The sequence below is a fragment of the Pinus tabuliformis genome, chromosome 5_2 (genome assembly GCF_031772625.1).
Source record: "Pinus tabuliformis cultivar Carrire ecotype Pingquan chromosome 5_2, CPIR1, whole genome shotgun sequence".
Taxonomy (NCBI): Eukaryota; Viridiplantae; Streptophyta; class Pinopsida; order Pinales; family Pinaceae; genus Pinus; species Pinus tabuliformis.
The window spans coordinates 171,650,676-171,794,854 of NC_142306.1; positions in this window are offsets into that span (position 1 = coordinate 171,650,676).

The window sequence follows — 144,179 nt, forward strand, 5'->3', positions numbered from 1 at the left end:
GACATACTAAATTTACTAAACACTTTTATGCATTCCGAGATGCCTTTCGGGTTGATGAATGCTAGAGCCACCTTTCAGAGAGCTATGGATATAGCATTTGTAGGAGAGAAGGATAAATTTGTCCTTGTCTACCTTGATGATATAACAGTGTACTCCAGTAGTGATCACGACCATTTGCAACATTTGAAGAAAGTGTTCCTGAAGTGTAGGAGGTTTGGGATTTCAATCAATCCTAAAAAGTCACAGTTTGCTTTAAAAGAGGGCAAGCTGTTAGGACATGTTGTTTCTGCTGCAGGTGTCAAGATTGACCTAGAAAGAGTCAGAGCAATACAGGCCTTGTTTGTCCCAAGATCAAAGAAGGATATCCAGTCCTTTCTGGGAAAAATAAATTTTGCGAGGAGGTTTATTCCTAATTTTGCAGAACTTGTAAAGCACATTACCTCCATGTTGAAAAGGGGGTCAGAAGTCAAATGGATTGATGCAGCAAGAAGATCCTTTGAATCCATTAAGAAAGCTATTATGGAAGCTCCTACTTTAATCAGCCCAGATTACAGCAAGGAGTTCTATATATTTTCATTTGCCTCCGATGACACCCTTGCAGCAGTTCTATTGCAAGAAGATGAGGAAGGTTCAAAGCATCCAGTGGCATTTTTCAGCAAAACATTAAGGGATGCTGAGCTGAAGTATGATATCATTGAAAAACAAGCATATGCTCTTATCAAATCTTTGAAAGCTTTTAGAATTTACATTCTGCATTCCAAAATAATTGCATATGTACCCTCTACTTCAATAAAAGATGTTCTAACGCAGCCTGATGCTGATGGAAGAAGGGCTAAATGGATTGCAAAGCTTATTGAATTTAACATAGAATTGAAGCCCACCAAACTGGTCAGAGGTCAGGGCCTTGCCAGATTAATGGCTGAAGAAAATTGCAGAACGCTGGACATAAATCTCATAAACACAATTTCAGAGAAAGGTCAGATAGAAGAAAAAACAGCTGAACCAGAGAAAAATCAGTCATTGGCAGAAAATCTAGCTTCTTGCGATTGGTACTTTGCAATAGCTCAATTCTTGCTGAAGCTAGAAGTTCCTCCAGGCTTTAGTTCAAGCCAAGCCAGAACTATTAAGCTCAGGGCAGCTAAATATTACATTCATGAAAATCTTCTCTACTGGAGGGACCCCTCTGGAATTCTCTTGAGGTGTTTGGACAAAGAACAATCCATGGAAGTGATGCAGCAGTTTCATTCCAGCATATGTGGAGGACATCATTATTGGAAAACTACAGCCCACAAAATCCTCAGAGCTGGGTACTATTGGCCCACCTTGTCTTTTGATGTCTTTTCATTTGTTAAATCATGTGACAGATGCCAAAGATTTGAAGGGAAGCAGCAATTGAAGTCCCTGCCCTTAAAACCCATACATGCTAGCGGCCCTTTCTAGCAGTGGGGCTTGGATTTCATTGGAGAAATCAATCCACATTCCAGTGGCCAACACAGATGGATCTTAGTTGCCACTGATTATTTCACTAAATGGATTGAAGCAATCCCTACTAGAAAGGCTGATCACCATGTGGTCATGAGGTTCTTGAGAGAGAATATCTTCACTAGATTTGGTTGTCCACATAAAATAATTACAGACAATGCAGCAGCCTTCAGGGCAAAAGAATTGGACATGTGTGACTCAGTGGGCATTAAGCTGGTTCATTACACTTCATACTACCCTCAAGGAAATGGTCTAGCAAAATCTTCTAACAAGAGCTTGATAAGGATAATTAAGAAACTGTTGGAAGACAACAAAAAGAATTGGGATTCCAAGCTCAAGTATGCACTATGGGCTGACAGAGTAACCACCAAGAAATCCACAAGGAATTCTCCATTCAAGCTAGTATATGGCACTGAGGCTATATTCCCAATTTAGTTAACCCTCCCTGTGGCAAAGTTCTTGCAAGAAGAGTAGAGTGAGGAAGAAGACATGGCAAAAAGGATCACTGATTTAGCAGAGGTACATCAAATCAGAGAACAGCTGGTCGAAAATTCTGCAGCACATCAGAAGAGAATCAAGGAAGATTTTGACAAGAGGACAAAAGTAGATAATTTTCGGGTTGGAGACTTGGTTCTAAAGTGGGATGCATTGAAAGAGAAGAAAGGAAACCATGGGAAGTTTGATGCTTTTTGGACGGGGCCTTTTATCATTTCTCAGATCCAAGGGAACAATACTTTCATACTGCAAAGTATGGAAGGGAAGGCAATTTTTGATGGCCTAGTTAATGGCCAATTTTTGAAAATTTATGTTGTTTAAGGTCTTCAGGCCTTAAAGTTGTAAATATGTTGTTTTATCAGTTTTAGTGTAGACTTAGTTAGACTCCATGCCCAAAGGAACACTAGGAGATTTTGCTAATGTGGTTTTGATAGGGAAGGCAACGGTCTGCAGTTCTTGAGACCTCACAGGGAGGATCTCACCCCCAGAAGGAGCCAGTGTTAGCTCTGCTGTATAACGATGATTCTCTAAAGTCAGAGATGATCTTGGTCCGCTTGGTTCCGCTAAAAAGAAACTCACAACGGTCATCTTCTCCTTCCCTTGCACCGCTCATTCTCCCTTCATCAGTCCCAAAAATGATTAATTCCTTTATCGGGTTCAGGTTTAATCGCTATCGCAAATCACATCCATGTGTGTATAAAAGCCGCGCCCCTCTGCTTCCGCCGATGCGATATTGCAATGTGATCTGATCGCAATCGCACATCACCATACATAAGTACCCAAAAATACCAAAAACCCGATCCGACGACTCCCGTCTCACCCGATCACTCATCCACCGTCCGATCAGTCCCATCATGATCGGACGACGTCCGCTCTCCCCGCGCCCGTGAAGTAATGCCACTTTAACGCGCGATGGAGGGTGGTTTTCCCCTCCCCTCCACCGCCACACGTCACATTATGAATGGTATCGCGCGTCGCACCCTTTTACCACCAAACTCCCCAACGCGGTGCGATCAATACTGCTTACCACCCATCCGCACCTGCCAACCTTTGTATGCTTCTGCCGCCTGATGATCGTTGGATCTGCTTGCCCGAGATCCAACGACCCCCTATCATTTTGCTCCCACCTCCTCCGATATCCCTGTGGACTCATTCCCGTTGTCTATCCCCTTAATTTGACGGCCAGTCTCGCTCCTCCATCAGACTATTCCACCCACTACACAGTCTGTGTACCTTAACTGTTTCGTGCTCCCGAAGGACGAAGGTGACCAATCTACTAGTACCAGGTGCATTTCCTCCTCAGCAACTGCATTCAACAGACAATATGGCCAAGAAGGAAAAGGACAGAGCTCGAGTAGATAACCACATTTAACAGTTATGGGACTTCATCCCATACAATACTCCAGCCACCTGAGAGGACAACAGAGCACCCGAGAAGATCAAATTCATCCACTACAGCAAGCAATCGCACTCAAACTCCATCAGGTAGTTAAAGCGGTTGGTGGTCAATTATGACCCCTCCATACTTAGAATGGTTGAGTGCCTTTGTAATAAAACTCTATATATACCTAGAAACAAGAGGTAATTAGGGTTAATGGTTGTTGCTTTGATGTAAGGTTCAACTTCTGGAGACTGTAACTATTTTGGCACTTGCAGGGTCTCGTCTTCATTTTCAGCTAATAAAAGCTTCTTTTGCTGTTAATTGCTCACTTTTCATCCTTCTTCTGTTCTAAGCTGTGCCCGATATGTTGTATTTCCAGGCTCTTGATGTTTAGCATCAGAGAAGCTGTCATCCTATCTCTGTGTTAAAGTCTTGTATGTATCAGTGAATGAGCTATTTAGGTTTCTTTTCATCTAATGTTAGAAAACTGTCATCCTATCTGTGCATTAGGGAATTAGATTTGCAGACTTCCTTACTGGTTGCAGCCAACCATCACATGGTCTTGTGCATCTGCTAGTGTGGTCAGTATTCCCCACCTTCATCCAATCCTTAAACTGTGAGTAATTGGTGGTCTAAAGCCTTATAGTCTGGGGGTGTTCATGCATGTCTGGAGTTAAACAAAGTAGAAGTGGTTATCTAGCTTGAACAAGCATCATTCCTTCCATTCATCCATTTGCAACAATAAGTTGAAATTGTAATGTTCCCGAGCATCTCCGAGCTACAACCTAGGAGAGTTTCTTGGGGTGATAATAGTGCCCCTTCATCTAACCCTTTGCATCCATTGTACCCTGATTTATTTCATGGGTCTACTACACCGACGATTTCTACAAATCATTCAAAAATTTATCCTGCTGGTGTTGGTTGCAGTGATGAACATGAGGGTGATGTTTCACAATTGAAATATGATAATGATGAATCTCTTGTTCCTAATCTCTTCCATCCATAACCTTTCATAGGTGAAGAAGAATGCCTTACATCTGGGCCCATTCAAGAAGGTTCTCTCCTTAATTCCTCTTCACTCTCAATCCAAGAAGAGCCTTATGTGCTAGATACCTAATCTAATCAAACTGATGGCTTCACTGATTGTCATTATGCCAAAAACATATTCGCTCACACCTCTGGTGATTATCATTCATACCCATCTGTTGATCCTACGAAGCCACTAGAATTTGATGATTTAGCTTTTGAATGTTTGGGAGCTCATCAAGAAGTTGGGGCACTTCAGATTCCGCTGATGGTTATGTCAAGTTCTCACGTTCCTAATGAGACCCCTAAGCCAAGTCAAATTAGGGTTTTTGAAATTATGGTCTCTACACATCACTCTCCTCTCAGCACCATCTTACTGGATGCAAGATCATCTCAGAAATCCTATGATTCGGGTGAGGTTTCTCCGAACACATCTTTTGAGCCCCTATCAGCTGATATGCATCAACCTCTATACCCTAATTTGTTTGTTGAGGGGAGTACTCTAGCCATTGTCTCAAATATTTTTGACTGTTGCCCAGCCAATACAGTTTGTGAACGTATAAAATCAGATGATGTCTTACAATCCATTATATGGGAAGGTGCTAATTGCCTAACCTCTCTTTTACTTGAGATTCTTCGAGTTGATTGAATTCATTATTGGGAATCTAAAGAATCTGATCTATTGAACTACCAATCTATCAATATTCAGACATATGATCCAATCAACAATATTTTCACTGATAGTTGTCATGTCACATCTAATGATGACCATATGCATTCACGTGTCAATATTGAGAAACTATCGATATTTGATGGCTTTCCTTTTGAAGGTTCGATATTGTCAAGAAGGTGAGGTATTTTAGCTTCCGCTAATGCTTATGTCAGGTCCTTATGCCCTCGACGAAATCCATGCACAACTTCAAACTAAGGTTTCCGAAATTGGGGTTTTTGCGCTTGAACCCTCAAGTATCTCAGTTACACCCTGCGAAAACCCCTCCTTTTAGAGTCATCAAGTTAATCATCCTCCATATAATGATAGGGTTGTTGATTAGATTGAAGGATCTTATCTAGTGGATTTCTCTGCTAGCAAGAATCATCTTGCCTCACTTACATTGGATTTAGGGATAAGAATGAATGGATGTAGGTCATGATTGGATGATTATAAATTTAAAGTTTGTGATTTTGTTTACCAGGATTGGATTGTAGTTTTCCTTGAATGGTATTTTCAGGTATGTTTCCCTATAAGTAGATGTGACTTTATTTCCATTGTGCATGTTTCACAAGTGAGCATTTTGTTTTTTGCACAATTATTTTTATTGTTTCTAATCGTTTACATATTTATTTTTGTAAATCAGGAATTGTTGCGGTGGTTGCATTGGAAGTTTTATTTCACATGACCCGACCTCCTCTCTGGTTAAATTAGGGTTTAGGGTTTATATTAGTTAGGTTGTAGGTTTTTCTTATTGATTTGTTTATTAAGATTTAGTCTCTATAATTTTATTTAGGGTTTAAATTTGTTATGTTTTTTTTTACTTACTATAGGTAGTTTAGTGTCCTTCATTTTTATTTTCCATTAGCCTGCGTTCATATTCTTGCACTCCTTGTTACTGCATAGCTTGCATAACATTGTTGCATGGTTCTTTTATCTACAATTAGCTTATTTCTTCTGCACGTTTACATAACACAACATTGCATTACATCATAAGCCCTACTTGTTGCATTACATCATGTGTTTGTCTTCTTACTTGGAATACACTCGCCTTTGACCTAGCTTGGCATTTCCCTCTATGTTGCATGCCACTGCATAAGCCTTCACGAACCTGAAGCTTTCAAAATTTTGGTGTTGTGACTAGCTTTCTCAGACCTATTTGCACATACTCAATCCCTAAAGGGAGATTTCTTGGCCTCTTCACACATGTTGACACCCTAAAACGGTTGCATGGTCATGCTTGCACTAATATTAAAACCCTAACCCCAATGATTGTGTGTGGTGTGGTGGTTACTCCAATAGGTATCTTCTCTCAAAACCAGTCATTAAAGTTATGTGCTGGATATCTCTCCTACGATTCTAAATTATTAACAAGGAAAATAAGAACATATTTCTTGTGGGGAACCCTATTCAATTTGAATGACCTATACCCATAACTTGAACCTTGTGATTAGTGTGGTCTTGAATGTTTCAATGACTTATTTTCATTATTCGCTTGTTATTTGTAGATGAGATGTGGAAGCTTGACATGAGGGTGAACCTAAACTAGAATATCTTTTAGTTTATGTAAAACAAGAAACAACCTCTCTTGCCCGTAAAATAAGTTGGGATCCCTCATTCGCCCTGGCATAATGATCGCCCAATAATAAGTGCTAGTGGGCACATGAAAGAAAATGAAATTAATTGAAGGGTAAAGGATCGAGAAAGGTTTCCTGTGCAGAGAAGTAATGTTACGACTCCGTCGGAGTACTGACCAGGGTCGTTGGAAACGAAGCAACGTTTGTGATTTCTTGAAGTAACTCCACCGAGGTACTGTCCAGGTCTGCTGGAAGCGGAGCAACACCAAAAACTTATTTTAAAATTCTAGATATAATAAGCCCTTTGCCTCGTTATTTGCATCATCATCAACTACTGGCATATGTGAACTTATAAGTGGGTGTTTATTAACTAGCAGGACCTAGTTGAGACATAAAGGGAAGGCATCTCTGTAAAGGTCAAGGTAAAGCAAGAGGTACCCATAGTGACTGTTCAATATTCCCTCGCATCACTATCTAGACTCAGATTAATACAGGGATGTTGGTAGAGATACTGGATTCTACCAATGGTTCACCAATTGTTGTAGTCGCTACAAAAACACCCAAAATTTTTGGGCATATCCAAAATGTTGCCCCCCCCTGCTCGTCTCAAGCCATTATGGTTATGCTCTAGTTTTTGATTGGTTAATCTGCCCATGATTTGTTCTTATCAAACCCTGTCGGTGCACTCGCCCATGCAATTGTACAATATATATTTCATTATTTTATCATGTTTTATCTCACGCATTGTTCCGACCATTGCATTATGGTTTTGGAGATTTGATTTCTTTCCAATGACTTCTGAGATTATCCCTATGTAATATGCATTTTAATTAGTGGTGGCACTGTGTGTGGGAAAACAAGACTTCAATCTGGCTTTCATTATGATTGACCATACCAGGCTTTCAGAGAAACCCTAAATTGGTAAAATAGTGATCCCCTTCCAGTTTTAACCTAATTCGCATACCTCTGGGGGTGCATTCTCATCGACATAGAACAACATCATGGTGAAATTCATTGCAAAACCTGTTACCCTAAGATATTTACTGACCTTACACCTCAGCATGCACATTAGGGTTTGCAAGAACTATATATTCTCCTTGCATCCTTGTAACCCTAGATGTATGCGATTAAAGACCCAACCTTGTTTTGAATTAATCCTCACTCTATAGGGTGATTGTCATCTTCATCCTTATCATCTCATCTCGAAGCATGAAAATTTCAAAAGAGCATTGAGCACTTAAACATATTATACATGCTTTACATTATTATTATATATATGAACTCATTTAACCGACACAGATTATTATCATTGGGATATGTAGGTCAAGTAAGGAAATGCATTTATAATTGGCTTCAAGACGTAGGTAAGAGGTCATATTCCCATACGAGCTGAAGTTGTGTTTAAAAATAGGCTTTTTAGTAACAGATATCGATGCTAACATGATGTGATGCTTTAAGGAACTCAAACTGACATGGGTGCAAAAGGATTTTATTTAAATATGCCTAAATAGATATCCCAGAAATTTGGCCTCTTTGTAAAACATTTATCCTCCAAATTTGTTGGATGACAGAACCTCTACATGGTATTTTCATTTTGGGGGTAGTTGATGAGGATAACTCATTGAGTATGAGTATTGCAATCATTCCAAAGAAATAAAAATCAAAGCTACCACATAGAACTACTGGACAACTAATACGACTAGACTTCACCTACTAATGGCATTGGAAGGAGGAGGGGATGCGACCAATGCATACCTTTGGCCCATTGAAAATATAACACAACATTCCTTGTGCCAACATATGCACATGTGATAGATGTATGAATATTCCAGCACACAAAGAACGTGAAGCCATTAGTGGACACACTCACAAAGGCATTGAAAACTGAAGAAGCGACAACCCCAAGGGCGTGATTAGCCAAATGCCCAACCAACAATATAGGGGAGAAGTGACCCGTTTGGGGTCCCGTGAGCCTTGTACTCAATTCAAACCTATTCATCTTTCAATCCATTTTCTAAACAAATTATGTGAGTCGATGATTAATACAAAGGCGTATTCATTTTTTTTTGTTTTTGTTGTGACACTTGTCTGTGAAAATTCAACACAAATCATATGGATCAAGCCTTCAAAAGGAAAATACTGAGTACCTGAGCGCACCATGAAAAGGAAATGTAGAAGTCCATGATGGAGAAATTATATATGATTTCCAACATCAGGTAGGCAAAAAATATCCATAATGTTTGGCGACATAGGAGCATATTTGTTTCTTCAAAACCGTGGGCGCACAAATTGGTACATGTTAATCCAGATTAGCCTTGGCCCTGGATGGTATAAGTGTCAATTCCATGTTGCTATATGCTTTGTTCGCCAAGGAAGGAGTAATAGTTATGTGTTAATTGAATAAATATCACCTTCCATCCAACATATAATATTGTCAAAGAAAAGGGTGTAGTCATTCGTAGAAGACATGTATTAAATGATGTCAAGCTTGCTTTGAAAGGTGGAAAAATCATGAATGTAACCAAATTGAATACAGAGAATGTAGTAACGAAGGGATACATGGTGCTTTGAACAATTAAAGCGAGTCACGTTCTGGGGGTCTACTTGAAACAATATAGATATGAAAATAGATAGCAAATGGGAGAAAAAGTAGAAGACATTAACAATGGCCATGCACTCAAATTCCCCATCCATTATTTTGATCATAAGATGTGATTGACACTATATGTAAGAAGGTTACCCTCATTTTATTGATGCCTTATTTTGGTGCAGATGTGCAAAATGATACTTTAAGGTGGTGCTGACATCAAATTACAAAGAAATGTGTTATATGGTGGCATCATAAGTCGCAGAGTCGCATCCCTTCCACTGGTCACCAGGTCACACCCCAAAGATTCAACACTTAACTAGAAGATGCGACCCAGCCATCATCGTGACTATGTGACCTCTCCCAAGTCGTTGGGTTTCAAAATAACACCTCAGGTTAGCCTCCAGGGAATGCGACCTTCAGTGAGTCTCACTTCCACCCAAGTCGCTGGGTCGCACCTCAAGTTAGCCTCCAGGGAATGCGACCTCTCCAATTTGTGACTGTTAGACCTCCAATGAGTCGCACTTTCACCCAGGTCATTGGGTCACAACTCAAGTCAGCCTACAGGGAATGCAACTTGCATGTCTCTGAAATGCGACCTCATCTACCTTCAAAATGAAACTTGGTTTACGTGGTTGTTCACAAGTCACACTATCCAGTTGCGACTTGTGAAATGTTATTTCGATATGACCAAATCTCAAAACCTTTGAGGATTATGGTGATCATTCACTGCAAAACACGAAGATGACCAAGGAATTTGCAAGGCTGAATCAAACACAAAGAAAAGACCAAATATTTTATTTTTGGAGAGAAGAGTAAGTCACTTAGGCAGCAAATGTTAGCTTACGCAGTTATCTATGCTCAGAAATGGCATTTGAAATAATGCAAACTTTGATTATAATTTTCATTAAATCCCAACCAATAGTCCCATCTGTACCAATTGTGCCCACTGTACTATCTGTCGGGGAGGTGAAGAGGCTCATCAATAGGTATGTTATATGGGTCACAATGGCATCCTCCAGGTTATTAAATTATCTTTTTCTCACATTTCTATAATTTCGTTATCTTATGCTTAATGTGAGAGTAAAAGGTGTGTTGCTATGTCTTGTGGCCTAATATGTGCTAAATGCAGGAATTGGAGAAATTTTGAGTTGATTTGAGTGCAGGAACTCGGAGTAGACAAGCAAGAGAGATTCTAGGAGGTGGTCCACCTCCTTAACTCCTCTAATCAGTTGAAGATCCCCCACTCTATCTCATCAACTCGGTGCCATTGGCAACCAAGCAGGCCGAGTTCAGTGGTAGTCGAGCTAGTGCAAGTCAAATAAGAGTTAGATTCACCTATTCTCGAGTTAGGGAGTCAAATATCCCTATTTTTTAGGGAGTTGTTGGTAGATCCAATTTTGTATAAATAAACAAGCTAAGGGACTCATTAGGATTCAAAGTTTTATTATAGCCAAGAGGCCATTGCATTGAAGCACATTTTACTGTCATATTGATGATGTATTTGACACTTTTTGAATGATAATGAGTAATTATCTTTTGATCCAACACTGAGCTGACTCAGAGGGTTGAAGCTATTGGGTTAGGGCCTAACCCTAGCAGCAAAAGTTCCTCTCTTGTATCTATATTCTTAGTCTAGAATGTTGATTAATTGTTGAAGTTTATTCATGTTTCTTTTAGCTTAGAATATTGATTAAGTTGTTGCTTATTCATGTTTCCTTTAGCTTAGAGGGTAAATTAGTTGTTGTAGTTCAGTAGGGAAAAATCCATCAAAAATCCTGTGACAGTGACCCCTATCTCATCTCCCTCATGGGATCATGATTAGAGGACCCCACTATCACAACCCAAAAACAAAGTGTGATTTCCTGTTCATTGCATAGATCAAGTTTTAGCATTGGTTAGATAGTTGTTTATGATTTCTTGGAAATATTTACATTTGTTATTTTTCTTCTCATGATTGTTGTAGCTTAGAAGGTAGTTCATTTCATAGATCAAGTTCTTAGCATTAGTTAGATAAGATTTTCCAAATTCAATTCATCTTTTCCACATTGATTTGTAATAATTTGCAAATGAAAATAGAAACATATGCATATGTTATTGCAGGGTTTTTGGATCTGCAGGCAAGGACCCATTTCACAAACTCCATTTATGTCTCCACCTTCTTTTGATGCATGCCAACCCATGTTCTAGATCTTTATTTTTCGGTCACCATGAGCAACCATCTTAGCCCAAATCTGGCCTTCTTGAAGTATTGGGCTTGGCTAAGGGTGTTGATCACCTTCCCTACATTTTCCACAACTTTCATACAACCTTCCAACACTTCATATCACCATTCTTACCCTCCAAACCCTCTCAACCAACTTGTTGTAGCATTTAAGGAAATCTTGTAGTAGTACAAGAATCTTGTAACAACATACTGTAGCACATCTATAACAACCTGTTTTGACCTGAAATCATATCCTAGCTTAATTTAGGATTAATTTCACCCCTCAGCTTGGATTTCATGACCAGATGTGCCACCTAGACCAGTTCCTTCACTTCTTTTCCTTTTCTGCAAGATCAGATAAAAATAGTTCTTTCATTTCCTAATTAAGCAATTAGAACTTTATTTACTCTGCAAGTGTGAATTAGATAGTCAATGCATGCATTCTTGAATTATGAAATGGTAGAATAATATTCTATATCAAGCAACCCTGATAGCTAGATGATTGATTGAAAGTTATCATAGTTTCCTTTCTACAAATTAGCATAAATATTTGTGTCCTTTCACAGCATTTGCAAGTTGACAACTTTCATTTCCTGAGTTGAAAATAATTTAGTTTCTCTGCACTAGGACAAGCCTTTACATTATGCTTTCATTAGTTAGACTCCTTTCAATTTAGTGGAGGAATGGTCTGGAACCCTAATGATCAAGTGACCTAGTTGAGGGTGGCATGAGTAGGATGATGCATCTACTGTGTATATAGCATTATCACCTCTAAGTTTGTACGAAACCCTGGGTTGATAAAGTAAAGTTGAAGAGCCTCTGGAAGTTGCAACACTCTTGGTGAAATACCAGGGCTCACCATATTTTTGGCATCGTTGTCGAGGAGGTGTCTAGGTAGATGTAATTTCTGCTTTTCTTTTTGTTTTTCATTTAGTAGATAGATGTCATTCTTGCTTTCCTTTATGTTTTGCATTTGGTTTTGAAAAAACACCTAAAAAGAAAAATAAACTTTCATGCCTCGTAGGAGTAGAGACACTTTAGGGAAATTCTTGCCAAATACCCCCACACCATCAAACAATCAACCTTCACTCTTCTTCGGTGACTGTCAACTTCCCTCTCTGACTGCAAGGGAGTTAGAGGACCCCTTAGGTGAACAACCTGAGATCTTTGAAGAGCCTATTGGGGAAGAAGAAGAAGAAACCATTCCACATACCTACACCATGGCTGAAAACAGAAACGAGGGTGATTTTCCCATCTGAGAGACTAATGGAGATTCTAAGATTAAAAATATAATCCCTTCTTCCCTTCCTCACTTCCATGGCTTAACCTTAGAGGACCTTGATACTTTTTTGTTTGAGTTTGTTGTTGTCTGTAGAAATTATGATTCTACCTCAGAGGCCAGAAGTTGAAGTTGTTCCCATCCACCCTTAAGGATGTAGCCTTGCACTGGTTCATGGGTCTACTTGGGGATAACATCACTACCTGGGTTCAAATGCAACAATACTTTAATAAAAAGTACAGGGACTATTGTAGGTCCAAAGACACCAAAGGGGAAATATTTAGAATGACTCTCAGACTGGATGAATCCCTGGAAGACTATGAGGAAAGGTTCCAACTCAGTTGTAAAAGGGCTAGATGAACCCTTGATCCTGAATCACTCAAGTTAGTTTTTCTTAGAGGAATCAGGGAGGACATACTGTAAAACCTAAACATGTTGTCCGGAGGAGAAATTTATAAGCTACCCTATGACAACATCAAGACAATATTCAAAAACCATTCTAGGGCTGCTAAAAAGAAGGGTAGGGCTTCCCTTTAGAATTTTTAAATTTTGAGTTAAAGAGAAGTACCTAGTCAATTGGTTAAAACTGCCTTCTCTTGATCAACTTATCATGCCACTTACTGTGATGTTGTTGCATCAAAGTAGTATGTTGTATGGTGTATATTATCATTTCATCCAACTCATTCAACTGCAAGAGACGTTGTTGTTGTGCCTCATAAATATCTAGATCGAACTGAACTACAATCCTATAAGTCTTGATATGGATCTCGATCAGTAGAAATCCCTGCTTCCCATAGAGAAATTCATATGTTGTATGATTGGTACTATTCCTTGAAGGAGTCCAATATGCCCAAAAAGCCTCTGGTAACCTCTCTGCGCAATCCTTTTGTTTATATTGACATTTTTGGTAGGGATTGCTTCAATCTCTTTATTTGTGGATTCCACTTGGCCATTTGCCTGTGTGATAAGGTGATGACTTCGTATGGTGGATCTTGTACTGTTCCATAATTCCCTTCATGAGATTAGAAGTGAAGTAGGTTCTATTGTCATAAACTATTTCCCTTGGCACATCAAATCTATAAAAAAAATCTTCCAATAGAAAATCAATTACAAACATTTTGGTAGCATATAAAACAACTTTAGCCTCTACCCACCTCGTAAAAAAATCAATACAAACAAGAATATACCTTTTATTTGAAGATGGAGGTGAAATTGGCCCTTCAAAATCAATTTCCCATTTTTCAAAAGGTTCAATCATCACTTGGGGACATAAAGGCATTTCGTCTGCTTGCATTGAGTTGACAGTTATCACACTTGCTAACATATATTTTGGCATCCTTAAAAAGGTATGTCCAAAATTAGCCTTCATGAAGTACCTTCTATGTTTTTTGCTTATCAACAAAGTGGCCCCCACATGGTTCATCATGGGTTTACTTAAGGATTTCAAACATATCTCCCTCTTGAACACACTTGCAAATAATCAAGTCAGCCCATGTGTAAAAGAGTTCTCCTTGTATACATGAATATGAAGCACTATTTTTGATGATCTTCTACCTTTATCTAGTGGAAAAATGTGGTGGTGTTTTTCTCGTGGCCAAATAATTAGCTATGTCTGTAAACCATGGGGAATTAGTAGACACAACAAACAAATTCTCATCTAGAAATAAATGATCAACACGAGAAATTTTACCTGGATTATTAAGCTTAGATAAGAAATCAACTACAAAATTCAATTTACCAGGCTTATCAATTATCGTAATATTAAATTCCTGCAGCAATAGTAACCACCTAGTAATTATTCCATTAGTCAAAGGTTTATTCATTAAGTATTTAATTGCAGAATGCTCCATGTGAACAAAAACTTCATATCGGGGAATGTAATGTCTAAATTTGCTAATGGCAAAGAGTATAGCTAGAAATTATTTTTCCATTACCGTGCAATTCAACTTAGCAGAAGAATTTTTTTTACTAGAATAATAGATGGCATAGGGTGTATTTGAAGCATCATAGGATATATAAAAGGGAAAGTTCCAATTAGGTCCCCTCAGGATGGGTTCCCTTACTAATTTCCCCTTCAAGTCCTTAAAGGCTTGATAGTAAGCTTCATTCTAGGAGAAATCACTATCCTTAGCCAACAATTGAAAAAGAGTAGAGGCTATCCTAGAGAAGTTCTCAATGAACTTCTGATAGTATCCTGCATGACCTAGAAAACCCCTCACATCTTGTTGTATTTTAGGTACTAGTAGATGTGTGATACCTTCTATTTTAGTTGGATCTACTTGTATACCTTTGTTGGAAATAAGATGACCAAGGACCACTCCCACTTTGCACATTAATATACACTTTTTATCACTCAAAGCAAGACGGGCCTCTTGGCACCTAATCAACACTTTCTCTAAATTTTGGAGGGCTTCCTGAAATGAATCACCAAATACTGAAAAATCATCCATATAAAGCTCCACACACTCGAGGTCAACAAAAATTTCCAAGACCACCCACTAGAAAGTAGCAAAGGAATTACATAGTCTAAAGGGAATCACTTGGTAAGTGAATTTCCTCTGAGGACAGGTGAAAACGGTTTTGTCCTGGTCCCCTAGTGTGATTTGTGTTTGGTTGTAATCACTGAAACCATCCAAAAAGGAAAAGTATTTTTACCTGTAAGGATATATAATTCCTAGTCAATGAAGGGAAGTGGGAAGTAGTCTTTGAGGGTACCTTTATTTAATTATTGATAATCAATCAAAATCTACCACCTCCCATTGATTTTCGATACCACTAAAAATGGGGAGATCCATTTGTTGTCATATATAGGATAGATGAAGCCAACATCTAAGAGTTTTTGAAGCTCTTCTTTAACAATATATCAGAGCGCGAGGTTCGTTTGCCTTTATGATTGTCGAATAGGTCAGGAACCTTCCTGAATATAAATGTGATGAGTATAGGCTTCAGGAGGAATTCACTTCATGTCCTCATAGCTCCATGCAAAGGATTCAAGGTGATGTTGCAAAAATTTCGCAAGCTTCTTTTGCTGAGATGGGTCAAGCTCTAAACTAATACGTAAGGATATGCCTAGACTCACCTCATCAAGTTCAATGTTAGGCTTGTGAATGTCTGTGGTCGCTATCAAATTATGTAGTGGTGATGAGGATTATGGAATACAACTTTCTTGGAATTTTGGGCTAAATATCTGAAGAAGCATTTCAAAGTCCTGCATAGTGTCCAAGTTACCAAGAAAGTCATAGGTATGACTCTCCTTGATGCACTCAACACACTGATGAATCTGGTCTATCATGGAGAGGGACTGAGTCTCCTCATCACTTTCATCATCGTCTAACCACAAAGTATAACAGAGCTCCTAAATAGATTTGGCAAGAGGGCACATGTGTCCTTCTTTCTAGAGTCACCATGTGTAATAAACATGTCGCTAGAGCGAAAACCAATGTAAGCATCAGTCATGGCAAGCCATGTCTATCCCATAATCTAGGGATGCCCCTTGCTAGGATTTTTGGGTTGTAGGACAATAAAGTTTGCAGGGTATTCCCATGAATCTATTAAGACGATCACATCATCCAATACCCCCTCTGGTTTAATTTTAAAATGGTCAGCTAATTCTAACACAGTGGGAGTTGGACGTATGTTAGTCAGCCCACATTGTTCCATAATATTTCTATTCATAACATTGATGGTCGCTCCAAGGTCAATCAAAACATTGGGAGCTAGGATGCCACTGATTTGTACAGAGACAACCAGATTTTCAGGATCAATACATTTATCTACAAAAATATGTCTTGTCATCAATTCGATTACCTTTCCGACAAACTGGATAGTATGGGGTTCTACTCTCTTCCTTCCTGACTTTTTGATATAAACATCATTAATAGTTTTAGTAGAAATTGGGGTCTCTTTTAAATCCTAAAGAAGAGGAATCTCGATACAGATATTCCTTAGTTCAGCAGCCAGGATAAACTTAGGGGGAAAATTGACTTTCTCCATAACCAACCTCTCGAGATAGGGAGGTTGGTTTGAAGAGAAGGTGAGGACTCTGAGTTTATAGGAATAGGATGTGAAGCAATACCATTGTGTGACTGATCAAGAGTATCCTCCTCAATTTTCTCCTCAATGATCACTGTGGGTTGTTTTTTTTTCCTGTTTGTATCACCTTTCTCGATATCAGTTGCAAGTCATGGAGCCCAACTAGAACAGTTTGATAAGTAGGGAAAGGGAGTGGTCCAATAGAATGAATCATTTGTACCGCTTCATTTTGGGAGAAATACCCTACCACGTGAATTCATATTGGGGGATATATATTGAGGAAAACATGACATATTATATTGAGCATATAATAGGGTGTAAAGTGTTTTTATATTGGCAGGTATAAAAAATAGAGCTCAAAGTTAATGCAAAAATATAAAGGGGTGTAAATTTTTTTAATGAAAAAATGGAGACCTATAACATCTCGTGAAAATAGGGGCTTTTTAAATTGGGAATGTTACTGGGTTCGTATCGGTAGGGGGTTAAATAATTTGTTTCTTAGACATATTTTTCAATATATAGTCAAATTAGGGTATTTTTTAGTATGCCACAAATCCACGTGATATGTCAGAGGTTCATTTAGTGAAGCCCCATGTTGAGGTGGCCTAAATGGTGGTGACAAAGGTAAATGTGGTGGCATAGGTTGTGTCTACTAAGGTAGAGTAGCTAGCAATGAGGGTTGTGCTAATGGATAAGATGCATATTTTGTAGGATAAGTATGGGGAGGCATAAGGTACGGAAACTGAGAGTGTGATAGTCCTCTCCATCCCTGTTGCCAAGGAGGAGGAGATTGTCCAAACTTTGGATAGTACCCTTGCTTCCAAGGCTGAGATAATTAAAATTCAGATAAGGATATTGTGGTGACCTGTGAGAACCAGAAAAATATGGTGTAGGTTCAGAATGTGTACTGGTACCTACCCGCGGCCATGATTTTCGTGCTCCCATGGCATGTAGTGGTTCAGGTGTTAAATGATCCTCCTCAAAAGTTGCTTTCAATATAGATATATATGAGAATTCCTATGTAGAATTTTTACCTGCACATATCACACAATTATTAGCAACTTTGACATTTGTCATATATTCACATAAAAGATGCTTCTTTATACACTTTGGATGATAAATGGACAATGAAGCTTGTTTTTATACTAGTTTCTACTGAAATTTAAAGAATCTATTTGCTTACTGTTCAATAATCATAGCATCAGTAGATCCAAATTTTCTATTTCGAAAATTGCTTATGATTCCCTTACTAGATCTAAACTGATCATGTGAAAACTTCCTACAAAATTCACAAATTTGGTCGAAAGTGAGTTGAGCAATATCTCCTTGTCCTAATAAAGTCAAATTATTTCTATAATCATCAAAATCCCTTGGAAAAGTATGGTCCTAATAGTACTAGGATAAAATTTATGTTTCAACTTTTTAAGGATATACAAAAACCTCTCAAGATAATCCTCCAAACTCTCATCCTCATTCTGTTTGATTTTAAGAATCTCATCCTGCATTTCATGGGTTTTGCGGTACTCCTGGTATTTACTATGAAAATTCCTCCACATTTTGTCACAAGTATTTTTAGTGTTTCCCCCCAATCCCATAAACCAGTGTAAAGCTGATTCTTTAAGGGTATTGAGGAAAAGCTTCAATTTTTGGGAATCCAATGAATAGTCATGACTCCTACATAATATGTAAAACTCAAAAATAAAAGCATCGGGGTCCTCATGTACCTTACCATGAAAGTGAAGAAGAACTAATGGTGGGATATTCTTCATTTGCACCATTGTATCAAGGTCCACAACTGGAAATCCAAAGGTGGGTTGTTCTTCTTGTGGTTGGTTTTTTCCAACTCCATCACCATTGAAATCCTCATGATCTACAATCCTCTTTCCTCCAAGAAAACTTTTGCTCATAAAATGTGAAGGTTAATTGTATTTTAAATTTGATCCCTCAGTTACCTTCCTCCCTGTCACTGGTTGAGATACCCCTGAACTACTATCACTTGAGTCCAGGTGCCTCCTTGGTCTGCATATGCCTAGAGATTTTACCTACAATAGAAGGCCCACCATCAGAAGAAGATATTTCCAAACTATCAATATTTCTTCTACCCTCCTTAAGCTTTGGACCTCTACCCCTTTTATTCGTTCATCTTTTTTAAAAAGAAAAATCATATCAGAAAATTCCAAAAATTGTAAAAGCAATTACTGGAAAAAAAATAAAGCTCAATTTAAATACAATAAGTATCTCAAAAATATGTACCTACATCAATCTAAAGGAAATTACCATTCCTTAATCACTCAGTAATAGAATCACACACCTACTAACAAAAACAATGCAAAACTCACCTCTATAGTTGCAAAGAAATTCAACCAGAATTTACCAAAACCTCTCCATGTGCCTTCCCAGCAATGACACTAAAATTTTGGGTGACAAGTATGTTTATAAATAGCTCAACATTTATTCGTCAATCTGGAGGTTCATAAAATTTGAGGCACAACATAGTTAATACCAAGAGATTTCGGTAGCCCTGCAAAAACAAACCCTTTCTCCAAACCAAATAGTCAATCTTCTAATACCTGAAGAAAATGAATAAGAATTATATTATGTGATTCCTACACTACTTGCAATGGAAACCCTATTCAAAAAACACCTCAATCAATCTAAATGCCACTTACTTCACTCACAAGTTCCTCAAACAACTAGAATTAAAAAATGAACAAAAATAATCTAATAGAACACACATCTTAACTTAATAAATCAAAAGAGTGTTTGAAAATATTAATATAGGCTTACAAAATCATTCCTACTCTACATAAAGTTTCACTCCTTCTTCAATATGATTCATGTACTACCTAGAGTTTCGCTCTGTTCTTACCAATATTTTAACACTTCTCCCTCATGCATTGTGTATTCATAAATATAATGATCCTTATGTGTTTTAGAAAGCACACATGGAAAATAACCTCACTTTGTTTCACCTTCAAAAGCAAAAAAGATAACTCAAATCAAAGAATCAAAACTATGTTTAAAAGAAAGATATATGAAAGAAATCAATTGAATCGGAATGGAAACCAAGTTATAGTAAACATATAATCATGAACTAAAGATTGTTTCTTCAATCAAGAACTTTCACACCAACTCATACCAAGACACCGAATTTCACTCATGTATTAATTAAATAAGTCTCAATATTCAAACATTCACCTATATCATGACCTTGATTTGATTCAAAATGACGTGGCATAATATCAGTAAACAAGTCTTCAAGCAAAGAAGATACCATAGACCTATTCTTTCCCTAACACATAGTGAAGTTGAATAGATCTCACATCATCACATAACCTTGCGATTTGGGGGCTTCAATGTTATTTTCTTTGTAGCACAAGATCAGATAGAGTTACCCTTTGTTGAATAATCAAGACAAAAAAAAACTTTTAAGAGAGTAACCCAACCCAAACACTGATATCCAATCGTTCAAGCTTTTAATCAAAACCCTAGAGAAACAAGTTTAATTCAATTTACCAGAGCATACCAAAAATATAAGAGCCACATCAAAATTTGCTTCTCATAGCCCAAAATACATATTGATATATAAATAAAACACAGGTTCAAGTATGAAAGGTATTTAGATCCAAAATCAAACCCTAGTTTGTATAGATATCCAAGACTCAGCGTTCTTAATCAAAAGGAATATAACCAAATCTTTAAAGGAAAAATCAAGAGTTAGAAAATAAATAACTTATACAATGGAATTCAAATGCCTACACTGCTAGATAAATCTTTAGAAAGCATAGTATTTTTTACCAGATCTCGGTTTACTATGCTTCAAATGATGCACTCTTAATAGCTTTAGGAAAACAAAGTTTTTAAAAGTGACACACAGATACCATACCAGTCTTCCAAAAGATACTCCAGAAGATCTATATACTTACACACCATGATATCATATCAAAATAATATAAAAACCACATAGTGCTAGTTATCGAAGGGTCAACGAGTTGGGTTGGTCAAGCCTTGGCCAACCGGCTTGTTTCATTGTGGAAGAGAAGCTAAACTACAGAGTTACACAAATCATTATCAATATCAAATTGAAATAAAAAAGGAACCTAACATTGATGCTCTTTGCATTAATAAAAACTCAGTCTCAATACATTATGAGTTCAGTAAGTTGGCTCCAGATAGATCTGGACAATACAAAGTGCTTGAATTTAACAATATACCAAATAAAGGTATCGTTAACATGTTACTCCCTATGACTCGATATATATAGACTTTTACAGTGAATGCATGGCCATAGCGAGCCATCCTATACAAAAGAAAAATAGAAAATTGTTGGTAACAGTCTCCTAGCTATAGATATTCAAACAAGCTATCACCGGTCACCAAGATATGCTTCCATGTTAGAGTCGTTTAATTTAGAAAAGAGGTTGTAATATGCAATTTTTCCACTAAAGGCTAGGAGTGATGAGTGTGACTTGCTTTCCTCAGAAACCAAAAAAATATCTTGACGACTCACTTGATTGCCAATTAATCCTTTTGTCCAATGGTCCATACTTCTAGCTAGTGAATGAATCCTTTAGTCTAGTGCATGAATCCTAAGATCAAAAGTAATTTCCTCATGTCATAACACATGCACTCCATAATAGATTAATGGCTTATTAAAAAAAACGACCTTAGGACAACATTAGATGTAAGACTTTAGTAATTAAAGATTAATCTATCAACCTTTTTTAATGATAAGAAAATTTACATCCACATCCTCATGAATACAACAATAAAAACTAAAAATGTGTGCATGAATGTCTTTTGGGATTGTAAAACAAAGGGTAAAATAGGGTTAGGTGGGTAAAAACTATGACATTATTGGGGCCTCACATTGTTATGGCCAATATGGCTCCTCTTTGGTATAGTTAGTATGGCCAATTGGCTAGTGCACTGGCAGCCCAAACCATTGATATGTCGATATCTGGTATGTCCCAGTATGTGAAAACATTAATATTTTGGTATAGTACAAGCCCTCCAATCTGTCGATATGTTAACATGGGCTAGCCCCACCATTTTTTGATATGTTTATATGGAATTAGTTTGATGTGAGATACATAGACCTCAGAAAAATATTTATAACAAGAAACCCCCACAAAAACCTAATGGGTCCATAGTCGATTCTCTTACTTAGCTTACCATCTCATAAATCTATCAACCAATCACATCCTACCATGTGGCACTGACTAATGTGACTAGCACATGGCCATTAAACATATGGAAAATGCTAATGTGTCCACTACCACATTTCACTTTTGACATGTGCCATTTTTCACTCATTTCTATACAATTGGCATGTCTAAAAACACTGTATTTCAGTGACACATGTTGTCCATGCGACATTTCCATTTCACCACTTATCCCAACATGCAAACAACATCCCTCAATTAACTCATTTCTCCAACACCTTCTTTCTTCTAAGTCTTAAGGACTTAGTGTCATAATTAACATGCCTGATCAACAGTTCATTTTTCATCAATTAATGACCCATCTACCACAATACTCCATATTGGAGAATCCCCAAAAGAGTGTTTCCATAATTCCTTTGAGGCCGAGTATATTTCAAGCCCCCCTTGTGACTGGATTTGGGTCATAGCCTCCATATTAGTCATATGAACAAGGGTTGGGGGTTGGGTCTCCAAACCCCAAATTTCTTTTTGGTTGAAACACCAAGATGAAAATCCAACTTCCCTCTCTCCCAATCCAAGGACCTAACAACTTATTTGCAGCCCAAATTAGTATAAATAGTGGTTATTTCAAACCTTAAATTATACATTGTTTCTCCATTCTATCTAATAACATACCATGGACACTGGCCATGAGTAGGACTAGAAGTCCATAAGTACCAAAATCAATATATCATTTCCTCCCTCTCCATAACATGAAAGTCATAACATAGAAGTACATTAAAAAGTGATTATCAGGCATATAAGTCATATACAAATATTTAAGCTATATCTACTATTTCACATCATAAATAGACATCATACATACCATATTACTCATTAAGTAGACAAGCACATGAACATAATGCATTTCAACATTGACCATTTCTCTCTCATTAACATAATTTTTATTATATAGTTGAATTTGATAATGGAACTTATCAACTCAATATCCCATGCAATTTATACTTAATGAAGGGTGAGCCACGTTGCACCCTACCATAGGCTCAAATAAACTACAATATTTCTTAAATCTAGCCACCCCCAAGCTACAAGAAGAATCCATGAGGGATGTTATCACATAAAAATATAGGTGGAGTTCTGAAGCAAGTCTCCTTCATCAAGCTAAGTCATTAGTTTCCTTTAAGATCACACCAAGGCCAAAGTTTCTATCGAGGTATTATGGGTGATTTCTTTGCTACTATACACAACAATCTCCCCTAGGGAAACATCTCTAAGGATACCAATGGTGTAAGGATGAAGTCCAATCACCTTCATACTAATCAAAGCTTAGTTTGGAGTCTTTTAGCCAGTAGAGATAGGTATTGATCTCATTCCCAATGTGTTCATAATGGAACTTACACAACACAAGGAAATCCATTCACTCGGCTAAGAGTTCCTCAATGCCTCCCCTAGGTTCTCAAGTTCATTACTTCCAACATTTCACTTAACAAATGGCCATTCCATGCCTAGGAAACACAAAAGGATCCCTTCTCTCAGTTATCAGTCCCTCTTTGCCTCCTTTCAGTGCCTTCATGCAAAACAAAAATATTCCTCAAAATTCATTTGATCCTCTAGATTAGGCTAATACTTCTCCCCTAACCTTTCTCACCAAAATTAGGTGGTCCTGATCATGCATGGGGTTCCTTTCATGGAAAATTTTAAGGATGAAAATTTAACTTAAAGTTTAGAAACCTTGTTGAATCTTAATAGTCCCAATTATGTAGACTATAAAATGTTTGGTGATATTTTTGTAAAAATATTCAAATTTCTAATGATTTCATATAGTCTCTATCAAATTTTGGTTATTTTTAAGGTAAAATAATTTTACACTGTAAAATTTGTACAAATCATTTTTAGAAATAAATGGAAATTGGTGAATCTATTTTTTGGAAAAAGCATAGAAAATTAGCCCACTTGTGAATATTAGCCCCTAAAATTTTCCCTAGATCCCTTCTCCTTCACATGAGATCCCTCCTATCATATCTAGTTTTCTCTGTTCCCCTACGCTATGCTCTCCTCCTCTTGTGGTATTCTATTCTCCTTTGTCTATTTTCTGCTCTTCCTTATTCTCCCAAAATCATGCCTCTACTAAAACTTGTCCCTTCTTCTTTTCTTTCATGTATCTTCTTGTCTTCCATTTTCAACCTCGGGTTTCTTCCTTGACGGGATTACATGTTGAGCCTATCCATGTTTGGTCAAACCATAACCTCTAGTGAAGTCTTCTGGTTGTACATTGTCCATATATTTTGAGTAGTCTTGGTACTATTGCCCACTCCTTTCATTACTGTTGAGTTATTTTTGTACCTTCCCATTAAATATTTTCTTGGGAAAGGTTGAAAATATTTATCCTTATAACATTTTTCTCAACCAATAATCAATTGGCAACTATTAACCTCCAATTCTCTTTTGTTGGCTTCCCTCATCTCATGGCTTCATATGGTTTGTATCATAATAAGGCTTCATTGTTTCATCAACTGATATTTAAATTATAATTACAATTATTCTAAATATATTTCCTACTTATGTTTACATGCCCATACAAGGATCAATAAAATAACTAAATACAATTAGAATATCAATGAGGTCAAGTCTTGGGTATGCTACAATCCCGTACCGATTAAAGGAACATTGTCCTCAGTGTTCACATCCTTTTGCATGCCATTTTAGGTAGCATTGTATTATTTCAAGTGTTTTTTTTTCATTATAGAAATTTATGAACTGCTACCTTTCAACTATACCAACATCCTTTCTCCTTCATATCAACATCATTATTCATGTTTTGTGTCCTTTTCACTACTTCAGTAGTGGTATTTTCTTCATAGCTTGGTCACCTTCAAACCTTTGGCACTCTTACAACGCTTCTTTTATAAAGAAAACAAACATAGTATTCCATTTAAGATTTAAAAACATACATTATCATAGATGTCGATGACATTCCAAGAGATCTAGGAAACCAAGATGCCCATGCAGATATCCATTATTGAGCGAGCATATACATATAAAAAAGGTAGCTAAAAAAAATGAGTTTATTCCTTGATCAAATTAATCACCAAATTTAATTTTATCCATCCAAAAAATAAATTTTCTATCAACCATCCAAGGCCCAAATATAAGTATCATATGTATCTAAGGCTGCCTCAAGACTTGTGCTAAAAAAAACAAAGAGATCCTAGAGTACTATGTGTGATAAAGTTTGATGTTCCCCCCCAAAAAAGAGAGAAGAATCCTTCAATTATAATGTAGACATGCTCCCTCAAAGATATATAATTCACAAAAATATTTCCATACAAGAAAGGAACTGCAAAGGTACATATCAAAATAGTGAGGCACTAATGATAGAAGGATCAGTTATTCCCATGCGTAGAGTTGGAGAAGGTCAAGTATGCCTTCCCCGTTTTCATTAATTTCCCATTGGCCCTCAACCAACTCTAGTCCTCCTTTTGAAAGGAAATCGATTTCTTGATTTCAATCCATGTATACATGAGAGAAGGAGACATGTGAGAAATTATTGAAACCATTAATGATGTTTTAATATAAACGAAGGATAGTATGAATTTAGCTTTGATTTCCCATTCATCTAGTTGATCACATTGATGGAGTCACCATAAATATTTATCTCACTTATGTTCACTCCTACAACATTTATCAGGAAATGTGTGTATTAAAATGTGTTTCTATACATAAGCATTAACCTGAATTTTCACAAATCTTGATAAAAATATTTACTTAACTAAAATAACTATATGTATGATTACTCTTCACTTTATCAGGCTTCCACAAGTGGCAATTTCTACTCATTGTTTCCATCATACATACTTGTTTTGGTGTCCAAGCAATCCCCTTCCTTAGGCATTCTACTTAACTAAGATTTCATCTTATTCTAGGTTTAATATCACTTTAGTGGCCTTGTTCATGGGCTCTCTACTTCTTAACCTTTAGTTATTCCAAACATGACATTCACAATATCCCCCTAAGGAGGAACTACACAGAATACTGCCAAGTCTTCCATTGTGCCACTTGATTTTATAGTCATTATTTATCCTCCTTGGATAAATACATCAACTCACTTGTATCACATGCATATAGTTCCCATGAGATTTATCATAAAATTTGCAATCATTTTTTTTTTATTTTCCAAATTTTCTTCATATAGAATCCAAGTCTCATAACTAGGAGAATCTTTCCTATTTTTTTTCTCTTTTCAAGTGATAACATTCCCATCCTTCATCAAGCTCTTATATTCCATGCCAAACCCAAGGCATTCTACCTACAATCTGCATTTTCATACTCAGCGACAATTTTATTTTCTCTAGCATAACATCCTTTCAACATATCATTTAAAAAATTTATTGAATTAGTTTGAGAAGCATCAGTATTATGAAACTAGCTCACAAAAGATAGAAAAGAAATATCAACACCTTAAAAATCATCCTCTTCGAGGGGGAAACCTCCTTTACATTACACAAATGAAAAATTCTTGGATGATACAAATGACAAGACCTTTCTATATATAGGAGTCTAAGGGGTCATAATATAATCAGAGCAGACATAACAATAATAATGTAAGGGCACAAAAATAACAATAGTGGGCTTCTATGGGGCACAATAATAACAATATGGAGACTACATGGGCACAACAATATAATAAGGGGGTTGCACTAATAACAATAGGGTTTACACTAGTAGTATAGGGACCTAACATGCCCCTCTCCTTCAAAAAGTGTTTTCCTCAATGCTTTAGTAGTTCTGGATGCTTCTGTATAAAATTATCATCCATCCATGTGGAATCTTCAGCGGGTAATTTCTTCCACTTGATGAGATACTCTGAAATTGATCTATTTCGTAGCTGTCGATTTCTTGGTTCTGTGACTGCTCCAGGTTCCAATATCATTTTTCCTTCCTTTTCAAGTTCTGGAAATATTGTTTGAATTGGGATCTTTTGCAACTTTTGAATGAGTTCCCACCCTGCTTCGTCATTCTTCCATTTATCCCTTGCTTTGTTTATTGAATTTGGTTGGATAATTATACCAACCTCTATCAATTTTGCAACCATATGTTCAATTTCACTCCTTTGGGCATATGGATATCTGTAAGGCCTGATTTTTGGAGGAACACTTCCTGGAATCAAATGAATAGCATGATCATGATCACGAATAGGTTGGAGGCCTTTGGGTGTCTCAAATACCCCTTAATTCAACTTCCTTTCCTTCTGAAGAAAATTTCATGAAAATTAAAATCTATTGTACCCAAGGATTGTAGCCATTGGACTCCTTGTACAACATCAAAACCACCCATTGGAATGGAAAGCATTGGGCTATTCAATACATATTCTCCTATGGATAGCTTGATATTATGGCACTTTCTAGAGCAATTTATGGTTCCTCCACTTGCAACCATCACTTGACACTCTGGTGTTGGATATAGGAAGCAATTCAATTCCTTAGCTATCTTACAATGAATAAAATTATGGATACTGCCCGAATCAATCAACACTATTACCTTTTTCTTCTTGATATGTCATTTTATCTTGATAGTTTAAGGAGTGGTAATTCTGGCCAATGCATTACAAGATACAATCGGATTCATTTCTTCTTTCTCTAGGGTTTGTTCCTGGTGTATATCCTCTTCTTTTTACATTTCTTGTTCCTTTTCTTCCTCCTCTTAACAATCTATGTAAATTAATTTCTTCTCGAGACACTTATGACCTTTAGTGTATTTTCTATCACAACTATAACAAAGCCTTTTTTCTCTTTTTTCTTCAAATTTTTGTGGTGTCAACCTTGTAGGTTGTGGAAGGCTAGGGGCAAAAACACTTCCATATTTATAGTTGTGAGTGGTAGCCTTCCTTGTTGCCATAATTTTTCTTTCCATTTTTCTTGCCAACCCGAATGCCTTCTCCAATGAATCAGGTTCCCAAAGGCAAACCTCATGTTGGATGTTATCCTTTAAAGTCCCTATGAACACATCAATCCTATCCTCCTCTAGAATATATTTTATCCTTATATTCAATTTTTCGAATTCCTCAATGTGCTCCATCATTGATCCCTTTTGTTTGAGGTTTATCAGTTGGCTAAAAAAAATGTTTCGTTTTGTATCCTCATAGTGTGCTATCATTTCTTCTGTAAAAATTGCCCTAGTGAAAATTTGTTTACGAAAGAAAAGCCATTGATACCATACAAACAGATTTGGTTCCAAATATAAAGTTGCAATGCGTACCTTTTGTGTGTTTTGCACATTATGGAGATCGAAAAATTGCTCCATCTGTAGTATCCATGTTACAGGATCCTTTCCATCAAAATTCCTCATATTGATCTTTGGAACATGGTGGGTCTTTGTTCCAACATTAGAGTCTATGAAAGCATGATTAACATTTATTTTGTTCTCATCATGAGTTTCCTCTACTACCTTTTCGCCATTAAGAAGTCTTTCTTGTAGCAACTTTGTCAAACCTTCATTCAAACCTTCCATGTATTTCTTCAAATCTTCAATGTTGTCATTCTTCGGATCATTCTTAACATTTCTTTTGTTCTCATTATGAGTTTCCTCCACTACCCTTTCACCATTAGGAAGCCTTTCTTGTAGCAACTTTGTCAAACCTTTCTTCAAATCTTCCATCTTAGCATCCATGCCATCCATCTTAGCTTCGAAGCCATCAATATTAACTTATACGCCATTCATATTAGCTTCCATGCCATTCATCTTAGCTTCTGTTACCTTTTGTGAGAGTTAAATTTGTTGCATTTGGTCTTGTAATTTTGATATATCATGTTGCATTTCTTCCCATTATTCATGAGTCATGTTAGAGCTTTCAGGTTGCTTACTAGGTGTTTCCATTTTATTTATTTGGGGCATCAATTAATGATGATTATGCTTCACTATTCCCTTTGAACTTCAACCTAATTTTTCAACCCAAACTTATGCAAAATTTTAAAAAGACTACACATCTTTTTTCGCTTTGTAGAAGCTCGATATTGAATCTATTGTATCTCTGTAATTGAAAATCTCCCAGATCGACAATTTCTTCCAGTAGTAGCCCTCTGAGTCCTCTTTCCAATGCCACTAGTCTGGTCAAAATTGGATTCTCCAAGAAAGAGTTATGCCCAACCTCCTACGATGACCTGATTATATAAATTTTCATTAGAGCGAACTTGACGTTCCACGTGTCACTGTTTCGAACTTTGGATCTAAAAAATAGACACAAAAAACTACAATCCGTCCTCTTTCTGTAACGTCTTATGAAATTTCAATCTGATGCTCAAAGAGAAAGTTAGAATGCGTTTCCCAAGGTCACCTATTTGGAATGTAATTCTTGAGTCTGCAAAATCCCTAACTTCCTCAGATCATATATCTAAAAATATAGCAAGACAACATCTGAAATTTGGACCTGAGCTTCACCAATATTTCAGCTCAAATGGGTTGTAATTTCAGAGTCTTAACCTTCGTAGAAACAAACTTATAGCAAAAAATTCCATGATGACCTGTTTGAGATGGAATGCTGGAGCTTGGCAAAACCCTAACTTCCTTAGATCATATCTCCATAAATATAGCAAGAAAATATCTAAAATTTGTACCTGAGGTTCCGAATGATTTCAGCTCAAATGGGTTTTGTTTTTACCTTCTGAAACTTCATATATAAAACGTTATAGTGAAAATGTCACAATAACCTGTTTGGAGCAGTGAAACCCTAGAATCCAAAGCTCTGATACCAAATGTTATGGAACCAGCTCACAAAAGATAAAAAAGAAAGATCAACACCTTAGAAATCAACCTCTTCAAGGGGGAAACCTCCTTTACAATACACAAATGAACAATTATTGGATGATACAAATGACAAGACCTCCTTTCTATATATAGGAGTCTAAAGGGTCATAATATAATCAGAGTCGACATAACAATAATAATGTAAGGGCACAACAATAACAATAGTGGGCTTCTATGGGACACAATAATAACAATAAGGAGACTACATGACACAAAAATATAATAAGGGGGTTGCACTAATAACAATAGGGGTTACACTAGTAGTACAGGGACCTAACAATAACTTTGTCGGTCATTAATCCATTTTCAACTAAATACCATGCAAATTGAAAGGAAGAATCAATGCGCTATAAAATTCATTCCATCTCATGTTGAAACTATTTTAGAAAACATATGGCACCCATAATTTTCATGCCAATAGTTTATATTAGCTCAAGGTCAAGAGTTTTTTTTATCGCTCTCTCCTTTACATACATGATTCAAGATTCCACACTTCAATTGTTGAGTCAAGGCCTATTAATAGAACAACACATGGCTACTTAGGGCCAACACAACATAAAATGCATCCCTTCATTGGCCTTGTAGTTCCTTGGTGCCTCTCCTTCTTCCAAATCTTTGTGTACCTTAGTCAAATTAATATTTCAAAACTTATTTTAGGCATCTGACCAAGTTGAAAACTTCTTCAATGATCTCCCTAGTCAAAGAAGGTTAAATGGCAATCCCACTCAAGGTTTTGTGAATCAATGGATTCTCATCCGTCCCCTTTTTATAGTCACAATCATAGCCTCATCATCTTCACCATTTTGAAAATGCCAAATTTCATAATCCATAATTACTTTCCTTGACCAATGAGTGTACTACTCGCCTATCTGATTGTTTTCCATCATGATAGCTCATACATATGTCTAAGATTTTTATCAAAATATTATCTATTAGCGGCTCTCTGCCTTAACCATATGCTTCTTAGGAATTCATAAATCATGTGCATTTATTAATATCATTAAATATACAAATTATTATTGAAAGGATGTTTACATATTCTTTCAATTTACCTATTGTTGTAGTATAGCTGATGTCCATACATTCATGGCTATCATTACCATGCATGTCTAGCTAGAAATTTGTAAAGGAATTTTTTATGGTTCGAATTAATTCCTTTCCACAAGTCCTATTTCCAATCATGGATCTTTTAATTTCAAATTCCTGAGAACAATCTGCATTCTTTCCTGATGTATAATGTCATTCATACACTAGTTGTTAGTCAAATTAATTCCAAACATATGCTTTATCACTTCTAATCAACAACCAAATTAAATCTATTGACATGTACAATCATTCAATAATAAGTTAGCATATATCAACAATATTCAACATGCTCAAGATGAAGGTACTTCACCCTCTGGCCTCTTTTAGAAGAAGGGATTAATAATTGAAATTCTTCCTTATAACAAGCCAAGGATCCCTCCCCCTTGCATTTTATGCATACAAGTTATTTCAATATTGGGTATACCAAGATCATTATCCTTTTTTATATCACTTATGCAAGCATTCTTAGGCCTTCATAATTTTCTACATTCCAATACTTTTTCATTCTTAGAAAAATTTTAATAGGAAGAAAGTCAAGGGTTCTCCCTTTTTAATTTTCTTTGCAGACCTTTTAATTTCATGGAACTCTAATCTATTTTCTAGGTAGTTATTTTCAATTAGGTTGCTCATCCCCTCTTGGATTTAGCCCATAATTCTAAATAACATAGCCACTTCATAAAACCTGATTAACATATAACATATTAGTGCAATAAAATCATATTCAAATCTACCCTTAATAGAGTGAGAATACATAGTTATTATATTCATCTTTGTCGCTATGTATCTTCAGTTAAAGCATTTTGAAAATCCATCCGCATGCAACCATATTAGCATACAATCCTTCCTTATTTGCAATGTCTAGCATCCCTAAGATAATCTCAGTTTCACGAGATAGTACCAAATCTAGTAAATTTGGATTATTTCCAATATATTTTAGATGCATAATCATAAATATACATTTACAATATGCATTCAACCATTCATTCAAACAATACCTTGGTCATGCACATCCACATGCTTGTACACTACTAGAACCTTTCTCATTATTCATATACATTCATGAAATGTAAAAACAACCTCCTTTCGAGAAGTTACGACCATTCAATGACATGTCTCATAGGTACAACAAGTTGTCCCCTTTCATGACAGTGATAGACAAAATTTCATTCATGCCAAACATCATGGAGTGATTAGGTGACCATTAATGTCACCGAGATCCTAGTCAATGTCGTACAATGATTCACTTTCCATACATGCATTCACATCATTATTTCTATTAAATTTTTACTAAGAAATTATTACCTAATTCCCTTGCAATATTTTGAGCATACCACAACATATATTCTTATTTTTTTAGTAGTTATTGGATTCTACATGATCAATTGGTTTCTTTGGGAGGGTTCTTACATTCCTCTTGAACAACCTCTTGATTAATACTTTAGTATCCATAGCCATATCTTCCCAAGAATATATGTAGCATCCTCATGAACTTTTCTAACTATATAGTCAAGCTATTCTTGGTTACATGTTTATCAATCCATGGTTAGTCACCAGGGCATACTTATGACAACACACCACTATGCATTTTCATTCATGTTATATGCACACTTAATAATTATTTTCATGCACTATGGCATATCTATGTGCATTTAAAATTTTGCTATTCTCATACCTATTAGTGCTTATGCAATCTAGCCACTCAATCCCTTACCACCTCATCAAGCTTATGAATTCATCAACATATAACAACACTTTCAAAAATTTGGAGAAGAGGCATTCAAACAACAATAGATAAGCTAAGAGATTCCCCCTCATAATCATGGCCACTTCACTTGGTCATGTGCTTCCCCAACTATCATTTTATTGAGTTGTTTAAGGGATTAACATCCCGACGGTGTCCTATTTCACAACCCTTGAAATCATTAATCCAATGAATCTTTTCTTTGTTGCATCTTCAATAGTTCTTCCTAAATTTCTTAGAAAATATTTGTCTCTTGTCTCAAATACATTCTATACATATCATGGGATTAGGTCTATATGACCACTCTATTGTGACCAATGATCTCAGTTCCATGTGGTACAACCTTATTATTGTACTCCTTGCTCTGGGACCTTTGTTCTATTATTGTGACAACTCTAATTTTGTAGCATGTCTTCTTGGTTCATTCTAATCCAATGTTGAACCTTTGCTTTGACCACTTTGTAGTGGAGCAAAAGTAGATATCACTCTATAGTATACTGGTACATTTGTAAGCCACTCTAATACTACGTCATAGTAAAGTACTAATTTCATCCTTATGGTGCCTCTCTAGCCCTCCAGACCTAGTCTTTGAATCATAGGTTCTGATGATTTTACTTTTATTGAGTCTATTCAACTCTAGGACTTAACCTTAGTTTTGATATCAGTTTATATCATAGCTCCAAATTTATCCTTGTTGGTGTATCTCTGGCCCTCCATACCTAGTGTTTGAACCACATCTCTAATAGCTCTCTACTTTTTTGTTATATATATGGACCATCCAGGTCTAGCGATTGAACCCCCCTCTTATAGCACCCTATAATAAAACCAAACCCCTAATGCCATATTAGGGATGTGGGGAGTGTTGTAGCGGCTACAACCACCCTCCAAAAAAATTTCTATTCCTTGATTTTGGAGCCTTCCTTTCTATCCACACGATCTTATCTTTTACTATTGGCAAGTATTCATGATTCAATTGAGACTTATCATTTTCATATGTGCTTGTGTTTTCTTGTTTTTTCACTTAGTTGATCTTTCTAAGTCATAAGCTAACCTCCTAACTTGGCCTTTCAGCAATTCTGGGCTTGCCTCCAGAAACTATGCAATCCGTGAGGGAAAGCTAGCCTTGATGATTAGAATTGCATAGTCTAGACTGGCACTCTGTCTTGAGCTCAAAAAATGTGTAGTCTTGTAAGGAAACTCAACACTGAGCCCAGAAATTGTGCAATCCCTCACTAAGCTCAGAAACTGCACAGTGCACTGAGCCGGAAAGTTGCCCAGTTCCCCAGAATTGTGCAATCTTTCCCGGTAGCATGCATGGAAAGTTTCCTTGGAAAAGAAAAAAAAACAAAGAAAAAAGCTAAAAAGCAAAAAAGAATCCCTAGAAAATAGGGATCTATTTTTAGCTTCCCGAAGTTTGCACATTGCAATTTTTAGAAACTTCTGCCAAGTGTCACTTTTTCCTTGATTTTAGACATGCACGTTATAAGCCCTAATTAGTTCAAATATATTTAATTGACGCCTCTAGAGATCATTTGCACATTTGACCTTGGAGCTCTAGACTTCCTGAGGAGATCAAGGAATGGCCAGTGCGGTTGTCGTCCCTTTTCTGGGTGAGTTTCAATTTTATCGTCTTTTTCCGCTTTTTCTGTTGCTTTTTGTCGTTTCGCTTGTCTGAGTGGTTTTTTTTCTTGTTTATCTTCATGGTTGCTCGAATTTCAACTTATTTGAGCTATAAAAGTGTTTTTCTAAGTTTTCATTTTTCATTCACAAGTGTCGCATCGATTTTCTGATTTTTGCATTGATGGTCTCTGTTTCGGTGACTCTCCTCACATACTTAATTTTCCTTTTGTTTGTCGAGTTTTTGCATTTGGTTCACATTTATTCATTAATACTTAGTAATTTTTAAACTCAAGCTCACATTATCACTTAGTTCTTCTCATTTTCCACACTTCTATGGGCATATCTGCACTTTCCTTGGCCAGATTTTTCCCCTCCCAACTAGGCACTATGCAATCCTAAGGCTCAAGCCAAGAGATTGACCTTTGGAACTTCACAGTGTGCAGTATAGGCTGGCCCAACTGCACATTTCATAGTTCCAGGGTTCAGCCTATCACCTTGGCCACAGGGACTACACAATGTGCAGTCTCTCCCAGTCACTGCCTAGGCTGAACTGCGCATTGAGCAGTCTCAAGCCTCAGGTTGCACCCTCAGCTGCTGGGACTGCGTAATGCATAGTTCCCATAGTTAATCTCCCTTGCTTGTTGATGAAAACTGCACAATCCCTCTCATCAGTTGCTTAGTTTTCTATTTGATCATCACTGTGAAGTTAGATTTGCAAAAGGATAATGTTTGCTTACCATGAGTGTCTTTTTTTCCAACAGGTACCACACTTGTGAAGCACTTCTCTCCAACAGTCATTGTGACCATGGCACCAAAGAGATCCACTTCAAAAGAGACCACTGAAAGCTGTACTTGGAAAGCAGTTGAGAAAACACCAATAGGATTTCCATTATATGTGGACACTCAACTATTTATAGAAAAGGGGTCAACACTAACATGGCAACAAGTGAATGAATATTTTTTAGTAAAGAGGCTTGAGAAAAATCTAGAAGTCCGAGAGGTTTATCTCAGTATCTGACAGTCAGGACTACACAGGGTTGCATATAGATATCCAACCTTCCCATTTGCAGAGATCATCAGCTGGATTGTTTCATACATTGATGAGAAGACCATGACATTGAGCGAAGCCAGCAGATATAAGCTTGCTACCTTTCTGGCAGAGGATTATTAGCACATGTATCACTTTCCCGAGCCAGTGAAGCTCATGGACTCATTCTTCTATGCCACCAACAACTATGTGAACACAAGAGATATTTTTAAAGGTTGGGTGAAAGAGCCATCAAATTTTCAACAGACACCCACCCATTTATACAAGACAAAGTCTCTCAGGAAGGCCTACCAACTCTTGATTATCTTAGCTTGCAGGATCCATGGTCAACAAAGAACAGAGACCTTTCTTGAAGGGTGGGAAGTCTTATTGAACCAGGTTGTGAGCGAGGCAAAGTCATTCAACTAGTTAGATTTCTTGGCTCGATAGTTGAGAGACCATGTAGCATAGGCTTGAAATCCTCCAAAGGGTGAGCAAGTAAGGTTTTATATGTATGCATATTTATTGGATGCAATCTGTGCACAAACTTTGTTTCTTGGCATGAATTGGACATGGACACCATGAGAAACTACTGTGCATATCTATTGTAAACTTCCTTCATATTGCAATCATTATGGAGTAATGGAACAACTAGCTGACCATTTTATAATCTCGCTTTACAAGCTCATCTTTGAAGAATAACTTCCTTGCATGTCACGAGGAGGAATGGAGGCAATAGTAGAGATCACAAATTTGTTTTCCTCGATGGGTGGCACCTTCCTTAGAGTGTTCGGCGGAGAGAAGTTGTCGCATGTTTTGCTAAGGTATGCCACTGACAAGATTGTCATGCAAGAAGTGTCATATCATCTTGCCACAAGGTTTTCAACAGCTTTGCATAGGAAGAAGAAAGCATCATGGCCCACTCTTCCATTGCAAATTGGATTATACGAGATAAAGAACTTGAAATTCACGAATACTAAGGGAAAGGAGATAGTGAAGTTTGAATTTGGTACTCGATACTTTAATCTGTATGATCCCCATAAAATTTGCGAAGACCACTGTGCAAGAATTTACTTTCAACGTCTCAACTAGACATTTAATTGGCTAGAGGAGGATCCATGGAGGAATTACTACAATGCCTCCAAACCACGTGAACCGGTCAATTTAGTAGGGTCTTCATATGCCACTCCGTAGAGGGAAATTTTTTTGGAAGAAACACTAGCAGAAAGCAGCAATCTCGTATAGGAAAAGGGAACGAGAAAGGTTTCTTACAGTCTAGGGGGGAAAAATATGCAAGATGAAATCTGATTTAGCAATAAAAATGAAGAGGAAGAAAATGATACAAATAGAAGAATGGAGGAAGAGAGAAAAGATAAGGTTGCAGGAAGAAAAACTGAGATTGAAGCAAGCATAAAAAGAACTTAAGGAATAATGGGGGTTGAGGAGGAAAGAATAAGAAGAGAAGAAAAAGATGGAAGAAGAAGAAAGGCAAGGTGCCATAGTAGAAGAAACAGTTCCAATACAGATTGAAGAGAAACAACAGAAACAACCATCAGTTGAGGAGGAGGGTGAACAGATACAAGATTGGGATCTTTCTCAGTAGATTGAAGACTTGGTTGAAGTTTTAGATATGGAGTTGGAACTGGAGCCACAAAATGAAGATGTTGACCTAATTCTGAGTGCACCAAAGGTCACTGTTAAATATCCACCACATCCAGCAACAAAGTTAGATCTGAGCAAAGAAGGGGATGTTGTTCCTCTTGATGATGATTTGGTAATGTACTTGTACAATATGTCTTATGATGAATTCCAAAAGAGAATCGTACAAGCATGGAGAAAGAATTTTCCAGATGATCATGCATCACCTGCATTCACTAGAGAGAGGGTGATAGTGGTAGACACCAACAAGAATCCAAATGCCATTATCAAAGCCAACTTGGCCTTTGTAGGTGCAACAAGATCAAACACTCAGTATTTGACGGTCGAGAATAAGAAATTGGCATAGAACTTACATGTTTCTTGGCAAGATATAGAAAAACTTCGCACAAAATCACAAAACATAGTCTTCGCATAGTTCTACTTGGAGGAAATGAGAGCAGTGATACTAGGTGAAGTATCAACACTTGGAGAGACCATGCATGACCTCTATGAGGAGCTCATAACCATACATAAGGCAGTTGTTCACTTGCATGGTTTGTAGTAGTAGAGAAAAGACTTTGTTAAAACTCTTAAGAATGTGCAAGCTTCCATTGTCGCCATGCAGGAATGGACGATGTGATACAAAGGGGCATCGCTTAACTTTCCAAAGAAAATGAAGCCACAAGAAAAGTTGGAGAAAGCAAGAGTTCGAATATTGATTCAGAACAACAAGTAACTTGCCTCATTCATTGGAAGTACTGAGGCTTCATATGTATGGTTATACAACAATTTGGATTTTTTGGTGAAAGCACACAGGATCCCATCAGTTGGCTCACTCACCGAAGCCAAACGTAGACACCAGGTCAGGCAGGAGATCGAAGAGTACTTGGAGCAGTGAGATAGATTACCACCAAGGAGGATTTGGATATGAACAGACAAAACATGCAGAATTACATTGGTGGTCCAATCCATATTAGAATAATGCTTGTCTTGCTTGAGAGGGATGTTAAAACTGGATCCAAGTCATTGTACCTGGATTCTATGGGGGTTAGAGTCTGCTTCCATCCAGACACCATCATGCAGTTTGGGGATGTCATCGCACAGTACTGAGCTTGGCACCAATATGTGACTGAGAAGCATCAAGTGGAAGTTGTTGAGCTAGAGTTTCCCCAAAATCAAGCATCATAGTATTTTGTTGACTCGTAATGTGAAGAGTCATGATATAATGTAATGAGTCATTTTATAAACAGGTTTAATATTCATGAGGGGAGTCCAAGAGTCACAAAGGGGAATGTGAAGAGTCACCCATTTTTGTTATAAATATATCCTCATAACTCATGTAATGGGCTTTTGGATCTAATATTTTGGCTAAGCTTAGGCTTAGGAAGAGCTTGGGAGTTTTGTGAGATACTTGGATTATCCATAGCATAGAGGGAGTATACTTCTTTGGAGGAGAAGGTGTTGTTGACTTTAACATTCCACTATTGGGGCTAGTGGTTCATCAATGGTGTATCTATGATTGGAAGTTTCACTTTTAATGAAACTCAAAGTCGGCACACTGTCATGCATACGTTGTGAATATAGTAGGACTATTCTTGTTGTATTTTCAATATATTTTATTTAACTTACGCTCAGGCTTATGAACTATTTCATTTTCATTTGTACGAATCTTGTTGAACGTGTGTTGTTGTATTAATTTGTCACCTTAATTTGTTGGTCCAAACACCATTAACCCCTTCTAAAGTTATTTATCTTTTATATTTATGTTTTATATCCTTCCTTTACCATGGTTTTACCCATGGTAATTATCACTTGACTATATTAGCACATAATGCCTTATCAACCTTTCAATTAGTCAATGGAGTTGGAGTGCTTAAGATCCTTTTCTTTTGGCTCTTTTCTCCACATGATCACATGCTATATTATGGGATAAAACCTTAAAATTTAGTACCTCACACAATCTGACATCCAGTCAGTTTTTATCCTATCTATTATGCTCTATCACTAGATAGGAAGATAGACAGATAACACCTCCAAAATAAGACCCATATCTAGGATATCTAGTATCTGTGTCTCTCCTCCCTTCACACTACAGTACAATGTAGTGAGGCTAAATGGCCAGATGGGACTTGCCAAGTCATAGATATGGTAGTGTGGGGTCTGAACTATTCTTCACCCATCATCTACTTGTTCATCTTGACCTCATGATGCCTAGATGGTCTCATGACTCCATACTCCACAAACATAGAAAATACATCAAATTTCTTAACATTATGGGGCCTTACAAAACACCTTCCCAGCACAAGTATTGAGGCCCTGCCACATCATTTGCCATGCCATTGCCACATCATTTTCCACATAATTGTTTTCCACCTACCACATTTCATGTCCTCATAGTGCCACATCATCATCATTTCCATGTCACTTCCACCTGACACCACTTAGATGCCACATATTTTTCTATTTGGATATCATGTGTCATATCCTCTTACTACCATGCTATCAACATGTTTGCCACATCACTGCCACCTGTATGCCATATCACCTTGACACATCATCATAATTGCACATGTCCTCCCCTTATGATGCCATAACATCATTTTGTCGTCTATCTTTTCCAATAAATGTTACATGTGCTACCACATCGTGTTGGGGTCCATTTTGTATTGAGCGCTAAGAAATCTAGGATCTAGCCGTTTTTGCCGTCAGTTGCATGTTGAACCTCCCACACCCCAGACCCCAAGATAGCCTCAAAAGGACTGGATTAACATAGCTAATCCACCCATATGACCTTCCACTTGAGTAAGTGCACCTTACTTGTCCCACACCCCATATGACTAGATGCATTGAGGCCATCCTTAGTTGCTATTATTTTCTTTACTACAAAAATATTTTTCTTCACATTCCTTAGGAATTTGACCAAGTGTCAAATACCACTAAATATTTCTTTAAGAGGGATACCTGACCAAGCACTTTTCATGATATTTTGAGTAAGGTACTTGTAAAAAATGCCTTCAAAGAGAGGTTGCTAGGATACACATCCAACCATCAACAAAAAACCAGACTACCAACACTCATTAAGCAACCTCAATGAAATCATAAGGTTAACACATTGTTGATAAAATCAATAGTCTCTCCCTGAACTTGACATCATTTGGCATGAATTAAAATAACTTCCATCATACTTAACACAAAATACATTTAAACATAGATTATTTCTCTCTCATTAACATAATTTGTAATACATAGATGAATCCCACAAGGGAACTTATCTGATAAATATCCCATGTGGTTTGCAATTTGTTAGTGTCAATCTTGTTAGCCTATCACTTGGATCAAATATACTTTTACTATGTTTTTTCCATACTTTCAAAATCAATTTTTTTTGTCACTAGGTTTACAAAGCAAAATTTGGTCATTGTTTGGTCAGTCTAAAGATGAAGTCATTCTTTGGAAATTCACTCATGTTGGTCACCTATCACACTTTATGGAGGTGTCACAATAAAAATGGGTCAGTCATCACCATCATTCCATTTGGTCTCAGGTCATCCATTAGGTCACTAGGGTTTCCAAGGTCCATCATTTTCATGAATAAAACCAACAGTGAGTAAAACATGACAAAGAACTTTTGGGAGTTGATTTTGACTTTTCACGCACTCCTCATACTCTCATGTTCCAAAAGTCCCAGAAAAAGAAGCTCCAGCACTCAGGAAAGTAAAGGACATCTCAGGTTTGCAATGGTAAAGGTAACTCTATTTTCATAAAGTGAAAATCAATTTCTAAAGGAGGGTGGGTCCCATTTCTTTTTGAAAAAGTGAAGAAACTTTCCCTATATAAACTCAAAAGCCCCCAAACTCCTTCATTCACTTCCTATTCACTCTTTGTTATCAATATGTCCCATCCAAGAAAGCAAAAAAGTCGTTTTCCTAAGTGAAATTGGAAAAAAAATTCAGGTGTTGCGCTTAGACGAACTGCGCTGCGCTCAGGAACACTGCACTGCGCGCAGGACATAGTGCACCGAAATCCTTCAAAACTCTCCCAAATTTCATTTTTTCACTTACAAGCTTGATTTTACTGAATTCTAAGCCAAGGAACAAGTAAGTACACCATCATCATCCCTCTTTTGCTTTTCCAATTTCATCTCATGTCAATGATTCTTCAAGTTAGGGTTTGTAGCGAAATTTGCATGGGAAATGATAGGGTGAAAATGGCCATCATTATCTTTGATTTATAAAACATGTAAAATAATATCCTACACCTAAATACATGTTTAATAAGCTATTTTAACCATTTTACCCACCTCAAAACAAAGTTTTAACACTCACAAAGCAAAACCCTAGCTCATTCCTAGAGGTTTTTAGGCAAGTTTTATTATAAATTCATTCTTCCACTATTTCTCCACTCATTTTCATCAGCTTGCAAATTCCTTTCACCTTTCCCAAGACCCCTCCATCATTTTGTCAAAAAATCACCTTCATATCACTTCATTTCCATTCACACCTCACATGTTATTTTTCGCCGCCTGCTACTAGGGCTTTGTGTCATCGTGGAGGCAGAATCTTCACCATAAATAAAAAGACAACATAAAGGAGGGAAGATCCTCAGATATAAACCATCAGACTACAATACAATCAACTCCTATCCTTTCATCAAACAATTCTTTGAGGATGTCCATTTCCTAGAATTTTGCAAAAGGGTGAGCGAGGTGGGATTTCATGAGCAATTAACAAATTGGGTGGCAACTCAACTGAAAGGAGAAATTGTTTTCATTGCTGGTGTTGAGTTCAGTTTTTCAGTGGCCTCCATCTCAATTGCAACAGGGTTACTGGACAATGGTGGATATTGTTTCAAAGGAATGAGCCTAGATCTTGAATACTACAAGCCTTTATTAAAGATGCCATACAGAGAAACACATACTCACCTCATGCCTTTCAGATATTTATTGGAGAAATATGCCCCTTTGATGAAAACTTTTATGAGATTCTTCACTTGTGAAGCTAGATTCTGCAGGTTGTATGCCTATCATATTCGCCTCCTGATGCATTTCACCTCTCAAAAGCCACTCAACATGTGTAATTATCTATTCTGGAGCATTTCCAAAATGTCTGAAAAAATACAATTAAACGACAAAGAGCACTCCCCAAGCTTGTTCCATCACAGCCTCATCAAAACCATTGTCCTTCACTAGTTGGCAGAGAAAGGTATGGCTTAGGGAGCCTTTTTAGAAGCAGCCTTGAAATGGCATGAGAAAAATGCAGCATCTCAGTCTCCTAGTGCACCAAAACAACAAACAGAGGTGGGGTCATCTAGAAAAATAGTTGAGAAGACTAAGCTACCCAAACCTGAGGTGACTAAAGTGTATAAGAAAGGGCAAAGGCTTGTGTTTTCTTCTCACGGAGAGAAAGGGGCCAAGCCTTCTTCATCAACAAAGCAGGAACCGACGTCAAAAGAGAAAGACACAATTGAGCATGAGTTTAAACTAATTGATCCAGAGACTAAGGATCAGACCTCAAACATGTGACAAATAATCAGGGATAAGGAATACCAAATCAAGGAGCTAGGAATCAATTTGGAAAGGGCAAATGTTATATCATTCCTTGAACAAGAAAACAGTCAACTCAAAGCAAAGGAGTTGATCCTAGAAAAGGAAAAAGCCAAGTTAATGCAGCAAGTTAGCAAAGGTAAGGAGATCATGGAATCAAGTGAGCCTAAAGCATCAAAGGGGAGAGGAAAAAGGAAAAGACCAAGAACAAGAGGCCTCAAGAAAGCTTTGCAAGAGGAGCAAGAACAAATTCTGCTGAATGAGGACCTTGACCTAGAAGATAGGATTGCCCTAGAGGTTCATCAAGATAAGGAGTATTGGCTCAACGGGGCGAATGAACACTTGAGAAGCTCCTTGAGAAGGCAAACAGGGATAATCAGTTGCTCAGACACATGGCGCATCACTATCAAGCTCAAAACATGATCCCCAATGTCAAAGTAAAACAACTTGAAAATAAGCTCAAGGAGGCCAAAAAAGACCCAAAGGATGAGGGGAACTTAGAGATGCTTGTTGAAGCATCAATGAAGCTATAACAAACACATTTTTACACCTTCTCTCCAATTTTGAGCAAATTATGATCATTTTGAGTTTTTTGAGAAATTTTGGTCCAAGTTCAGAAATTTAGTTACTCCAAAAGCACAGCGCCTTGGCGCTGCGCTTTTTCCTCATGCCTCCATTTGAGGAAAGGTCTACATTTTTGGAAAGCTCTTTCCATCTTCTAAAAACCCATTTTCTCAGATTTTGTAGAGGTGGCTTAGTTTTGGAGAAAAAGGCAAAAAAGTGGCGAAAAACTAGCATTCTGGACCCTTTTTTGACAGGCACTGCGCTTTTGGAGCGACCTTGGGAGAATGGATTTTTTAAGGCCTTCCCATGGTCCAAATTGCGAAATTCAATCTGTTCAGGAAACTATAATTGAAGGGATAGTTGACCGTTCTCTCATTGTTTCATTTTGACCCTTTGAAGTCACCTAAAAATTAGCTCAAACTTGGCATTGCACTTCTGCACTTTCTTGTGTTTTAATTTGTAAATTTCACTGTGTAAAATTTCTAGTTTCTAGTTTGACTCAGTCAAAGTCAAGATTCTCTATGTAATGGCACTAGTTTCGAGCCTAGGTGATGTAGGCATGAATAAATGTGCATCATAGGTTGTTTTTGATGTTTATTAGGCCTCATAAAAGAAGCAAACTCCTAAACAAACTCTCCATGAAGTGTTTGAGTTTCACCTTCTCAGTCTCACCTGTTGGTTGAGAGAATCTTGGAGTCAGTTCCTCCACCAAGGAATTCAACTCCTGAAGGTGTGAAAGTGGTCTAGGAGAGTCTATATGTATCCTTTCTCATCAGGAGAAGAGGGTTTAATTTTTTGTGAAGGAAGCTTGCATGTAATCATCTTTTCAGCTAATACAGAGACAGGTTGCAACTATTTTCAAGGAACTCTAGCCCAGTGAGTTCATGGTGCTTGTACTTCATTATTTTTTTTCTAATGGTCTAATAATCTTTATCTACATTATATCTCTTCTTTCTATGAATGCCTTACAATAAAATACGCAGAATTCTTGTTTTTCAAGCTCTGTTATCTGGTTTTCATAGCTATGTGTATGTCTTCCTAAGCTAATGAAATCATGTTTATTTATGCTCATTAGTTTCTTCCAGACTATATCCTCTATTCTACACTAACAATACTCAAAATACACCATGGCTTCTGATACCTAGCTCCTTCTCATATTTGCTCTTGCACTCCTACATCCTAGACCTATTTATGGCTCCAAACCCTAAGTTCAAGAAATCCTAAAAACCAATTTTTCACAAAGAAACAAACAAATACACATATCTAGCCTAAAATTCATTTGCTTCAAAGTCATATCAATGATAAGAGACTTAGAGAGATCCCTCTCATGCTTAGTAAGGCTAGCTATTGAGCTGAAGTGGTTTGAGGTTACCCTTCTCGATTTCCTTTTCAGCCTAGGAGATTGTAAGGGCTAACCCAATTGATGAAGGGTGAGCCACATTCCACCCCACCATAGGATCAGATGCACTATAATATTTCTCGCATCTAGTCACCCTTGAGCTAAACCAAGAAACCATTAAGGAATTCCTCACATAGTAATAAAGGTTGATTTTTGAATCTAATTTCCTTCATCAAGATAAGTTATCATTTTCCTTTAATATCACAACAAACCTAGAGTTTTTTCCCAACTATTATGGGTCATTTCTTAGCTACTTTACACAATAATCACCCTAGGGGAAACATCTACCAGGACACTAGTGGTGTTATGATGAAGTCCACCCACCATCATCCCAATTAGAGGTTAGTTTGGATACTTTTATCCTATAGAGCCAGGGCCTGCTCTCATTCCTATGTGGTCACAATGGAACCTGCACAACCCAAGGAGAGCTCCTTGAGTAATCAATTGCATGGATTCCAACATTTCACTCAATAGAATGGAATGCCAAGGCAAAAACAACACAAAATTACCCATTCACTTAGTCATGATTCCCTCGATGCCGTTGCCCATGGTCTTTGTGCATAACACCATTTTTTCCTCTAGATCAAGCTAAGACTGACCTCCTAATCTTATTCACCAAAATCAAGTGAACCTGATCATGCACATTGTTCCCTTCTCCTTCACATGAGATCCCTCCTTTCATCTATGGTTTTCTTTGCACACTTGCACTATGTTCTCCTCTTGCACTCCATTCTTCCTCGCACTTATGCCTCCACTAGAACTCATCAATTCTTATTTATTTTCTTGTCTCTTCTTATCTTCCATGGTTGAATTTATTTGGTTTCTTCCCTTAATGGGATTACATGTTGATTTAGTCCATTCTTAGTCAAATTAGAACTTTTGGTGAAGTATTATAGTCGTATGTTTTCCATACATCTTTAGTAGTCCTGGTACTAGTGCCCACTCTTCCTATAACTACTAACAGTTATCCTTGCACCTTCCCATCAAATATTTTCCTGGAAAGGTTGAAAATATTGATCCTTCTAACATTTGGCTTAGCCAATAATCCATTGGATACCATTATCCTCTAATTCCCTTTTGCTAGCTTCCCTCACCTCATAGATTCACATGGTCTATATCATATCAAGGCTTCACAACTCATCAACTGATAGCTAAATTATAATTGCAATTATTCCAACTCTTTTTCCCACTTACATTTACATACCCATCTAGGGACCAATAAAATAATTAAGTACAATTACAATATCAATGAGATTAAGTGTTGGTGATGTTACAATCCCTTCCCCCATAAAGAACATCTTCCTCGATGTTCACACCATTTTAGGTGCCATTTTCGGTAGCATTTCACTATTTCAAGTTTTTTTTGTACATTGCAACAATTTATGGACTACTACTTTTTAGATGCACCAACATTTGTGCTCCTTAATATCAATATCATTCTTCATGTTCTTTGTCCTTTACATTGCTTCAAAAATGAATTTTTCTTCACATTTTGGTCACTTTCAGACCTTTGACACTCTTATAACACTTGTCAACAAATAGGTGTATCAATATATTTTTCTAAGAATAAGCATTTTTTTGAATTTTCAAGGGTGGAGTTCTAAAATTAGTCTCCTTCATTAAGCTAGCTCATCATTTTCCTTTAAGATCACATCAAGCCCAAAGTTTCTTCCCAACTGTTATAGATGATTTCCCATCTACCATACATTGCAAGCACACCAGGGGCAACATCTCCTAGGTTATTAGTGGTGTAAGGATGAAAGCCACTCTCCTTCATCCCAATTAGATGTTAGTTTGGAGTCTTTTAGCCAATAGACACAGGGCCTAATCTGGGCCTGATCTCATTCCCAAAGTAGTCACAATGGAACTTGCACAACACAAGGATAGGATATCCCTTCACTCAACCATGAGTTCCTCAATGCCTCTCCCTAGCGCTCAAGTGTATGGCTTCCAAAATTTCACTCAATATATGGTCATTCTGGGTTTGCACAACATAGCAGGATTCCTTCACTCAGTTGTCTAAGTTTCCAATTGATATATAAATTTTAAAACTTTGTGGGTGTCTATGAGATATCAACATATTTGAAAGACACATCCTTCTGCTAATATACAAATTTTAAAGCCATGTATTGACAAATTTAATTATAGATGTTTGTTACAATGAAGTGGCATCTTGAAGTGGTGTCATGTTTCTATTTTTCAAAAAGTTAAATTAATTTAATGTTTAGAGACCTTGATATAATTAAATATTCTCTCTCTAGAGAGAGAAAATGATTATTGTATTTTATTAATGCATTTTTTCTATGTTTTGTAAGAGCATTCATAAAGAGGTTTATGTCAATTTCTCAAATCTCTCTCTAGAGAGAGAGAAAGATAATGATTATTGTATTTTGTTAATGTAATTTTTCTATGTTTTGTTAGAGCATTCATAAAGAGATCTATATTAATTTGTTAAATTGCTAGTTAATGCATTTTTTCTATGTTTTGTAAGAGCATTCATAAAGAGGTGTAAATATGATGGGTATAATCTTTCTTTGTTATTAAGTGAAGTGATGGTTTAGGATGTATCTCATTAATGTTTTGTGGGTTAAAATAAATGGTTAAAATATGTATTGAAAATTTGTTACATTCATTGTATGTCAAAATAATACAAATAAATATGGGTTTACTAGAAATCATTTTCTTTTAAAGATGTTTCAAACTATGAAAATTGTTTTCTATAATATGGATTATTCTTATGTCCTTAAAAATACAACATAGAAAATTGTTTTCTATAATATGGCTTATTCTTATTTCCTTAAAAATACAACATAGAAACTTGCTAGTGTATATATCATAAGAAACCAACCTATTATTATAATTACTTTACATAACATTGAAAAAAATGGGATTAAAGAAAGAAGTGCCCATTGAGGACTACATGCTTGATGACTATTTGTAATTGGTGCTCTTGCTCAATATTTTCCATTTCTTAATCAAGAACAATTTCCTTATCTCTAGCTACAGTGCGAGCACAATAATAACATCTTCAAATAAGACATTGAGAGCACCTACAGAGACCCAAATTGAATTGATATGGTAATGAACATCAAATTTTAAGCATCTTAATTTGTTTCCTCTATCCAATCATTATATATATATATATATATATATATATATATATATATATATATATATATATATATATATATATATATATATATATATATATATATATATATATATCTATATATATATATATATATATATATATATATATATATATATATTTCTAAATTTCACTTGAAATGTGAAATAACTGAGAGACACTCATTCCTCCTTTGAGTATGATGTAAATTTAAACACTGACATAAGAAGAAACAACTAAAAAAGTTGTGACATGCAATTGTTTTTATAATCCAACCCTTATAAACCTTACTTCTTAAACTAAAAAAAAAGTGATAACTAGTAATAAATCAAGGCATGAGATAATGAGACTTGACCCAAACTTAAAAGCAAGTCCCCTCATGCATCAACTTAGTGGAAACCACCCCACCCACTATATAAGGGCCATAAAGAAGAAGCTTAGTCCCTTGAGGCCACATTCACCATTCACCCGTGCTCCGTATGCATTGTGCAATAGTAAAAACTAGATGAAAAACTTGAATGATTCAATCTGCATACTTCCAAAACATTTTACTCACTCTATAAACCCACATCACATTCAATCTATAAACCCACATCACTACTCTGTGGAATATGAATAGAAATATTAAAAAATTTAAAATCATGAATTATCTCTTTCTTAAAAATGAATATACATAACCACCTATCTTAACATGTCTCATGCAATTTACCCTTAACTATCTCTCTTAACTATAGTTCAATGAGATATGAAAATGAGGTTTTCTCCCAACCTTATATACTTCTTTTCCAAAATTCTTTACATTTAATTTAACTATCAACAAAATTATTATTAATAATTATATAAATGTGTTACCAAACCATAAATATAAATACATTTAAAATCAAAAACCAAAATGCATGGATTAGGAAAATGATAGTGTGAATAAAACCCTCGAAAATGAAGCATGCATTCTACATATTTTAAATTATTAAGAGTGATCTAGGAAAGAAAATGACAAGCACATCTATATAGACGTGTCCTTGTTAAATAAAAACTATAATTAATTTTTATTTAATTCATTGAAAACAATTTTTTTTTTAAATTTATAAATTGGAATTCTATCTAACAGACCAATTAATTATATATTTATATCTATATATATATTTTTAAATTCATCGATTGGGAAGTAAATATGCTTGTTTTATGCTTTACCAATAACTGATATGTGTATATATAACTGTTGATTTAAGTTCAACTAATTTATATATGCTGCACTTAATTTATTCAAGTTATCGTTAAAAGTAAATGACAACATCATGATGTTTCATATGTATATATATAGCTGTTGATTTAAGTTCAACTACCAATAACTAATTGCTGCACTTAATTTATTCAAATTATCGTTAAAAGTAAATGACAACATCATGATGTTTCAGTTCTGTTTGTTGATAAATAATTCTATCAAGGAAAATGCAAAAAGAAAAGTACACCAATATATATATATATTTTCTTCACAGTAAGATGGAGATGGCTGATGACTTGATATACAATCTCATTATTTTATTGTAAAGTCAATTATTGAAGTTCAAATAGTTTATAAAAAAAACCTAAAAAACCTTTTACAAACAACTTACCAATGATTTTGTTACAACCATCTACTTCGATTTAACCAACTCTATGTTGCCTTTATTTAAATGTCAATATTTAAATAGATATACACTCAAATTTCAATATTTAACTAGATACTTGGATTCAACCCACTCCGTGTTGCCTTTATTCAAATGTCAACATTTAAATAGGTGATTCAACCTACTCTGTGTTGCCTTTATTCAAATGTAAACATATTTAAATAGATGTACATTCAAAGCCAGTATTTAACTATATGTAGATGTGTATGCTGTACAATTGTTATTTTATGGATTATTTATGTTTATTTTTCAAAATTAATATGAACTAAAACATAAAAATTAATATGAACTAAAATTAATATATATTTTCTTCACAGTAAGATGGAGATGGCTGATGACTTGATATACAATCTCATTATTTTATTGTAAAGTCAATTACACAAACCAATAGAGAACATTTGAAGTTCAAAGGGTGGATAAACAAACCTAAAAAAACCTTTCACAAACAACTTACCAACTCTATGTTACCTTTATTTAAATTTCAATATTTGACTAGATACTTGGATTCAACCCACTCCGTGTTGCCTTTATTCAAATGTCAATATTTAAATAGGTGATTCAACCTACTCTGAGTTGCCTTGATTCAAATGTAAACATATTTAAATAGATGTAGATGTGTATGGTGTACAATTGTTATTTTATGGATTATTTGTGTTTATTTTCAAAATTAATATGAACTAATACATTCATTCATTTATATATATATATATATATAAAATAGGAATTAAAATAAGTTTTATATATATAGATAATTGGTTTTAAAAAATAGAAAATAGACTGAAACACATTATTTGTGTTTATTTTCAAAATTAATATGAACTAATACATTCATTCATTTATATATATATATATATATATAAAATAGGAATTAAAATAAGTTATATATATAGATAATTGGTTTAAAAAAATAGAAAATAGACTGAAACACAAGTTTAATTAAAAAATATTAAAATAAGATTGAAACAAAAGTTTAATTAGAAATGATTAAAGTTAAAATTTTATAAAAAATTGTTATTGAAAAGTTTGATTTTCTAAAAAATATTTTTTTTAGCTAAAACTAAAAGATCATGATTTAATGAGAAAAATAAAATTTTCGTTGTTTGAAAAACAAATTAAAGGCAAGTCACAAGATCCTTTAAGGCCCATATTTAATAATATCTAATGACCTTTTACTCAAATAATAATGTTTATAGTGAGCTATTCCATCCATTACATCCCCATTTCTTCCCTTAATGTCATTGGTTGATCTGGAAAGTTATGGTCGCAAAATTTTCGAAATTACGAAATACATTGGGAGTAATATAAAGATGCAATATTGTAACAAACCCATTCCCCTTATAGTCCTCAAGGAGGTGGGGTTTCAAAAATTTTCATCTCTAACTCAGTTCGATGTTCTTTGCCTTGAATTAAGACCCCCTATAGTCCTCAAGGAGGTGGGGTCTCAAAAATTTCATCTCTAACTCAGTTTGATGTTCTTTGCCTTGAATTGACACTAATCTATGGGTATAAAAACATGCTTTTACTAACATCTTTGGCACAAGGATTACATTTATTACTCATGATTTTTCCTTAGATTTCTTAGTCTTGCTTGGTCTAGCCTTTGTGAGATTTCGTCAAACAATTAGTATACAAATTGTTGTAGGTGCACTTTTTCTTGTTTTGGGTTTAAATAAACATGTAATATCAAAATGTATGCTTGCAAGAACACTCCAGAGTAGCAATACGGTGCTATAATAAATTCGGTAAGAATATTTATCATTGGGACAATAGGGATAGTTATAAAATATCCATTTCTTCACTGATTATAACCCATAGATTACATAGCGTAACAGGGATTACAATAATGAGCAATATGAGGGAACCTAATATATCTTTTCCCACTATGATATCAATCCCTTGATATAGAGATAAATCAACATTACCCTTTTGAAGTCTGGGCCCGTTCTCTACAATATAGACAACTTCCTTTTTCACTATATAAGATCAACATATAAAACCATGGCTCCTCCTCATAAATGGCATCTTCCACGCATTGATATTTAGTGTGACTCCACAACCAACAAACAAAGATTGACATGCCGACCTTAAAGGATAAAACAGGTTGACACTCACTGCAACAAGCATAAGCTTGGAATCTCAGCCGAGGAACTTGACCCAACACAATGTGGCTCCTAGTCTTCAACACATGGCCCAGTCTTCAGTCAAATGAAGGTAAATTCAAGCCCCTAAAACTAAGAACACATATCACTAAAATAATACTAGGATTGACCCATTATTAATTGGTAAAGATGTTGCCTTTATCGCAGTCATGATCGACAAGGAATATAATGTAACTCGACCTCTCTCTTTTAATGAGATTCAACCTCCCTTGAGAAAGAAAACTTAACCTTTCTTCAAGAAACTCATGCTGAGTGTATAGAAATGGTAAACCCTCAAGAAATGAATTGAGATTTTGCTTGGACATCCACCTGAAAGATGATATATAGAAAACAAAAAATCAGAAGATAAAATCAAATGATAATACCTTTTACCTCCATTATCTTCTACAAATCTTCTTCTCCTTGGTAGCACAATAGTGAAAACTGAATGATTCCACTCTCTGAACCAACTAGGGTGTATAGTTTTAACACCAAACCTAGCAATGACGACTAGGGTTTCTTAACCCCTAGGGTTCTCTCAAAAAAATTTCCCAAATATTATTTTCTCCAAATGTAAGTGATAGAATGAGGAGAGACTCCTCATTTTCCCCTTTTATAATTTAGTGTCCACTTTTTCCACAATTTTACCTTTTTAATTTTATAAAGTCACTTTACAAAATTTTCACTTTATAAAATGAAAGTAACTTTCACCCCTTTTGACCCCTTAAGCACTTATAATGTTTTTCCTAGGCAAACAATGATCCCTTATTAAAAGTTTCCCCGCCTTAACCTACAAGAACATTATTAAGCTAGCAAAACCCCATCTTATGCCTCCTAAGTGGTTGGTGACATTACAATCCTTCCTATCCAAGATTTCTTACCCTCAAGTGACTTTATTTTTCTGTGTTTGAGCACCTATTCACCCTCCCAAGTAGCATCCTCAATTTGCAAATCCTTTAACTTCACTAGGTACTCCTTCAAAATTATGTTTCTCAACTTTCATTCCCTTGTCTCCAAAATATCCTCTAGGACTAGAATTAAATCTCCTTCCTCGTCCAATGAAGGGAGATTAATGCAGTTGACTATATGCTTCCCCAAGGCATTTTTGAGGCACGAAACATGGAATATAAGGTGTTGGCTTGAGGTGGCCTAACCCAGGTTCAACGTTAATTAGCCAAACAAATCCCTACACTACTAACCCTTTTGGCATCAGTTTGCGAAGCGTGGGCTAAAGTCTCACTCGAAGTAGTATGGGGGGATACTGGAATCAAGTTTCCGCACCCTGACATAGTTGTGATTTTGTCTGATTCCCTCTATCCCTGCCTTTGCGCAGGTCGCTTTGCTCTAGGGCTTGCAAGATGAGCCCTTTATTCCGTCTTTAATACCTTCGCGAAAGGGTATGATCGACCTTCATGCAGCCCTAGCCTGCTGCTCAGGTACTTTCGCACCTACTATGGTAGTGTGCTGTGTAGATTCCCCAATTAATCTAAGTGACTTGCTTATCTTAGCAAATAATTATAGTTAACACCACATAAACAGATAATCGTAATTGCGTTCAATTATTCAATGTAATTGCATTCATTCGCGCATCACATAAGCATAATAAAGTAAGTTCATACATAACATATCAAGATGCATTAATAGAACAAAGACACAGGAATTTCCGAATATTTCTCTTTATTGATATCTTCCAAGTGATTACAAACTCTGTCCACACTGCGCACACAACTGCAGGGGTCCATGCACTCCGCTACGAACTTCCTACCCTAGGCCTATGCGCACTCAGTTGTAGAGCCTCTACCTATGCTACAATCCAAGACTTAGACTTCTTACTTTAGAGCTACGACTCTCTTACATGATCCATTGAGTCCCCCGTAAAACTACTTAGAGCTTATCTCTTTTTATACAATCCCATGTTTCGTGGACCATGGGTAGATCTCTTACAGCCGACTTTACTTTAAAAAACTAAGGGCGGACTACCCTTTATGACACATTACACCTTCGCGCTCCGCGATCACAAAATGCGGAGTCTTTACAATTTTATTACAAAATTTGACTAAAACATGGCCTTTTAGCCCTAAAACTGCCTTTGGGGGATCCCGCTCCCAACACAAGGTGAATTTAACATCCTTCAGGAAGCTCAAGCTCATAGGTCACTTCCCCAACTCATATCACGATCCTGTATGGCCCATAAAACCCGAGTTTCAATTTTTTTGCGCCTTTTATTTTGAGTGATGTCTGCATGTGGTGTTGAAGATGGAGGTATACCATGTCTCCTACTTCAAATTTTTGCTCTATACTTTTCTTGTCTACATACACCTTTTACTTGTTCTGAGCCATCTGCAAGTTGTCCTTGAGGACTTGTAAGATATATTGGCTCTCCTGAATCGAATATTTAGCCAAAGGGGCACAACTATCCCTAAATATATGATCTATAAATGTTGTGGCATCATATCCATACAACGCTTTAAAGGGTGCCATACCAACGGGCATGTGGAAAGTGGTGTTGTATCAGTGCTTCCTCAAACGAAACCACTTTACCCATGCCTTCTATTGGCCATATACAATATAGTTTTGAAGATAGCCCTCTAGCCATTTGTTGAGTATCTCAGTCTTTCCATCAATCTGTGGGTGGTAACTAGTGCTCAAGATCAGCTCATTACCCACAAGTCTGAATAATTCATAATAGAATTTTCCCATAAATTTATTATCTTTGTCACTCATAATGGCCTTCGACAACCCATGCAATAGAAATACCTCCATTAAGAAAATTTCACCCACTTATGATGCTTGATATTTAGATGGTATGGTGAAGAAGTGTGTGAGCTTCATAAGCTTGTCCACCACTACATATATGTAGTCTTTACCCTGCACTTGAGATAGCCTGGTGATAAAGTCCATGGAGATGCTCTCCCATTTTTTCTCAAGGATAGGAAGTGGTTATAGCAACCATGTCAGTTGAGTATGCTCATTTTTGTTCTACTAGAAAATGTTACATTCCTTCACAAATCTCAAGATATCCATCTTGGGGCCCTTCCAAGTGAACCTCTCCTTGATTTTAATAGCCTTGATTTTATCCTAGTGCACTTGTACCCCGTCCTCTCCAATCACATGCCCTGAATAGAGCATATTTGTCATCCCAAAATCACACTTGGATTCCTTTGTGTGGAGTTCTTAATCCTCCAAAATCCTCAGATAAGAATATCATCAAAAAATACCAACAAGTACTTCCACACCTAATTATTGAACACATGGTTCATACATGACTGAAAATTTGTGGGTGTGCTGGTTAGGCCAAACGACATAACTAGAAACTCATAATGCCCATAGTGGCACTTGAAGGTAGTATTCAGGATTTCCTTCTCCCAAACCTAGATCTAGTGGTAGCATGAACAAAGATCTATCTTCGAAAAGAATTTGGCTCCCCTCATATTGTCCATTAGCTCATCTATTCTGGGGATGGCATATCGTTTTTTGATTGTCCTCTTATTAAGCACTTGGTATTCAATACACATCCACAAGGTGTTATATTTCTTCTTATCCATCACCTCTGAAGAAGTGAAAGGACTGGAACTAGGGAAAATATGACCCAACCCCAACAACTCCTTAATGTCCTTCTTAATCTCATCTCTATAGAACTTGGGATGTTAGTAGGGGTTGGTAATGACAACATGTACTCCTTCCTCCAAATATATAACATGTTCAAAACCTCTTTCTGGTGGTCTACCTCGAGGAATGTCAGAAAAAACCTTATGGTATTTATGGAGCAATACTTGAATGTCATTTGGATGTTTTCATGACTAATCTGGTCATTTGTTGTAGGTAATGAAACACTCGATTTCCCACTCAATGTCATCCTGTCGTAACACTACCTCCATGTTGTTATATGATACTATCTTTGCTGGATACAGATGCATGGACCTCAAAAACACCTTCTTGTCATCTGTTGGATCTGTAAACTCCATTTCCATGTTCTGTTGATCTATATTAGATGTACTAATAATAGAGCCACTGAACTCTTAGCACCACATTGGTGTCTGACATGTTCACCACAAAGAAATCATTTGTCACTATGTAATTCTCCATAGTTAGCTTCATCTTGGGGATATATCTAGTGCAATCCATATGATGGCCATCTGGTATGGCTACTACAAAGCCATCAAACTCCTCTATTGGAATTTCTCTTCGGTCAGCCATTTATGCATCTATGAAGTTATGGGAAGCTCCACCATCAATCAAGATTGTTACCTTCTTCCCTTTTAGAACTCCTTTGACTCTATACGGGTGATGCTCGGGGAATCCTCACATGGATGAAATAATAAGGGCTTTGCCTCCAACATGTGAAGTCTCACCCCCAACAATCTGGTGTCCCTGCTCCTGTGCCTTCTCTAGTTTTGGCTTCCCCTAATCATCATCATTGTCACTCTCTAAATATACCTCAATATAATGGGTATTTTCCACCTTATCCTTTTCTGCACACCTATTCCCTAGTTCCCAAGGCTCATGACAACTAAAATATATATTTTTTTATCAACTCCTTATGTTTCTCCTCATCCAACTTTAGTTTCCTAATCCACTTCCTCTAAAAAGGTTTGAATTATTTTCTCTTCTGGGGAAGGTAAACCTTAGGATACTCTTAGGAACAACATCTTGCATGTCCCTAGCTTTGTTAACTGCATCTTGTAGAGTGGTTGGTTGATACCCCTTAACCAAACCATGTAGAGGCTCAAATATCCCCTCTACAAATAACATCACCAACCAAGGCTCTGATATGTCTGTGAGAATAATGGCCAATCTCAAAAAATCTGATATGTATGCCTCTATGTTGCCCATATGTATGATCTATGCTAGCTCTCTGAAATGAATGTTCATATATTTCTAGTCAAAACACTCTACGAGCCTCTAAGAAAACTTAGTGTATGAGGTGATGCTAACATGACCCATGTTCACTAATCCATGATACCATCACTCATGGGAATCCTCATCCAGATGTAATGTCACCAAATTAATGGATTTAACCTTGGTCATCTAATGTGGCTAAATGTAGGTGTCCAAATTTTGGACCCATGATCTACCTGAGCACTTTGATGAGTCAATGGTGACCCATCAAAACAAGGAATTGTCACCTTTCCCAATGTTTTCTATAGCTCTTGGTTCTGCCTTAAAACCCTTTGATATGCCTTAGGCTTTCTTTTTAATTGGAAGTGGTAGAAGTTAGTGAAACTCATAATAGTATGGAAATCACAACCCAATTCTCTATACTCCTCCAAATAATTTGCATAAGGGATCCCCTTATTTGTCTACTCTATTTGATCCTCTACCGTCTGATGTAAGAACTGATGAATATTGGGACTAGGTGCTTTGTTGTATATGTGTGAATGTCTATGCATGGTGGTACATGCATGACTTCCATTTACATTGTTAGAACCTTCTCCATTAATAGGTTCATTATCGGTGGAAGTCCTTTTGTTTGTTATCCTGCACATTAGATCCACCATATCTTTTTGGCCCTTGGCCAAATCATTTAGTGAACTAAGCAAGCTATTGAATGCCTAAGTTTCCTTATCCCCCATGTCTATCTCTTCCCTTGTAGGTGTCTCTTCTACCCCCTTTCCCTTTCTAGGGGTTTCTTCTTCCTCTCTTCTCTTTCCTAGAGACGCTTCTTCCTCAGAAATGGGAGTAGGTTCTTTAACCTTGTATTATCTTTTGTAAGTGATGTATGGGTGGTCCTCAGAACTCATTAACTATAGTTATAAGCTACCCCTTAGAACTCACAATTTTCTAATAACATGATATGATACCACTGTAAGATACCCTCTTGGAGGTACCTTAAGTTTCTCACTAAATTTATGAGTTTTACTTGATCTGGCCTCTGTGAGATTTCATCAAACAATTGGTATGCAAACTATTGTAGGTGCATTTTTTCTTGTTTTGGATTTAAATAAACATGTAATATCAAAATTAATTCTTTCAAACACACTCCAAAATAACAATATGGTGCTAATAATAAACTCAACAAAAAATATTTATCATTGGGACATGTTGTAGCTACTACAACATTACCCAAAATTTTTGGGCATATCCAAAAAATTTAGGTCCCCCTTTGCTTGCTTAAGGTCATATAGGTTATGGTCATGTTTGGAATTGGTCGATCTCCCCATGACCCATTCCTATCATACCATATCAGTGTGCCCATTTACATGGTGCATGCCATATTTTCTCTTACCTAAAAACATGATCACATGAGAAGCACTATGGTTTATGGGAATACCTCATGTTGATAACCCCACCCTACCAAGGTCTTCATCCATTTCAAATTCATTAGATTTTGTCAGGTTGAAGTTATTATAATGTGTTATCAAGCATTATCTTTCTATCAACATGCATTTGCATGGGACAAACATATGTTGGCACCATTGGTCACACTCCACATGTGTCCTTATACCTCCAAACACATTAGGGTTGGTAGACCATTGTCTTGCTCATAAATCCTAAAACCTTAGACTTTACGGACTAAGAGCGAAGGGATAAATCATTTTCACTAGCATTACCTAGCTCATATCCCATCAACTTTAATAAATTTTTCAACAGTGTTGATCATTTCATCATCCCTTCAAATACTTCATAATTTCAAAAGGGACATTAAAAACTTATGCCCGCTTCCATGCGTCCTAGGCTTTGATTTGTATTGAATTATGAAAGATTAGTATTATATATAAATAATTTAATGAACACATGTTAACATGCGTTATGCAGGGAAAATGAGGCAACACATTTATAATTTGCATCAAGGAATAGTCAAAAGTTCATATCTCCCATATCCTCGAAGGCTATATTTTAAATGCTAGATATATGAAGCAATGTTTAATAATCGATAGGAATGTCAGCCCATTATAAAACTACATTGAAGACCATGAGCCAGCATGAGCATAAGGCAAAGTTTGTTCAAATATGTGTCCAAACAAGAAAGTTTGTCCAAATATGTGTCCAAACAAGCATCAAAAGCACTACCTTTTGTAAGAACGTGAAATTATAGACTTGTTGGGATAATGTTATGTTTACATAAGAGTCACATAATGGATTCATTGGAAATTCATATTCCAAAGCCCTCTTAAAGTGCATAAGTTTCCACCATAAATACCAGTATGCACTCTTAAATTATGCACAAGGCACAAGTCGCACAAAGGAGGTACGACCATTTGAATAGGGAAACACATACCTAGGAGTGGAACACGTGAGCTACACATGGTGAGGAACACATGAACTACATATGGTGAGGAGAAAAAATTTCAAGGAATTTTTATCCACAGATTATAGGGCGTGATTAAAGGCTACTATAGTAAGTCATCATGCTTGATGGCATCACCTCACTAATTGTTGAAAAGTGTGCAAAAAGAAATGCTTGTTGAGAGTGCAACAAGATGATGGAGCTTAGTGAAAAGAGTCGCCTTCACTAAGTGGGCCCGCAGGCTATTTTTGGCGCAAGTCTATTTTTAGACTATGTCTATTTTTAGACATATGGATCATGTCTATGGATGATTGATCAAGTTGGGAAAAATAGATGGACTTCTATTTTTGATGAAAGTGTGAGTGATCACAGTGTGAGTGATTACAGTGTGAGTGATCACAGTGTGAGTGATCAAAGTCAAAAATAGAAAAGTCAAATATTATTATCTCTCAATAATATTTGGACTATAAACTTAATCTTATTCTCTTGGAGCACTTCAGTTTGAGCTACGGAAGTGGCACATGCAGCTGTCAGAAGGAAATTCGTTTTTCTTATGAGTCAGTTGAGTTGTTGCATGCATGACTTCAGTTAGAACTCAAGTGAGTTGAGTTTAGTGGACTGGAGGTACAGTTGATGGAGTTGTGTTCAGTTTATCTTTGTTAAACTGGTTGTATTTAGTCTAACTGATCAATAGACTAAAGATGAGTTGGGTGAATTAGTTATTAATTAATTCACAAGTTATTAACTCATAATGCAACTATAGAATACATCAGTTAACTCAGTTGCATGTCAGTGCATGTTCAGTTCAGCAGGGACAGGTGTTAGAGGATCAGATTGCTATCAGTTGTGACTATAGTTGTGCATGATGATTTGCACAATCAAAGGATTGAGTATGCCAATGAGTTTGCTCACGTATCTTCATGATATTATAGCTGTTGCTCACGTCCAACATAGTGTGGGTGACTATTTTGCAGTGTAAAATCGAGTTTGGGAAGCTATTCTCATTAGTTCTCGAGCAGGTTTGAGCAGTGGAGGCAGGCAAGCAGCGGGAGAGATTTGGAGATCAAATCTGAGCTGTATTGTGTGTAACAGGTGGAGATACTTGTGAGAAGTATTATGCTTTGTATTGTTACATGATTCAATCAATATAATATACAGATAGTGTGGGGTTTTTAGCGAGATGCTTTCCCCGGGATACATACTGTGTTTATGAGTTTGATTGATGCTTCTATGTGTGCCTGTGGATGTTTCTGCTTCTGTAATTTGATGATCAACGTAGAGGAGATTATGTATTATACATGTTCCGCTTATAATTGTATGATCAGGATAATCTCTGTGAATATGTGTTAAATTATTCAAAATTTCTACATGGTATCAGAGCTAGATGATTTGTAGAAAAAATTTCTATATGGTATCGGAGCTAGATGATTTGTAGAAAAAGTTTCTACATGGTATCGGAGCTGCTTGATTTGTAGAAGAGATTTTTACAGGATATCAAGCGAGGATTGATCATTAGATCTACTATTCAGGAAGTGTTTACATTTTATTTCTTCAGGCAGAGTCTGTAATCGGGCCAGGTAGCCTCTGGATTCATCCTTCTTTTGGAAGGTGAGATATCCGGTGAATGCCCATACAGTCGATCTCTGTACAAGAAATAATTTGTTCTCACGAATTCTAGATCGGAAGCAGTTGAGTTTTGTGCTGGTGGAATTCGAATTTTAATTCCAAAGCAAGAGATAAAACTCAGAAACATTTAGTTCGAGAATGGAAATAGTATGCCCCAGTATCTCACGAGGTTCACTGAGTGTCGAGATGAGCTGGGAAGTGTGGGGGTTACTGTTGATGATGAGGATGGTGAGTCTAGGACTCCTTGACCTTCCTAAGAGTTGGCATAGCTACCAGGACTCGGTGAATGGAAGGGAGAAACTGCCAAATTGGGAACGACCATGGTCAGATTTGATGCAGGAGGAGATTAGACGGCGCACCAGAGACAGTTCTTCATCCATGCAGGATGAGGAGAACTGTGCCTTAGCGAGTAAGGCGAAGAAGGGGAAGGAGAAGGTTTCTCTTTTCGAATCTTGTTCTTCCAATGATGGGAAGAAGGTTGACAAGTCGAAGGTGAGATGCTTTCGTTGTCATGAGATTGGTTCATGGGTCAGGAACCTGTATGCTCTTGAGGTTCAAGATGCATGCAAAGCCTTGAGCAGCAAGGCAACTGATGGAGACTTGGTGGTTGAGAGGGAGTGTATATTACCTCTCAACATGCAGAGCCAGAAGAAGTCTCAGACGATTGTGGAGGAGCCACGATTGGTGCAGCAGCTTCAGGAGGTTGTGGAGCAGCCACAACAAGGGAAGCTGAGAGGAGATCGAGTAGAGACATCTACTCATCCAGAGACCTCCAGTAGGGGGAAACTTCAAGCCAGGTGGGCTGAGGGATCGCATGCATCCATACCTCCAGGTAGGAGGTGGGGTGATGTGGATTGATTGTCCCAAGGAGGAGGGGCAAGATCCTTGAGGTACCCAACCTCTTGGATGAGACCTTGCTACGGGAGCCCCGATGTGTAGTAGCAGGAACTGACTGATTGGGTAGAGATAGATGCGGATGGAGCGACAGAGAGAGCGACAGTGCAGGGAATCCCAGGACAGCGCATAGCTAGCAGGCTGTAGCAATGCGAGAGGCACAAGTGTTTTGCACAGTGCTAGGTGGCACAGAGAGGTGTGCAATGGTGCGAGATGCATGGAGATGTTGCAGTAGCGCAGATGTCAGAGAGGGAGCACTTGTCAGCAGCAGGTAGAGCTTCAGCATCAGAGGGTGTTTCTATCCCAATAGGGAGGTCAGTTGGGAGGTGCAGTGCGGATGCAATGCTGGGAGATAGAACCAGCAGCAGCACGGATGCAGTCAGAGATCAAAGTGACAGAGGCTAGAGCAGTCAGATACTGAAGAGCACAGAGATGCAGAGTTTCAGTTGACAGAGGCAATAGCAGTCAGAGACTTTGATGACAGAGCAAGTGGACCAGCCAAATGTGTTGCATGGAGAACATTCCAGAGTTACAGGATCGGGTTTGAGAGGAAGCCTTTCTTGTTGAGAGGGAGTGTTGAAAAGTGTGCAACAAGAAATGCTTGTTGAGAGTGCAACAAGATGATGGAGCTTAGTGAAAAGAGTCGCCTTCACTAAGTGGGCCCGCAGGCTATTTTTGGCGCAAGTCTATTTTTAGACTATGTCTATTTTTAGACATATGGATCATGTCTATGGATGATTGATCAAGTTGGGAAAAATAGATGGACTTCTATTTTTGATGAAAGTGTGAGTGATCACAGTGTGAGTGATTACAGTGTGAGTGATCACAGTGTGAGTGATCAAAGTCAAAAATAGAAAAGTCAAATATTATTATCTCTCAATAATATTTGGACTATAAACTTAATCTTATTCTCTTGGAGCACTTCAGTTTGAGCTACGGAAGTGGCACATGCAGCTGTCAGAAGGAAATTCGTTTTTCTTATGAGTCAGTTGAGTTTTTGCATGCATGACTTCAGTTAGAACTCAAGTGAGTTGAGTTTAGTGGACTGGAGGTACAGTTGATGGAGTTGTGTTCAGTTTAGCTTTGTTAAACTGGTTGTATTTAGTCTAACTGATCAATAGACTAAAGATGAGTTGGGTGAATTAGTTATTAATTAATTCACAAGTTATTAACTCATAATGCAACTATAGAATACATCAGTTAACTCAGTTGCATGTCAGTGCATGTTCAGTTCAGCAGGGACAGGTGTTAGAGGATCAGATTGCTATCAGTTGTGACTATAGTTGTGCATGATGATTTGCACAATCAAAGGATTGAGTATGCCAATGAGTTTGCTCACGTATCTTCATGATATTATAGCTGTTGCTCACGTCCAACATAGTGTGGGTGACTATTTTGCAGTGTAAAATCGAGTTTGGGAAGCTATTCTCATTAATTCTCGAGCAGGTTTGAGCAGTGGAGGCAGGCAAGCAGCGGGAGAGATTTGGAGATCAAATCTGAGCTGTATTGTGTGTAACAGGTGGAGATACTTGTGAGAAGTATTATGCTTTGTATTGTTACATGATTCAATCAATATAATATACAGATAGTGTGGGGTTTTTAGCGAGATGCTTTCCCCGGGATACATACTGTGTTTATGAGTTTGATTGATGCTTCTATGTGTGCCTGTGGATGTTTCTGCTTCTGTAATTTGATGATCAACGTAGAGGAGATTATGTATTATACATGTTCCGCTTATAATTGTATGATCAGGATAATCTCTGTGAATATGTGTTAAATTATTCAAAATTTCTACACTAATGATGTCAAGCTATCGCATAATGAAAACCATTACACAAACGCACATGGGAGGAATTATGAGAATATTAAATGTGCAAGAGATGTCATGGTAGAAATTCAGATTTACGGTGGGGCTATATGTAACAATAATTGTGATGATGGTGTCAGTCACATGAATCTTGTACCAAGAAAACCTCCAATATAGTTGGAAAAGGTTGATTAGATACGCTAGTATTCATGCAACGGGCATACCAAAGCTAAATGACGTTTACAAATCCAACAACCCAAAGCACTGGAGTCTTCTGAATGATGTGTTGCCACTTGAAAAGCAAAGAAGCCATTCAAACATCATTTCACCTTCTAAAAGAACGTAGAGCCATTTGAAATACACAATTGCAAGGAGAAATGACCATTTATATATCGAACCATTCAAAGAGGGAACTGATGTTTTCCAAGGAACAATGCATCAAAAGCAATTGCATCCAAGGAATGTTTTGGCGATGAAATATGCAAACAAATTCATTGCATAGAATAAAAGGCGAAGCAATGGTGCATATGTAAAAAGGGGTCTTTAGTCAAGTCCATTAAAATCCAAAATGCCATCCCCATGTGGCATTTAAAATCCATGCATTGTGCCAACACATGTTACCATGGATATGTCAAGTATCAATTATGTCAGGGTTATCTAAAGGAGCATACATATTAAGTGTTCTTGTTGCAATGGAAAGTGTTTGTCCTTGGAAAACAAGGCGAGTGTGATTCGTATGGAGAAGTTGATCATGGGATTGGAGTGGCATGAAAGTTACAATCAAGAAGTTTCTTGATCAATATTTTCTCAGGAGATACATTCAAGAAGTCCCAAAGTAAAGTGCATATAATTGTGTCACTAACATATTTTTCTTTTATGGGAGTTGTTAGTCGACCTCCAAATCTCTCTATTTTGATTGAGTTTCTTACAAGAGGAAGCTCAAGTAGGATAACCCACTAACATTACTCTCATGTTACCTCAAATCGCAGTTTTGAATCACGATCTGTAGTGTAGGCTAGAACTTCGGTTGGTTGGGGTCGCTAGTCACAAATTGCACTATTGTACCAGAATTTGACCTCAAATGTTGAACCAAAGTGCAACCTTCCCTATGTGATTAGACCACCTATGGTCAAGAAATCGTAGTGGATAACCTCATATATACGACATGAAGGTGCGACCTTCCTATCATGCGAATTTGTGATTTCTCCGAGTGCGACCATACTCATATTGCATTTCCCAAATGAAACCTATACCCTAGTCACATCTCTCTAAGTCACATGATCCAAATTTTGTGCTCCAACCATTTAGCCAAAGTGCCACATGCACAAGGCTACGACCATGCAACCTCTATAAATTGTATTATTTTTTGAAGTCTTCACATATCGCAGTTTCTCTTCAAAATTTCTCTCTCCAACTGTGACCTTTCTCAAGTTGCATCCTTCAGTGTTACTTCCCTTATGCACATTATCGTTTCTACTAAATTTCTTATAGCCTCAACATACATATTTTCCCACCTTACCTTTGCACTCAACCACTAAACTCTTGCTCTCCTTACCTCCATGAGCAATTACTGAACTCTTCTCCAGGCATCCTTACTAGTTTACAAATTCATGATCTCAAGTAGGCATCATTTCCTTTACTAATCCCAAGGCTTGGAACTTGTGATCTCAAGCCATATCCCATTGTTTTTATGCCCAAAATATGCACCCTGCATTCATATCAAATTCCATTGAAATCGTGTGAATTTTGGTTGAGGTTCTACACAAGGGAATCACACTTATTTGGGTAAAATGCATGATGTTATTCCCTTTCAACCATCTATTTTTCAATTGGAATATTTCTCATTAGTGCATCCTGGAACCTCAAATTGCACCCTTTACCCAAAGGTGCAACTTATATCAAGGTTTTCAAATGTGAATAGAAAAAGTTTCATTTTCCATACAAGAAGGATGGAACTTGGAAATATGATAGACTAGGGTCTCAAATCCATTAAAGTGGCAAGTCCAATTTTCAATTTCGTGTAGCATCGTTTCCCCAATACACAACTTGTGATGATAGTTTGAATTGTGACCAAGTTATTTTATTTACTCACTAGTTGTAGGTCGCAGTGACAGTTTGCAATACACTATCCTTATCAGATGTGACTTGTCCTCCCATTTCAAATTGCGAGCTATTATATTCCTCAAAACTGCAACCTCGTAGTGAAGAACCTCCTAGTGAAGAAACATAGTGAGGATAGGGTAGTTGAAGCAATGACTACCATTGGTGTTGAACTTAGGAATGGGTTTCGTAGAGTTAATATGGAGATGTATGCTAAAATAGAAAAGGATCTTGGAGTTCAGTTAGAAGATTCAAAGGTTCTCAATGGTGATTAATAAGGATGTTATCACACTTGGTAAGATAAGGAGGAAAAATTCCAATCCATGAATCATCCTTTTGGACCATCCACTCCAATATGCAAAGGAGAGAGAACATGACAAATGCATAATTGATTAGAGAAGAGGATTGAGGTGTTTTATTAAAATAGAGGACAAGAGCATGTTAAAGGGATACTGAAAAAATGTTAAGATCCATTGTAAGGATGAAGGAAGAATGAACTAGGATTGAAATATGGAAGAGGATGTTTGTCCTACATATAGTAGAGTGATGGCAAAGACATCATCCAATTTTAAAGTACTATGTCTCTTGGCATTGTAAGACAATGAAGTTGCATTAATTTTTTTTTCTTTGGATTATAGTAGGCCTATGGATGAAAACATGATTAAGGAAACTCAAAAATACCCAACAAAGGCCACTTGTTCCAACAACATTGTTTCATGAAAGTGATATTTTCTTTTCAAGAAAATGTTATATTTCTAGTGTTATTCTTTGACTACAAATGTATATGGCTAATGTAATTTGTTTTCTTGCAGGTGACAGGAGAAAGCAAGAGTGTTAACGTAGGTGAAGTAAGCTAGGTTTCTTATAGAACCTGCATGACTAGGGTTTCAATAAACAAGAAAAATGACCCCACATAGTTGCTCGAGACACTGTGCCAACCTTGATGGCGGGGGTATCATTAAGAAGATGGACATTTAACACAACAAATGAGCATCATGTATCATTTCATGAACCTAGATCACCATACCATTGCAACAACATTATCCATGAAAATTAGGGTTTCCAACAACCCTCCATATTATCCTCATAATTCCTCTTCTATCAATATGTACAAATTTATCATCATAATGCCCATATCTATACAAATGTCACTTAAGCATGTAATGGTCATTATAGCATGAGAGAATAGTGAGGAAGTTCAAGAGTTATGAGGGTAGGTGAAGGGTCATAGTAGGTGAATAGTCACCTCATTTCTATATGTATGCCCTTAGGTGTGATTTGTAAGGGCGACTTTACCACTTCAGCTTAGACTGTGAGTACATAGTTGATCTATGCTTGAAGATCTAGAGGCACTCAACTCTTGGCATCTAGTAGGGGGAGTTGTAGTGAGGCTAGGGTTTTGCATTGGATAATGATATGAGAAACCCACGTTCCACTATTGGGATTTGATGAATTGCAGCATGTGTACTTGTATTTTAACCAACAATAATAAGGATTTATTCATTTTTGGCACTGATTCCCATGATTACTCATAGTGGTTGTATTGGTTGTGTGGTGTTTTCACTATATTTGTATGTGTGATTTCATATCGACAATATGTTATGGACTAGTTTGTAGTTGTTGTATGCATGTTTGCTTTTGAATCGATGCTTACTTATTCCACACCATGCCAGTGACCGATTGTGAAATAATTTGCAATTAACCTCTGGCATGTTCTTGTTTATGTATGTCTGAGGTGGTTTTGGTTCACTAATCCTTCTCATGACATACTTCTTCTTATGGTTGTTGTGAATTTTTTGTGTTAATTTTCTTTGGGATATATTGTTCTTTCCTTTGATAATTGAATTATTTCATTTACATTAAATTCATGCCATAACATCATAACATAATTAAGATTTACATCATTATTCAACAACTATGTACAAAGAACAATATCATCATCATCAATGAAGCAGAACATAAAGGAACAATAGAAGAAAAACATTCACACATAGAGAAACTAGGATTGGATGGAGATCAGGGAAAAACCCACTATGGGGAAAACCCTTTCAAATTTTTCTCATTATTAGATTGTCATTGAATGATTTAGCGAAATAGAGTACAATGATCCATATCTTCATCCTTACAACTATACATCAAAATTGAACTAAACAATATCCATGAGATGAACCCAATCATTCTCATACTAAAAAACCTTGATTCAAAAGCCTGTAATGAACTGTCACCATCTACAGTCAACTACCAAACACTACGATCAACGACAAAAAATTCAGACAACAAAAAAATGCAACTATAGGTCCCACTTGCAGGGAGGAAGTGGGAATGTGTGCGACTGGTATATTTTAGTCACTTCCTTGAGCCTACAAGTCAGCGACCAGTCGAATCTATCCTTTGGTAAGCCTGCAACTAAGAAACAAAACCCTAGAAAAACATGCATGAGCTTCGAACCCTTCAATTTAGCCTTCGTGCAAACCCATTTCTTTGTGGACCTGTACCATGTTGAAAATTGCAATAGGAAATGTTGAAAATAGCATCAAGAAAATCCTAATTTAATTTTGTCCTTGAATTAAATTTTGGATAAAATTGTAATTCCACATCTCATGACAACTTGTATATATTAGTTAACTAAGTTAATTTGACTTAGTTGGCTCAGTTAATTCGAGTTGAGGTTCTAAGTTGAGTCATGTATAGTGTATCCTACTTTATAAGAGCCTTGGTTGAGTTTATTTTGAGTTGTAATTAATTAATTCAGTTTAACCAAGTTAAAGTTAGTTAAACTAGTTCAAAATATTGGAGGAACTTGTGGGAGGTCTAGTAGTGTGGTGTTGCCTATAGTAATCAACTAGTAAACTGATGATTCACTCATAAATAACTCATGCATGTTAGATTTGATAGTTACCTAGTTTAGATTGGATTTCAGGGACAATGCATTATCAATTGTATAATCATCTGAATTGTACAGGTGGTGCATACAGTCAGAGGAAGTCCTATGAGGATTGTGCAATTCCATTTGAGGAATTTCCTTAATTAATAGGGGGACATTTCCCAAGGAAACAATGCAAGGAAGTAGGAGCTTGGAAGGCTAGGAAATTGGCTAAGTGTTGGCCAGAGTAAGCTTAGGAAGCAGTGAGACAGATAGAGATAGTGTAAAGGTTGCTCGGGCTTGAGAAAAGCATTGTAATATTCTCATATTTCCTAACTAATGAAATATACAGAGAGCAGGGGTTTTTAGTTGTGGCTTTCCCCAGGAAATAATTGCATAATGTTTTGATTGAATTCTTTCTCTTATATGCTTCATGATTTCACGATCATTTAATTGTTTCCACTGATGAGTAGAGTAGATTCAAGTCTATTGTTTTAGCATATTACAATTAGTAGTTTGAATCTACAAGGAAATTCTACATGGTATCAGAGCATAAATCACTCTATAAGAGGAGAATACGAGTTTGTCTTTTGCAGGTGAAATCAAATTTGTAATATCATACTTCAAAGCCAACTAAATGTCGTTCTATGGATTGAGACTCGAATCTGACCCAAGAATATTATAGATCTGATATGAAAATATAAGAGAATGCAAAGAAACCCAGAAATAATATGATCCAAATATAGAAATGATTCACTTTATTGATAAAACCCTTAAGGTAGGGCAACACCATACATTCACTCCTTAAGGAAGGAGAACACTCCACAATCCATATGCCTGTTCATACAATAATCCTTCTCTCTCTCCCAAGTGGAGTCTCTAGCCTCTATATAGGCCTCATACATACAATACCATGGGTCATTACCATGGTTCCCTCATACCATCAACTAATACCATGGGCCCATTACATTATTATTAACTGCTTGTGGTCCCTTACATGACATGGGTTAACCACCTTATTTATTACTATGGCCCATCCCATTATTACATTATTACCTTGGGTACCTCCCTTGGTACCCCATATTATCCCCCCTAGGTATATAACATTTTAGTTGTGGCTTTCCCCAGGAAATAATTGCATAATGTGTTGATTGAATTCTTTCTCTTATATGCTTCATGATTTCACGATCATTTAATTGTTTCCACTGATGAGTAGAGTAGATTCAAGTCTATTGTTTTAGCATATTACAATTAGTAGTTTGAATCTACAAGGAAATTCTACATGGTATCAAAGCATAAATCACTCTATAAGAGGAGAATACGAGTTTGTCTTTTGCAGGTGAAATCAAATTTGTAATATCATACTTCAAAGCCAACTAAATGTCGTTCTATGGATTGAGACTCGAATATGCCCTTGAGGGTAGTTCGAACTATATTGCTTGGAAGGACATGATGGAGGTAGTGTTGGAAGAAAATGGTCTTAAGGAATTCATAAACGAAAGCTATTCCTAAGCCTCCAACAACTGATGCTCAATATCTGGTAGAGTGGAGAAAATGTGTTGCAAAGGCGAGAAGGATTATCCTAGAAGGAGTTCGAGATCATATTGTCTTGAACCTCCAAAATAAGGAGACTCCATATGAAATGTGGAAGGCATTGATAGACCTATTCGAAACAATAGTGATGACACAAAGCTAGCACTAAAGGACAAGCTTAGAAAAATGAAGATGGAGAAGGGTGACACAATACCAAAGTACTTGACCAAGTTCACCCAATGTCAGGATGATCTTGGAAGAGTTGGTGTGATAGTTGCTGAAGAATATCTAGTTAGCCTAGCACTTCTAGGCATTCCCAAGAGATGGCACAGCTACCATGTCTCAGTAAATGGGACTGAGAAGGTACCAGAATGGGAGCATTTGTTGTCTGACTTGGTGCAAGAAGAGATTTAGCGGAACACAAAATATGGACCTTATCCAAAGACGTGGAAGAGGATTTTTCATTAGCTAGCAAAGAAAAGATAGCTAAGGGAAAGAAGTACCAATGTGAGAGAAGAATGACTTGTTTAACATCAAGTTTTTCACTGTCATGGGTTCGTGCACTATGCCATGAAATGTCCACAAAAGAAGGAAAGAAAGAAGGATCATGTAGAAATAGCAGTAGGTGAAGCTCTACCTTCACAATTCGAACTTGATTTTACTCTCATTGCATGCATGGGAAGATTGTAATGGGGATCATGTGGTATCTCGAAAGTGGACCCTCGTTCCATATGATGAGGAATAGAGATATATTTAGTGACTTGGAGGAGAAAGACCTCAAGCATAACATAGAGTTTGGAGATGATGGGAGGTATAGCGCAACTGGTATCGTTACAGTTACTTTTCAGAGAGAGTTTGGCTCCCCTCTCAGACTCATAGATGTGATGTATGTTCCAAGACTAAAGAAGAATCTTGTTTCTATCACGGTATTGGAAGACCATGGCTACAGTGTGAAATTTAGCAAAGGAAAGGTTTTCCTTAGACACATCGCCACAAGACAGGTGAAATAGATTGGTGTGTGAGTTAAGAACCTGTATGCACTTGAGGTATGAGATGCATGAAAAACCTTGAGGAGCAAGGAAAAGGTTAGAAACTTGGTGGTTGAGAGGGAGCATGAATCACTTCTCAACATGTAGCCTCAAAAGTAGCCTCAGAAAGTTATGGAGCAACCACAATTAGAGAAGCAGAGAGGAGGTCCAGCAGAGACATCCACTCAAGAAGAGACCTCCAGTAGGGGGGATTTTGATTCAAGTGGGTAGAGGGATAACATGCATCCATACCTCTAGGTTAGAGGTGGGGCGATATGAAACCTTAGTCCAAGTGTCTCAGAAATTGGTTAGGGTCCATTGAGGTGTGTTTGTCTCATGGATCATTACCTTTCTACAGGGGTCCATAGTATTAAGTAGCAGAAGGATAAATGTTAGTCAAATACTGAGGAGTGCAGAGAAGTGTTGATAGCAAAGAAGCAAGCTTAGTAGGAGAGTCAACATCAACATGGTTTTCCCAATAGACAGTTATAGATTGATTCAGTGATTATTTTTTATTTATTTTTGGATTCTTTTCAGTTGCAGATGTTTCAATAGCAATGAAAACAGTGAAAACGTTTCATGCAAAGCATTCCAAAGGTACTGGATTGGGAAATATGTGAATCCACTTCTTGTTGAGAGGGAGTGTTGAAAATTGCAACAAAAATGTTGAAAATAACATCAAGAAAATCCTAATTTAATTTTGTCCTTGAATTAAATTGGGAATAAAATTGAATTGTAATTCCATATCTCATGACAACTTGTATTAGTTAACTAAGTTAATTTGACTTATTTGGCTACGTTGATATGAGTTGAGGGTTTAACTTGAGTCATGTAGAGTGTCTCCTACTTTATAGGAGCCTTGGTTGAGTTTATTATTTTGAGTTGTAATTAATTAATTCAGTTTAATTGAGTTAAAGTCGGTTAAACTAGTTCCAATTGTTGGAGGAACTAGTGGGACGTCTAGTATTGTGGTGTCGCCTGCAGTGTAGTGTGGTTCTACCTATAGTGATCAACCAATAAGCTGATGATTCACTCATAAATAACTCATGCATGTCAGATTTGAGAGTTACCCAATTGAGATTGGAATTCAGGGACAATGTACTATCAGTTGCATAAGCATCTGAATTGTACAGGTGGTGCATGCAGACGAAGGAAGGACTATGACTATTATGCAATTCCAATTTATAATTTCCCTAATTAATAGGGGGATAATTTCCAAGGAAACAACCCAAAGAATTATGATCTTGGAAGGCTAGGAAATTGGCTAAGTGTTGGCCAGAGTCAACCTAGGAAGCAGTGAGACAGATAGAGATAGTGCAGAGGTTGCTCGAGCTTGAGAAAAGAATTGTAACCTTCTCATATTTTATGACTAATGAAATATATAGATAGCAGGGGTTCTTCTTTTATGCTTCATGATTTCATGATCGTTTAATTGTTTCCATTGATGAGTAAAGTAGATTCAAGTCTATTGTTTTAGCATATTACAATTAGTAGTTTGAATCTACAAGGAATTTCTACACCTCAGACCTGTTTGAGCCAAAAAAGAGAAAGAAATACAAGAATGATTCATAATGATGTCCAAATGAGGTGGAGGTAACTTGTATTTATATCCTTCCAAGGGTGTTCAATTTGCTTTAGGGATGAACTGATCAAATATGCACATGTGGGATTATAATTCAAAAATACACTTTCCGTTGTCCAAATTTGATGATTGTTAGGTCGATTTTGGTTCTCTCGAGAAGAGGAATTCAATTCAATCATCATCTCCATCAAATGAGCTATCTAAAGTGGAATTTTTCCCTAGTTTCCAACTTTAACACTCCCTCTCAACTAGGGAGAATTCCACCTGCATCATGCCATGTGTATCCTGTCATAAAATAATATCCAATATCAAGTATCTCATTATCACGTATCATCACTATTCATAGCTTGCTTATTGATACTTATCTCTTGATTTTCCCTGCTCATATGCTGAACATTATCAAATCTAAAATAGAATAATTCGACATTGGAGGGGAGCCCAATCTACCTCCCTCTATCCATTGGGGAGCCATTGCTACCACCCAAAATCTTTGTCAGCGGGGAGCCCAATGCTACAACCCAGGAAACATCATTAGGGAGCTAAATATACTACCCACATCAACAATGAAGAGCTCATCTCAATCTGTAACAACTTTGGTGAGCTTAATCTCAACCCAGGATATCATGGGGGAGTTAAACATCTACAACCCCATATTGAGAAATAGGTGATATAGGGGAGCACATCTCAACCCATCCTATTGCCTGTTGACCTTCCCAAAAATTACCCTCAAGATTCATCTGGTAGAACACCTGTATCATAATCCGAGCTTGGGCTAGATACCCAACTTACCGAAAGGTAAGGATCACATGCCCCAAACCTCCTCAACTCGTTGGCCAGACGGGGAGGCACAATCTCAATAAGCCTGACTTGTGGGCATGATGCCAACTGGGGTATACTCTACAAAGACTAAGATAGGGGAGTAACATCTCCAACCCTATGGGTAACAGATAAGAGAGCAATAGCTACGAACCTACTTTCCATAGATCCCTCAACTACAGGAGCCCTCCATCTTAATTCCACACCGTGGGAGCTCAAATAGGGGGGAAGAGTTGGCTCAATGCCCTCAATAAAAAATGATCTTTGTATATCAGCAACATATCATCGTGCTCATATATGGTAATAATCATGTCCTAATAATAGTTGTCTCGTGTTCATACAATACATCAAATAAAATATCATATTAGAACAAAAAACATATATCTATATCTATATATCTATATCTAAGATATCACGCTAGATATCATACTAAGGAAACACTCAGATGCACTCATCAATAATAATCACAAACATCATCAGTAAATCCATGCAATCACATATCATAGGAAGAATGTCTCATACCAAAGATAGATCATCCCATGCAAATATCTCGAAGTTAGCTCGACGACACTTAATGTGTATGAAGTGGCTGAATTATGAATTCACTTATGTTTTATGCACAACATATATGTATACAGATGTGTGTTCAAATGGAACATTAATGCTTGAATCAATTGTCGATTGCCAAGTCAAGTTCAACAATATCTCTTCATAACTTCTTGAAATTTGATTGGCGTGTCCAAGAATTTGCATTTCCACTCTCTTTAATAGCTTTACTATATAGATTTTGTTTTCCCAACTTCAAGATGTGATACACATGCTTTGATTCTTCATTTCGAACTTAAGATACCATCTCCCTCTTACTTTGATCATCAGAGGTTCATTACCTATCAAGCATAGACCATCAGTTTAAAAAAACCAAAATCAAAGTCATACTTTGGATCACTTTTGAAGTAGAGGTTTAGGTCGACACATCATCCTAACTTCACTAGATAATTGTTAATGTGAACATATTAGGATCGAGGGTTTTCTTCATACAATGATTTTTGCAAACATAAACTTGACCAAACCAAAATCATTAACTAATGCAAAATCATTAATATCACTCTATCAAATTCTTTAGACTAGGTGATAGGTAGAGCTTTCATCTTTTATCATGCCAACAATATGTCATTTACCAAGCAATACCAAAATTCATCAATTCATCCTCATGCTCATAATATAAATTATTTTTGTCACTAGATGAAAATGCATACACCAAGGATAAGTCATGCATGTTCCATCCATTTATTGTGAGATTACTTCATACAATTGTCAATACTTAAACTAATGTGTCAAATATAATGATTTTAACACAAGTCACTATGCCCATATACAGTTATTATCAAGGCAAATCATCAATCGACAAATTAGATCATTAGTCATTAGGTCAAAATCTAAATTTGCTATCACAGTGAGATCTATAGCCTAAAACATATCTCAACATCAAGTCAAAGTTCTAAATCATTATCAAGAATCATCTCAAAACTCCAAATACTGCTTATCTATATCAATCAGCCAAAGCCATAATGACATATTGATACGCATATTCTGGTCCCCTACAAACACAAGTTTAGTTAACTCATTCACATTCTCTATAGTAAGTCAAATACTAAAACTTCCCTGCTCATAGAACTTTCTGATTTCATGCACAAAGCTTCACTTTTGTGTCATAAGGGCATAACTACACCCATATGTCTTCTTCTATGTGGTTGAGAGGCTACAATTACACCCTTAGGCTTGCTTCTATGTAGTTTAGGCTCAGAGTAAGGAAAACTCTTTCTTCTTAGACCATAACTTGGTTGCAGACCAACAATATCAAATATTTGTCTATTCATGTCCATAAATCTTACTTCAATAATAAAGAATCTTCTATACATATAATGCAAATGATAATAAGAGTAAGGATCTTATGGAGAGATTCTCCCTCTGAATGGGAAGCCACTTCAGTCATCTTTATTCAAGTCATCAACATGTCTGTGTCGTGCATCAACAGATTTGTTAGATCATAAAGTCAGACTATATCACGTATTTATCACGGTCATATATGTTAGCATCAACTACTTCACCATTACATCATGACATCAATCTTTCATCAAGGGTTAGTGTCAAATAGCTAATAGGAGTATACTTCAAGAATCATGATCACAACATTACTTCTTTGTCTCATAACTCAATCCATCAAGTCAGGGTATTCAATTGTATCATATGTTATAACTACTAAGCTCATCAAAACTTAACGATGGTCAACAAAAGATCCGGAATATCAATCTTATTGTTAGTACACTTCTATCATCATGAATACCATGCTTTTCACAAACATTATTAATGGTATCAAGTTACCATCTATTAGAATCAAGGTTCTAGCCTTCTTTATGGGATCAAGATATCCAAAATGATAGAAAACATCAAGTATATCAATATATCAAAGATTGATATTAAGTAGCTTCATAGAATCAAGAAGTTCATCCAATATTATAGCTGAAACATAACATTAAAACAATATACCATGCATACCTTGTAGTATTCAAAATACCTGTGCACCTTCTTATTTTGCATAGGGAGTTGTAGCACTTTGTCACCTTTTCATCAAGTATCTCTTTACCTTTTCCCATGCTAGTTCTTCTCCTCCTACACTATACATATTTCCTACATCTTAGATGATCCTCAAGAAGGATCCACTTGTCACAACTCATCAAGAGGTTAGAAGCATCCAAATACTCAAATATACATGCAGGAAGCATAAGTAATAATCAAAACAATAATCAGATCAATAGGTCCAAACAAAAGTAAATACATAAAGGATCACCATAAATCTAAAATTACTTGTCTTCAATGAGAGGTGATCATTTCCCAAACTTCAACAACCATCATTGTCGATTTCCAATTGTTACCTTCAATATATATTCATTAGATTTATCAACAACAAGGCCTAGTAGAAACTGTCCCATCTAGGGCTTCATCAAGTATGTCACAAGTGCTTGAGCATCTTCACATTGACCATACTATGGTTTCTAGATTTCATATCTCAAAAAATTTCCATAAACCAAGGTTTCTTTCAAACCCTAATCTCACAGTGTCCATCAAACCTTAATAACCAAATTTCCTAGGGTTTCATTCAAACCCTAGAATTCTTTTAGGTCTCCACCATATTTTCTTGCTTCCGTGAGAGGTGTCTCCATAAGCATGATCTTCAATGAATTTTCTTTATCCCAGCTCTGAAACCATGTTAATTTCTTAGGGCTATATTGTTATTTGCTTTGATAATTTTATTTCTTCATTTATATTAAATTCACCCCATAACATCATAACATAATTCAAATTTGCATCATTATTCAGAAACATATGAAACTATGTAGAAATAACAATATCATCATCATTAATGAAGAATAACATAAAGGAACAATAGAATAAAACCATTCACACATAGAGACCCCAGGAATGGGCAGAAAAGAGGGCAAAACCCAGTATGGGGAAAATCCCTTCAAATTCTTCTTATTATATTTTCATTGAATGATTTAGCAAAAGAGAATGCAATGATCCATATCTTCATCCATACAACTATCCGACAAAATGGAACTAAACAATATCCATGAGATGAACCTAATCATGCTTATACTCAAAAACCCTGATTCAAAAACTTGTAATGCACTATCACTATCTGTGGTCAACTGCCGAACACTGCAGTCAATGAGCAAAAACTTTAGATAACAAAAAAATGCAATTGTAGGTCCCAATCATAGAGAAGAAGTGGGCATGCGAGTGACTCGGATATTCAGTCACTTCCTTGAGCCTGCAAGCCAACGACCAATCAAATTTGTCCTTTGGTAAGCTTGTGACTGAGAAACAAAACCCTAGAAAAACACGCATGAGCTTCAGACCCTGCAATTTCACTTTCGTGCAAACCCATTTATCTGCATACCTTCCTCAAACTTGTGTGAGCCAAAAACAAGAAATAAATAGAAGAATGATCCATAATGATGTCCAAATGAGGTGGAGGTAACTTGTATTTATATCCTTCCAAGGGTTTCCAATTTGCTTTAGGGCCGACTTGATCAAATATGCACACGTGGGCTTATAATTCAAAAATACACTTTACCTTATCGAAATTTGATGATATTTAGGTCAATTTTGGTCCTCTCGAAAAGAGGAATTCAATGCAATAATCATCTCCACAAAATGAGCTGTCCAAAGTGGAATTTGGACCTATTTTCCAATTTTAACACTCCCTCTCAACTAGGGATAATTCCACCTACATCATGTCATGTGTATCCTGCCTTCAAATCATATCCAATCTCAAGTATCTGGTCATCACATATCGTCACTATTCATATCGGTTCATCTCTTGCTTATTCCTTCTTATCTCTTTATTTTACCTTCTTGTATGTTGAAAATTCTGAAATCTAAAAGAAGAATAATTTGACATCGGAGGGGAGCTCAATCTACCTCCCTCTATCCATCGGGGAGTCACTACTACCACCTGGAATCTCCGTCAACGGATATCCCAGTGCTACCACCCGAAAAACATCAAAGGAAAGCCAAATATATGATCTACATCAACATAAAAGATCTTAGCTTAATCCAGAACAACATCGGTGAGCTTAATCTCAACCCAGAATCTCATGGGACAACCAAACATATACAACCCCATATCGAGCAATAGGTGATATAGGGGAGCACATCTCAACCCATCCTATTTCTTGTCAATCTTCCCAACAATGACCCTCAAGAGTCATGTGGTAGAACACTTGCATCATAATTCGAGCTTGGGCTAGATACTCGACTTACCAAAAAGTAAGGATCACATGCCCCAAGCCTCCTCAACCCATTGGCGAGACGAGGAGGGACAATCCCAATAAGGATGACTTTTGGGTATGATGCCAACTAGGGTATACTCTGCAAAGACCAAGATAGGGGGAAACATCTCCAACTCTATGGGTAATAGATAAGGGAAGCAACATCTAGGACCCTACTGTCCAAAGATCCCTCAACCCTTGGATCCTTCCATATTACTTCCACACCTTAAGAGCTCAAACAGGGGGGAAGAGTTGGCTCAGTGTCATCAATCAACAATTCTCTATGTATATCAACAACATATCATCGTGCTCATATCTAGTAATCATCATGTCCAAATAGCAGTTGTCACCTATTCATACAGGACATCAAATCAAATATCATATTAGAACTATATATCTATATATATATATATATATATATATATCCTCCCTCTCATAAAGGTTTCAACCACAAGCCTAAGCTTGTCTAGTACAACAACATTGTCTCAATATATGAAGGTATCTTAGTCCCAACTATATATGGGATTCTCTGCCAATCAGATCCATTCGTTACTATCACAATGTATCCCTATCATATTCAGAACTTTCCCAAACAACTTGCTAAAGAGATTTTCCATCTTGCCTCAGAGCTAGTCATGCCAACAACATTGTACCCAACCTTGGTCGTGCTACGGACCTCTCATCCAAGATATCATGACTGATCTCATACTAAGGCAACACTCATATGCACTCATCAATAATAATACCAAACATCATCCATACATCCATGTAGTCACATATCATAGGAAGAATGTATCATACCAAAGATGGACATCCCATGCAAATATCTTGCAGTGAGCTCGGTGGCAACTCAATGCATATGAAGAGGCTCAATTATGAATTCACTTAGTTTCTATGCACAACATATATGTATATGTATGGGTGTTAAAACAAAACATCAATGCTTCAATCAACTATCGATTTCCAAGTCAAGTTCAACAATATCTCTTCATAACTTCTTAAATTTGATCGGAGTGTCCAAGGATTTTCATTTCCACTTTCTTTAATAACTTTACTATATAGATTTTCTTTTCCCAACTTTAGGACGTGATACATCATGCCATAATTCTTCATTTCAAACTTAAGAGGCCATCTCCCTCTTAGTTTGATCATCAGAGGCTCATTACCTATCAATAATAGCCCATCAGTTTATAAAAACCAAAATCAAAGTCATACCTTGGACCACTTTTGAAGTAGAGGTTTAGATCAATACATCATCCTAGCTTCACAAGATAACTGTCAATGCAAACATATCAGGATCAAGGAGCTTGCTTCATACAATGCTTTCTGAAAACATAACACCTTACCAAAGGAATATTCTCAACCTTACATAAATCAATACTCTACAATCAAATCAGCTAAGTCCTCTTATCAAAGTTTAGAAGCCATATCAGAACTAATACCAAAATCATCAATATCACTGTATCGAATTCTTTAGACTAGGTGACAGGTAGAGATTTCATATTTTATCATGCCAACAAGATGTCATTTACCAAGTAATATCAAAATTCATCAAGTCATCCTTGTGATCATAATATAAAGTATTTCTGTCACTAGAAGAAAATGCATACACCAAGGATAAGTTATGTAGGTTCCATCCATTTATTGTGAGATTACTTCGTACAAATGTCAATACTTCAATAAATGTGTCAAAGCTAATGATGTCAAAACAAGTCACTATTCCCATATCACATTGTTATCAAGGCAAATAATCAGTCGTCAAACAAATCATTAGTCATCAAGTCAAAACCTAAATTTTCTATCACAATTAGATCTATAGCCCAAAACATATTTCAACATCAAGTCAAAGTTCTAAATCATTATCAAGCATCATGTCAAAACTCAAAATACTTCTTATCTATATCAATCATCCAAAGTAATAATGACATATTGATATGCATATTTTGGTCCCCTACAAACACAAGTTTAGTCAACTCATTCACATTCTCTATAGTAAGTCAAATACTCAAACTTCCATGCTCATAGAAATTTCCGATTTAATGCACAAAGCTTCAGTTTTGTGTCATACAAGCATAACCACACCCATAGGACTTCTTCCATGTGGTTAAGAGGTTACAACCACACCCTTAGGCTTGCTTTTGTGTGGTTAAGTCTCAGAGTAAGGATAACTATTTCTTCTTAGACTAGAACTTGGATGCAGACCAACAATATCAGATATTTCTCTATTCAAGTCCATAAATCTTAATTTAACATTAAATAATATTCTATACATATGCAAATGATAATAGGAGTAAGGATATTATGAAGAGATTCCCCCTCTAAATGGGAAGCCACTTCAGTCATCCTCATTCAATTCATCAACCTGTCTATAATACTGTCATACATCGGAAAATCTGTTAGATCATAACTAAGGCTATATCACATATTTATCATGGTCATATATGTGACCTATACAAATTGCATTCTTTGTTTAAGTCTTCACATATTGTAGCTTCTCTTCAAAATCACTCTCTCCACCTGCGACCTTTCTCAAGTCACATCCCTCACTGCGACTTCCGTTATATGCACTATCATTTCACCTACTCTTCTCCTAAATTGATTATAGCCTCAACATGCATCTTTTCCCATATTACCTCTACGCTCAACCACTAAATTATTTCTCTATTTACCTCCGCACTCAACTACTAAACTCTTCTCCATACATCCCTACTAGTTTACAAACTCATGATCTCAAGGAGGCATCACTTCCTACAACAATCCCAAGACTTAGAAATTACGATCTCAATTCCTATCCCATCATTTTTGTGCCCAGAATCTCCACCATCCATTCATATTAAATTCCATTCAAACCGTGTGAATTTTGGTTGAGGTTCTACACAAGGGCATCACACTTGTTTGGGTAAACTTCATGATTTTATTCACCTTCGACCATCTATTTTGTCAATAGGAATATGTGTCATTAGCGCATCTCGAAACCTCAAATTTCACCCTCGACCCAAAGGTGCGACTTATATAAAGGTTTTAAAATGTGAATAAAACATATCACATTTTCCATACAACAAGGATGGAACTTTGAAATACCATAGACTAGGCTCTCAAATCCATTAGAGTCACAAGTCCAAATTTCAATTTCCCATTGCATCATTTTCCTAATATGCAACTTGTGATGATAGTTTGAATTGAAACCATGTTATTTTATTTATTCACACGTTGCAGGTCATAGTGAAATTTTGTGATACACTGTCCTTATCAAATGTGACCTATCCCCCCCTTTCAAATTGTGACCTATTATATTCCTCAAAACTACGACCTCCTCGTGAAGTAACAAAGTGAGGATAGGGTAGTAGAAGAAATGACTACCATGGGAATTGATCTTACGAAAGGGTTCCATAAAGTTAATATGAAGACATATGCTAAAATATAAAAGTCTCCTGGAAGTTAGTTAGAATATTCAAAGGTTATTAAGGGTAATTAATAAGGATGTCATCACACTTGGTAATGTTGGATGTGGAACCTGATTATCTTCCTGATTTAGAGGTCTTGTTTCAACCCTAACAGGGGTGTGGGGGGGATTCCCCCCCCCACAACTATTTATACTTGGGGGGTTCAGGGGGGATGGTCAGGGGTATTGCCCCTAGAGCTAAAAATAGATGAAAAATTACCTTGTAAAATATTCTAATTTCATAGTCAATCTGGGTCGTTCATTAGGCAGATGATATGATGATAGAAGTTATGTTTAATTTAGGTTTTTTAACCTAGAAGGAAACCATTCAATTTATATGAGGGAATTGTATTGCAGATGTGGATTATTATTCTAAGCGAGAAATAGAGAGGATACTGTGTGAGAGTGAAGAGAAAATTACAATAGATATGTTGTAGATTGTATCTCTTCATTTTGCTAGATAATATAAAAGGAAGGACTGGTTGTCTCTCCGTGGACGTAGCCCAAATTGGGTGAAACACACACACACATATATATATATATGTGTATATATATATATATATATATATATATATATATATATATATATATATATATATATATATATATATATATATATATATATATATATATATATATATATAGATATGTGTCTCTCTATTGTTCTATGAATTTCTATATTTGTTTTTTCGTAATATTTTGTGTATTTCATTGCTCCATTAATTAATTTCTAAAAATGTGCATCAGATTCAAAGGTTTATTTGGCTAATAAACTCATAGGAGAGAAGGGTTCCCGGTTTGAGTGGGAGAAATGGCACAAGATGGTAAGTTTAAAGCCGATAAATTTATCAGCCAAAACTACCAGCTATGGAAGATGTAGATGGAAGATTATTTGTATAAAAAATATTTGTACCTAACATTGAGTGGAAAGACAAATAAACCGACGAGTATGTTAGACAAAGAATAGGAGATTCTTAACAGAAAAGCATTAGGAACAATATGATTGTGCCAGGAAGCGTCAGCAGCCTTTAAAATTCTAAAGGAAATAAAAATGAAAGGTTTAATAAGGTCTTGGCGAAACTATATGAAAAACGCTCATTCTCAAATAAGGTATTTCTTATGAAGCTTTTGTTTAATATGAAGATGTCAGAAGGTGGATCTATTGCAGATCATTTAAATGAGTTTAATACAGTTACCAATCAGTTAAGTTATTTAGGGGTAAATTTTTATGATGAAGTTAGGGTTATATTATTATGTGCTCATTACCAGAAATTTGGAATGGTTTAGTTATGGCCATTAGTAACTCTGTCTCTGGATCTAGTACTTTAAATTTTGATGATGTTGTTCGTTCCATCCTTAGTACTTTAAATTTTTAAAATCTCTAGTGAGACATCAGGTAATGAATTGACTGCAAATACTAGGGGAAGAAAATGGAAAGAGGAAGGAGCCCAAGAAATTGAAGTAAATCAAGAAAAGGCAGATCAAAATCTAGAAAAGGGATAATGTGCTGGAAACGTGGGAAGAAAGGGTACCTAAAGAAAGATTGCAAATCTCGAAAAGGAAAAGAAGGAGATGGACAACAAGAGAACAATCATGAAGCAAATGTGATAGGTGATGTGTTACAATATGCTTTGATTCTTTCATTAGAGAATATTATTGATGCCTGAGTGGTAGATTTAGGGGCCTCATTCCATGCCACATCTGATAGGAAACTTTTTCATGACTATGTTCAATCATATTTTGGATAGGTTCGTCTTGGTGATGATAAAACTTGTAAAATCATTGGAATGGGTAAGATTTTTATAAAGAAATAGAATGGAAACTAATGGCTATTAAAGGATGTAAGGCATGTTACAGTTCTGAAGAAAAATCTAATTTCAACAGGGCATTTGAGAGGTGAAGGATGTGTAACTACTTTTACAAACAAAACCTGGAAGGTCACTAAAGGATCCTTGGTAATAAGAAAAGGAGAAAAGGTTGGTACATTGTGTTTATGCAGTAGTATTTATAATCATGTTAACACTTTAACCTCCACATGAGAAGATACAACACTTTGGCATCATAGGCTTGGGCACATGAGTGAGAAGGGGATGCATATTCTTCACTCAAGAAATTTGTTACTAGGTCTGAAGCATGTTGATTTGGATTTATGTGAAAATTGTGTTTATGAGAAACAAAAGAGAGTTAGATTTATCAGAGTTGGGAAGGAAAAGAACAGTGAAAAATTAGATCTTGTGGATACGTATTTATGGGGACCTGCTTAGGTATCATCTCTCGGTGGATCTCGCTATTATATTACTTTTATTGATGATGCAACTAGGGAAACTTGGATTTATTGTATTCGAAATAAATTTGATGTATTTGATACTTTCAAAAAATGGAAAGCTTTGATTGAGAATGAGACAAGAAAGAAGTTCAAGTGTCTAAGATCAGAAAATGGAGGTGAATATTGCAAAAAAGAGTTTGATAAATATTTTTCAGGGCATGAAATTAAAAAAGAGAAGATAGTTCCAGGAACACCACAGGAAAATGGTGTGTTATAAAGGATGAATAGGACAATAATGGAGCATGCAAGGTGCATGAGATTACATGCATGATTTCCCTTACAATTTTTGGTAGATGTTGTAGATACTGTTGTTTATTTAATAAATAGAGGGCCTTCAAGTTCCTTGGATGTTGCTATTCTAGAGGAGGCATGGATAGGTAAGAAGGTAAACTACTCATTTTTTAAGAATTTCGGTTGTGAAGCCTTTGTCCACATCAATAAATAAAATAGAACAAAGATTGAGGAAAAATCAAAGAAATGTACCTTTATTGGATATGGTTTAAATGATTTTGGTTATCCTTACATGATTATGAAAATCAAAAAATCATTAAGGAAAAAGATTTCATATTCAATGTAAAGTTCTTGTATAAGGATCAGATGGAGGGAAAGAAATAGAAATAGGAAAACAAAGAATACATAGTTCTTGATTTGATCACAAAAAAGTAAAGTTTCCTGAAAATCAAAATGATCAACAACCACAACAACAACAACAAAAGGCACCTCAAACACATGAAACTAGTGTTAGAATATCTATCGGGATAAGTAGACCCTCTGAATGATACTCTCCTTCATTATATTATGTATTGTTGAGTGATTATAGTGAACCGGAAATATATGAAGAAGAAATTCAAGTAGAAACTAGGAAGAAGTGGGAGCAAGCCATGGAAGAAGATATGGACTCCTTGATGCAAAAGCATACTTGGGACTTAGTCAAGTTTCATGCAGGTAAAACAACGTTGCAATTTAAATGGGTTTACAAGGTGAAGGAAGAAGATGAAGGTAAATGTTGAGAAAACTAGGGCATACATATTCAGAATTATGTTGATTGTTTTTCGTAATGCATTGACATTCCTTGTGATATTATATTATATCATCATAATTATCATCATGTGTTTATCATCATCAAGACAATGCCAATAAATAATATCACAAGAACACCAGAAAATTGGGCTCTTCACCAGGGAAAAACCCCTCCATAAGGGAAAACCCAAACTTCTCTCTCTTATAGAATTCTCAAGGAAGACATCCAAAATTTAACCAAGACAATCCACCAAGTGATGGCCATCCACCCAATCAGAACTTCTTTCTGCAATTCAAATTTATTTTCTTCACTGGATTATAGGTCTGAACTAAGAAAAAAATCCCTTACATGTGTGAGCTTATCAACATAAGAATATTCCACAAATCGAAAATTGGACTTTCTTGATAGACTTCTCCTCTTCTTTGATGTGCTTATTTATTTAGAATTCTAGGATCTGCGAGCTTCTTGAGTGTGTCCAAGGAGATCAAATGAGTGTTCTATATATAGTCTTTTGAGTGGGCTACAACTGCTTCATGTGGGGCCGACTTTGTGGGCTAAGAGACCCATCATTTGGTGGTTTATAGCCATTTTACATACAAAAATAATTTACTTTACATTTATCCAAGATCCCGTCAAGGGTCTTTAAATCATACCTTGACTTTGACCTTATCAAAACCTTAGGGCACACAATGGGTGACAAAAAACTAATAAATTAATCAATGGGAAAGAAACCCATTCTTTAATAAATAATTTTTCTTTTGAAAAATATAATTTTCTTTTTTGCTTTTTTCTTTTGAAAAGTACATTTATTACATCAAGTCATGATACATAAACAATTATGAAGACCAAAACTAGTTACCATTTTCAACACTCCCTGTTAACTAGGGAGGTATTCATAATTGACATCAACAAGTACATGGACAATACAACCTTGAGAAGTTATAATAAGAAGAGTCAGATTGGTAATCCATCTGTTTAGCATCATAAGTTCCATCAATGTCACATAGCAAGGCCTTGACTAACAACTCTATATCTCCACAAGATCAGAGCACGATGTTGGAGAGAATAATGATTTATAGACACCTTCATCATTGTATCTCAAGGTGCATACCCTACTCGGGTATTCACAAAGTATGACCTTCCAAGAATATTATGACCTTGGATTCCCAATCCTAAAATAATATCGATCATTTACGACCACTCTTATCTTGGATGCCCTACCACATCCTCAAATATTGTTGGACTCTAGATGCTTGCCCAATCCTCCATTATTTATTCCAAAGTGAAGACAGGAATGATGTGTCTATCTCTCCCTCATACTTAAGATATACCCATTCCATTGAAGGAATGTCCCTATTCCTATAAAAGGAATGTACCCAAGTTCCTTCTTATCCAGGGACTTATTCAAGATCCTAGTGACTTGCTTCCAAGCTCCCTCTTAACCAGGGACTTGCTTCCAATATCCCTCTTAATCAAGTGCTTTCTTCCAAGATCCCTCTTAACCAAGGATTTTCCTCCAAGAGAAACTTTCTTCTTTATTAGAGATCATGGGACCTTTGGCTGCTTGTTGAGCTCCTCCTTTTGGTGTCATGAATTTTATTTTTAACATTATGGAGCCTTCATCTTTAGGTACTTATTTGTAGGGCATCGACCATCCATCGCTTTCCTTCACAAGTCATGTTGGTCATTTCATCCTTATTTCTGTTGGAAAGTGATCTTCTAGTCCACATCTGGATTTTCTTCATACAACTACCTTTTCCATGTCATGTTTCCTTTAGGGTATTTCATCAAACCACATGATTTATAGTTGTAGGGGACATCTACAATTCTATTTTCAATAGCCCTATATCAATCCATCCAGATGTTGTTCAAAAATAAAAAAAAATGGGACATCAAATCAAGGTTACCTTTTGTGATGATCATGACATCTTACTTGCCTGCAACATCACACATGCATAAACACATCTCCAAAAATTTATATGTCAAGGGTTTCCTTTCTTTACAAACCTTATCATCATCTTCTTCTCTATGGAGATGTCATGGTAAACTCTTAGTCATTGGACTTTGACTTCATGTGAACGTAGTTGCATTTTTCATGATCTCTTCTTTCTTTCTTCACATATTTATTTTCAGGAACTCATAGTTCCTTCATCTTGGTCAACCACCTCATATACCATATGAGGACATATTATGTTGATTTCATCTTGTTAATATGTGAATCATGCTTTCATACATCTTTTCAAAAGAAGATATCCTTGATCATGCTCTCAAGGTAGAGCATTTACCCATGCTATCTGCAACTATATGATGACATGATTTGAACATACCTCTTTTCTCCTTTTGGTCATCTAGTCTTCCTTTGGTAGCTTCCTTGATTGAAATTACTTCAGCTATATCGACATGTTGCATTCCTTTGTCATCATACAATTATCCTTCTAATCAATGGATTCCACACAAGATGGAATGATCAGTGAGACACTTGCTTCTTTCAGGTGAAGGTGAACCTACTAATGAAGATTCCAACATAGGATCTAGATTGTCCTCATCCGTAAAATGATCCTTTGATGATGATGATGTATGATTAATTCCTTCTATCATGCTAGATGAATTTATTTGAACCATATGTACTATATATGCTTTGAATGAGGTTACCAAGAGCTACTTCCTTTATATGATGATAGCTACATCCATTTAGACTTCTACTTCATCTATTCTTTCAAACTTTTCTAATGATGTCATGAGCTCTTTCTTCAACGATATGCTTCTAGTATGATTCCATCTGTAATAGCCTTGGTGAAGTTCCATGTAATAAAAGTTAATAAAGGAAAAAATAATAACCACGGTTGATGGGACACTTATTCCAAGTTGAATGTTGGGCAAGACATCCTAGGGGGGTGTTCATTTGGTTTTTTATGGCTAAGGAAATTGGCAAAGGAAATGGATAAGGCTTTGGAAAGGAAAAATGGAATTTTTGGCACATTTATTTATGAAAATAATGGGAATTTGGAGAAAAGGGAGGTCAAAAGGTCATAGGTTGCATTTGAGGAGGAAATTGAAGGAAAATAATGGAAAATGAAAAAAATAGAGGCCTCATTCATAAAAAGGCTTTTGAGGATTAGTTGGTAACCCTTTGTTAGTTGAGTTTTGGATCTCTCTCATTAATCTGTCTCTCTCTCTCTCTCACTCTTGGACACTTAGAGTTTTCTTGGAGCATTTTGGCATTGGAGAAAGAAAGGAAAAGAAGGCAAGAGGAAGAAAACATCAAGCAAGGAAAGGCACGATCAAGCAGCTACAAAAAGATCCATTGTAGGTATCAATTTTCATGTGTATTTTCCTTGCTAAATTTGGCATGCATGGTACTACCTATGGTTCTTTTACTGTTGTGGCTTGGGTTTTCCAAGTGTAATAATGTTTTCATCCTAGCCTTTCCATTTCTAGATAGCCATGGTGTGATGGGGTTCTCATATTTTGGTTGAGCTGGATTGCCAGATGGATTCAAAGTTGAGTGAGGTGGATCTCCGAATGATATAGCACATGGCCTAGTGGTCCCTGAACCAGACTGTGGATCACGGTAAAGCCACTAGCCTAGTGACCCTTGAGCCAGACTGTGGGTTGCGGTAAAACCAGGATTGTGTTCCTTCGGTGGGCCTAGGAATCCTTGTCATGAAAGACAAGATATACAGTAAATCCAAGAGGTAGTTTTCTCTCCATTGGGCCTAGTAATCCTGGGTTTGGGATATGTGGTACGCCTAGAGAGTGGGTCTCGGTTTAGGTCCTAGTGATCTAGGTTTGGATTGCAGTAAAGCCTGAGAGACTAGGAGACAGGAAAATTCCTCACAGTGTAGGTGGAGAAATATGGTGGCATCCATGCTTGTTTGGCATAGTGATTGGGTGGAGATCACGGTAAATCCTGTTATGATGTGTTCATTGTGTTAGCCTAGTGATCAGGGATGGATTACGGTAAAGCCTGGTTTCTATTATTGTTGGTAAGGTGGTTTAGCCTCGGTATGCCCTTGTTGGTTATTTTGGTTTGAGTCCCACATTCATGGTTGGAATATGGCATGAGGGTGAATGGCTAAAGAGAGATTTGGCTCAACCATTCTAGGGTGGGGTGGAACGTGGAAGTACCATGCTAGGTTTTGGTTTTTGCATCATTAATGAAAGGTTATATCTCCTTATATTTCTAAGATAATTTTGATGGATTGTATGTGGTCCATATGGTTGTACTTTCATGAGTATTTATATTTGTTATTATGTTGGTTATATGTGTGTTTTATGACAACATCTATGTATGGATCCCTGCACGTTTTTGCTTGTAAATGAATGGATAATGTATCTATGGCCTAATACTAGATGATAATGCAACAAATCACATGAGGGAATAATGGTTCATAGCGATTCTTAGATAATTATGAGATCCCTACACTTAATTCTATTGTTTACACCTGTACGTTATATGTTGATGAAATTTTTTGAGAAATTCCTGACATGGCTAGTAGAGGTCTGATTAAGGTCTTGTTTAGCTTATTTATTTTGCATCATTTTTTCCTTGTTCTTTAACTGATCTTAAGCTATCATTCCATTCTAGGCAGTGACTTGGGATCTGGTCCTGAAAAAGTGGCTCAAATCCTAGGATCATTAACACAACACTGGAAAATTGGGTCCTTGGCCACTAATAGTCAAGCCTATGAGAGTGAATTTGGGTTTCTAGATGCTCTCATGCCTATAGTATGAGAGCAATTGAGGCTTAGGATGTCCAAAACATAAGTGGGACCTAGGGACAGGATGTCTAAGTGGATAACATGTCTCTTGAGGGTTCTGTTACTAATGTGGATAGGTTGGTTGATGTGTTCCATCGATTCCACTTCCCTAAGGTCACATAGGAGGTTGAATCCAATCATAGTATCCTCTCGTCGCATATGTTACTCGGTTGGCATGGTTACTTGGGTATATGTGGGAGGAGGGTGTTATAGTGTGGTAACAGAGCATGGTTCACCCCTTAGACTGGATGGGCTGTGTGTGTTGGTCATGCATGCATGTCAGTTGCATGTGTGTCTCTTACACTTGCATTCCATGTGTTTGTTACATTGTTTTATGATTGATTATGGTTGAAGTAAGGTTGTCATGGAGAATTTGATGTTGATTTTGTGGAATGAATCGTCATGAGTTGCATATGGTTATATGTCACTTACATGTGCTTATATGTCACTCGACTACATCCTTGTATATCAGCTGCATTCTTGAATATTTTGATTACATGTATCAGTCTTGTAGGTTGAATACAAGGATTGATCTCTTATGCTCGACTACATGCGTTTATGTATATGTGTAGTTGATTAAGAATTTTTTTATGCATGTTGATGATTACATGTGGTAATGTGTACAATGGAGTAATGGTTGTTGTCATGCATGAGGTCATAACATGCTTTGTTGATATGGCCTTACATTGATGACTGGACCCTAGCTAGAATGATGTTTATTCGTTGATGCACTTGTTATATGTCTATATGTTGTTATGATTATGTTATACATCTATCACGTTGATTTGATGATATTGCAGACAAGGTATCCTCCTCGAATTATAACAAGGTATGTTGATTTATTGTGATTTGGTTTATTTGACATATTATGCATTGCAGGAAATAGACCAAATGGTTGGCAAGGTGGTAGACTACATAGAATCTCCCGATGAATCATATGGGCAACGTGGTGTGGGAAACTCTTCTGATTTGGTAGCCACATTGAGAATATTGAAGGAAGAGATAATGAATTGTAAGGTAGATAATGACCGGATCATACAAGCACAAGTGAAACAAGCAGAGGTTAATGCTATACTCCTTTAGAGTTTGCCAGACTTGCAGTGACAAGGGTCACTTTGGATCAACCATGGACATGAGGATAGAACTAATGGGGCATATGGAAGACACTCATGAGAGATCTGACAACGTGAGAGATGGTAGGGTGTTGGACACTCTCGATAGGAGGGGTGATGAGCATAGGTACTATTCTAGTTCTGGTTCTGATAGACATCATGATCGTCTTCGCTATCATCCTTACAGGAGGAATGACAGGGGATACTTTCCAAATTAGTTTAAGAAAGAGAAGCCACCTAATTTTGATGGAGATGTGAAGAAGATGGAAGATGAAAAGGATTGGATACTTGGGATGAAAAAATTCTTCTAGTTGCATGAGTACATAGATAACATGAAGGTTAGAGTAGCAATCTTTTGCTTAAAAGGTAAAGCAGACATTTGGTGAGAAGATGTTAAGCAGGTCAGAGACATCAGGTTAGATGATTTGAGTTGGCATGAGTTCAAGAGGCTTTTAAGGAAGAAGTACTTGTCAGAGAGGTACTATGATAGTAAGGCCAAGGAATGCTATGAGCTAAAGATGGGATCAATGATAGATGAAGAGTACAGGACCAAGTTTTTAGAGCTATTGAGGTATGTACCATATCTTACTAATGCAAAGGCTAAAGTTCAGTGATTTGTCAATGGTTTGCCATTAATATTTAGAGATCGAATTGAGTATGATGAGCCTTAGTCACTTGAGGAAGGTATTGGGAAATTGAAGCATTGCTATGAAAAATCGAAGCGTAATAATGAATCTTAGTGAGGATGGAAGGGAAAAGACAAAGGTAAAGGTAAATGGCAGCCTAAGAGGACAAGGCCTCAACATGCAGGTGAGAAAGAGAATGTGGCACCACAAAGGAGATTTAATGCAACTAGACAGGGACATGAGTCACAATAGAAGCATAGAGGTGTTGGTGCTGGTCAGTTGGAGTGTTGGACATGTGGCAAGGAACACCTTAAGAGAGATGGTCCATAGAATCAGGGTGGTAGGCCTCAGATATATAGTGCTCAGAAGGCATAGAATGTTGGGGATGTTGGGTAGATAATTCCTTGTATATATGCAACAGTGGATAGAAGACAGGTAGAACATCACACATCTATCATTGAGATGGATGGTAAGCTTTGGGATCAAGTTATTTCTATTTTGATTGAACCTGGATCTAATTATAGCTATGTTAGTCCTGACTTGGTGTATACGTGTGGTTTGAGTAAAGAGTTGCATGCAGATTCTTGGTTAGTGCAGTTGGCTACAAGTACAAAGAAGTGATTTCATCATTGGGTAAGAGCTTGTGCATTTGATTTAAATGGTATGCCTACCACAACACATTTGAATGTATTACCGTTGGGATCATACAATATGTTGTTGGGAATGGATTGGTTGTATCTTCATAGAACCAAGGTAGATTGTTATGACAAAGCCATTGAGTGTGTTGATGACAATAGAGAACCAAGAGTCTTGCAGGGTAAGAAGAAAGCCACATCAGTTAAGATGGTGACAACTATGCAATCAAATCATAGACACAGGAAAGGGTGCATGCTATTCATAGTGCAAATTTCTAGTGATAAGGGAAAGGAGGTTGAGGACGTAGATGTGTTGAGAAGGTACCCAGTTTTGTAATAATTTTAGGATGTATTTCCTGAGGACATGATAGAGTTTCCACCTAACAAGGAGGCAAACTTTTTTATTGGGTTAGTGCCAGGGGTAACTCCAACAGAAAAAGCACCTTACAGGATGAGCACACCTGAATTGGTTGAGTTGAAGTTGCAGTCGAAGGAAATGTTGGACAAGGGATACATTAAGCCATGTGTAGCACCTTGGGGTGTACTAGTCTAGTTTGTGAAGAAGAAAGATGGAACTCTCAGATTATGCATTGACTATAGGCAGTTGAACAAAGTGACCATCAAGAATAGGTACCCTTTACTGAGGATTGTTGACTTGTTCAATTAGCTGAAGGGAGCAGCAGTGTTCTCAAAAATCGACTTGAGATCGAGATACCATCATTTCCGCATCAAAGAGGAGGACATTTAGAAGATTGCATTCAAGACTAAGTATGGGAATTATGAGATTGTTGTAGTTCCATTTGGCTTAACAGATGCTCCATATACATTCATGTTCTTGATGAATAGTGCATTGCATATGTATTTGGATAAGTTTGTTATTGTGTTCGTTAATGATATATTATTATATTCTAAAAATGAGGAAGATCATGCCGAGCATTTAGAAACAATGTTGAGGTTGTTGAGGGAGCATCAGTTGTATGCTAAGCTCAATAAGTGTAGTTTATTTTAGATTGAGGTACATTACTTGGGACATGTTGTCTCCAAGGAGGGCATTGCAGTAGATCCAAAGAAGATAAGAGCCATCATGGAGTGGGTAGCTCCTAAGAGTGTGGATGAGGTGATATCTTTCATGGGTCTGGTAGGCTATTATCGGAGGTTCATCAAGAACTTCTCGCAGATTTCTTATCATATTACATCATTGCAGAGGAAAGGTAAGAAGTTCGAATGGACAAAGGAGTGTGAGGCTAGCTTTGAGAAGCTTAAGAAGTTTTTGACACATGCACCAGTGCTACATATTGCAGATCCAGACAAAGAGTTTGTAGTATGCACATATGCTTGCAAGAGAGGACTTGGTGGAGTCCTTATGCAAGATGGACAGGTGGTATGTTATGAGTCATGGAAACTAAATGAACACGAGCATAACTACTCGACACATGATCTTGAGTTAGCAGCGATCAGACATGCATTGAAGATGTGGAGACAATATCTTCTTGGAAGGAGGTTTGTACTTATGAGTGATCATATTGGGTTGAGATATTTGTTTGACCATCCGATTCTGAACGTCGGGCAGGCTAGATGGTTAGCCACGATCAGTGATTTTGATTTCAAGATCAGGTACATCAAAGGTAAAGAGAATAGGGCAGAAAATTCTCTTAGCAGGTGAGTACAGGGAAATCACTTGGCAACTATGCTCCTATGGGACAGATCTACAAGATAGAATCTTGCAGGCAAGTCAGCAGGATGTCAGGTATATGGAGATTGCGCACAGGTTATAGCAGGGTACTGGTACAGGTACAGGTGTAGGTACATGTATAGGTAGTGGTAAAGGTACAAGTGGTAGTGTAGATATAGGTATAGGTGTAGGTATAGGTACATGTAGTGGTACATGTACAGGTGGTAGTACAGGTATAGGTGCAGGTGCAGGTGCATAGGGTATGGACTAATGTCTTACAATGGATGGATTGGTCAGATTTAGAGATAAGATATATGTGTTGGATAGTAGTGGGCTCAATAAGGTGATATTGAGGGAGTTTCATGCGAAACCTTATTCGGGTCACCCAGGTTATCATAAGACATTGATTGCATTGAAGATATATTATTATTGGACAAATATGAAGAAGGATGTAGCAAAGTTTGTGGCTAGGTGTTTTCATTGTAAGTGAGTGAAGGCAGAGTGAAAACATCTGGGTGGACTGGTGTTAGTTTCGATATCTTCATCCCTCCATCAGTGATCAAAATTCTCTTGTTGCATGCATTTTTAGGTGTCTCATCCGATCAGTTGCATTCCATTAGGTCATGGATCATCTGATGGTAGTGGCATATTATCAATTTTCCCTCATGATCTTTACCTGCTGGCCTATTTTCATTAATTCAGGTCATTTACAGTCATTTTCTGTATTTACACTTACAAAAGCCATTTTTAGGGTTTTAGGTCTCATTAGGTCTAGGGTTTGTCATCAAAGTCTTGTAAAAGCTCAATAATGGTCAGCAAGCACTTGAGGAGGTCAAATAAAGTCTCAGCATAAAAAATTTCAATAATGACATACTCAATGATTGATTTTTCCTCAAAACCCTGTTTTGAGGAAAAACAGAGTTTTTATATTTTATGTATAAAATTTCATGTAATTTTATTTTTCCTATATGTAATAAGTCTGGAAATGCAGCCCTGGTCACCTTGCCAAACTCCTGCACTCCAACTCCTGCAAAAGAATCAAGAAATTCAAAGCATTAGTCCATCAAAAGTAAAAAAGAGAGTCAAACTGCAAAACAGAGTTTTTAAAGGATAAAGTGAGAAGCAAACATTAGAAAGTGGGTTTCTTTTAAATGAAAAATTAAAGTCAATGGGTATATAAAGTGTTTTTGTATTGAAGACTTCATTTTTCATGCTAAAGAGGGAGTGAACAAGCAAAATCGCGATTTGAGGAGCTAAAGGAGAAAATCACAGTAAAATTGTGCATAGCTTCCTGGCACGGCGCACTTGTGCAGAGGCGCGGTGCACCTGAGTGGCATGATGTACCTGGGCAGAAGCGCGATGCACCTAAGCGGCGTGGCACACAGAGCACAGAATTTGCAAAGAGAAGTGAACGGGCACGACACACCTATTGGGCGCAGCGCACCTGAGTCTTGGCACGGTGCACCAGTCCTCCAAGCCTGAAATTTGCCCAAACGATCTTGCCAAGCCTAAAAATCTTGCAAGATTCATTCCTCCAAGTAAGTAAGGCTTCCTAAGTGCCTTTGCAAGAGATTTGATCATCTTTCATGGTGTTTCAATAGGTGAAAATTCAAACCCTAGTTTACTGCACAGTTGCACTACAAAAATTGTCTAGGGTTTGCAATTTGACATTGTTGCTGTTTGTTCCCCTGCATCATTGTCACATTTCCCTCCACTACACTTCCCTCATTTCATTTCCCTTTCCCTCTCCCATTAACACTCATCCTACCTCCTTATCCCCAAAACCCTAACACAAATTCCCATTATTCCCCAAACCCTAATCTGCATTCCTAAACCCTGTTACTCTCTAATAACCCTACAGTTAGCATAAAATCCCTCATTCGTTAGTCCCACTCATCAATCCCAAAGATCAAACAGCAGACACCTATTCTTGATTTAAAATCTCTTCATACTCATCATTTTACACCAAACAGTGGAAAATATGGAAATATATTTAGCTTATGAAAGGGATGAGGAAACTGTGAGTGATTCCTCCCAAGAAATTCATGCACCAAGAAAACCACACAAGGGAGGAAAACACATCTGGGAGGAGCCCACTACACTCATAGAGCTATTGGCTTGTCCTCTTGCAGTAGCATGTTTCAAACATCAGTCTTGCTATCAGTTTTGTGAGATGGTGGAAAGGGTGAAATACCACCATGAGCTTGCTAGACTATTTGTCCTTCATCTTCATAATGGTCAGGTCAATTTAGCAGGTGTTACCTTCACTTTGACACCTGAAACTATAGCTGAAGCAACAGGTATTCCGAATGTGGGTGAATAGTGGAACAAAGGACAGCTGGTGGACAAAGAGCATTATGAGCCTTATATCAAGGCTATCTATTAGAAGCAAATCAATAGGTTCTTCCCTTTCAGATACCTATAGGACACATATGCTCCACTCATGAAGCTCATTATCAAATACTTCAGCTGTGAAGGGAGATTTTCTTGCTTGTACACTTATCATGTTAGATTATTGATGCATTTCACTAGAGTGAGGATGATGAACCTCCCCTATTTCATATGCAAAAATATTGAGAAAATGACCACATTGGTGTAAAGGAAACCTCCTCATCAACAGTACAATAACATTTATCATTTTGCATTGATCAAGATTGTGGTTTTGCATCAGCTGAGCTTGCTGAATGTTTCATGGGATGATTTCATTTCACATGAGGTTTTCAAAAGCCCTCAAGTGACCTCATCAGTATTTCAAGAGGTAGGAGGGCCTTCAAATCAGCAAGAAGTGCATGAGACTCAAACTACTAGTGTACCAATATTTGTCACTTATCAAAAGGGCACAAGGAGGTTATTTGCAGCTACCAAACGAGTACTATCTCTACCTAGGGTGGAAGGGGTCTCGTTTCCGTCATCAGACCATAGGAAAATGCTATCTTTACCCAGAGTGAAAGGGGCTTTGCCTTCTTCTTCAGCGAAGCAGGTACATGACAAAGGCAAACAACTAGTGCATGATAAAGGGCCTTCTGAAGGCAAAGAGAGAGATTTCATTCTGATTCAAGATGAAGACATTGATTTGGGCTCCGAAAGCTCAAAACTCAAGGAGATCATCAAAGAACAAGAAGCTGACATTCATGCTTATCTCTTAATCTTGAAAGAGCTAAGTGGATCATAAAATACCTTCAGCAAAGGAACAAGCAGTTGGAGGACAATCAGACAATCATGGAGCTGCAAAACATAAGGGAAAATTGGCAAGCAGTCAAGAGGAGGAAAATGAAGTTGACACCACTTGAGCAAGAGGTTGATGCTGATCGGGAATCTTGGCTAGAGAGGGAAAACATGCACTTGGAGAAGCTGCTTGAGAAGGAAAATAAGGAGAAAAATATGTTGAGGCACATGGATTTTCATTATTTGGCAAGAAACAAGATTTGCAAAGCGAGAATAAGGAGTATAAAAGCCAAGTTGAGGAAAACTTTGAGGAGCAAGAAAGAGCAAGATAAGCTCAAGATATTGGTTGAAGCTTCCTTGGCCCAACATAGTACTTTATGTAGGTCACTCATCCAAAATTTCGAGAAATTTGGCACGCTTTTTGACAATTTTGAAATTTTGAAGGAAAAAATAGGTTTTTCTGCCTAGTGCGTAGTGCCACTCGGCGCTCGCTTTTGCTAGGGACCTCCTCTGGAGGAAAACTACACATTTTTGGATTCCTTGTGAAAAATCATGCATACCTAGAAATTACTAGAAAGTTTTGTCAAGTTTTGGGCCTCCAAAAGGGTCAAAAACACTTCAAAAATGCCCTCTCTGCCCCTTTTTGGTCACGCAGGAAGTAGTGTTGGGAGGACTAATTTTTGGAGGGGCAAATGGACACCAAATTTAGAAATTCCACTTGTTCTAGAAAGTAGACAGATAGAAATTTCCAACAAGACCACTTGAAGCAAATTTGGACATTGGGAAGGCCTCTAAAATCAGCTAGGAAAAAGTGCTACACACAGGAAAAGTGGTGCTACGTACAGGATGGAAAAGTGCCATTTTTGCCAAAAAACTCTGTTTTTCGCCTAGTTTTTTTCAGTTTGACTTTTTTCTTTCTCATGGTAAAACTCATGATGTAAATTGATGGAATTTTATGTAAAAATTATGAAATTTCACTCATGGAGGTAGATACATCATGTATAGGTGGTTTTGAACTGAATGAATCAGTTTCCTAGGTTTTAGAGGCAAGTTGTTCCACTGCCTACTTTTCAGTTCTTAGTTTAGATCTTGTTGAAATAGCTCCTAAACTCATGAATTCGACCCTTAAAGGCTAGCATGAGTTGTTTTTTGCCTATATCTAGTACTTTTTCAGTCATTTATAAAGGTTGGACCCTTGTGAATGCTTTGAGCATTATTGTACATTCATCTCTGTGGTTTGGCAAGGAAATAGACCAGGGTTTGCGGCATTTTGTGGGATTCTTGTGGCAAGATGATTTAGTATTGTTTTTCCTTCTGTGATTCAAGTTTACATGTGTTTATGTGTGCAACCATCTATCTCTTTTCAGCTTAACTAAATGAATCAAAGATAAAGGTAGAAATCATCGATGTTGCAGTGCTCTACCTAGGGTTTGTTTAGTTTTATATGTTTTCAACTATTTGAAGAGGATTCCTGACACTTTCATGCCCTCTCCAACTCCTAACCAATCTTAAGACTCTCCATATCACTTAATTCAAAGTACTAAACCATTTGCCTACCTCACCCCATAGAAACCTCTACAAGACTGGGTCCATTCCCCGGACCCAAACCTGTCTTTCACATTTTATCCAACAAAATACTATAAAAATCAATCAAACTCCTATGAGCATATACCTAGCCTAAAATTAGTCTTTAAATCAGTCATCTCAAGCCTCACTTGCTATATTTTCTTGAGATTGAGAAGGAGAGAGCCCTCTCCCGACCTGGTAGGGCTAGCTACCAGATTAAGCGTGGTTTGATGTTACCCTAGACCTGCCTTCCTTCAGCCTGAGGTAGATTTAGGCCATAACAACTGGTACAACATATCGTGATTCCAAAGTGGAAATGGGAGGTTATTTCCATGGACTTCATTATAGGGTTTCCGAAGATAGTGTGATAACATGATTCCATCATGGTTGTTGTGGATAGGTTGACGGAGGTTTCACACTTCATTCGAAGGAAGTTTACATTCTCAACTAGCAATGTGGCACAGGTATTCATCAGAGATGTGGTCAGATTGCATGGTGTTCCAAAGAATATTGTGTCAGACAAGGATGTGAAGTTCACTTCCATGTTTTGGAAGGAGTTATTTGTAGGCTTGGGCACAAAGTTAGCCTTCAGCACGACTTATCATCTACAGAGAGATGGAAAAACATAGAGGGTCAATAGGATATTAGAGGACATGTTGAGGATATAGGTGATGCATCAACAATAGAAGTGGGAAGATTATCTTCCCTTGGTGTAGTTTTCATACAAAAACGGTTATTAAAAGTCATTGAGGATGAGTCCTTTTAAGGCATTATATGGGAAGAGTTGTAGCACTCCCATCAGTTGGACTGATTCAGTTAACAGGGTGTTAATTGGGCTAGAGATGTTGGAAGACATGGAACAAGAAATGTGGGTTATAAAGAAAAATCTAAAATGAACACAGGATAGGCATAAGAGTTATGAATATCATAATAGGTTGTTCAAGGATTTCTAGGTTGGAGAACAAGTGTACTTTCACATCAAACTGAAGAATATCTCCTTGCGGATTGGATCATGTGTCAAGATGGTACCACAGTTTTGTGGACCCTTCAATATCATTGAGAGGATTGGGCTAGTAGCCTATCGACTTGCATTGCCTCCGACAGTGCAAATCCATGATTTTTTCCATGTGTCATTTCTTAAGAAGTATGTTAGAGATGTTGATCATGTGATTAAGTGGTCTGTATTGGAGAATTCCAGTTGGAGCCTCAGTATATATTGCAGAAAAAGGTGCTCATGCTCCAAAACCAAGCAATCAAGCAAGTTAAAGTGTAGTGGAAGCACTTTGTGTCGGATGAAGCTACATGGGAGATGGCGGATCAGATGCGGGCTATGTATCCTTCCTAGTTTGTCGGTTGAGGAAAAGTAGTTTGGACTTGGTGTTTTGGTGTGATTTTGGTATATGCTTTGGTATATGTTTTGATGATGTTGGTATATGTACATATGTATATGGATGTAAATACCGACATGAGCTATGTTATAAATCTCCAATAAGTGGTATGGGTGTCATGTCATTATGATGTCATGTTATTATGTTGGTTTGATTTTAGTAGGGTGAGCAATGTAAATACTACATCGAGAAATGTTATAAAGCTCCATGATTAGTATGTTTTCTTTTCAGCGGTTTTGCTAATGTCTTGGTGTGGTCTAACACTGAGGATGGTTTTCCCCAAGGGGGAGGGTTCTATAACAGCCCTGGTGAAATTCCATGCAATAAAAGTTAATAAAGGAAAAATAATAACCATGGTTGATGGGACACTTATTCCAAGTCGAATGTTGGGAAATACATCCTAGGGGTGTTAATTTGGTTGTTTATGGCTAAGGAAATTGGCAAAGGAAATGGCTAAGGCTTTAGAAAGCAAAAATGGCATTTTTGGCACATTTATTTATAAAAATAATGGAAATTTGGAGAAAAGGTAGGTGAAAGGTCACAGGTTGCATGTCAAGAGGAAATTGAAGGAAAATAATGGAAAATGAAAAAAATAGAGGTCTCATTCATAAAAATGCTTCTGAGGATCAGTTGGTAACCTTTAGTCAGTTAATTTTTGGAGCTCTCTCATTATTGTCTCTCTCTCTCACTCCTGGAGAATTTTTGCATTAGAGAAAGAAAGGTAAAGAAGGCAAGAGGAATCAAAGATCAAGCAGGGAAAGGCGAGATCAAGCAACTATAGTAGGATTCGTTGTAGGTATCGATTTGCATGCATTTTTTCCTTGCTACATTTGCCATGCATAGTATTGCATGTGGTTATTTTGCTGTTGTGGCATGGGTTTTTCCAGGTGTAACAATGTTTTTAGCCTAGCCTTTCCATTTCTGGATAGCCATGGTGTGACGGGGTTCTTATGTTTTGGTTGAGCTGGACTGTCAGATGGATTTGAATTTGAGTGAGGTGGATCTCTGAATGATAGAGCACATGGCCTAATTGTTTCTGAATCAGACTGTGGATCACGGTAAAGCCACTGGCCTAGTGACCCATAAGCCAGACCGTGGGTTGTGGTAAAAACAAGATTGTGTTGCCTTGTTGGGCCTAAGAATCCTTGCTGGTGAATGGCAGAATATAAGGTAAAACCAAGAGGTGGTTTTCTCTCCATTAGGCTTAGTAATCTCGGGTTTAAGATATGTGGTAAAGCATGGAGAGTGGGTCTTGGTTTAGGGCCTAGTGATCTAGGTTTGGATTGGGTAAATCCTGAGAGACTAGGAGATAGGAAAATTCCTCACGGTGTAGGTGGAGAAATCCAGTGGCATCCATGCGTGTTTGGCCTAGTGATCGGGTGGAGATCACGATAAATATTGTTATGATGTGTTCATTGTGTTGGCCTAGTGATCCAGGATGGATTATGGTAAATATTGGTTTCTATTGTTGAGGGTAAGGTGGTTTAGCCTCGGTATGCCCTGGTTGGTTCTTTTGGTTTGAGTCGCACATTCATGCTTGGAATATCGCACGAGAGTGAATGGTTGAAGAGAGATTTGGCTTATCCATTCAATGGTTGGGTGGAACATGGAAGTCCCATCTCGGGTTTGGTTTTTGCATCATTAATGAAAGGTTATTTATCCTTGTATTTAGATGATAATTTTGAAGGATTATATTTGGTCCATATGGCTATACTTTCATGAGTATTTCTGTTGTTATTATGTTGGTTATATGTGTGTTTTATGACAATAGCTATGTATGGCTCTCAACATGTTTTTTCTTGTAAATGAATGGATAATGTATCTATGACCTAATAGATGATAATGCATCAAATATCATGAAATAACAATGGTTCATAGTGATTCTTAGATAAGTATGAGATCCATACACTTAATTTTGTTTTTTACACCTGTAGGTTACATGTTGATGAATTTTTTTATGAAATTCCTAGCATGGCTAGTAGGGGTTTGATTAAGGTCTTGCTTAACTTATTTCTTTTTCATCGTTGTTTCCCTATTCTTGGACTGAAATTAAGCTATCATTCCATTTTGGGCAGTGACCTAGGCTCTGGGCCTAAAAAAGTGGCTCAAATCCTGGGTCGCTTGCATAACACTGGCAAATTAGGACTCTCGATGTTGGCAGGCAAGCCTGTGACAGTGACTTTGGGTTTCTAAGCGCTCTCGTGCCTATAGAATGAGAGAGACTGAGGCTTAAGATGTCCAGAACATCAGTGGGACCTAGGGACAGGATGTCTAAGTGGATGACATGTCTCCTGAGGGTTTTGTTGCTGATGTGTATTGGTTGGTTGATGTGTTCCATTGATTCCACTTCCTTAAGGTCACATACAAGGTTGAATCCAATCATAGTATCCTCTCATCGCATGTTTACCCAGTTGGAATGGTTACTTGGGTAGATGTGGGAGGAGGGTGTTGCACCATCTTTGCATCCTGTCATAATTACAATGATTGACTGTAATATTTTAACCTTAGTAGAGGTATTTTCACTTTTATTTCTCCTTGCTATGTACCAAGAATCCATAGTTCCATAGTTATATCATGAACCTATCATAGTGACTGAGGGTCCAATGGTTCGTGCAATTCCCTCCTTCCATCATGCTTATCAAAACGGAGGATCAACCCATCCATCTTCCTTTGCTTCATGTACCTGCAATATTCACTAACAAGTATCCCCAAGAAAAGTATATAATAACAAGAGCATGATATCTATCTGACAATCTACGATTACCATGAGACTTTAAAGGTTGTACTTTTAGGGTCTTAGGTGCTAACCCTAGACCAAGGGTTCCAACCTTATCCATGCTCATGAGTACTAGATTGCTTATAAACCCTAAAAGACCTAGGGCTCCATTTACCATGAGGGAACATGATTAGAGTTTTTGTATGACAAGGGTTTCACAAATCCTATCCAATCAATCAACCCTATTGTATGTTGAATTCTTAACAAAATTATACATACCTCTTAGTTATATACTTGTAGTGACCTGTAATTACTGATGCCATGGTTCCTTTATAAAGGTATTGTAGCCTTTATTGACCTTATTCCATATTCAATATATTATTTCAATGAGTCTTCAACAAGGGATATCATTTCTCTTCTGATGGGACCAACTTCTCCAAGAGTTCCTTTAAGATATAGTATTATTGTAGCTCTTTTTTGTTATTTTGACAATTACATGACTTCTTTGCTACAGATCTTCACAATAGTAGTATTTATTTACTGTTTGTAGCTCCTTGCTATAATGTTACCAATATACAACTTGTCCACTCAAGAATGCATGGGTGCCTCAAAAAAGTATTCGAAATTTCATGGCCTTTCCTTATGCACATACTGTCAAGAATTAACATGTACCAAAACATTGTCACTGTGGCTTTTCCTTTTCTCTTTAGTGATACCACATGTCAGCGTGTTGTCTTTAGGTGGAATCAAACTGTGTATATATATGTTATCCTTACCACTGTAGAAAGCACAGGTCTTCTCTCTATCATGGATCTTAGAGAATTATACAAGTCAACAAATAACCTTTTTGCCAATGGTAAATTATGCTAGACAATTACACCATTTATTATGCCAAAGATTGCTATCAATTCAGGATATCTTGGCTCCTATACATGTAATGAAAAATATCCAGAATGTAATTTGACCTTCATACATAGGTATGGATACTAATGGTACTATTCTTCATAATTTTGAACCAAATATATGTGATTCCATACTGGGAAACATATATTGATTTTGATGCGAAGACTGTTAACCGATGCGATGTCAAGACTGTGATCCCAGGAATATGAACCAACTGACCGAGACCACATATAATATACATAGCTGAGATCAAATTTTAATTACAGAGATGTAATACTTATATTATTAATGCAGAAACGAGAGAATTTTGAACAGGATAGTGCAGAGTCCATTGTAATGCTTCTATGATATAGAAAATTCCAGCGCGATATAAAAAATTACTGGGAGATCGATCCAAGAGTGATATTCTAAGCAATTATTGCAAGAGTGAGAGCATTGGGATTTTTATCCAAGAGCAAGAGCATCGTGATTTTTTGAGAGCATCAAGAGCGAGTGTGAAATATTGTTTCAAGTAAAAGAAAAAGAAAATTATTAGAGATAGAGTGAGAGTGAGATTGTAATGTGAGATCCTAACAAGCTTTTTATTTTGATTATGATCTGTGATCCCTCCAAAATTCCTCGCTAGACTAGGAGAATTCTATAGCCTTCTTTCTGTGGATAAGGCTACAAATATATGCCTAGAAATTAGATTTCAATGTTTTCTCAAATTAGGCTTGATTTCCTTGAGAGATGAGATGTCAAAATGATCTTATTTTATGCCCACTGATTAATGACCCAACTCTGATACCATGTTGAGAAAATTAGGGCATATAGTATTCAAAATTATTTTGATTGTTTTCTCTTAATGCATTGACATTCCTTGTGATATTATATTATATCATCATGATTATCATCATGCATTTATCATCATCAAGACAATGTTAATAAAGAAGATCACAAGAACACCAGAAAATTAGGCTATTCGCCAGGGAAAAACCCCTCCATAGGGGAAAACCCAAACTTCTATATCTTATAGAATTATCAAGGAAGACATCCAAACCTTAACCAAGACAATCACCATGTGATGGCCATCCACCCAATTATAGCTTCTTTCTACAATTCGAATTTATTTTCTTCACTAGATTATAGGTGTTTAGTCAATTTAGTGGCCTAAATTGTTTGCATAAATTATCAACCGAGGTTTGTAGACTAATGAAGTGTGATGCACTATATGTGTTTAGTTAACTTTCCTCTTACTTCGTTGTTTTGTATTTTATGTTTGTTTTGGGGTTTTCTGTTCTTTGACGTAAAGAATACACAACCTATGAGAAAATTTAAATGGATCTAATGAATTTTAAAGGAAAGGAAAGGTTCTTAAGTTAGTCTAATCTCCTAAAAATGGACCAAGAACTATTGACTAGTTAGAACCTAATAAGAAAACAAAGCATCTATCTTATCTTATCATTAGTCCTAATCCATGGATCTAATTCTTAAAACCAAAAGTGATATTGATGCAGAAGGTAACTCAGTAATTTCATTCATTTAAACATTCAACCATTCAATTTTGGAATATGATGAAATCAATCTCCTTGAAATGATTTTTTGGAATGTCAAGTGATGCAACTAAGTAAGGACCTAAAAGAATAAAAGAAAAGGTAAAAGAATGTAAAACTAACAATGTACTGAGTAAATTCAACCACTATATTAATTAGATATTTAACCATTTAAGTTAGGATCATCATCATTTTGAAATGGTTTTTGAGAACATCTATTAACACAGTTAATTGACAGTTCTGTTCTAAGAAAATGAATAACAAAACAGTAAGAAAACTAAGCAACTGTGTATTCTTATTACTTCAATCTTCATTAAGTTTTGGAAACAAAGTCATTTTTCCATAAAATATCTTGGAAGAACAAGGCTGCACAGTTGTGATTTTATCCTTACACTATTTGATAAAAAATGAAATGAAACATCATTCTAAATTAGAAAACAGACTTGTTGAAAACAGAGTAATATAAATTAAACTGAAAACAACAAGTGAAAAACCTCCTTCAGTGCAGGGGCCCTCTGCAACTGATGTGGCTGGAATGCTAGCTAGTTAAAGATGCACTTTAAACCATCATTGACAAAATGAAGTTTGTATTATGAACAAAATGAAGTCTGAATACAAATTATCAGCAAAAAGCCTATAATTCCTTCTAGCTTCTAACTACTTCTCGGTTCTATGCAACCGATATTTATAGGAAAATAACATAAATATTTAGGAGAAAAACTTGCTACAGGCGGCTAATTCGAATTAAATCTAACATGATTGTTTATGAGAAAAACTTGCTACAAGTGGCTTAATTCAAATTGTAATAGGACTGTTTAACTTTTGATTAGCTACAGGTGGCTTAATTTGAATTAAATATTCAGCATAACTGTTAGGCTCTTGATTAGCTATGAAAGAGAAAATCAAGGGTCCTACTACTTCTAGATAACATATTTGACTCCATCTTTGACCATGACTTTAGGCACGCTTTTTTGTAGATATGGACCGAGTGAATATGATAGAAACCATGTGGAGATGATTCCGGAAACACCCATGTGGCCCAGTTCTTTATTTGACACCTGTAACCTGCCAAACCATGAGAGTAGCTACGTAATTCATAATTAGTTGTAGAATAGGCTGCGTTCTGTAGCTAATTTGCAAAAATATATTAAAATAGCAAGAACATGAAAATATAATATGGTGATCATTTTAATGCTTTCTTAAGACAAACCTAGCATTTATCATTGATTGGATCTGTAGTCTTATGAGAAAATGAGAGAAAAAGGTGAGAACAAATGTCAAGGAGAAGGTAATTTTGAGGTTCAACATACCCCCACTACAAAATCATTGCATGTCCTCATGCAATTTGCTAAAAATGTGAGTTCTTCTTCTCTAATGCATTTGCTCATACACCTCTACTAGTACATCCAATTTTCTTCTTTTTCTCTTCTTTGAAGTGACTTTCATTCTGGGTTTTCTCATAAGAAGCCTGTACTTGAGGTTAATGACTATTCTATTCAAAATCTTATTATTTCTTTTCAAACTCCTATTTTTCTTATACCACAGTCCTAGATGCAGAATGGTATTATCATGAATTGCCTTGTCCAATTTATTTTGTTCCTTCAAGGTTTCATTCTCATGTTTGATATGTCTATTCAATATTTCTAATTCATAAATTTCCTATTTGAGAGTGTAAATTAGAGGTTCTTGTGGATTGACAGAAAGTTCTGGGTTCATTGAGGCACTTCTCTTCTCCATTGATTCTATATAATCATATATTTGTTGCTGCACTGGGTCTATGCCTGGAGATCTTCTGCTTGGGCTACCTTCAAAATGATGATCAGGAGAATTTTGAGGACTGTGTGTAGAAGGGATGTTAACAGGAGATGTTTCTGGGGTTTCCTCGTCTAAGTTTATAAACTCTGTCCCTTTTGATGATGTTTTCTTTACCAAACCTTGGAGTCTAGAGCTTCTTCTAGGTTGTGGATGACTTACATTCTCCTCATCTGTGACCTTTTTCTCCTTTCTTATTTTTCCTCTTGCCCTGATTTGTTTCCTGATTTCTGTCAGTTCTTCAGAGATTAACTTTTCATCATTTTTCTATAATGAAGACTCAGGTCTATCTTTAATATTTATACCAATCTTCTTTCTTCTGCTTCTTCTAACATTATCTTCTTTAGGTGACTCTGATGCTTCTTGGAAATGGTTTCTAATGAGGAAATTCTCCCAGGTATCTCCTATTCTTTTTAAATGAAACTCAATCAATACTTTTATCAACCCAAGATGATACATGGTTGTGTCTATGAACTCTATTTTATTTTGCACATTTGAGTCCATCCTTCTTAAACTATTTAGCAGGAAGAAAGGAAGATTGATTTCTTCATTTTCTAAGAAATTCATAAATAAATAGATATGGTAGACACACATGCAACCAAATCTCCCCTCACAGGTGATAAATTTCTGTAATATCAAGGGCATGTTCCTCCACTTACTTTTAAGAGCTGAAATGGGAATTCCTTTTCTAAAAACAGAGACATCCATACCTAGGATTTTGAGTATTACTTTTCATGATTCACTATGGAATTCCTTGTTTTTGAACTATCTTTCACCATGCCTTGGAAGTTCTATAGCCTCGGTTATGAATGACTCAGTTACTGCAAACTTAATATCTCCAATTTCTACCTCTGTGCCATCAAAAGATCGAGCAAAGGATTTTGTAATCTCCTTATGAAAACCATCAAATTTCTCGATGAATTTGAGCCATCCAACTTTTTGTAACATTTATTTGAGCTGTGGGTATCCTTCCATGTATTTTTCTCCTACCGGTTTTGATTTGACAATTAGCCCCATGCCTTCTACTACACAGAGTTCTCAACCTTCAGAATTACCCTTCCTAATTTTATGAAATGGATTTACTGTGAATATGGTGAAAGGAACTATAGTTTTGTATGAAATAAGTAGATGGTAGGGGTTTTGGAGAAACGTGGACAAGTTTGTCATGTTGTAGTCATGACCATTAAAAACAATGAGGGATTTAATTATGGACCGTTATGTGACAAAATATGGAGGATGTGTCAGATATGCAGTATGATGGAGATTGCAATCAAATGAAATGATGCTTCGTTAAGGAAACATATGAATACCCATATTATATATGCTTGATGTTTAACCTTGCTATTTTAAAATAAATTTTTGCATTTTACCTTTTAGAACTTAACCTTTTCGTTTGTTATTTCCTTTGATGTTGATCCTCAGATACCCTTTTAGCATATTGGTCTTAAAAAAAAAGGTTCTTCAATTCCCTGCAATCATCATTTGTTTGGAACAAAGTTGCTGAATGAGATATGGCTGCAGAATCAAATTAGCTACAGAACATGATAAAAATGAAGTATGGCTATGGAATATGAATGTGAAATGAAATGGAAATGGATGAAAGTGAAGTGGAATGAAAATGAAATGCAGAAAGAAAATTGGAAATATAGGATGTCAGAAATCTCTGATTTTCACCCTATATTTCCTGTATAAGTATGCCAATGAACAATTGATTTTCAGACTTACACATTTTATTATTATTATTTATGTTTTTTTATTTCCTAGATATATATACAGGAAAAAGCTAAGTTAGTGGAGAAGAATAATTCTTCTTCACCAACTTCACTTCAGTGTTATCTTGGAAAATTTTGACAAAATCCTCTCTTGAAATTGGCTTATGATATATCTTCAACCGATGGCCATTCACAAGAAGAGGTACCTTTCTTTCATCTATTGTCATTATTCTCACTGCTCTATTATTAAAGACTTCTTCAATCTCATATGGCCCAAGCCAATGGGTCTGAAACTTTCCTTGAAAATATTTGAATTTTGAATCGAACAAAAGTGCCCAATCCCCTGCTTAGAATTTATTCTCCTTGATATACTTATCATGCTATTTAGCCCTTTGTTGCTGGACTAAACTGGTTCTTTGAACTGCATCTTGCCTGATTTCATAAAGCTCATTGAGTTGCTCCAATCTATGTTTCTATGCTTCTGATAAATCCAGTCCCAATTGGATTGCCATCTTGAAGGTTTTGATTTGAAATTCTATAGGGAACAAGACTTGCTTCCCATAAACAAGCTCATAGGGAGTATGTCCTGTTGTGTTCCTCCATGTAGTTCTATAGGCCCATAAGGCTTCAGGAAGCCTTTCTGCCCAATCTCTTCTATGTAGATGTACAATCTTAGTGACAATTCCTTAAATCACCTTATTACTAGATTCAACTTGACCGTTTGCTTGTAGATGGTAATGAGTAGACTTTCTATGTTTTATCTTGTATTCTTCCACAAGTCTTTCCACCATTTTAGATGTAAATTGAGATCCTTGATCTGCCACAATTTCTCTTGGAACACAAAAACGAGTGAAGATGTCCTCAAAAAAAAAATTAACTACAGATTTTTAATTAGCAAAAGGTAATTATTTAGCCTCTACCCATTTGGTGACATAATCAGTGCATACCAAAATACACTTCTTTTGTTTAGATGGGGATTAATTGGTCCAACAAAATCCAAGGCCCATTTTTCAAAAGGTTTAATGAGTACCTGGGTTTGCAGTGTTATTTCATCTGAAGGAGCATGTTTCCCTACCCTTTGGAAACTGTCACACCTTTTGACATATTCTTTGGCATCTCTGAAGAGGAGGGCCAACAATATCCTAAACGAAAGATTTTATAGGCCGTCCTCTTGTAAAAAAAGTGTCCACCACAATGTTCATCATGACATGCCTTAAGAATTCCAGGCATTTCACCTTCTCGAACACATCTTTTGATCATGAGATCTGTACCCATTTTATACAATTCATTAGTAATCCATGAGTAACTTGCACTTGTTTGAATGATTTTTCTTTTCTCCTTAGGAAGCAAATGTGAAGGTAATTTTCCTGTGACTAAGTAATTGGCAATATTTGAAAACTAGGGAGTTTGAATAGTTACTGCAAAAATATATTCATCGGGAAATTTATCTTCAACTGGAGTGTTATCTTTGATATTTTGAATTCTAGACAAGAAATTAGCAACTATGTTTTGTTTTCTAGGTCTATCTAGAACAATGATGTTGAATTCTTGTAGGGGTAATAACCATCTTGTAACTATGCCATTAGTAATAGGTTTATTCATTAAGTACCTAATTGTAGAGTGATCTGTATGAACAAAGGTTTCATAGCCTATTATGTAATGTCTGAACTTGTTGATAGCATGAACAACAACTAAGAAATCCTTTTCAGTTACAGTGTAATTTAACTCAATGGGAGTCAAACTCTTGCTTGTGTAATAGATGGCATAGGGGATCAAATCTTTTTTTCCTAATAAAGCTCCTAGAGCTGTATCTGAAACATCTATTGAAATGTGAAAAGGTAGTTTCCAATTTGGACCTCTTAAGATGGGTGCCTCGGAAATTTTTGCTTTTAAAGTCTCAAATGCCAACTGGAAATCAGGATTCCAATTGAATTCACAATCTTTGGTAAGTAATTTGAAGGCTGGGGATGCTAGTTTAGTGAAATTTTCTATAAACCTTCTATAGTATCCTGTGAATCCTAGAAAACTTCTAACATCCTTTTGACAACTTGGAATTGATAATTTAGAGATGACTTCAACTTTACATTTATCAACCTTAATTCCATCTCCTGAAATGTGATGTCCTAAAACAAGCCCTTCTATAAACATCATAAAACCTTTTTCATGGCTTAGTGAAAGGTTTTCTTGCTTACATCTTTTAAGAACTTTTTCCAATTTTTCTAGAGCTTCTTCAAATGTATTCCCATAAAGTGTAAAGTCATCCATATACACCTCTACACAATCATGTATTAGATCATAAAAAATTCCTAGTACTGCTCTTTGGAATGTTGCAGGTGCATTGCACAATCCAAAAGGGAGTACTTGGTAGGCATAAGTTCCCCATGGGTAGGTGAATGTGGTTTTATCTTGATCTTCAGGTGCTACCTGAATCTGATTGTAACCACTAAAACCATCCAAAAATGAGAAATACTTCTTACCTACTAATGTATCTAACACTTGATCTATAAAGGGCAAAGGAAAATGATCTTTCAGGGTAGCTTTATTCAATTCTCGATAATCAATACATACCCTCCATTTACCATTCTTTTTAGGCACAATCACTAGAGGAGAAACCCATTGGCTGTCTAAAATTGGGTAAATGAAGTTTACATTCAGTGATTTTTGCAACTCCTCTTTCAAAATTTCCCTAAGATTTGGATTCATCCTTCTTTGAGGTTGTATGATAGGTTTACAATTTTCCTCAATGTAGATGTGATGTATACAAGTCTTAGGACTAATTCCTTTCATTTCAGTGTATTCCCATGCATATGCAGAAAAATGTTGTTGTAATGTTTTGATTAGCTTTTCCTGTTGTAATTTTTCCAAGTTATTGTTTATGTTAAATGTTTTTCTTGGAAGGATTTCAACTGTAGAGCTACCAAATTCTTCCATAGAATAAAGAGAAATCTGCCTATATGACGAATATTCAATATTGGATTTTTCTTGAAATTGATCATGTTCATATTCTAGAGATGATTCAAAATTTTCCATTATATTTAAGATTTGACTATCTTCACTAATGGTTGAAATAGTAAAGAGAGGCTGAATATCATTTTCATCATCAATCCATTCTTTGTCATCTATCTCTGTGATTGTTCTTGTTGGAGGACATAGAGTGAATTTCTTAGTTGAATTACCATCAGAGATATACGTATCACTAGATCTATAGCTAATGAAAGCATCAGCTGTAGCCAGCCAAGGTCTTCCTAATATAAGTGGATGTCATCCTAGATTGCTCTTTGGGGTTAAGATCATAAAAGCAACAAGGTACTCCTAAGAGTCTAAGGACACTGAAATATCTTCTAACACACCATCTGGTTTGATTACAGATCTATTTGGCAATTGCAGTAATGTGCGTGTATAAAGAAGATTAGGAAGTTTGAGTTGTTCCATGGCTTGTTTGCTCATGATGTTTATTGCTGCTCCTAAATCAATCAATGTATTCGGAATTTCAACTCCATTGATATGTGTTTTTACAACTGGACTCCTTGGATCTACATATTTTTGTATGGTAATTTTTCCTATCATTATGTTTGCTATTTTTCTTGCTACCTGAATTCTTTTTACTTCTTTTGTTTTTCTTCCTGTTTTCTTCATGCTCAATTCCTTTATTGTTTTAGCTAGAATTGGAATCTCCTTAATGGCTTGTAACAAAGGGATTTTGATACAGACATTTTTCAATTCATCTAGAAAATAATAATTCAGCAACATAATATGCTTTTCTATCCCTCTATCAAATTGTAATCTTTCAGGAAAAGGAGGTGTAGAAGTAGACACTGATGGTTGCTCTATGATAGGAGTTGATTTTATTGGTTCTTTTTATTTTTCATTTTCAGTATTCTGGTTTTGAAGAGACACCCCTTCAAAACTTTTATTTGGCTATAGAGAATCTGTCAAGCCAGGCAGTAACTCTCCAAAGGCAGTAAAACTGATTCGTCTATTATTCCATAGGTAGGTTATTGTTATATACAATAGGAGTGATTGTTCAGTTCATCTCCCGATGACTGTTCACATTCCTAATTTATTTATTTACAAATTCCCCCAATCATGAATATTAGGTGTCAACATTCCCCCCCCTTAATCTGAAGGGATGTTGGTGAGTCCAAGCATCATTCTGAATCGTTCAAGCTTTTCCTTTCCAAGTGCTTTGGTGAAGATGTCTGCAATTTTCTCATTTGTGGAACAATGACGGAGATGGATTGTTTTGGCCTCAACATGATGTCGAATCAGATGATATTTAGTATTGATATGCTTTGTTCGATCATGGAGCTTTGGGTTCTTGGCCAAATTTATTGCAGAGGTGTTATCAATCATGAATGGAGTTGATTGTACTTGTTTTACCTGCAAATCTTCAAGAATTTTCCTGAGCCACACAATTTCTTTCATTGCTTCAGCTGCTGCCATGTATTCTGCTTCTGTTGTGGAATCTGCTGGAACTGATTATTTGCGTGATCTCCAGGAGACAGCTCCTGATCCAAGGCTCATAGCATATCTTGAAGTAGATACCCCGGTTTCTTTGTCTCCATCGAAGTCTGAATCAGAGTACCCAATCAAGCTGAAGTCGTCCACCTGTGTATACTTGATTCCAAGGTCTTGAGTTCCCTTCAAGTACCTTAGAACTCTTTTTGTAGCAGACCAATGTCCCTCACAAGGCTTTTGCATAAACCTGGAGAGGATTCCAACAGCAAATGAAATGTCTGGTCTGGTAGTAGTGAGGTAGATGAGACTTCCTACAAGCTGTCTATACTTTGTTGCATCCTAAAATTCCTTTCCTTCAATAGATGTGAGCTTTAAGTTTTGTTCCATTGGAGTAGAAAGAGGATTGCACTCTATCATGCCAAATCTATTTAACAAATCTCCAATGTATTTCTTTTGAGAAAGAAATATGGATTTTGGATGTTGGGTTACTTCAATGCCAAGATAGTAATGAACATAGCCCAAATTAGTCATTTCAAAACTTTTCCCCAATTCCTTCTTTATGGATGCAATGTAGCTTTCATTGTTCCCTATCATTAAAATATCATCTACATATACCACAAGATACACAACTGTTTTGCCAACTTTCTTGACAAATAAAGTTGCATCATCAATATCAAAATGATTGAAGTTGAGTTTCAGAAGATGCTCAGTTAGTTTTTCATACCAGGCTCGCGGTGCTTGTTTGAGGCCATACAAGGACTTCACAAGTTTGCATACTTTATGTTCATGTCCTTTCACAGCAAATCCTTCAGGCTGGGACATAAAAACATTCTCTTTTAGATCTCCATTCAAGAAGGCAATTTTTACATCCATTTGATGAACTTTCCAACTGTTCTGAGCTGCTAGTGCAAAGAGTGTCCAGATGGTGGCCCATTTTGCTGTGGGGGCAAAAGTTTCCTCATAATCGACCCCTTCCTTCTGTGCAAAACCTTTTTCCACAAGCCTAGTTTTGTGCTTGTCAAGTGAGCCATCAGCTTTGTACTTGTTCTTGTAGACCCACTTGCAGCCAATTGGTTTGGTTCCAAATGGAGGATCAACCAGCGTCCAAGTGCCATTCTTTATGAGGGCATCATACTCCTTTTGCATCGCTTCTTTCCATTCATCATGAGAAGCAGATTCTTTGAAGGAAGTTGGTTCAAAATCTATAGACAAGTTCAATTCACAATCATAAGTAACATCCATATCAACAGGTGAATGAGTCATCTACATCACCTCCATTTTGTCGATTTGAATTTATGGTTCCAGTTTTTCCAATTTCATCAGGATGAACACTTTCAAGTGTCTTTGTCAGCCACTTTGGGGGACCTTTCTGAGATGGTCTAGGCTGCTATGTTGATTGAGTTGGGACTGAATCAAGATTGAGTCTCCCAATTCTATCAATTACATCACTTAAAGCATCATCCGTTGTTGGAGTTTCATTCGGGGGAGAGTGTTCTTCAGAAGAAGATTCCACATGTTGATCTAGTATAGGAATCCCCCCTTCAAGATGTGGAATCTGATTATCAAATTCTTGAAATGATTTCGTTTTTGCGAATCTATCCAAGCGATCAAGTTGCCGCTCAACAACATTGTTAGATTTGGATGATTCAAGAAAAATTACATCTCTAGATACAACAAACTTTTTATTTACTTCATCATAGAGGCAGTATTCTTTGGAGGTGTTTGAATACCCTAGGAAGATACACTTACGACTTCTAGCACCAAGTTTGTTTCTATGTACCTTTGGTATCAAAGCATAACAGGTAGAACCAAAGATCCTGAGATGTTTTACCGAAGGAACATGTCCATACCACAATTCATAAGGAGTCTTGTTTCTTATAGCATTAGATGGACATCTATTCTTTATATATGCAGCACATAGAGCAGCATCAGCCCAAAACATTATCTTTACATTTTTGAAGAAAAGCATGGATTGTACCATATTCAAGATTGTTCTATTCATTCTTTCAGCTACACCATTCTGTTGGGGATTATAAGGCACAGTTGTTTGATGTTTGATCCCATGTTGGCGAAGATAGTTTTCAAATTCATTTGATGTATATTATTTTCCATTATCAGTGCGAATAGACCCAATATGAGATTGTGCATCATTTTCAATCCATTTATGAAAATTCTTGAATGTTTGAAAGGCATCAGATTTGTTCTTCAATAAATAAACCCAACACATTCTGGTGTAATCATCAATAAATGTCATGATATATTTATTTCCATTTGTAGAAGGAACAGGCATTGGACCACATAAATCTGAATGAATGAGTTCAAGCTTCCTATGTGCTCTTGAATGTGAATCATGAAAAGACTGTTTTCTATGCTTTCCTAGAATGCAAGCATCACATTGCTTATGTTTCCTAGGAATTGTAGGCAAACCAGCAACACCATTTTTCTTCAATAAGCGGAGACTGTCATAGTTTAAATGTCCAAATCTAGCATGCCATAATAAACTTGATGGAAGTGTACCTTCTTCATGATGAGAAATATATGAGAAATGTTGTGCATGAGCAGAGGTTCCTTGCAGTTTGAGAAGCCTTTCTTCTTCTATTCCCCTCATGACAAGTGAGTGGTCAGATGCTTTTCTTACCTCAAGCTTGCCATCAAACATATGAATGGAGTGACCTTGCTGGCGGATGTGAACCAAGGACAACAAGTTTCTTTTGAGCTGTGGGAGATATAGAACATGATCCAGAAGAAAGTCTGGAAGACCAGGCAGTTTAAGCCTGATTGTGCCAAGCCCTGATGGCTTGATTTTTGACTGATCTGCAAAGTATACTGCTCCATCAACATTATTAGTGAAATCTTCAAAAAAATCTTTTCTATGAGTCATATGACAGGTTGCTCCTGAATCAAGCAACCAATCATTTTTCGAAGAAGCAAGTGAAGCATTAAACAAATCTTCATTTACTCTAATGTTACATTGTGCCTCAATATAGTGAGCGGATTCAGGTGCTTTACCTTTGTCTGTATCATCATTTTTACCTTTCTGTTGGTTTCTTTTCTGTTCAATTTTGTCCCATGGTAGCTTGCATGTAGAAGCATCATGTGATCCATTTCTTTTGCAGCAAATGCAGTGTAAGTCTACCTTTTCTCCTTGAGAATGTCTGCCCCCCTGCCTCTAAAGTATATTCCTCTTCCTCTTCGTCCACCTCTTCCTCTTGTAGAATCTTGAGCAGGATGCTTTTCTTTATGAACAAGGCACACAGTCTCTTCAGAAGATTTAGGGGCTGTCTTCTTTCCAAAGGCTTTCTCTCTTTCAGCAAACTTTTTCACAAGAGAGTCAAAGGTTATATCTTTAAGATTTCCATTTTCTTGTAAAGACTCAAGATAATTGGAGTAGGTAGGATAGAGTGCCTTGAGAAAAGCAATAAGAGGGATATCCAACTCAACCTTAGTGGATTTGATATCATGCATTATAGACTTTACTTCAGATGCAAGAGCAAGAGGATCATTATTTTTTAGTTCAAGAGTGAAGAGTTTAATCATGAGCTGAACAACTTCAAGTTCAGAATGTGAGTCATAGAGTTCTTTCAGCTTTTGTAAAGCTTCAAAGGCAGTTGAATATGATGAAATATGGCGACTCACCTCTTCATTTACAGATGCTACGATTAATGCATAGGCTTTGCTATTCTTGTTTTCCCAAATGACGAGCTCTTTGTCTGATGTAGGCTGCACTGGGTCATTGTCTGCTTCTCCGACACACACTCCTTTCCACAACTCATTGAAGATGAGGGTGTGTTTCATCATCCGGGACCATTCAGGATAGTTCTCCTTTATAGTGAGAACTATTCCTACCATAGAGATGATTGAATGCATTCTGTAAAAAATACTTCTGCTGATATACAGTGAAATTGCACTCAAAAATGCATTCTCAAAGGATTTCAAATCTCTTCCTTACGCTACAACTTTATGCACTATATTTTCTTCAAATCCCTCTAATGTTTGATAAAAGCATCCAGCATTACATTGAAATATTATGTATCAAATGTTTTGAAATGTAATATATTTATATATTACATATCACTTCAACGCTTTAACTATACAATGCAGCAGGGTAACATTACCATTCAAATGATTTAAATGATTTTAAAAAAACTGCGCATTGATCTTCTTCAACACTTTGTTGGACTCCTTGTGACTGTGCGGCTGTTGTGGACTCTTCTCTGGGGAACCGAGACCTCGTTCACAAAAATAAAACGGCAGAGCGCTGGTTCATAGACAAACAAGCAAATATTCTCAAATATTCTATAGGCGCTGGTTCATTCATCACATTTCTTTTAAAAATTCAATCCAGATTTTCAAATATATTCTGCAACGACTCTCGTGCTGATGGCACAGGTACAAAATGCATCAGGTTCGCATCCTCTGACAACACATCAGGTTCGCATACCATGTCAGGTTCCAGATGCTATGCCTCAGGTTCCAGATTCAACCGTTGAAGACCGTTAAAAAAATTTACAGACCCACAGACATATGTTAATACGTCTGAACAGAGTTTCAACGATGAACAATAATGTTAATGCGAAGTCATTTAATATAACTTTGCTGTGTATGCATTCCGCTGCGCCACCATTAACCATTCGACTCAGAAAATTGAGACACCATTCCGCAAACGGAGACACCATTAATCATTTGACTCAGAAAATTGAGACATCATTCCGCAGACGGAGACACCATTAATCATTTGACTCAGAAAATCGAGACATCAGTTTGCGCAAGTAGCACAGATTTATTGCTACGACTAAATCCAGAGAGAGAAAAAAAATGCCGAGTTCGATCAACGAAGATCAAGGCATACGGGTAACGAAGATACAAAAAAAAGCTCAAACAGTGGCCAAGACTCAAACCTGCAAGATCCACACAGAATAATCAATGGAGGCACAGGTGAGATGTGAGAATCCGCAGAGTATAATCAATGGAGGCGTAGCATGAAGCAATTCATGAAATGGAGGAATAACGTCCTTTTGAAACGTTTATGACATGGTCTGACTATTCAGTTCTCTGTTAGGACAGCCAGAGAGCGATTATTGTATTCAGAAGACAGGCAGGTGCAGGCTTGGGTTGAGACTCACAACGCATAGCAAAATGGAACTCACACACAACGAAATTATTGAACAATGACTGAGATTTCGCAGGGATATGACAGACATGTCAGCCTGCAGAACATGGGCAGAATATGAGCAGACTATGCAGGAGGGAGTTACAAAGAACAGAAGCTGGCTCTGATACCATGTCAGGCCAGGCAGTAACTCTCCAAAGGCAGTAAAACTGATTCGTCTATTATTCCATAGGTAGGTTATTGTTATATACAATAGGAGTGATTGTTCAGTTCATCTCCTGATGACTGTTCACATTCCTAATTTATTTATTTACAAATTCCCCCAATCATGAAGATTAGGTGTCAACAAAATCTTCCTCAGAATTGTCTTGTTCTTGAATAACTACAGACGACTTTTTATTTTCTAATATCCTACCAGATCTCTGTTGGACATCATTGAAATCTAAGGGAGTGATCATATAAGTTGGAAATTGTTGCCCTTCCACCATATAGGTATTCTGAGGATTTTTATTGTTGGGGTTTGGTAATGGTTGGGTAGGTAACTGATTTGGTCTTTGTGGGAATGGTAGTGAAAGTTGAGGGTTTTGGTTTTGAAGTTGGGGATGTTGATTTTGTTGAGGAATTTGTTAGGGAGGATAGTTTGGATATGATGGAGGATATTAATAGTATGGAGAGAATCTTCCATAAGGATTTTTCATTCCTTGAGCCCAAGGTTTAGTTTGATATTGAGATTGAGGCCAAGGTTGCTGCCAAGAATTCCAATTTGGTGTGGGCTGCACATTTGGTTGTTAAAACCTTGGTTTTGTTGCCCCTGCCAAGGTTTCTAGAGACAAAGAAAAAATATTCTGTTGGATTTGAAATTGTTTCCTCTTGAAAAACAACATTAAGACTAGGAATTGAAGGACAACTTTTAGTCTCATGGTTTTCTGAACAAATCACACAAGTCTCTATTAGTTTTGCATCTAAAGGGCATTCTCTTAAAGCGTGCTTCTTTCTGCATTTGGGATAGAAAATAGCTAAAGTATCCGTCTTGGCTTTCTGCTTTTTTTGTAACTTAAGGTTGTCTATTTGTTCACTAAGGCTCCCTAGAATATTTGTTTTAAATTCATCAATCATGTTTCCAATTTTTGCCCTACTTACTGATCCAGTTGCAAATTTATTCCCTCTAACAAGAGAAGGATCTCTTGGACCATTCCCAGTTTTTGACTTTCCTCTTGAGAGATGAACACATAATTCTCCAATGTCACTTAATGGGAGTTGAGAGATATCTCCTTTCCCCATCATGTTAAGGATGTCTATCCACTCATCTCTAATGGCTTTTAATAAAAGAGCTTTTAAAGTATCTTGATCTAAGTTATCCATATTTTCTCTTTTTAAGTTATAGTTGAATCTTTCAATTAAATCCTCCAAATTTTCATCCTCTCTTTGCATAACTTTGACCACTTCATCTTTGTGGTTGATAGGCATGCAATAATCCAAATACATGTCCAAAAACACTTTCTTCATGTCATTCCATGTTCTAATAGACTGAGTGACCAATCCCATGAACCATTTTAAAGCATCTTCTTTCAATGTTGAAGGAAACAATTTGAGTTTTTGAGAGTCTTGTAAATAATGATAAGTTTTGCACAAGACTTCAAATTCAAATAAAAAAGTTTCAAGATCTTCACTTTTTAATCCATGAAAATTTGGGAGGACAAAAGGTGAGATATTTTTCATTGTGGCATCTGTTTCTTCATCAACTATAGGGAATCCAAAAGAATTATCAACTTCCCTATTTCCTCTACCTCTTCCATTATTTCCTCTACCTTCTCCATTATTTCCTCTACCTCTTCCTCTACCTCCTCCTCCTCCAAATAGTGAAAATTATCCATCCTCTCCTTCTTCTGCCATTATAGTTTCTTCAGATTTAATATAAGATTCAACTTGCAAGGTTAATTGCTCTTCCTCTAGTTCTTCTATGAATGGTATGTGGAAGAAAGGTTCTACTTCTTCTTCAACTAAAATATGTTCCCCTGTAGAGGTGAAAAGGGCTACTCCTTCTATTGGAGATCCAAGATTTTCTTCCTCTAGGATTGCCTCAGTAGATGAAGTAGGAGATCTTCTTGATTGTATTTCTAACCTTAGAACTTCAGGAGGTCTATGGCTAGGAATATGAGTTTGAGATGGAGGTGTATCTCTTCTTACTCTTGGTGGAGTAAGTGGTGTTATAGGAATTGAACTCCTGCCTTTAGCTATGAATCTACCCCTAGAGTCTCTTTCTCTACACATATCATTTTTTTTGGATGTAAGAGATGAAGTTACCTAATTACACTTCCCCGGCAACGACGCCAAAATGTTTAGTCAATTTAGTGTCCTAAATTGCTTGCATAAATTATCAACCGAGGTTTGTAGACTGATGAAGTGTGATGCACTATATGTGCTTAGTTAACTTTTCTCTTACTTCGTTGTTTTGTATTTTATGTTTGTTTTGGGGGTTTCTATTCTTTGATGTCTAAGAATATACAACCTATGAGAAAATTTAAATGGATCTAATGAATTTTAAAGGAAAGGAAAGGTTCTTAAGTTAGTCTAATCTCCTAAAAATGGACCAAGAACTGTTGACTAGTTAGAACCTAATAAGAAAAAAAAGCATCTATCTTATCTTATCAGTAGTCCTAATCCATAGATCTAATTCTTAAAACCAAAAGTGATATTGATGCAGAAGGTAACTTAGTAATTTCATTCATTTAAACATTCAACCATTCAATTTTAGAATATGATGAAATCAATCTCTTTGAAATGATTTTTTGGAATGTCAAGTGATGCAACTAAGTAAGGACCTGAAAGCAGAAAAGAAAAGGTAAAAGAATGTAAAACTAACAATGTATTGAGTGAATTCAACCACTATATTAATTAGATATTTAACCATTTAAGTTAGGATCATCATCAATTTGAAATGGTTTTTGAGAACATATATTAACATAGTTAATTGACAGTTCTGTTCTATGAAAATGAATAACAAAATAGTAAGAAAACTAAGCAACTTTGTATTCTTATTACTTCAATCTTCATTAAGTTTTGGAAACAAAGTCATTTTTCCATAAAATATCTTGGAAGAACAAGGCTGCACAGTTGTGATTTTATCCTTACACTATTGGTTAAAAACTGAAATGGAACATCATTCTAAATTAGAAAACAGACTTGTTGAAAACAGAGTAATAGAAATTAAACTGAAAACAACAAGTGAAAAACCTCCTTCAGTGCAGGGGCCCTCTACAACTGATGTGGCTGGAATGCTAGCTAGTTAAAGATGCACTTTAAACCATCATTGACAAAATGAAGTTTGTATTATGAAAAAAACAAAGTCTGAATACAAAGTATCAGCAAAAAGCTTGTAATTCCTTCTAGTTTCTAACTACTTCTCGGTTCTATGCAACCGATATTTATAGGAAAATAACATAACTATTTAGGAGAAAAACTTGTTACAGGTGGCTAATTCGAATTAAATATAACATGAATTTTTATGATAAAACTTGCTACAAGTGGCTTAATTTGAATTTTAATAGGATTGTTTAACATTTGATCAGCTACAGGTGGCTTAATTCGAATTAAATATTCAACATAACTGTTAGACTCTTGATTAGCTACGAAAGAGAAAATCAAGAATCCTACTGCCTCTAGATAACGTATTTGACTCCATCTTTTACCATGACTTTAGGCATGATTTTCTGTAGATCTGGATCAAGTGAATAGGATAGAATCCATGTGGAGATGATTCTAGAAATGCCCATGTGGCCCAGTTCTTCATTTGACACCTCTAACCTGCCAAACCATGAGAGTAGCTACAGAATCCACAGTCAGTTGTAGAATAGGTTGTGTTCTATAGCTAATTTGAAAAAATCTATTAAAATACCAAGAACATGAAAATATAATATGGTGATCATTTTAATGCTTTCCTAAGACAAAACCTAGCATTTATCATTGATTGGGTTTGTAGCCTTATGAGAAAATGAGAGAAAAAGGTGAGGACAAATGTCAAGGAGAAGGTAATTCTGAGGTTCAACAATAGGTTTGAACTAAGACAAAAAATCCCTTACACACGCAAGCTTTTCAAACATAAGAAGATGCCACAAATCAGACATAAGACTTTCTTGATAGACTTCTCCTCTTACTTGCTATGCTTATTGCTTCATACTTCTAGGATCTGTGAGCTTCTTGAGTGTGTCCAAGGAGATCAAACGAGTCTTCTATATATAGTCTTTTGAGTGGGTTGCAACTGCTTCATGTGGGACCGACTTAGTGGGCTGGCCGACCCATCACTTGGTGGTTTCTTGCCATTTTACATAAAAAAATAATTTATTTTACATTGATCCAAGAGCCCCTCAAGGTTATTTACATTTGACCTTGTCAAAACCCTAGGGCACACAATGGGTGCCAAAAAACTAAATAAATTAATCAATGGGAAAGAAACCCATTCTTTAATACATTATTTTTCTTTTGAAAAATAAATTTTTATTTTTATTTTTATTTTTATTTTGAAAAGTACATTGATTACATCAAGTCATGATACATAAACAATTGTGAAGACCGAAACTAGTTTCCATTTTCAATAGTAAACAGAGGTAAAAGTCTAGACTTGTGGTGAAGGGAGTTGCACAAAAGAAAGGTATAGACTTTGATGAAATATTTTCTCCTATTGTTAAAATGACTTCAATCATAACTATTTTTAGTCTAGTGGTAGTAGAAGATTTACATCTTAAGTCGTTATACGTAGAGGCAACCTTTATCCATGGGGATCTGGAGGAAGAATATATATGAAAAAACCACAAGGGTATGAGGTCAAAGGGAAGGAGAAGTTAGTGTGAAAATCAAAGAAGATCTTGTATGGCTTAAAATAGGCACCAAGGTAGTGGTATCTAAAATTTGACAGGTTTATGTCTGAACAAGGTTATACTAGATGTCACTTTGACCATTGTGTTTATCTTAAAAATCAAAATGATGGCAGCTATATTATATTGTTATTGTATGTAGATGACATGATTTTTGCAGGGTCTAACATGCAGGAAATAAATGTGCTCAAAGTAAAATTGGAAAATTCATTTGCAATGAATGATTTGGGTGATGCAAAACAAATCCTTAGTATGAGAATAACTAGAGACATGAAAAATCACAAATTAACATTGTCTCAGAGTGAGTACATAGAAAAGGTGTCAGAAATATTTAATATGCAGGATGAAAAACCAGTCAGTACATCTTTGGCTAGCCATTTCAAACTAAGTAAGGAGATTTGTCCCAAGACCCAGGAAGAGATGGATTACAATGTGCAAAGTTCCATATGCATCAGTTGTTGGAAGCTTAATGTATGAAAGGTAATGGGAGTTGTAAGAAAGTATATGAAAAATCCAGGAAAAGGGAAATGGATGGAAGTGAAGTGGATTCTCAGGTATTTGAGAGGTACCACAAATCAAGCATTATGTTTTGGAGGTTCAAACATTCCGCTAAAGGGATATGTTGATGCAGATATGGAAGGTGATAGAGATAACAGGGGGAGCACCACAGGGTATGTGTTTACTATAGGTGGCTCAATTGTTAGTTAGGTTTCAAAATTGCAAAACATTGTTTCACTTTCAACAACAGAAGTAGAGTATGGTGTTGTTATAGAGGCTAGTAAAGAAATGATTTGATTACAAATGTTTATGGATGAATGGGGAAAGAAGCAGGAGATGAGAAAGTTATATAATGACAGTTAGAGTGCCGTTCATCTTGCAAATAATTTGGGATTTTATTCTATTACTAAACATATATATCTGAGGTATTGTTTCGTATGGTTGGTTTTGGATGATGGAAAACTGAAGCTGGAAAAGATACACACTAGCCAGAATCCTGGAATATGTTGACAAAGGTTGTAACCAGGGAGAAATTGAGTTACGGTTTAGTTTCAATTGGCCTTCAAGAATGATGATGAAGATGAGAAACAACCAAGTCCAAAGTGGAAGCATTGTCCAACAAGTGAAGCAGTGATGCAGTTGATATAATCAGTATCGAAGTGGGAGATTGTTGGATTTGGAGCCTGATTATTAGATATATTGTTTCAGCTACATTTGGATCCCAATCTTTGATGGGGGGGGTGTTGCCCCCCCCCCCTTCCCCTTAATTGTTTCTTAGGGGAGGTAGGGCAGGGGGGTGGGGGCCTGGGGAGGTCGGGGGAAACGTCCCCGAAGCTAAAAATAGATGAAAATTTTCCTTGTAAAATATTATAATTTCATAGTCAATCTAGGTCATTCATTAGGTAGATGATCTGACAGTAAAAGTTATGTTAAATTTAGGGTTTTTTTCCCTAGAAGGAAACCCCTTCATTTATATGAGGGAATTATATTTCAGATGCGGATTATTATTCTGAGTGAGAAAGAGAGAGGGGACCGTGTGAGAGCAAAGAGGAAATTACTACAGATCTATTATAGGTTGTATCTCTTCATTTTGTTGGATAACATAAAAGGAAAGACTAGTTATCTCTCCATGGATGTAGCCCAAATTGGGTGAACCACGTATATCTATGTCTCTCTTGTTCCAAGTATTTCTGTATTTTTGTTTCCACAATATTTTGTGTATTTAATTCTTTTTGTTAATTAATTTCTAATAGGTAAAATAAGGAGGGAAATTTCCAATCCATGAATCATCCTTTTGGATCGTCCACTTCAACACGCAAAGGAGATAGAACATGAAAAATGCATAATTTATTAGAGAAGAGGATTGAGGTGTTTTATTAAAATAGAGGAGGAAAGCATGTTAAAGGGATAATGCAAAGAATGTTAAGAGCCATTGTAAGGATGAAGGAAGAATGAGCCAAGATTAAAATATGGAAGAGGATGTGTGTCTTGCATATAACAGAGTGATGGCAATGACATCATCCAATTTTGAAGTACTATGCCTCTTGGAACTGCAAGACAATGAAGCTGCATTCAACAATTTTTCTCTAGAATATAGCAGGCCTATGGATTAAAACATGATTGAGGAAACTCAAAAACAGCTTACAAAAGCCACTTGCTCTGACAACACCATTTCACAAAAGGGACTATACGTGGGTCCAAAGTGATATTTTCTTTTCATGAAAGTGTTATATTTCTAGTGTTATTATTTGACTGCAAATGTATATGGCTTATGTAATTTTTTTTCTTGTAGGTGATAGGAGAAAGCAAAAGTGTTGACCTAGGTGAAGGAAGCTACGTTTCCTATAGAACCTGCATGACTAGGGTTTCATCAAACAGGAAAACTAACCCCACATAGCTACTTGAGGCACTGTGTCAACCTTGATGGCAAGAGTATTAGTAGGCATATGGACATTTAACACAACAAATTAGCATCTCCTCTCAGCTCATCGGGATGTACAGGTCATCATACCATTGCAGCAACACTAGCCACATAGATTAGGGTTTCCAACAACATCTCTATTCTCCTCACAATTTATCTTCTATAAATATGTAAATGTTTTTCATCATAATAGCCACATTTATACATATGTCACTTGAGCATGTAATAGTCATTAGAGCATGAGTGAATAATGAGGAAGTTATAGAGTCATGAGGGTAGGTGAAGGGTCACAGTAAGTGAACAATCAACTCATTTATATAAGTATGCCCTCAAGCCTCATTTGTAAGGGGCACTTTAGCACTTGAGCTTAGACTAGGAGTACATAGTTGATATGTGCTTGAAGAGCTAGAAGAGCTCAACTCTTGGCATCTAGTAGGGGGAGTTGTAGTGAGGATAGGGTTTTGCATTAGATAATGATATGAGCAGCCCATGTTCCACTATTGGGATTTGATGAATTGCAGGATGCGTACTTGTATTTGCAACAAAAATAATAATAATTTCTTGATTTTTCACATAGATTCCCATGCTTATGCATAGTGGTATTAGTGGTCTAGTGTTTTCACTGTATTTGTATGTGCACTTTCATACCAGAAATATGTTATGGACTAGTTTGTATTTGTTGCATGTATGTTTGATTTAGAATATGTGCTTACTTATTCCTAGCCATGTCAGTTACCTATTGTGTTATAATTTGCAATCAACCTCTGACATGTTCTTGTTTCTGTATGTCTAAGGCAGTTTTGGCTCACTGATCGTTCTCATGGCATACTTCTTCTTATGATTTTTTTGACTTTCTTGTACCTCTTTCTATAGTTTGTCAATCTTGGGTTGACCTTGTCCAATTACTCAGACATTTCATTCTTTCCTTCACTCTAATATCTTTTCATTTGATAGCCGAGAGTGAAAAATTCATAGTGGCAGCTAGGCCCACATACCAGATGAGGTTGCTATCCCAAACAGTGTGAGGTCTAATTTGAACTTCACACTAGGGAGACCCCCTAGATGTTGGCGACATCCAACACCGTTAACATGAAAACATGGACAATCATACATTATTCATTTCTTCACCGATTATAAGCCATAAATTACGCAACATAACATGGATTACAATAATTAGCAATATGAGGGAATCTGGTATGTCTTTTCCCACTATGATATCAGTCCCTTGAGATAGATATAAGCCAGTGTTACCATTTTGAAGTATGGGCTCATTCTCTATAGTATAGACAACTCCTGTTTCACTGTATATGCTCAACAATAAAACCATTTCTCTTTCATAGAAATGGAAGCTTCCACACACTCATATTTAGTGTGAATCCACAACCAACAAACATAGATTGAGATGGAATCCTTGAAGGATAAAATCAACCCACACTCACTTCTATAGTAAGCATAAGCTTGGACTCTCAGATGAGGAATTTTACCCAACTCAATGTGGTTCCTAGTCTTTAGTCAAATTAAGGTAAATCTGAGCCCCTATAACCAACAACATGTACCATTGAAAGAATACTAAGCTTAACCACTTATTAATTGGCAAATACATTTCCTTCTCCCATACTTGAAATTTTGAGGTCTGAAATGGGCATCCTAAGGAATATTATTAAATAATAGTGAAAATTATAGAATACGATTAGATGACCTCATCAAGTTTTGGAGTGAAAAAAGAAAAAACTACTTTTTCAACTCATATTTTCAACTTATCTCCCTACAATTTCACTCAAAATTAAAGCGGGAACACTAATTGGATGAAAAATTTAATTTTTCATCCAAGGAGTACCCATGTTGCATATTTTCGATGGACCCTACTACATGAAAACTGTGAAATACATGAAAAAATGTGATTGCAATCATGTTTTTTCATGTATTTCAAGTTTTTCGTGTAGTAAGGTCCATCGAAAGTATGAAACATGGGTACTCCTTCAATGCAAAATTAAATTTTGCATCCAATGAGTTCTCTCTCTTGAAATTTGAGTAAAATAAGAGGAATGTAAGTTGCAAATACAAGTTGAAAAAGATTTATTTATTTATTTATTTTTAATTATAATATTTTTACCTTTTTACTCCAAAAATGGTGAATCATCCACCATAGTGGATTTCATCATATTGAATCCTATTTGTTCTTATAAAGTTGATTTTTGTTGTGCATTTTTGTTTTCAGATCCATTTTTTACCTCAAAAATTCTCTAACGATAGTCACAACCAATAAGGAATAGAATGTAACTCGACCTCTCTCTTTCAAGGATATTCAACCTTGTTTAAGAAATAAAACCAAGCCTTTTGTCAAAGAAGTCTTCTTGGGTAGATGACAATGGTAGACCTTCAAGAAAGTACCTCAGATTTGGCTTGAACATCCACTTAAAAAATTATACATAGAAAATACAAAATCAAAAGATAAAATCAATTGATAACACCTTTTACCTCCGTTATCTTATGCAAATCTTCCTCTTTTGTAGCACAATGGTGAAAACTTAATGATTCCACTCTCTGAACCAATTAGGGTGTATAGTTTCAACATCAAAGCTAGCAATGGAGGCCAGGTTCCCCAAAAACTTTCCCAAAACTTCTTTTCTTAAAATGCAAGTGATAGAATAAGGAGAGACTTCTAACTTTTCCCCTTTTATAATTTAGTGGCCACTTTTGCTGCCATTTTATCTTCTTCTTCTTCTTTTTTTTTTTTTTTTTTTAATTTTATTTTCTAAAGTTATTTTAGGAATTTATCACTTTATAAAATGAAAGTGGCTTTTCATTAGCCTATGATATGTCCCCCATTTTCACCCCTTAAGCACTTATAATTTTTTTCCTTGGTGAATCATGATCCCTTGTTAAAATATTCCCTGCCTTAGCCTATGGGAATATTATTAGGCTAGCAAAACCTCGTCTTATGCCTCCAAAGCGATCGGGGACATTACAAAAAGGTAAAACAAATCAAATCATTTAGAAAAAAACATTTTACAAACCAAAAGATGATTAAAAACCAAAATTTTTAAACAATTAAAAAAAGCAACTAAAATATTGTGATTTTAAAAATTTATATATATATATAAATAATAACCATCACCATTCATATATATAAACATCAAAGTATTTTTAAAAAGTTAATGTATATTAAAAATAAAAAAAAAATAATAATCAACCAATTTCAGAGAAAAATAAAAAAACGAAAACAAACAAAATAATAATAATATGGACCACATTGTGTCCTCAAGATGAAATACACTAGAGAAAAATAATAATAATAATAATAATAATATGGACCACAATGTGTCCTAAAGATGAAATACACTTGATGGTTTGAAACATTTCGACATATTATCTCTGATGTGATTATCACCGAAGTAATTTAGCATACAAGATATGGATCACAAAAACCTAAATTCAGATAATAATAAAATTATTTAAATTGATTTGATTTTAAGTTAGACTTTTTTATTTATTTTATAATTTTTTAAAATTAAAATTTTATTTTATTTTATAATTCTTTTAAAATAATTTAATAAATTTTAAATTTTTTAATTTTTGTTAAATATATTAATAATTTGTTTATTTTTTAGGTGTTTTATTAAAATCGAGTTTTGTTTTTTTTTTAATTCCTAGTAGCATTATGTGTTGTAAATTTTGTATTTTAAGGTATTCACCTACAAAATCCCTCTTTTTGTTGCTCAAATATATTCTCCTCATGAAAATCATGTATTCTTATTGAAAATGAGAAAATAATTGGAACTTTTGATGAAGTAGCTCTAAACGCCTAATGTATTTGTTGTGAATGAGGGGCAAAATTATATAATACAAATACTCTCTCCGAAAAAAAAGAAGGTATGTTATATATATATATATATATATATATATATATATATATATAAAGGTATGTTATATATATATATATATATATATATATAACATACCTTTATATATATATATATAATTTTGATGTTTTTTCCCCTTAATTTTTTTCCCTTTAATTAAAAAAATCTACATTTTTCAACATGTTATAGAATAAAAAGGTGATTTTTTTTTTTAATTAGGTCTTACTAAAAAGAAAACTTACAACTTTTATCTCATTTTTTAAATATAAATTATTAAAAATATATAATTCATAATTACACAAAAATTATGTAATGACCTTTTAGATTTATAGTTGACTTTATGCTCTTTTTTTTATGGTACCAATAGTCAAGGATGTAATGTTAATCGATTGGTAAATTTAACACAAAAAGTAAAATAAAATAAAATAAAAGTTGGACAAATTTGAAAAACACTTAAAAAACAAGCATTTAAAAAAAGAAAAAGGAAAAAGGGAAAAATTGAAAGGTAGACAAACGTTAAGTGTTGACTTTTAGTGTTTTTATGTAGTAGTGATATTTGGCCTTTAATGCCATCCTTGAAAAACTTTTGAATTTTGACCCTAAAAAAGAGGTAATGTTACATCGCCACTTTTGCATCTGAGTGTGTTCTTCCATGCCTTTCATAGTCTTGATATTTGGTCTATAATACCATGATTGAAAAATGTTTGAATGTTAACCCTAAAAAAAAGAGGTCATGTTACATCACCACTTTTGCATTTCAACGTGGTTTTTCATGCTTTTGTAATCATGATATTTGGTTTTTAATGTCATTGTTGAAATTTTTTGAAATTTTAACCTTGGAATGAAAAAAGGTGATGTTGCATCTCACTTTTCAAAATCAGCATGAAAATCATGATTTGCTAACAAGCACCAAAAGAACAAGAACTCAATAAAGTTCTCGTTAAGTTGGTAACATTGTTCACATCTGGGTTCCCAAGCTTATATATAAGCTTGGCCTATAACAATGCTTTCTTTCAAGGTTTTGACAGGGACACATAGCCCGTGGCATAAAATTTTCCATAATTTCCAACCTGTAAATTATAAAACTGTTGGAAATACTGAGAGGGTGGGGGAGAGGGGGCGGGGGGTGAATCAATATTCCTTTCAATTAGTACTATTATTAATCTTTCAGATCATTAGTTAATCTTCAATTATTATCAGTGTTTGTACAATGATAATCGTAAACAAAAGGAACACAAATGCACACATTTTTTAAGGTGGAAACCCCCTTCGGGACAAAAACCACCTGAACACTTTTCTAATAATTCTTTAATCTTCAACTCCAATTGAAAAGAAAGCTCCAACTTCCTATAATATAGAAAAATCATTCTTCTCTAGCTCCCATTGGATGGATGCTCCAACGCCCAAGATTCTTTAGTAGTCAACTGAACGGATGCCCCAACACCTAGTGAGCTACAACTCACCCTAGCACCACCCTACCACCCTGAAGTTTCCATAGGCTTGAACCTATTGGTGACTTCATGCATTAGTCTAGCACCACCCTACCACCCTATAGAAGAATAAAAGAAGAATGGACTCCTGTACCAGGGAAAATGGTTGACTTTACAATGATATAGAATGATGTAGAAGAAGAAGACACACTAGACCATAACCCCAACAATGACACAACCACCTAGTGATGATCCTAGACCTCCCGAAACTACCTCTTCAACTCTTGGCAGATAGACATGTTAGAAATCTGCTATTAGAAACAGCAAATGGCTGTTTCTAATCTTAAACTGCAAATGTTGTTTCTACTTTTAACGTTATGCAGTTTCTAATCTTAATGTGACCCGATAGATCATTCTATAATTAAGGCATTAGATCTGTGATTAATCTTAAGCGTTGAATTGGTATATGATGGACGTACCAGATTAGAGTTAAATGATATATAAAGGATTGGGTCCTCTCTCTCCCTAACAAGAGTCGCATTCTTCTCCATCAAGAAGCGCATAAAGAAACAGGGCTAGAAAGAGAAACCGAATTCTGAGAAGAAGAGTAACCGTCAGGAGTCAGAAGAAAGAAGATGGCAGCCATTACATCTTCCGCTGTTAATCAAGGTATGTCATCTTAAACAATAGATCATATTAAGTTCTGTTTGTGAAATATTCGGTATTGATGATCTTTGGGCTGTTAATTGGAGTTTTTACATTTGGTATCAGAGCCACCAATCAATAACTGAATATTTCCTATGATTGCAATTGATCTGTTCTGTGCTTTACTCATGTGATTGAGCCTTCGGGAAATTGTGGGGGTTTCATGAAATGATCAGGAAACAAATTCACCGCAAGCAAATTCTGCATAACGGAGTTGAAGAAGCAAGTGTTGCCAATATTCCTGAGTCCTTTGACTATGCGCCTATTGACGCCTGTTTGCATCCTTTCGTTGTTCTTCTTTCCTACGCATGCTTCACAAAAAGGGCAACCATTGAATGATGAACAGGCCCGTCCAGGTCACCTAGAGATGCCATATAATGATGGATCCATAAGGCTTAATAAAATTTGGGATCCCTGTGATATAGAATTCCTGCATATATGAATATCTCAATTTATTTATTCACCATATCATTGTGTGTTCACTGTGTATGTTGGAATGAATGTATTAAAATGCGGTGAATATAAGTTATTGAATCCTGGTAGATAGTCGAATTTGTGCACTGTAAGAAGACTAACAAAGCAATCATTTTTAGTACAGAGTTGAGTAGAACTCCTGTAGGAAAGTTACAGTTTCGATTGACGTTTGAAATTTGGGCATAAAAGTAATTGTTCTGTGACTGATTGTTTTGCATAAAGTATGTGTTATAATCATTTATGCACATGAGATTTATGATTTTGTTAATCACCAAAGTGGTCAAAATCAGAATAATCATTTAGTGCATAAGTGACATAATGATTATTGATAGAAATTGCCAGTTATAATAATACCAATTAAAACTGGCGTCACTAATGATAGAACCTGAGAACTTACCCAAAGGAAAGTCTTGTTCTATATCTAGTTGACATGATGAGGTTTAATAGATATTTTGATTAAATAAATATTGATCATCCAAAGATGTCAGTTCTATTTAATTGAACATATTTGTTACCTACTTATGTTTTGGTATTTAATTATGTTAAGTATAGGATAGTATCTACCCAAAGGAGTGCTATATTATACTATTATGTCTACATCTGAATCGCGTTAGTTATGAGCTTATAGTTATTTCATTTTTAATTTGCAGGAGTTCCCGTGAATACACATGCTTCATCTGTTACATTGTTCACTGGTGTTAATTTTTCTGAATGGAGAGAACAAGTCAATTTCCATTTAGGTGTTCAGGATCTTGACTTGGCTCTCCTTGAGGATAAACCTGCTGCTCTTACAAAAGATAGTACTAAGGCAGAAAAATCACACCATAAAGCATGGGAACGCAGTAACAGATTGAGCCTTATGTTTATTAAGATGACTGTTGCTAACAACATCAAGTCAACAATTCCACAAACAGAAAGTGCTAAGGAATATATGCAGTCTGTGGAAGAGCGTTTTCGTTCAGCTGATAAGTCACTCGCTGGTACTCTTATGGCAGAACTCACGACCATGAAGTTTGATGGGTCGCGAACTATGCAAGAGCACATTATAGAGATGACTAATCTTGCAGCAAGGTTAAACTCCCTGGGACTTACAGTAGAGGATTCTTTTCTTGTCCAGTTCATCCTGAACTCGCTACCTTCTGAATATGGACCTTTTCAGATTAACTATAACACTATAAAGGATAAGTGGAATGTTAATGAATTGGCCAGTAGACTTGTTCAGGAAGAAGGACGTTTGAAAAATCAAGTGAATCACTCAGTAAGTTTTGTGAGTAATAAAGCTGGTAAAGAAAAGAAAGGAAAATCTACTCATTTCAAGAAGAAAAAGGCACCTGCTAAGAATGGGCAGGATAAGGAAAAGAAGGAACTAAAGGGTGTTCAATGTCATTTCTGTAAAAAGAAAGGACATTATCAAAGTGACTGTTCGAAAAGGAAAGCTTGGTTCGAAAAGAAAGGTAATTATCTATCTTTCGTATGTTTTGAATCAAATTTAGTTGAAGTTCCTATTAATACATGGTGGCTTGATACTGGTGCTACAACTCATGTTTCCAATAATATGCAGGGATTTCTTACGATCCGAACCATAAATCCAAATGAAGATCGTTTTCTCTTTATGGGAAACGGAATGAAATCTTCAATTGAAGGCATTGGGACTTATCGTCTAATTCTAGAAAGTGGATATGTATTAGACTTATACAGTACCCTTTATGTACCTTCATTATCTAGAAACCTTATTTCCGTAAGTAAGTTGGATATTTCTGGTTTTAGATGTATGATTGGATCTGGTTGTTTTGATTTATATAAGAATACTGATAATGTTGGTTCTGGTATTCTAATTGATGGATTATATAAATTGAAACTGAATGACACTTATGCGAATTCCTTGTTGAATGTAGTAAATAATGTTGGATGTAAACGTAGCATGTTGAATGAAAATTCTGCTTTCTTGTGGCATAAACGACTAGGTCATATATCCAAAGAAAGAATGATGAGATTAGTAAGTAATGAAATTTTGTCAAATTTGGACTTTAGTGATCTAGAATTATGTGTGGATTGTATTAAAGGTAAACAAACCAAACATAATAAGAAAGGAGCCACTAGAAGCAGCCAGCTTCTTGAAATAATACACACTGATATTTGCGGACCTATGGACACTTCAGCCTTTAATGGAGAAAAGTATTTCATCACTTTTATTGACGATTTTTCCCGTTATGGTTATGTCTATTTGCTTCATGAAAAATCTCAATCTGTGAATGTCCTTGAGACGTTTGTAAAGGAAGTTGAGAGGCAATTAGATAAAAAGGTGAAAATCATAAGGTCTGATAGAGGTGGTGAATATTATGGTAAATATAATGAGTCAGGCCAGTGTCCAGGTCCGTTTGCAAAATTCCTCGAAAGTCATGGCATATGTGCGCAATACACAATGCCAGGTACACCACAGCAAAATGGTGTAGCAGAAAGGCGCAATAGGACGTTAATAGATATGATTAGGAGTATGATGTCAGATTCTACACTACCTAAGAATTTGTGGTCGTATGCTCTCAAAACCGCTAATTATTTGTTGAATAGGGTTCCTAGTAAAGCTGTTCAAAAGACTCCTTTTGAGTTATGGACTAACAGGAAACCTAGCTTAAGACACCTGCATGTTTGGGGTTGTCCAGCGGAAGCGAGAATTTATAATCCACATGAAAAGAAATTAGATTCTCGAACGATCAGTGGGTATTTTTTAGGTTACCTTGAGAAATCTAAAGGGTATGTGTTTTACTGTCCTAATCATAGTCCAAGAATTGTAGAAACTGGTAATGCAAGATTCATTGAGAATGGTGAAGTCAGTGGGAGTACAAGAAGAGAAATAGTAGAAATAAAGGAAACAAGGGTAAATGTTACATTGCCTAGAATAGTTCCTCCATCTACTATTACTCCAAATGTTGTTCCAGCTGTTGTAGAACAGCATGATGATAATGAACAACATATAAATGAAGAAGTACTTCCTGAAGGAAATGACTTACATAATGCTGATATGCATGAACCACAACAAGTAGCATTAAGAAGACCTCAAAGAAATCGTAGGTCAGCTATTTCTAATGATTATGTGGTTTATATGCAAGAATCAGATTATGATATTGGAATCAATAAGGATCCAGTTTCGTTTTCACATGCTGTAGAAAGTAAAGAGTCAAAGGAATGGATTAATGCCATGAAAGAAGAACTGAAATCCATGCAACATAATGAAGTTTGGGATCTCGTTGAGTTACCACATGGCTGTAAAAGAGTCGGATGCAAATGGGTTTTTAAAACCAAACACGACTCTAGTGGTAATATCGAACGGTATAAAGCTAGACTTGTTGCTAAGGGTTACACTCAAAAAGATGGTGTTGATTACAAGGAGACATTTTCTCCTGTTTCGAAAAAGGACTCACTAAGAATAATAATGGCATTAGTAGCTCATTATGATTTGGAGTTGCATCAAATGGATGTGAAAACAGCCTTTCTGAATGGAGATCTTGATGAGGATGTTTATATGGATCAACCTGAGGGTTTTTCTGTAGAAGGTAAAGAACAATTGGTGTGTAAACTTAAGAAGTCAATATATGGGCTTAAACAAGCATCTCGGCAATGGTATATTAAGTTCAATACCATTATTACATCTTTTGGCTTTAAGGAAAATACGGTTGATCACTGTATATACCAAAAGATCAGTGGGAGCAAGTTTATTTATCTGGTCCTTTATGTTGATGACATCTTGCTTGCTGCAAATAATTTAAGTATATTGCATGAGACTAAGGAATTTCTCTCAATGAACTTTGAAATGAAAGATATGGGAGAGGCATCCTATGTGATTGGAATAGAAATATTCCGTGATCGATCACAAGGAATATTGGGATTGTCTCAGAAAGGATATGTCGAAAGGATTTTAGAGAGATTTGGAATGAGTAAGTGTTCACCTGGAATAGTTCCTGTACAGAAAGGTGATAAATTCAATCTCATGCAATGTCCTAAGAATGATGTTGAACGAAAGGAAATGGAATCAATTCCATATGCATCTGTTGTTGGTAGCCTAATGTATGCTCAAACCTGTACTAGACCGGATATCAGCTTTGCGGTCGGTATGTTAGGGAGGTATCAAAGTAATCCCGGAAGAGAACATTGGCAAGCTGCAAAGAAAGTTTTGAGGTACTTACAAGGCATGAAAGATTACATGCTCATGTATAGAAGATCCAATGAAGCGGAGGTGATTGGATATAGCGATTCAGATTTTGCTGGATGTATCGATACTAGAAAATCGACTTTTGGTTACCTGTTTATGTTTGCTCAAGGTGCCATATCATGGAAAAGTGCGAAACAGACTATCGTTGCTTCATCCACTATGGAGGCAGAATTTGTGGCATGTTTTGAAGCCACAATTCATGCATTATGGTTGCGGAACCTTATTTCAGGACTTGCGGTTGTCGACACCATTAGCAAGCCGCTGAAAATTTATTGTGATAACTCTGCAGCAGTATTTTTCTCAAAGAACGACAAGTACTCTAAAGGTGCCAAACATATAGAACTGAAGTATCTTGTTGTGAAAGATGAGGTTCAGAAACAAAGAGTGTCAATCATGCACATCAGGACAGAACTTATGATTGCAGACCCTTTGACGAAAGGGTTACAACCAAGACAATTTAAGGAACATGTTCAAAGAATGGGTCTTGGTTGTATTAATAATAATTGATGTGTGACATTCTGAGCTCTTTTATGTGTTTCTGATATACAATTATGTGTCTCTTGTTTTAATGTAGTAGTACGTATTTTATGTCATTTTAAACAAGAAAGAGTCTTATAAAGATATTATGTTTAATCATTATGATATAAGACATTATGTGGACCATTATGCTGTTTTATATAAATTATGAGTATGAATTGATGGATTGCTGGTATTGTAGTATATGGAAGGGAATGCATTGAATTAATAGTGCACAACCACCATAACTCTCAGCAATTTATCATAGTATGATGTTCAACACTTAATATTATGAATAGTCGGGTCAAGTGGGAGAATGTTAGAAATCTGCTATTAGAAACAGCAAATGGCTGTTTCTAATCTTAAACTGCAAATGCTGTTTCTACTTTTAACGTTATGCAGTTTCTAATCTTAATGTGACCCGATAGATCATTCTATAATTAAAGCATTAGATCTGTGATTAATCTTAAGCGTTGAATTGGTATATGATGGACGTACCAGATTAGAGTTAAATGATATATAAAGGATTGGGTCCTCTCTCTCCCTAACTAGAGTCGCATTCTTCTCCATCAAGAAGCGCATAAAGAAACAGGGCTAGAAAGAGAAACCGAATTCTGAGAAGAAGAGTAACCGTCAGGAGTCAGAAGAAAGAAGATGGCAGCCATTACATATTCCGCTATTAATCAAGGTATGTCATCTTAAACAATAGATCATATTAAGTTCTGTTTGTGAAATATTCGGTATTGATGATCTTTGGGCTGTTAATTGGAGTTTTTTTACAAGACACTTATACAACTTTTACAATGATGCTTTTATAATGACTCTGTACAATGATACTTTTACAATGACTGTATGCAGTGCTGCCCACTTGAAGACTTCATGTGGTGAACTTCTTGCTGCTGTTCTACACCTTAATTTCTGCTCTTGTCATGCTACCCTTTCTCACTCTTCAAAACATTGGATTATGCATTGAGTCTTCTCTTGATGAATATATAATGCTTGCAAAAAGTCTTCAAATAGAAAAAATTACCTCATCCTACAGAGCTTATGTCAGTGCTAAAGAAAAACAACAAATTAGAATACAAAAAACCTAATGCAATTACGAGATGAACATGCATATACAGAAGATACTTACCTAGATCTTACCTATGCTGCATCATTTTGTTGCACCTTTCTCTTTGCTGCCCTAGAAAGTCTGGTCCTTTGCAGCACTTGATCTAGTTTTTTTTTTTGTTTTTTTGCCTTCTAGGAGCATGGTATTTCATCTGATGTATCTCTGTGATTTCATATCCCCAATATGTGATCTTCAGTCTTGTGGTAGCCCTCTGAGACTTCTTTCCAATGCCACAAGTCTGACCCGATTTGGATTCTTAAAGGAAAAGTTATTCCCAATCGCTCACAATGACTTACTTATGGACCAGCTCAGTAGAGCGAACTTGTAATACATGCCACGTGTCACTGTTTCCTCCTTCGGCTCTGAAATTGATGCACAAAAAACTAAATTCCATGCACTATCCTCCACTTCTTATAGAATTCTAATCCGCTTCTCAGAGAGAGAGTTAAGACGATTTTCCCAAGGTCACCTCTTTGATATGAAATTCAGGAGCATGTAAAAACCCTAACTTCCACAGATCATATCTCCGAAAATATAGAGAACCAAGATCTTAAATTTGGTCACAACGTTAATCAGGATTTGAGCTCAAATGGGGTTTAATTTCAACATCCAAGACTTTGTAGAGATAAAGTTATAGTGAAAATTCCATGGTCACTACTTTTGGAGGATATATGAGATTTCTTTTTATAGAGTTGAGAGGGGCTTCTATAGAGAATGTTGGAGGGATTTTAGGAGCTTAAAAAATGATTAATTATTGAATATTCAATGATAAATTCCATGCCACAACCCCATGGGGTTTTAGCCCACTAATTGGGGTTACTAACTTCAATCTTGAATAACTTACAAACCGTGAGGAATTACGAGGAGAGCTATATACTGATAGAAATATATTTTTGAGTAGAGTATTCATATAATGGTTATGAGACGAGAAACCATGAATGATGATGCCCAATGTGCCATGGAATTTCAGGGTCATCCTTGGTGCTACTTGGGTTGACATTAATGACAACCTCAGATCGTCTTTAGATCAACAATCTCCCCCTTTGGCATTGATGGCAACACAAGTACTCCCCTTGCGATCAAGGCACCTCTTCCTACTACCTTCTCTCCCCCTTTGACATCAATGGAAAAGGGTAACTCCCCCTGACACACAACCATCCTGCGGACTTGTACACACTTCCACTGCCCCTTTATTTTCTGAATAAGGAAAATCTAATGAGAACTTGGGAGATTCCCAAGCTTCTAGTGAAGATATTCAAATGCTTCACAAGGTAAAGGGTTAGTGAATATATCAGCAATTTATTCTTTTGTAGCGACATATTCATGTTTGATATTCTTTTCAGCGACTTTTTCTCTAACAAAATGATATTTGATCGGAATGTGTTTTGTTTTTGAATGAATGACAAGATTCTTGGAGATGCTGATGGAAATGGTGTTATCACAGAAGATGGGAATAGGCTCACTGAATTGTACTTAAAGCTATTGAAAATTTTGTTTCATCCAAAGGAATTGAGTACAAAAAGTTGTCGCTGCAATGTATTCTGCTTCTGCTATAGATAACAAGATTGAGGTTTATGTTTTGCTCAACCATGATACAGGACAACCACCTATGTAGAATGTTGCTCCACTAGTACTCTTACGATCATCAACGCTTCTTGCCTAATCTACATCAGTAAAGGCTTTAATAATGAGATTGTTTCCCTTGGGATACCACAAGCCATATTCTGTTGTGCCCTTTAGATATTGAAGAATTCTTTTGACGACAATAATATGTTATTCTTTTGGTGTTTCTTAGAATCTTGCTACTTGTCCAACTACTTGCATAACATCTAGTCGAGATGCTGTTACATATAGAAGACTACCAATCATAGATCTATACAACCTCTGATCCACATCCTTAGATGAGTTATCTATGCTCAATTTGCAATCTGTTACCATCGGAGTAAGGACGAGTTTGCAATCTTCCATTTTGAATTTATTGAGCATTTCCTTGATGTACTTAGCTTGACATATAAATATTCCTTTCTCTTTATGAGATATTTGAAGCCCTAAGAAGTATTTCAACTCAACAAGTAAAGGCATATCGAACTTACTTTTCATCTTTGTAGAAAATTTCTTACTTAGTCGATCATCATTGCTACCAAATATTATATCATCCACATATACCTCAACGACTGTTAAATTGTCTTTATCTATTTGTACGTAAAGATTGTTATCAACACTATCTTTCTTGAACCATTGTTGACATAGATGTCCATCAAGATGAGCATACCATGCTCTGGGAGCCTGCTTGAGACTATACAGATCCTTATTTAACCTGTAAACATAGTCTTCTTTTTCTGATAGTAGAAAACCTTTAGGTTGTTCGATGTAAACTTCTTCTTCTAATTTTCCATTCAGAAATGCTGACTTAACATCCATTTGGTAGAATTTTATTTTCCTTGAACATGCATAGGCGAGAAACATCTGGATGGCTTCTAGTAATCCTTTAACTGTTTTTCTCCCCCTGAACCTTTAATGAAACTACCATCTTGTTCAAACTACCTTCCTGTCAATCATAGACTTGTGCCATATACTGTTGCATAGACTCCTTCTGTACAAACATTAAGGAGTCAACCAGCCAAATTGTTCAAAATAGTGAGTCACCTAATCGACCATCTTCACTTGAGTCATGATCTAAAGCAACTGCTAATTCGTCATGAACTTTTGCTTTTACAAATCCTGAAAGCATAACTGCTGAAACCTTGTTATCTGCTTTGTCTTCCTGTATCTGTTTCCTTTTCCATACCTTCTTATTCCTGCAATCTCGAGCCATGTGGCCATAGTTAAGACACTTGAAGCATTCAATGTTGTCCATAGGAGATTCCATCTTATATATGCAACTGCGAGCATTGTTGAGCCTCAAAATTACTCTTTCCCTAGCAACTCTTCTCATTCCTTCTCTTTGTTTTTCCATAAGAAGGATGCATTCTCATCACCAATAACTGGTATATACAATGTTGAGGAGGACATTTAGTGATTTACATGTTATGCTTTTATGTTTTGTTGTTCGAATAAATTTTTGTATACTAGCTACGGAACACAACCTATTTTGTAGCTAAATGACTGTTCCGCAACTACTTCCATGCTCTAACAGGTTCTAGGTGTCAAAAGGAGAAACTAGCCACATGGACAGCTTTGAAATCATCATGACATGGACCCTGTCCTATTCATTCAGCCCAGGATGACAAAGAAGATGGCATAAGAATATGGTCAATGGATAAGTCAAATGCAAAGAGACTGAGGAACAATGTAAACTTTGAAACGGGAACTATAAACTCAAAACGGGAACTCTGGCCAAAAAACCCCGAAAAAACATCAAAAACAGTGCTAAAAGTGAAAAGTGTTGATGCTAGAATAACACCTTTTCTTTTCTTGGGTAAATTTTCAACATGTTTTAAAAATGGCGGTGAAAACCAATTTTTTGCGCAAAAATTATCCAAAAAACACCCTCAAAATGAAAAGGGTTAATTCTGGAAGAAGACTTTTTTTTTCAAAAGTAAAATTTCAACATTTCGAAATAATGGCATGAAATATTTTATCATGACCCCGAAAAAACATTAAATTTAAAAAAATAATGAAAACATAAAAAAAAAAAAAAAAAAAAAAAAAAAAAAAATTAAAACAATGAAAAAACACAAAAAAAGTAAAACAAAAAAACAAAACATAGATTAAAATATATATTAAAAGAAAAGCATAAAACAAAAAAAAATGAAAAAAAATATCAATCATAAAATGTAAAAAGAACGAAATTAATGATAAGAATTAAAAAACTAAAAAAAAAAAAAATTATAAACAATTAAATAGTAAAAAAAAATGGGGAAAAATGAGTAATCTTGTAAACCAAAAAAAATTGGCAAAATAAAATATATATGAAAAAAAAAAAACAAACAAACAAACATTTAAAAGAAACAAAAAATTAAGTGGGTGAAAATAGAAAAAAAAAAAAAAACAACAACAACAAAACAAGAAAACAAAAAAATTAAAATTAAAATTAAAAACAAACTAGATTTAAAAAAAAAAAATAGAAAATTAAAAAAAATTAAAAGCTACGAAAATTAAGATTAAAATGTTGATTACTTAAAAAACAAATATAAAAATATATATAAAAGACAAAAATAAAAAATCAAAAAATGTTAAAAAAATTATCTCACAAACCATAAAAGAATTCGGAAAACAAAAAAAAAAAATTAAAATATATATATATATTAAGTAAGTAAAAATAGAGAAATAAAAAAAAAGCATTAGAAAAAACTGGGAAAAAAAAAAAAAAATTAAAAACAAACTAGTTAAAAAAAAAAATAGAAATTAATGAAAAAAATTTAAAAACTAATAAAATTAATATTAAAAAAAAAAAAAAAAAAATTCAAATTATAAAAAAAAAACAAAAAAAAGGTGTATTTTTTATTAAAAAAAAATGTAATTATTTTTTATTAGACATAGATATTTTGTTTAAAAAAAAAATCAAAATTTAATTTTTTTTTTTAAACAATCTTTTTTATTATTAAAAACAAATTTTATTTTTATTTCTATTCTTTATTAAAAATAAAATTATTCAAAATATCTTTTATATTTAAAAATAAAAATAAAAAAAATAAACCTATATTTTATATTTAAAAAAAAAAATTACATTAAAATTTTTTTTTTACACAATGTTTTTTTATTAAAAAAAAAAATTGAATTTTTTTTTTTTTTTTTTTTTTTTTAACAATTTTTTTTTTAAAACCAATTTTTCTTGGTTATAATTTAAAATAGTTTTTTTTTTTAAACTAATTTAATTTTTTTTTTTTTTTTTTATTAAAAATTTTAAAAATTTAAAATCGTTTTTTTAATTAATAAAAAAAAAAAAATGTTCGTGGCCCCTCCCCGGCCGCCCGTGGTGGCGCTGCCGTATAAATATGTAAAATATCGAAGATGAAAAATATCGACCTTCTTCTTTAAATATGCAAATCAATAAAAACCTCACTACAAAAAAAATATAAATAAAAATAAAAAAAAAAGAAAATATGAAGAGGAAGACCACTTCGAAAATTATTAAATTTACAAAATAATTATTTACATTTCATACATTAGAAAAGTTAAAGTCAAAAAAACAGGTTTTTTAAAAAAAGGGTGTGATGCAGAATAACCACTTTTTTAAATCAGCATGAAAATCACTACCATTCTAAAACGCAATGTACATAACAAGAATTTAAAAAAATTAAAGTGCCAAAAACTATGCTCTAAAAAAAGCATGTGTGTTCTGCATCACCCCTTTTCAAAATCGGGTCACTTTTTTGCTATCTCTACAAAACGGGTAACAGTATCAGTTCCCGTTTCAAAGTTTACATTGTTGAGGGTAATAGGACTATGTTTTGTGGTTAATTAATGTGTTTCACAATGATGTGAAGTGTTATTTGGAGAAACTACCTATACATACGAACTCCAACAGGCACCTGTACAAACGAATCCAACAGCCACCATGTCTTGGATTTATTTCTCCAGCAGTCGAGGAAGAAATTCTGCATATCCGTCTTCTACGTGTTTGGTTGTAGCATGCTTTTCTCCACAAACAGTGATATGATTTTTCTTATAAATACATATGTAAAGGACCAAAGAATTTAGCAGTAATAGTAATAGTTTTTATGTGAAATCGAAGTTCCAGACTCTGTAACTTTTGGACGTTTTGTGTCCCTATTTTAATATAAGAAGACCGCATATTTTTATGAACATATGAAGGAGTTTTCTTGGAATTGATTGAGCAAGCGTAGCCTAATTAGTTGCAAAGGGCCCCTACACTGAAGAGATTTCATTTTATTTATTTGTCTTCTTTTTGTTAACTGTAAATTCATCATTTTCTTTCTGAAACAATGTTTATAATCATTTTCTTACTAACAGTGTTTATAATGCAATTCCTATCATTTTCTTACTAACAATGTTTATAATTTAGAGCAGTTTTCTTTAGCTTGATTTCTTTTTAGTTCTTATTAGTAGTTTAGAAGATAGAACTCAATAGCGTAATCTTGTTTTCTTCAATTAAAAACGAACCTTGTTTTAGGATGAGAGTAGGATTGAAGAATGATAAGGATACACTGTTGGATAGTTTACTTCATTTACTATTTTGCTAGTTTAAATTCTCAATTAAACTGGTCAGTGTCATTTACTGTCTTTGCCATTTCATTTTTAGTTTAAAATACTAACTCATGGTGTTAATGAATGTTTATGGAAAACCCTTCAAGTGGATAATTCATCCTTAACTAAGTGGTTGAACATTTCATCTATGCAAAGAGTTATTTCTGCATCTTTGTATTTGCTTTCTCTTAGATTAATGAAGTATAGAATTACTCAAATGTCATCCCAAGGAGACTTTCTCCCAAAATTGAGAGGCGGAGTAACCAAGTATTTCATTTAGTTTTATTTCTATAAGTAGTTAGACATCAATTGCAAATTTCACTTTTAGTTTTAATTCATGATTTGGAAATAATGATAAAATAAGAATAGAACTTTGTTTTCATTTCTTCCTTAGCTTTGTTTCCATATCTTTCTTAGCTCTTTTTTCATTTTTAGATTTTGAGCAGTCTTTAAGAAAGTTAGATATAGTTTTGATAATTTACATTGTAAATCAATAGGAATTAAAGGACCAAAAACCCCCCAAAACAACATAAAACATAAAAACAACAAAGTAAGAAGGCTTAGCTAGCACAAATAGTGCACTACACTTCATCAGTTTACGATACCCGGATTGATAATTTATGTAGAGAAATTTAGGACACTAAATTGACCAAAAATTTTGGCGCCATTGTCGGGGAAGTGTAACTAGGTAGCCTTATCTCTTACATTAAAAAAAATGATATGCATAGAGAAAGAGACTCTAGGGGTAGATTTATAGCTAGGGGCAAAAGTTCAATTCCTACAACACCACTTACTCCACCAAGAACAAGAAAAGACACACCTCCATCCCAAACTCATACTCCTAGCCATAGAACTCCTGAAATTCTAGGGTTAG